The sequence below is a fragment of the Aquarana catesbeiana genome, linkage group LG10, assembly GCF_042186555.1.
Source record: "Aquarana catesbeiana isolate 2022-GZ linkage group LG10, ASM4218655v1, whole genome shotgun sequence".
Lineage (NCBI taxonomy): Eukaryota > Metazoa > Chordata > Amphibia > Anura > Ranidae > Aquarana > Aquarana catesbeiana.
The window spans coordinates 188232766-188376944 of NC_133333.1; the positions used below are offsets into that span (position 1 = coordinate 188232766).

General features: G+C 43.3%; 1 protein-coding gene and 1 long non-coding RNA gene across 2 annotated transcripts; both read right to left on the bottom strand.

The window, feature by feature from the left end:
• Positions 1-14155: 14155 nt before the first annotated feature.
• Positions 14156-25079, bottom strand: LOC141110097 (uncharacterized). The gene is made up of 3 exons (XR_012236239.1): positions 24889-25079; positions 18680-18732; positions 14156-14715 (listed from the first exon to the last, which is right to left on the bottom strand). It is a non-coding gene; the product is annotated as an uncharacterized lncRNA (long non-coding RNA).
• A 14645-nt stretch (positions 25080-39724) lies between these two features.
• On the bottom strand, positions 39725-111147 carry LOC141109869 (uncharacterized). The gene is made up of 3 exons (XM_073601128.1): positions 110643-111147; positions 46041-46066; positions 39725-40918 (listed from the first exon to the last, which is right to left on the bottom strand). Exons 1-3 carry the CDS (start codon positions 111145-111147, stop codon positions 39863-39865), a joined length of 1587 nt encoding a protein of 528 aa, XP_073457229.1. The 3' UTR covers positions 39725-39862.
• Positions 111148-144179: the final 33032 nt, after the last annotated feature.

Sequence of the window (144179 nt, forward strand, 5' to 3'; positions counted from 1 at the left end):
CCCTCCTCCTCCTAGGCATCCAATAGGATCGCCTGACCTTTCAGCCAATTGGGAAACGGGTATCAGACCCACGATTCAGTGTTAGAAAAGCGAATATTCATTTGCTTTTCTAACACACCTGAGTGGGCTCCGAGTGCAATGCTCTGCGCTCCGAGTCCACCCTACTTTGAAGCCTATTAGAGACTATGGATCTAATCAGGTGCTTCAAAAAAACACCCCCACCACTGTAATTCATGCTCCTGGCACCCTGAAAAGGGTCAGACGCATGAATAGGGGGTGGCTGCTATGCATGAATCTATCCATTAACCATATAGGGGGTGGCGTGGATAGAGTGGGCGTGTAATATACAGGCCACCCCTGCTATACCCCCTTCCCCCCAACTGTACACACCAGGGGACTCCCTATCTCCCATACTACACCAGGAGACCTCCCAACTCCCCCCCCCCAAAAAAACTACACTGCAAGTTCCCCCCAAATATTACACACTCCTGCAATATATACACTATATTGTACATTGTATACTTCTCATCAAAGTGTTGATTATCTTAACAGTTGATGGTTGCTAAGCAGTCATTGATTATTTTAATTCAGGCCTTCTTTTTTAGGGTATGCTCAGATAAAATGTTAGCTCTCTGACTATATTCAGTGCACACAAAATTATATGTAATGGAAGAGTTTGATCTTTTTGATTGTGCTGAAGTTTATACATGTCTGTAAGATTCTTATTTGTGGTACAGCAATCTAAGCATATTTATGCAACAATGCTTTTGTTTTATTTAATTATGCCCCTTTAAATCCCTCCCACTGTTGATGTAATTTGGCTACACCCAATGTTCGCTACGCTATGTGTGCCACATTACTATTCCCCTTGGAACATCCAAAGGTGTCCCAGGTCTTTCACAAAATAGTTTATGCTACAAAAAAACTGCCACGCACCTATAATGTGTTCGGGTTTGTCTTCAAGAAAAGGTGGCAACCCTACTCCAAGTCCATGTTTCTGGTGTAATTAGTATGGTACTGAAGTTATCTCTTTAGACATGTTTCTGGTGATGTCAGTAAATATTCTGTCTCTGCAGACATGTTTCTTGCTGTGTATGTAAATTTCTGATTGTGTCTCAGTAGGCACGTTTCTGGCTGTCTCAGTACAGTACTGATTCTGTGTCCACAGTACCATATTTCTGGTTGTGTCAGTGACATCTCTCATTCACCTATGATTTGACCTAATACTGAACCATTCTGAACAGGCAAACCTCAAAAACTTCCAGATAGTGTCTTGCATAGTTGCCAACATTGTAAAAAAAAATATAGGGACACTTTTTTGTCTGTAGGTGAAGTTTTATTATAATTAGCGGGCAGGATATTTGTTTTTAGGCGTGGTGTAATGGGGAAAGGGTAAATGGGCATGGCTTAAACGTAATATTATGAATTGATTAAAGGGGGCATGGCTCAAAGTGGTTGTGGTTCGAGTATGAGATGAATGAGGGATGGAGGGAGAAAGAAAGAAATAGGGAGAGAGAAGGAAGAAAAGAAAGAGGGATGAAGGGACAGTAGGTCCAGATCCTACACAACAATAGCAATATGTGTATTCCAGAAAATGTAACAATCAGCAGATAAAGATACTCCAAACTCCTGGTGTTAGCAATTCAAGCATCCCGGGACCATGGTTGGTATGGTGTCAGGATGATTGATGCACATTATTTCTATTATTACATTGTAATATAAAATGAAATAGTTCAACTTACCATAATCCAGAATCAGTGGGAGCCCCCAGCGTGTCACTTGTCATGTCACCTGCCACCAAATGCCATCAGGTGTCCCCAGCAGAGTCCCGCCTTATACCTTGTATTGCAAGTAGAGTCCCTCCTTACATCAAGGGCCCCATCAGAGTCCCTCCTTACATCAGGCATTCCCAGCGGAGTCCCTCCTTACATCAGGTGTCCCCAGGCAGTGGAGTCCCTCCTTACATCAGGTGTCCCCAGGCAGTGGAGTCCTCCCTTACATTAGGTGTCCCGAGGCAGTGGAGTCCCTCCTTATATCAGGTGTCCCCAGGCAGTGGAGTCCCTCCTTACATTAGTGTCCCCAGGCAGTGGAGTCCCTCCTTACATCAGGGGTCCCCAGGCAGTGGAGTCCCTCCTTACATTAGTGTTCCCAGGCAGTGGAGTTCCCCCTTACATCAGGTGTCCCCAGGCAGTGGAGTCCCCCCTTACATCAGTGTCCCCAGTGGCGACCCTCCTTACATCAGTGTCCCTAGTGGAGTCCCTCCTTACATCAGGTGTCTCCAGGCAGTGGAGTCCCTCTTACATTAGGTGTCCCCAGGCAGCAGAGTCCCTCCTTACAACAGGTATCCCCAGGGAGTGGAGTCCCTCCTTACATCAGGTGTCCCCAGGCAGCGGAGTCCCTCTTACATCAGGTGTCCCCAGGCAGTGGAGTCCCCTCTTACATCAGGTGTCCCCAGGCAGCGGAGTCCCTCTTACCTTACATCAGGTATCCCCAGGCAGTAGAGTTCCTCTTACATCAGGTGTCCCCAGGCAGCAGAGTCCCTCCTTACATCAGTGTCCCTAGTGGAGTCCCTCCTTACATCAGTGTCCCCAGTGGAGTCCCTCCTTACATCAGGTGTCCCCAGGCAGTGGAGTCCCTTTTACATCAGGTGTCCCCAGGAAATGGAGTCCCTCCTTACATCAGTATCCCCAGGCAATGTAGTCCCTCTTACATCAGGTGTCTCCAGGCAGTGGAGTCCCTCCTTACATCAGTGTCCCCAGTGGAGTCCTTCCTTACATCAGTGTCCCCAGTGGAGTCCCTCCTACATCAGGTGTCCCCAGGCAGTGGAGTCCCTCTTACAGCAGGTGTCCCCAGGCAGTCGTGTCCCTCCTTACATTAGTGTCCCCAGTGGAGTCCCTCCTTCCTTACGTCAGTGTCCCCAGGCATTGGAGTCCCTCCTTACATCAGGTGTCACCAGTGGAGTTCCTTCTTAAATCAGTGTCCCCAGTTAAGTCCCCCCCACATCAGTGTCCCCAGGCAGTAGAGTCCCTCTTACATCAGGTGTCCCTAGGCAGCAGAGTCCCTCCTTACATCAGGTGTCCCTAGGCAGTAGAGTTCCTCCTTACATCAGTGTCCCCATTGGAGTCCCTCCTTACATCAGGTGTCCCCAGGCAGTGGAGTCCCTCCTTGCATCAGGTGTCCCCAGTGGAGGCCCTCTTACATCAGGTGTCCCCAGTGGAGTCCCTCTTACATCAGGTGTCCCCAGTGAAGTCCCTCTTACATCAGGTGTCCCTAGGCAGTGGAGTCCCTCCATACATCAGTGTCCCCAGTGGAGTCCCTCTTACATCAGGTGTCCCCAGTGGAGTCCCTCCTTACATCAGTGTCCCCAGTGGAGTCCCTCCTTACATCAGTGTTTCCAGTCGAGTCCCTCTTACACCAGGTGTCCCCAGTGGAGTCCCTCCTTACATCAGTGTTTCCAGTGGAGTCCCTCCTTACATCAGTGTCCCCAGGCAATGGAGTCCTTCCTTACATCAGTGTCCCAGGGGAGTCCCTCTTACATCAGGTGTCCACAGTGGAGTCCCTCCTTACATCAGTGTTCCCAGTGGAGTCCCTCCTCACATCAGTGTCCCCAGGCAGTGGAGTCCCTCCTTACATCAGTGTCCCCAATGTAGTCCCTCTTACTTCAGTGTCCTCAGGCAGTGGAGTCCCTCCTTGCATCAGTGTCCCCAGTGGAGTCCCTCTTACATCAGTGTCCCCAGGCAGTGGAGCCCCTCCTTACATCAGTGTCCCCAGTGGAGACCCTCCTTAAATCAGTGTCCCCAGTGGAGTCCCTCTTTACATCAGTGTCCCCAGGTAGTGGAGCCCCTGCTTACATCAGTGTCCCCAGTGGAGTCCCTCCTTACATCAGTGTCCCCAGGCAATGGAGTCCTTCCTTACATCAGTGTCCCAGGGGAGTCCCTCTTACATCAGGTGTCCACAGTGGAGTCCCTCCTTACATCAGTGTTCCCAGTGGAGTCCCTCCTCACATCAGTGTCCCCAGGCAGTGGAGTCCCTCCTTACATCAGTGTCCCCAATGTAGTCCCTCTTACTTCAGTGTCCTCAGGCAGTGGAGTCCCTCCTTGCATCAGTGTCCCCAGTGGAGTCCCTCTTACATCAGTGTCCCCAGGCAGTGGAGCCCCTCCTTACATCAGTGTCCCCAGTGGAGTCCCTCTTTACATCAGTGTCCCCAGGTAGTGGAGCCCCTCCTTACATCAGTGTCCCCAGTGGAGTCCCTCCTTACATCAGTGTCACCAGGTAGTGGAGTCCCTCCTTACATTAGTGTCCCCAGTGGAGTCCCTCCTTACATCAGTGTCCCCAGGTAGTGGAGTCCCTCCCTACATCAGTGTCCCAAGTGGAGTCCCTACTTACATTAGCCAGGTAGTGGAGTCCCTCTTACATCAGTGTCCCCAGTGGAGTCCGGATTCCTTACATAGGGTGTCCCCAGGCAGTAGAGTCCCTCTTACATCAGGTGTCCCCATGCAGTGGAGTCCAGAGTCCTTACATCAGTGTCCCCAGTGGAGCCCCTTGGCTCTGCCTCTCGTCGGCAGCAGGCCACGGAGCGGAGGGTTGGCCGCAGCTCCATGTGTTCAGTGGAGAGTGGAGGGCCCTCCTATCCGTACAGCTGACCGGCTTCAGTGTATAAGAAAATTGTCTACTTGTACACTGAAGATAAAAGATGATTGGCTGCACGGATCGGAGGCCCCTCCCCTCTCCACTGAACACAAGGGGAAAGAGACCTGCTGGAAATAGAACTCGCGGCAGCAGCGGCCATATTTTCAGAGCCAGATCTGCGGTCTTTGCCAAAAACAGTGCCGATACCTGGGACAGAAGCAAAATCCTGGGTGTTTCATCGGGACGGACTCAGATCAGGATGAGGGTCCAAAAATCGGGATTGTCCCAGGAAAATTGGGACTTTTGGCAAGTATGGTCTTGAGCTTGCACACATCCTTTACATTCCCACTAACACATCGTTATGATAGGTTGTCTTACTGTTCAGTGGAAATAAGGGTTTGAGTCTGGAGGAGGTGGGAAAGCTCTGCCACTTTCAGGAGACAGAGTTTGCCTTCTTAGAATAGCCCATCACTTGCTACATCATAGAGAAATGAGATCTACTACAGACTTGTGCAGGCCACTTTATAGATGCTAGCAGCTCTCTTGTAAAGTAACAGTGTCTCTTTAAATAAGCTGGCATTGAAATAAAAAGCTGTGAAACCCAAAAGTTTGATTTTTTTAAAAAGTAAAATCTTTTATTAGAAAGCTGCAGGTCTTAACAATCAGTGCAAATAAAGTCTCTGCATACTATACTTAATGAAGTAGCTTCCAATAAATTACAATTCATCATTATAAAACAGCCAGCAAAATTAAGGTACATTAGACTGAACATTTTAAAATTATTAATATGATATTATTAATACATTATTAAAGTATTATGCCCCGTACACACGGTCGGACTTTGTTCGGACATTCCGACAACAAAATCCTAGGATGTTGGCTGAAACTTGTCTTGCATACACACGGTCACACAAAGTTGTCGGAAAATCCGATCGTTCTAAACTCGGTGACGTAAAACACGTACGTCGGGACTATAAATGGGGCAGTGGCCAATAGCTTTCATCTCTTTATTTATTCTGAGCATGCGTGGCACTTTGTCCGTCGGATTTGTGTACACACGATTGGAATTTCCGACAACGGATTTTGTTATCGGAAAATTTTATCTCCTGCTCTCCAACTTTGTGTGTCGGAAAATCCGATGGAAAATGTCCGATGGAGCCCACACACGGTCGGAATTTCCGACAACACGCTCCGATCAGACATTTTCCATCGGAAAATCCGACCGTGTGTACGGGGCATTAGAATGATAACCAACCAACAATACAAACTGGGCAAACTAGGACACATAAAACTAGTTATAGTATTCTAAAGTAACGGGATTGCAACTGTAAGCTAGAGAACTGGATTTAAAGTGATTCTAGTCGCTAGTAAAAAAAAAAAAAAAAGAAAATTAAAAAAGTCTAGTTGCAAAGAAAATGATTATTGCCTGTTTCTACCACCATCCCAGTTACCTCTCTGCTTTTTCCATGAGATATGCTGGCTGAAAAATCTTCAGCATTCAACATTTTAAGGAGTGTCAGATGCCTAATCCCCCTGTACATGCTTTGGTTCCTTAGGAATAGGAGCTGTTAGAAGGAACTACAGTGCGCAGCGGGGGAACAGGCATCTGGCACACCTGAAAGTGTTTTAGTGGCAAAAGATTTTTCTATCACCATAGCAGTGGAAGACAGCAGATTATTTACAGTTTACCAGTCATTACATGTGGTGGCTGCATTCTTTTACTTTTTACGCTTTCTTTCTTTTATTTATATATACAAAATAATTCTGCGCTACCCAAAAAAAGGAAACAAAAGCAGCTGACACAACCAACAAAGTACAAATGTGAAAAGCAACGAAAAAGTGTAGCGCTAAACAATATCAAACATAAAGCAACTATAGACCAGTCAGTATGCAGTGAAAGGGATCAGCCGTATCTGAGAAATGAATCCTCATAATAGGTAGTCCTCATGTAGACATTGTGACTGAACAATAAAGGTGAGTGGTCCTTATAAAAACATATGTTAAACAGAAAAAAAAAATTTTTTTGAGAAAAATCTTTGGCATCCCAAATGCAGACCGGCTCACTCCCACCGAGAGAAGAAAAGGCTTACCGGATGAGGTGGACCCAAAGGGGCATACGCCGAATTGGGTCAGATAAGGCTTGGGTGGTGAGTGGCTGTGTTAGGCTCAAAGAAGGATGTTATCTCGCGAATTACTGTATTCCTCCAAGTGGCACCCGGGTCCTGAAGGGTGTGGGCAATCTCACGGATATGGATGGTCCTGTAGATCCTTAGTAGGCAGGGATCCTTTCACCCACGGGTGCTGAGTGTTGAGGTTTGCCCACCCCTGGGTCAGAGCCACCACCTAGGGGTGGGCAAACCTCAACACTCAGCACCCGTGGGTGAAAGGATCCCTGCCTACTAAGGATCTACAGGACCATCCATATCCGTGAGATTTCCCACACCCTTCAGGACCCGGGTGCCACTTGGAGGAATACAGTAATCCGCGAGATAACATCCTTCTTTGAGCCTAACACAGCCACTCACCACCCAAGCCTTATCTGACCCAATTCGGCGTATGCCCCTTTGGGTCCACCTCATCCGGTAAGCCTTTTCTTCTCTCGGTGGGAGTGAGCCGGTCTGCATTTGGGATGCCAAAGATTTTTCTCAAAAAATTTTTTTTTTTCTGTTTAACATATGTTTTTATAAGGACCACTCACCTTTATTGTTCAGTCACAATGTCTACATGAGGACTACCTATTATGAGGATTCATTTCTCAGATACGGCTGATCCCTTTCACTGCATACTGACTGGTCTATAGTTGCTTTATGTTTGATATTGTTTAGCGCTACACTTTTTCGTTGCTTTTCTTTTATTTATGCCTGGTAATTCTGCCAGTAGCACACTTTCTGTCTTAAGGTGACAACTCTTATGCTGCATACACATGGTCGGAATTTCCGACAACAAATGTTCTATGGAAGTTTGTTGTCTGAAATTCTGACCATGTGTAGGCTCCATCGGACATTTTCCATCAGAATTTCTGACAAACAAAATTTGAGATCTGGATCTCAAATTTTCCGACAACAAAATCCATTGTTGGAAATTCCGATTGTGTGTACACAATTCTGACGCACAAAATTCCATGCATGCTCGGAATCAAGCAGAAGAGCCGCACTGGCTACTGAACTTAATTTTTCTCGGCTCATCGTACGTGTTGTACGTCACCGCGTTCTTGACGTTCGGAATTTCCGACAACATTTGTGTGACTGTGCTTATGCAAGACAAGTTTGAGCCAACATCTGTCTGAAATAAATCCAGGATTGTGTTGCCGGAATGTGCGATTGTGTGCACACGGCATTACTGTACTATATCTATAAGACCAGTATTGTCATCCTAGGGCAGGAATTGTGTTAGAATTACATAACACGTCTTACTCTCCAATAGTTATTGGGCTGTTCACAGAAGATAACTGAGAGACTGATTGTTTAAAATGGTCATAACTGTAGAAAATGTACTAGTTAGAAAATTAATGCAGCCACCACATCAAAGAATCTGTACTTTTTGCTTGGATTTAGATGTACTTGAAGATTTAGAAGTTGCCATGTGAACATTTGACCTCAATTTCTTGCTTAAGGCTTTAGCCTGTAGCTTAAATTAAAAAAAAAGAGAAAAATTTGCATAAGTGAAAAAAAAACTTACAGTCAGTAGGATATGTCCCCAATGCTGTTTCCTCTTCTGTTAGTAGAAATCTTTTGGTGTGGCAGGGGTTAATAGAACTAAGGGGCTTTCACAGGCTCTCATCAAGAGAGCCCAACTATGCCCATCCTTTTCACCCAGCTGTTTCATTTATGGAAGCCATACTACAGCTTTTGTGAATACAACAGTATGTATAAAAAAGATGGATGGGTATCTGCGCTATCTAAAATAATTGAAAAGCAGCCAGCACAGTTCGTTGATCATCAAACAAAAATATAAAAAGTCCAAAATGCAGCACTTCAAATTGTCGTTAATCATATAACAGTCCTGTCAATGAAGAGTGTGAATATGAAGGACCCTTCACCAGCTTCAGTGTGCATGAAAAAGCACACCACACCCAAGTGAATCCAATCTGTTTACCAGAAGGTAATCATAAAAAGGCATGTAATCCTAAATCTCATCAAGGATCAAGGTGTCACACTCCAAATACTGCAGATCGATCACAGGGAATCCATTATCCAGACCACGTATAGCCACCAGCTCATCAAACTCTAAAATAGGGATGCATATGATATACGCTCACCAATGAGAAGTTACCCAAATGGAAAGAAAATACGTCAGCAATAGTGAAGCCCGTAAGGTATAAAAACAATAATTTATTGAAGTTCACTTACAGGTAGTAGAAAAATACAGGCATCATGATGTATAGTAGAAAATCTGTGGCTCACATCGTGCTTGCATCGGCCATTGTTCCATGGACTACAATAAATTATTGTTTTTATACCTTACGGACTTCACTTATGCTGCCTTATTTTCTTTCCTTTTGGGCAACTTCTCATTGGTAAGCGTATATCTTATGCATCCCTATTTTGGAGTTTGATGAGCTGGTGGCTATATGTGGTCTGGATTAGGGATGAGCTTCGAGTTTGAGTTGAACTCATGAACAATTTGGGGTGTTCGCGGCAAATTCGAATGCCGCGGAACACCCTTTAAAAGTCTATGGGAGAAATCAAAAGTGCTAATTTTAAAGGCTTATATGCAAGTTATTATCATAAAAAGTGTTTGGGGACCCGGGTCCTGCCCCAGGGGACATGGATCAATGTAAAAAAAAGTTTTAAAAACGGCAGTTTTTTCAGGAGCAGTGATTTTAATAATGCTTAAAGTCAAACAATAAAAGTGTAATATTCCTTTAAATTTCGTAGCTGGGGGGTGTCTATAGTATGCCTGTAAAGGGGCGCATGTTTCCTGTGTTTAGAACAGTCTGACAGCAAAATGACATTTCGAAGGAAAAAACCCATTTAAAACTACTCGCGGCTATTGCATTGCCGACAATACACATAGAAGTTCATTGATAAAAACGGCATGGGAATTCCCCAAAGGGGAACCCCGAACCAAAATTAAAAAAAAAAATGAAGTGGGAGTCCCCCTAAATTCCATACCAGGCCCTTCAGGTCTGGTATGGATATTAAGGGAAACCCCAGGAAACATTTTAAAAAAAAATGACGTGGGGTTCCTCCTAAATTCCATACCAGACCCTTCAGGTCTGGTATGGGTTTTAAGGGGAACCCAGCGCCAAAAAAAAAAAAAAAAAAAAACGGCATGGGGTCCCCCCAAAAATCCATACCAGACCCTTATCCGAGCACGCAACCTGGCAGGCCGCAGGAAAAGAGGGGGGGACGAGAGTGCGGCCCCCCCCTCCTGAACCGTACCAGGCCACATGCCCTCAACATTGGGAGGGTGCTTTGGGGTAGCCCCCCAAAACACCTTGTCCCCATGTTGATGAGGACAAGGGCCTCATCCCCACAACCCTGGATGGTGGTTGTAGGGGTCTGCGGGCGGGGGGCTTATCGGAATCTGGAAGCCCCCTTTGACAAGGGGACCCCCAGATCCCGGCCCCCCCCTGTGTGAAATGGTAAGGGGGTACTTACCCCTACCATTTCACTAAAAAACTGTCAAAAATGTTAAAAATGACAAGAGACAGTTTTTGACAATTCCTTTATTTAAATGCTTCTTCTTTCTTCTATCTTCCTTCATCTTCTTCTTCTTCTGGTTCTTCTGGTTCTTCCTCCGGTGTTCTCGTTCAGCATCTCCTCCGCGGCGTCTTCTATCTTCTTCTCCTCGGGCCGCTCCGCACCCATGGTGGCATGGAGGGAGGCTCCTGCTGTGTGACGGCGTCTCCTCATCTGACGGTTCTTAAATAACGGGGGGGGCACCCAGTGACCCCGCCCCCTCTGAGGCACGGGACATGACGGGACTTCCCTGTGGCATTCCCCGTGACGTCACAGGGAAGCCCCGTCAAGTCACCGTACGTCACAGGGGGGCGGGGTCACAGGGTGGCCCCGCCCCCATTATTTAAGAACCATCAGACGAGGAGACGCCGTCACACAGCGGGAGCCTCCCTCCATGCCAGGATGGATGCGGAGCGGCCCGGAGAAGAAAATGAAGAAGAGAAGAAGAGAAGAAAAGAAGAAGAGAAGAAGATGAAGAAGATGAAGAGAAGATAGAAGACGCCGCGGAGGAGATGCTGGATGAGAACGCCGGAGGAAGAACCAGAAGAGCCAGAAGAACCAGAAGAAGAAGATGAAGGAAGATAGAAGAAAGAAGAAGCATTTAAATAAAGGAATTGTCAAAAACTGTCTCTTGTCATTTTTAACATTTTTGACAGTTTTTTAGTGAAATGGTAGGGGTAAGTACCCCCTTACCATTTCACACAGTGGGGGGCCGGGATCTGGGGGTCCCCTTGTCAAAGGGGGCTACCAGATTCCGATAAGCCCCCCACCCGCAGACCCCCACAATCATCGGCCAGGGTTGTGGGGATGAGGACCTTGTCCTCATCAACATGGGGACAAGGTGTTTTGGGGGCTACCCAAAAGCACCCTCCCAATGTTGAGGGCATGTGGCCTGGTACGATTCAGGAGGGGGGGGCGCACTCTCGTCCCCCCCTCTTTTCCTGCGGCCTGCCAGGTTGCGTGCTCGGATAAGGGTCTGGTATGGATTTTTGGGGGGACCCCACGCCTTTTTTTTTTTTTTTTTTGGCCGGGGTTCCCCTTAATATCCATACCAGACCTGAAGGGCCTGGTATGGAATTTAGGGGGACTCCCACGTCATTTTTTTTTTTTTTAATTCTGGTTTGGGGTTCCCCTGTGGTGAATTCCCATGCCGTTTTATCAATGAACTTCTATGTGTATTATCGGCAATGCAATAGCCGCGAGTAGGTTTAAATGGGTTTTTTCCTTTGAAATGTCATTTTGCTGTCAGACTGTTCTAAACACGGGAAACATGCGCCCCTTTACAGGCATACTATAGACACCCCCCAGCTATGAAATTTAAAGGGATATTACACTTTTATTGTTTGACATTAAGCATTATTAAAATCACTGCTCCTGAAAAAACGGCCATTTTTAAAACTTTTTTTATATTGATACATGTCCCCTGGGGCAGGACCCAGGTCCCCAAACACTTTTTATGACAATAACTTGCATATAAGCCTTTAAAATTAGCACTTTTGATTATTCATGTTCGTGTCCCATAGACTTTAACGGTGTCCGCATGTTCGAACAAACTTTTTTCCTGTTCGCATGTTCTGGTGCGAACCGAACAGGGGGGTGTTCGGCTCATCCCTAGTCTGGATAATGGATTCCCTGTGATCGATCTGCAGTATTTGGAGTGTGACACCTTGATCCTCTGAGATTTATGATTACATAACTTTTTATCATTACTTTCTGGTAAGCAGATTGGATTCACGTGGGTGTGGTGTGCTTTTTCATGTACACTAAAGCTGGTGAAGGGTCCTTCATATTCCCTATCTCTTCATTGACAGAACTGTTATATAATTAACGACAATTTGAAGAGCTCCATTTTGGACTTTTTACAACAGTATGTATGTATCTATTCTAAAGTGCCTTACACATGGGCAGAATAACAGGAACTGAATAACGGTACAAAAAGTAACAGCCGACATTCTGCCCGTGTGTATGACAGAAGCTTGCATGCTGAAAAACCAGCAGCCGACCGACTCCCGATCAGCACTTTCAGCCAATATCCCTCCTGTCAGAACACAACAGCTCAGGGGGCAGATCTCTGAACTAACCTTGCATGGTTAGTACACCGGCTCCCGGCTGGAGCTGCCAGTTACACACTGCCAGGTACACATTACAAGTGCAACCCACTTGTAGTGTGTACCTGGCATTTAGACATGGTAGGCCTATTTGTGTTCCTGTGACAGCCCCTTAGTTATGTTAACTCCTGCTACACCAAAAAACTTCTACTAAGGAGAATCAGCACAAGAGACACATCCTACTGACTGTAGAATATGTTCCCTGTGCTGATTTTTCAGTGCATAATCTTTTTTTTTCTCCTGTCCACTGTTCCATAAACAGTACTACACTATTGGTGGCATGGCAGCTCTTTTGCCCCATCCCTTCTTTCTGTTTCAGAGTTCAGGTTCTCCCAGCCAACTTCAGAGGCAGCCTTGCTCATACCAGCAGTGTCAACCAGAGACTTTTACATTTCATTTATTCTATTGTGCAGCTCACCTCTGGGATTTTTACTTTTCGTTTTTATACATGTGTATACACAAATCCCTGATTACAATCACAATTATACATCAGTGTGTTTTCATATATAAACAATGGATTCTGGTCATACTAGTACTATACTGTATTCCATTTTGATTGCATGTAATCGTCTGTTGGCAACATATGCAGCGCTAAGGAAATATCGTTGTGTATATGATCAGTTAACCCACTGGCAAAAATTATACACATATATTTTCTAAAAACAAAGACCCTGGAGAAAACCTATTTAGCAGCTGTGCTGTAAAAAACAGACTGCACAGCTTTAGGCCCCTTTCACACCAGTGGACTGATCTGGTCTGTCTGTCAGTTTTTTAGGCAGACCCGATCGGACCACCAATTGTTCTCTATGGGGGAGCTGATGTCAACGGACATGTGTCCACTGACACACTCGTCAGGCATCCGATCCAATAAAATCTGCTAAAAATAGACATACGGCGATACGTTCACCATCCGTCCAGCGAATTGGATGACAATCGAAATGCAGTCCGTTTGCATCCGACCGCCCCATAGGGGAGACGGGCCTGTGTCCGTTTTGCATAGTGGAGGGGACACGAACCTGTCATCCACCTGCCCATTAGGGATCAACGGAGAGATCCCCCACTGAGCAGGCAGATTCCGCTTGGATGGATCTACTCCATCTGAAAGGGGCCTTAAAAAAAAACATTCAGACATTGTTTCTTTTGTATCTACTCTTTGTTACTTTCATTAATAAGACTCACCTTGAGGGCCAGTTCACACCAGAATGTTGTGCCGGAAAGGCGCATTTCAGGTGCGTTTACCACACTGTGTTCAAGATGCCCTGCCTTTGTGAATTGCTGTGAGTGCCAATACATTGTTAATGGCACCCCAAACGCAGTCAAATTAATGGGCTGCTGAATCACACGGGGAACACATAGGAATCGCACAGGAATATGGACTGCATTTCTGTGTGATTCTGGTGTGAACCGACCCTGAGACATGAGACTAGGCAATATACAGACTAGCTGATATTGATTTGCATAATATTTAAACCCTATTTAGCAAGATATTGTAAAGCACATTGACGATGTATAAAGTGCAATAACCTATAGCAAGCAATCAGAAATCATCTTTGACTAATCTGACTATAGTCAAATTTCAGTGGAGTCTTTAGATATCTGATTCTAACTGATAGTTTTCTAATTATTAAAAGTACAAGTGCAATTGCAGTACAATGCAAAAAATGTTTATCTGTGCATTAGCTGCAAAAATTCCCATCACCATTGTATTAACCTTTCTTTCTTCCATCTTTTGCTGTAATTTATAACCACCACATGCCTTGGGATTTTTTTTACCAGTGTCTGAAATAAGAACTGGCTCTATAGTCTCAAGTATTCAAAAGCCAAGTGTCACTTTCCTGAGAATTTTCTTTTTTACTCCAATTCTTGGGGATTATTATATTCCCACTTCTGTTTATGTTGGTAAGGTTATATGAATGTTTTTGCCATCCTTTTAATACATTATACAATTTCATATAGACTGCAGTAACTACCACCTGGACAAAAATCGAATTTACGTTGTTGATCATTTTCCCTTTTATTGCATGTATTGAAATGCATTTAAATAAAGAATTTATTTTAAAAAGGACATGTTTGAATCTTAAGGATGATATGGAGCAATATAGACAGTCCTTGCTTCAAATGGTTTGATTACGAAGGCCCATTGAGAAAATGAATATAATAGTATAGATACATCAGGTATATTTTAAGAAAAATTATTTCCAAGTCCTGAATAGTTGATCTTTATCCAGTTTAGAATAACAATGTTGTGGTTAGTAGAAGAAAGATAAGCAACATTGCTGGCATTGTGGTCAGAGCTGTAATACATGAGAACATAACAAGATTTAGTTCTACTATCATTACTTAAAAAAGGATAAAAAAAGATTTTTAAAAAATGCCCTTATGCTTTAAAGACAATTGTTGTATATTTTATATTATCAATCTAGCACAATAAAAGGTTAGGTTATAGATAGGTCTACCATATAAGAATAAAAGCAACCTTCAGACATACAGTACAGTGGTTGATTTACTAATAGTGGCACATGTATAGGTCGATTCTATTGATGTCTACATACAACACAGATTAATATGATATTTACTCTAGGTGCAACTAATTTGAAAAATGGCCTGCAGTTTTTTTGTTTTGGTTTTATAATTCTTTATTTAAAGCGACAGATTAAAATACAGAACCATACATTTTCATATACTCTAATGCATATTAAATCCACAGATTCTCAATATGCCCTTATATATTACACTTCAGAAACTTCTGACCACTAACAATAATACAGTATCTCACAAAAGCGAGTACACCCTCGGGTCCTCGCATTTTTGTAAATATTTTATTATATCTTTTCATGTGACAACACTGAAGAAATGACACTTTGCTACAATGTAAAGTAGTGAGTGTACAGCTTGTATAACAGTGTAAATTTTCTCTCCTCTCAAAATAACTCAACATACAGCCATTAATGTCTAAACCACTGGCAACAAAAGTGAGTACACCCCTAAGTGAAAATGTCCAAATTGGGCCCAATTAGCCATTTTCCCTCACCGGTGTCATGTGACTCGTTAGTGTTACAAGGCCTCAGGTGTGAATGGGGAGCAGGTGTGTTAAATTTGGTGTTATCTTTCTCACTCTCTCATACTGGTCACTGGAAGTTCAACATGGCACCTCATGGCAAAGAACTCTCTGAGGATCTTAAAAAAATAATTGTTGCTCTACATAAAGATGGCCTAGGTCATGGACATGCAATTAGCGGACCTCCAGCTGTTGCAAAAATACAAGTGCCATCATGTCTCTGCCTCTGGGTGTCATGCTTGTGGCTGTCAGAATCTTGCTATGCCTCATGGGACCTGTAGTTCTACGACAGGTGGAGGTCTGCTAATTGCATATCCCTGGCCTAGGCTATAAGAAGTTTGCCAAGACCCTGAAACTGAGCTGCAGCACGGTGGCCGAGACCATACAGCGGTTTAACAGGACAGGTTCCACTCAGAACAGGCCTTGCCGGGGTCGACCAAAAAAGTTGAGTGCACGTGCTCAGTGTCATATGCAGAGGTTGTCTTTGGGAAATAGACGTATGAGTGCTACCAACATTACTGCAGAGGTTGAAGGGGTGGGGGGTCAGCCTGTCAGTGCCCAGACCATACGCTGCACGCTGCATTGGTCTGCATGGCTGTCGTCCCAGAAGGAAGCCTCTTCTAAAGATGATGCACAAGAAAGCCCACAAACGGTTTGCTGAAGACAAGCAGACTAAGAACATGGATTACTGGAACCATGTCCTGTGGTCTGATGAGACCAAGTTAAACTTATTTGGTTCAGATGGTGTCAAGCGTGTGTGGCGAGAACCAGGTAAGGAGTACAAAGACAAGTGCGTCTTGCCTACAGTAAGCATGGTGGTGGGAGTGTCATGGTCTGAGGCTGCATGAGTGCTGCCGGCACTGGGGAGCTACAGTTCATTGAGGGAACTATGAATGCCAACATGTACTGTGACATACTGAAGCAGAGCATGATCTCCTCCCTTCGAAGACTGGGCCGCAGGGCAGTGTTCCAACATAACGACTCCAAACACACCACCAAGATGACCACTGCCTTGGTAAAGAAGCTGAGGGTAAAGGTGATGGACTGGCCAAGGTTCTCTCCAGACCTAAATCATATTGAGCATCTGTGGGGAATCCTCAAACGAAAGTTGGAGGAGCGCAAGGTCTCTAATATCCACCAGCTCCGTGATATTATCATGGAAGAGTGGAAGATGCCCAAGAGGGTTAAGGCAGTGCTGAAAAATAATGGTGGCCACACAAAATATTGATACTTCGGGCCCAATTTAGACATTTTTACTTAGGGGTATACTCACTTTTGTTGCCAGCATAGACATGAAAAGATATAATAAAATGTTTACAAAAATGTGAGGGGTGTACTCACTTTTTTGAGATACTGTACATATCAAATATGAAATTTATTGCATTTACCCGCTACGTCTACTCAGCTCTGTGCTTTTTCAAAAAGGAGAAAGAAAAACATCAGTGCCTGACCTCACAAATGCGTTTCTGGAAGAATGGCAAACATGCCCATAGACACACTCCTAAACCTTGTAGATTTTGACAAATTGGTTCTTTTGACAGAACACCGGCTGACAAGATCTGATCTCTTTTCAGTGCATCTGTTGTGAATTTTGGAAGTGCCTATAGCCACAGACATGGATGATGGCTTGGTTTAAAGTGCTTTTCTTGCTTGTCGTAAATACTTTAATACTTAAAGTCTGGGCATAGGCTCACTTTAAGACAATGAGGCCTTTTTAGTAATCCCTGAAACATTGGCTTTTTATCTGAATACTACAAGTAATAAACTATATCTGGACCCAAGTATCGATCCAGCAACCTTATATTTGGATACATTAAAGAATAAGCTCAGCTTTTCACAAAAAATTATAAATGCACATTTTTTGCAGGTAAAAAAATGTGCATTTATTATTTTTGTTTTGGGAGCCTGTAGAGCATTGCACCAGCAATCAGCAGTTTGTTGCTGCCATGTAGGTCTTCTGCAGACCTGTCAGTGTATCTGCTTGCTCGTACCTTATATAAAGAAGCCAATACATTCTGATACGAAGACTCAATGAACTACCAAGGAGCTCACAGCACCGTTTTAGTTCACTGAAAACTACAAGCTGACAGCCACAGGGACTGCTGATCCTTCTAGTTTTCCATTCACAGAGTGCTATGAATGAGTTATGTGGCCGAGTGGGCGGAGCCCCGCACAGTCGCATTTTTTTTTTGACAGCTAGCAGGGAGGAGAAGATCCTCTGCTAGGTGTCACAGTGAGGGAGTGGGAGGTGCGGGGGCTCCGATTATGTATTTAACATGCTATGAAAGGTGAACTTTTCCTTTAAAGCAGACCATACACAACTTGTTTTTCCCAGGATTTCTGCTGGATCATCCAAAATTTGAACTTTGGGTGGTCCTGTTAGCCCCACCCTGCTGAGCAACAGTCGATTTAAAAATGGACTGAGCCAGGAGCCAAATAATGGGCTTAACAGTGAGTGCACCCTATCAGATAGACAACCTCAGGCGCTGAAGATGTCTCAATACATAAGCCACTACTGGAGATTCCTTTATCTATGCAGTGTGGATCGGGAAATCCATTGATTTCCCTCATTCAGCCCTGTGGGACTACACAAGGATGGCTATTTAAAGCTGTCCTTACTTTACATGGAACAAAATTCGACCAATTTAGCAGGGGCCGGTCAGATTTAGATCCATGTGTGGCCACTGCATTTAAACAGAAGTTGATCTACCGATCAACTTCTGTTCATCCGCCCTGTCAGATACATTAAAAGTCACTTGATCAGCACTATAGGAAATAGGCTGCATGTGTGTATTCTGGCATCGGGGAAGTCTACCCACTGTCAGAATACAATAGCGCAGTGAGGAGGATAGGATTCCTCCATCCACCTGGAATGTGTCCGCTTTTTTCATTTAACCCGCTGCTTAAATGAAAAAAAAGACCCATGTATGGCCAATTTTAGAGTCTAGCTATGGCACCTATATACCAGAAAGCTGCCTACTAAAGGCTTCTACACCAAATGTAATTTATCTACAATACGGAACCCAGTGTTACACAACCTTGTTTCTCTACCAGCTTCAAATTAAAATGACAGGAAACACTGGAAGGCAAATCAATGTGGCATTTGCAACACATTTCTGGTGATGTGGATGTATTCAAAATCCTTGCACCAAATTGAACAAAACCTGTGCAATATTTCTATATTCTAAAGAAGAACTTACCAGAATTAAGTGTCTTAGTAAGTTTGTAGGTGTCGGACACATGAATATAAGCCCTGAAAAAAAAAAGTAACTTAAAATGCGCCCCAAGAACCGATTCATTACCAAAACTTTTGTGTACAATCAACTTAATACATTCATCAGCCCACAGAAACGACTTCCTTTGGTTTAGAACAGGAACCTGGCTTCTGTTTGTTCATGGTAATTACTTTGCCTTTTTTATACCAGTGTTAATTTCGTGGATGAAAATATTTTTATCATAGTTATCATCAGCTGCGTGTTTTTTTAGGCGAAAACTAATTTTAACAAAATTTGAATTAAGTCAATTGACAAAAACTATGACGAAAATCAATTCCAATATTCATCAACGAGTGAAAACGGAACGAAAATGTGAGGGAGGGGCTTTAACCCACCTGAACTTCTGCTTTCCTCAGAGCTCCACCTGTCTGTTAAAGCCCCAGCTCCCTGACTCTATCGGCAAGGTGTATTAGCTGGGAGATACAGGCTCCCATCAATTCTTTCCCTTTCTTATGCAGTTCCACACATTAGACTCATTCACACTATCTCTTTGGTGCCCTCTGCTGGCCTTTTCTAAATCAGCAACACAATTTCATCCACAGTCAATAATAATAGCACATTAAAGGGGTTGTAAATTCAGAAGGTTTTTTTAACTTAATGCATACTATGCATTAGGATAAAAAAAACTTTCTGTGTGCAGCAGCCCCCCTCAGCCCCCCTAATACTTACCCGAGCCCATCTTGATCCAGCTATGTTGCAGGAGAGACTTGGCTGTCCGGAACTCTCCCTCCTCATTGGCTGAGACAGCAGTGTGGCGCCATTGGCTCCCACTGCTGTCAATCAAAATCAGCCAATAAGGAGAGAGTGTGAGCGGGGCCAAACCATGGCTCCATGTCTGAATGGACACACATAGTGGCGGCTTGGCTTGGGTGCCCCCATAGCAAGCTGCTTGCCGTGGGGGCAAAAGGGAGGAGCCAGGAGCGCTGGTGAGGGACCCGAGAAGAGGAGGATCAGGGGTGCTCTGTGCAAAACCACTGCACAGAGCAGGTAAGTATAACATGTTTGTTATTTTTAAATGAAAAAAATTGAGAATTTAGTATCACTTTAAAGTTTAAACATGTATTGCACTATTGCACTAACACATAAGAATATGTAGGGAACATGTACTAAGCCGCTGAAAGAAAAAAATGAAGAAAAAGGCTTTTCTTATTTTTTTTCCTTAATATTCAATGTTGGTAATAAATTCAGGTAATATGTGCAATGACTTTAGAGCCTATAGAGTTTATAGTTTTTTGATTGTTTTTATATTTTAAAGTTGCACTTTTGTTTGTCAAAAGTAATATTTTTGTTTGTTTATGAAACTTGGTTGTATTTATAAAGGCATTATTAATCGCAAGTCGGGATGAGCCGAACACCCCCCTGTTCGGTTCGCACCAGAACATGCGAACAGGAAAAAAGTTTGTTCGAACACGCGAACACCGTTAAAGTCTATGGGACACGAACATGAATAATCAAAAGTGCTAATTTTAAAGGCTTATATGCAAATTATTGTCATAAAAAGTAAGGAAGTTGATAGCCAGTAGCCAATAGCTGCCCTAGTGTCGGTTTTCGTCCGTCGGACTAGCATACAGACGAGCGGATTTTTCGACCGGACTCGAGTTCGTCGGAAAGATTTGAAACATGTTCCAAATCTAAAGTCCGTCTGATTTTCGACCGAAAAAGTCCGCTGCAGATCCGATGAAGCCCACACACGGTCGGATTGTCCGGCGGATTCGTCCCGTCGGACCAGTCCGGTCGAAAAGTCTGCCCATGTGTACACGGCATTACAGTTTGCATTAAAAACAGGGGTTTGGTTTGCATACATTTGCAAATACATGCCTAGGCTGCAGAGGCCATGACAAGGCACCCCATTATTATTTGCAGTCCTAACTCTATACATTTTTAAGAGCCTCCATAGTAGAAGCACATGCATTACAATGGATAGGCAGACTGCAGGTGAACCTGGAAGGAGCACACCCCTCCTTAAATGCACAGGGGAGCACTGGACACCCAGCATATAGCACAAAGGCAGTGAAGGTGTCCAGCACGTCCCCTCACCAGTATTCCAACAATACAAACAAATGGCCACTGCCCCAACTATAACTGGCCTTCGCAGCAAATAGCACATGGAACGGCAATGCATGTAAAACAAAACCAAAGAAAATTCCAAGCTAAATTTGCCAGCCAGTCTGCAACCATCCAAATTAACCTAACAGCTTGTGTTAAAAACAAGGGTTTCTTTTGCACTCATTTGCATATACATATGTAAGCTGCAGAGGCCGCGACAAGGCATCCCACTATTATCTGCAGTCTTAAAGCTATACATTTTTATGAGCCTCCATAGTAGAAGCACATGTATTATAATGGATAGGCAGAGGGCAGGTGAGCCTGAAAGGAGCACATCCCTCCTGGGTGTCCAATCCCTCCTAGGTGTCCTTCCAGGCTCACCTGCCTTCTGCCTATCCATTATAATGCATGTGCTTCTACTATGGAGGCTCTAAAAAATGAAGTGAAATTACTTTATGAAATAAAACTAAATCAAAATTTGACGTAAAAATGAACACTGATTTATATCTACTTTGGGATTGTAAGTCATTCTCCTCAACAGTTCTGACCAATATGTTTAACCACTTCCCGACTGCCTACTGCAGATGTACTGCGGAAGGTTGGCTCTAGTGCGCGAACCGACGTACCTGTACGTCATTTCGTGCAATAGACACTGGGGGGCGCACGTGCGCTGATTGGACAGTGGGGGAGGCAATCAGCGTGTCCGTCATACCCGATGTCCGCTGGCCACCCATGATGGCTCCCCAGAGAAGCAGAATGGCGAAGTGCCTATGTAACCAAGGCAGATCGCCGTTCTGACGGGGGAGAATATAGAGATCTTGTGTTCCTGCTAAGCAGGAACACTGATTTCTATCTTGACCCAGTCATACCATCCCCCACACAGTTAGCAAGCACCCCCTAGAGACTTAACCCTTTGATCACCCCTGATGTTAACCCCTTCCCTGCCAGTGTCTTTAGTACAGTAACAGTGCATATATTTAGCCCTGATCACTGTTTTAGTGTCACTGGTCCCCATAAAAGCGTCAAAAGTGTCAGTTAGGTGCCCAATTTTTCCGCCGCAATGTTGCAGTCCCGCTAAAAATCACTGATTGCCACCATTACAAGTAAAAAAACAAAAAAAAAAAAAATCCATAAAAATGTCCCATAGTTTGTAGACGAGATAACTTTTGTGCAAATCAATCAATATACGCTTATATTATATATTATTATATTAACCATATTGGCCGAAATTGATGAAGAAATTTGATTTTAATTTTTTTTCATTGGATGTGTTTTATAGCAGAAAGTAAAAAATGTTGTTTTTTTTCAAAATTGATACTCTTTTTTTTTTATAGCGCAAAAAATAAAATCGCAGAGATGATCAAATACCACCAAAAGAAAGCTCTATTTGTGGAAAAAAAGAAAGGACATCAATTTTATTTGGGTACAGCATCGCATGACTGCGCAATTGTCAGTTAAAGTAACACAGTGCCGTATTGCAAAAAATTGCCTGGTCATTAAGGGGGTAAAACCTTCCGGGGCTGAAGTGGTTAAAGTCAATCTGTAATATGATTTTTAAGGCTTTATTCACACCAGTCAGTTGCAACAGTTCGCACAAATGGTTTCACATGTTGTGTTTAGGGCAGCCCATTCATATGCATGACCCTTTTTTTAAACAAAAACACTAAAACACGCGGTACTTTGTTGCTATGCATTTTGGCGTGAACTAAAACGTGCACATTAGCAAGGTGCACTGGGGTGACAATAAAATTTAATGGCAATGGCTTGCTCTTGCAAAAAAGAAATACACATGTTTTGTGCATTGCAGGAATGCATGCGATTGTGAGCATTCCTGCAATATACAAATGTGCACCTAGCCTTAGGGCTAACACATAGAGAAAGGTCAAAGTGTCATCACAGTGTAACATTGTGCTGTGCCCCACTACTTTGTACTTTCACATGTTTATTGGGAAGGGTCTTCTAATTAGCCCTGCTCGGCACAAGAACATGATCAAGGATTTTAGTTCTGTAGTCATACCGCCCAATTTTGAGATGGGAATAAGGGACACCTATCAGCAAAAGTATGCAGGCATAGGACACACCCCTTGCCAGGCCCCCTTAAAAGGTGAATTGTACAAAAAAACAAGATTGGTTAAACCCTCAAGGGCTTTTTTTTTTACCACTACTACCTTTATATTAGCCTTTGGAATTTACAAATGCAGCAATTTAGAAATCAGATGAAAGGTTTAGTGCTGGAAAACACCATTTGATGGATAAAAAGTGCATTTTATATACCATATATACTCAAGTATAAGTCGTTCCGAGTATAAGTCGAGGCCCTAATTTACCACAAAAAAATGGGAAAACTTATTGACCCGAGTATAAGACGAGGGTGAGAAATGCACAGCTACTGTAAGTGGAAAAGAGGGTCAACAATGCCCATTTGCAGTCTCACTGTGCCCATTTGCATGCCTCACTGTGCCCATTTGCAGCCATAGGTCCCCCGAGCTTCAAACTTAGTAGTTAAGTGTTCCTAGATGCCCCCTAGCTGCAGCCAAAATTTGGGGTCTCTGAACCCAAAGTGTCCCGAAATGACATTGCTGCAGATGGACACAGTTGACTGATTTTGGGGCCCCGTATCTCGGGGCCACTTAGTGCTAGGAACTCCAAATTTGGTGTGCAAACCCAGTGGCACTAGCATCATAAAATATCCAAAGCTGGGATTTCTAGCACCAAGTGGCCCCGAGATACAGGGCCCCAAAAATCGGTTCAGAAAATGTCAAGCACTTTTCTGCAGCAGAGAATGACATTTTCCAAACCTATTTTGGGGCCCTGTATCTCGGGGCCACTTGGTGCTAGGAACCCCAGCTTTGGATATGTTATGGTTCCACTGGGTTTGCACACCAAATTTGGGGTTCCTAGCACCAAATGGCCCTGAGATACGGGGCCCCAAAATCAGTTCGGAAAATGAAATTTTTTGCTGCAGAAAAGTGCTTGACTGGAGTATAAGTTGAGGGGGGCACTTTCAGCACAATAAAATGTGCTGAAAAACTCGACTTATACTCGAGTATATACGGTACATCTATATTGATCAGGCCAAAATGAGGGACAAATGAGGAGGAATGCGGGACATTGCTCCAAATCAGGGACAGTCCCTCAAAATCAGGGACAGTTGGGAGCTATGCTGTAGTGCAGATACTGTACAGAGGGTAGAACAAACTAAGTTCTTCCCAGTCACATACATGAAGCATTTTTCTGCAGTCTCACTCATTCAGTGGTAAGGTTATGTGGATCTTACTCTACTATATTGAACATACCTGACATCTGTTTACTAACCTCTTACTGGCCACATAATGCAACGGCAAGGAGGGTGGACCTTAACACTCACATGCCACACATATACCACACATATGCATCCACGGTGGGTGAGGTTTCTGTGCTGAGAGTGTGCTTACTGCACACTCTCAGTGCAGTGACCAAGCTGTCATCAGGAGCCGGTGGGATGGGCTGCTAATCATGTGACCACTGTGGCAGCCAATTGCAGTGATCACATGATCAAGAATTCAGTCCTGCCCCCTTTCCTTCTTAAGACCAAGTTAAAGGTTGGCAGGTAAGGGACAGGAAGAGATTAAAAGTAAAAGCTGAACTCCAGGCACAATAATAATAATAATAAATGAATTTTAATGAGTCAGATTACAATATACATGGCACAAATCCATCATTGCATCAATGTGCATTTCTGGTCCTGTACTGAATAACACTGATAAAAATTGAATCTTTCTGTCTGGCAGTGTCCTTTTTTCTGTAGCAATGGCTGGTAACCAGCTTTCTGTGAGCTTGGCGACTGGTGTCCTTACTGTCCCCTCTGCAGTTCTAAAGAGGGAGGGTGCAGGGGACTATATCTCCCATCCACCCTCTGAGCCTGTGGATGCCTCCTTCTGGTTCCAGCAGCTGATGGATCATTTGTGCCCCTGTGGCAAGGGCTTAGAAAAAGAACAGCGTAAAAAAGAGAAAAACAAGCAGGGTGGTCAAAAGTGGTAGATAGAGGTGTGCCATGTATTTTAGCTGCTACTTGAAGATGGGCTTTATTACAAATGCAAAACACTAACCTTATTTCAACAGATTTTAAATTGCCCGGGGATATCCAAAATGTAGTCAGGGCAGTAGTATTTGTGCTAGAAGAAATTTGAAACAAAGGTGAGCCTCCAGTACATGCATGGATGCCACTGATCCAGGATCCCACAAATTTTCCATCAGACACGGCCTCTAAGACAATGGTGGAATTTCCATGTCCATTGATATTCACTGTAAATAAAATTGATTTTTGGTGTCAATGTTAAAGATTTAAATAAGGTTTATTCATTCAATTTAAAAAAAATCAAATTTTTCTATAAAATGCAGGACACAAAATGCTAACAGGTTTTTGATAAGACAAACAACAACATGCATAGAAATGCATCATCTTTCATCTTTAATTGTTTTGAGTGCTCTACAGTGCCTTGAAAAAGTATTCATACCCCTTGAAATGTTCCACATTTTGTCATGTTACAACCGAAAACGCAAATGTATTTTATTAGAATTTTATGTGACAGACCAGCACAAAGTGGCACATAATGGTGAAGTGGAAGGAAAATGATAAATGGTTTTAATTTTTTTTTACAAATCAATATCTGATTTGTATTCAGCCCCCATTACTCTGATACCCCTAACTAAAATCTAGTGGAACCAATTGCCTTCAGAAGTCACCCAATTAGTAAATAGAGTCCACCTGTGTGTAATTTAATCTCAGTATAAATATAGTTGTTCTGTGAAGCCCTCCGAGGTTTGTTAGAGAACCTTAGTGAACATACAGCATCATGAAGGCCAAAGACCACACCAGACAGGTCAGGGATAAAGTTGTGGAGAAGTTTAAAGCAGGGTTATGCTGGCCATACACTATACGAAAAATCGACCGAACACATTTTCGAAAAACGAACGTTCGACCGTGACCGCAAATGATCGTGCCATCATGTAATGACCAATAAATTGTTCAGTGGACATGAATAAATAATTTTTTGTTCGTTTTTTTACATATACCTAGTGCAGACAGTTCGGACGGGAAACACATTAACCATGCAATTTATCGTACGTTCGGCAGAAATTTTCCAAACTTCCCGTTCGTTTTTTTTCCACAAAAACGTCACAAACGATTATCAATTTGTGCCCATTAACTTGCCGAAAAACGAACGAAGTGTCTATATGAACAATTTTTCGGCCGATTTTTCGTATAGTGTATGGCTAGCATAAGGTTATAAAAAAATACCCCAAGCCTTGAACATCTCACAGAGCACTGTTCAATCCATCATCTGAAAACAACTACAAACCTACTAAGACATGGCCGTCCACCTAAACTGACAGGCCGGTCAAGCAGAACATAAATCAGAGAAGCAGCCAAGAGGCCCATGGTAATTCAGGAGGAGCTGCAGAGATCCACAGCTCAGGTGGGAGAATCTGTCCATAGGACAACTATTAGTCGTGCACTCCACAAATCTGGCCTTTATGGAAGAGTGGCAAGAAGAAAGCCATTGCATAAAAAGTCCCATTTGCAGTTTGTGAGAAGCCATGTGGGGGACACAGCAAACATGTGGAAAAAGGTGCTCTGGTCAGATGAGACCAAAATTGAAATTTTTGGTCAAAAAGCAAAACACTATGTGTAGCGGATGGAGCCAAATACAGGGCAATCTTTGTTTTTTGTTTAATGATTATTTATTAAAATAAAGTAGAGAAAGGGTAGACATACAACTATAATTATACAGACTTGAAAGCAAAGTACACAGGTTCCCATGTACACAGAAATCAAACAATTGCCTCTGAAAGTATGGAGGGGTAAGAACAGATAAGCATAACAATTGGCCAAACAAAGGCATACAACCATGTGTACATTTGAATCAATCCAGATAAAGGAGTTTATCTAATTAGAAAGAGGGGAAAGAGAAACAGAGCAGGAGAAGGGAGTAAGGAGGGATTGGGTGTGAAAGAAGAAGATGGATTTGGGGGGGAGAGGACAGAGAAAGGGAGTAAGGTGAGGTAAAAAGGAGGGGGGGGGTTGTTGGCATGCATGTCATCACATTTAGAATAGCTATGACTAAACCTTTAGGGTCGCGTGGGAAAAGATAAACCATATTCAGCAGAAGGTTTATCTATTGGATGAAGGAGCTATCTAATAATGTTTGAATGGTAGTCTCAGGGGGTTTGTGTTATAATTTCCTTATAGCCGGAAGTGGACTTGAATTTTATCCAAGGGGCCCAAGTTATCTTATATTGTTTAGATGTATATTTGATGTTTTGAGTAATGTCTTCCATGAGATGGACTTCGGCGACCCTCTGTAGCCAATTTTTCATGGAGTAGGATTGATGCTTTTTTGAGAAATGTGAAAAATCCTTTTCTTAAGGGTGGAGTAGGCGCCAGACGTCCAGGAATTGAAGGTCTAGGAGCCTCTTTTTGACAAATTCCAGACATTTAAATGAGATATTAGAGCAACCCTGGGATGTGTCTAGTGTGGGGTCAAGTGGCATGCTTATGTCACCTGCGAGGATAATTATTCCTTTCGCAAAATGTGACAATTTAGTAAGAGTTGTTAGCATAGCCATCATAACAGCGGAGTGTGACCCTTTAGCTTATACATCCATGCATGCCAACACGGGGGGGGGGGGAGAAAAGGGGAGCAATGAATAGAGAAAGTTTGGAGAAGAGAGAGAGAAGAAAGTAAACATATACAGAGAACATGTTCACTCAATAACATATTTGTGGGAAATACCAGTAAAAAACGCAGAAATCTGAAGTCGTCCCTGTGGGGAGAGAGAGAACAGGCAGCCATCCATATCTCCAGATAGGGATCAAATAGAGCACCCTGTAAGCAGCCTGTGCTCACCAACCCCAGGAGGAGGGGGGCAGGGAATATACCGTGAGAGAAGTGTGTAGGAGCAGTGCGCCTCATCAGCATTTGGCCTGTAAACAAAAAACTTATAACTATAGGAGATTAGCTCCAGAAAAATAAGAGGGACAAGAGAACAAGAACACATTAAACCTTGTAAATCATGCAAGAAAGCCTGCAATTAGACCAAACAAGCATGGTAATAACAAAAGAAGGAAATACCCAGTTCGCTGTCAGGTCTGCACCATCTAAGCAAAGTCAGGTGAGGTTGAGAAAGTATCTCAGAGGCCTGACTGTGTCGTATCAGACACTGAAATAATGGGCAACCATATTTGAGAAGAGGGCATGGGTAGTTAAATACACGTCTGAGCCGTGTTTTTGTGTGGATCCTGGGATTGAAGTGCGCCTTTTCTTTGAAGGGGTTTTCCACCATTGGGGATCCAGAGGGACCCAGAATTTAGGAATGGGATCCTGCCAGCCCGGGAGTTCCATTGGCGGTGGGTTGAGGTCCTGCAAAAAAGTCAGCAAGAGAGCTCCTCTAGAAACTGGAGAGTGTAGGAGCAGCAATTTTTAGTGGCGATTAAACATGCAGGGAAACCCCAACTGTATGTAATCCCATCAGTATGCAAATGTTCCAGGAGCGGTTTTAGGGCTTTGCGGTGGTCCAAGGTCTCTTTTGAGAGATCTGGGAAGATGTTTATGGCCGCCCCATCAAAATCAATGTTAGGGGCGTTCCGCATTTTAGCCATGATGGCGTTTTTATCTTCAAAATAGTGCAAGTGGCAGATGACATCTCTAGGCTGGTCTGATGTAACATTACGGGGTCGCAGAGCGCGGTGCACCCAATCAAATCACAGTGGGTCAGTGACAGGGTTACCCAGTATTGTATTAATCGGATCGATGGTTCAAGATCATTATCTCTGGTTGCTTCTGGTAACCCCCTGACACGCAGATTATTTCTGCGATTACGATTCTCGAGATCTTTGAGTTTATACAGAGAGGCACGGTGAGCAAAGGCCAGCTGAATAACAGTCTCCTGTAATTCTTTTATGGCTGTTGCATGTGAGTCCTGACGCTGCTCTGTCTCCTCTACTCTGACCAGTATGTGTGACATGTCTGCTCTCACTGCAGTCATTTCCTTTTTAATAGACTTTTCCAAGCTGTGAAACATCCATGCAAGTTCTTTTTTAAGTCCACTCACCAGCGTTGTCATTTCTGAGCCAGCGGGGGATCCGGGATCGTCCATGAGATCCGAGCAGTAGGAGGAGGCAGGAGAGCTCTCTCTCATGAAGGCTGCGTGTGAGGAGGGAGAGATACTCTCTCTCGAGGCTCTTGCCTGTCCGCCTGGTGCGCCGGGGCTGGATCTTTCGGCGGCTAAGTAGCGCTGGATGGAGCCATCGGCGGCCGGGTGAGATACCAATCCCTTTCCGGATCTTTTGTCCAAGCGTGGAGCAGGGTTTAGGCGTCTTGGCAGGCATAACTGGAGCTGTAAGGCCGGTGACTAGATGGAGCTCTCCTTACCCACGTCTGATCAGCGCCATGCGTAGGCCACGATACAGGGCAATCTTAGAAGAAAACCTGTTAGGCTGCTTTCACACTGAGGTGCTTTACAGGCGCTATAGCGCTAAAAATAGCGCCTGCAAAGCGCCTGTAAAGAGCCTCTCCTCTCACTCCAGTGTGAAAGCCCGAGTGCTTTCACACTGGAGCAGTGCGCTGGCAGGACGCCAAAAAAAGTCCTGCAAGCTGCATCTTTGAGGCCCTGTAGGAGCGGTGTATACACTGCTCCTGCAGCGCCCCTACCCATTGAAATCAATGGGCAGCATCGTCTAAGTTCCGGAAAGCGCCGCTGCAGTGGCGCTTTGTGGGCGCATTTAACCTTTATTCGTCCATTAGCAGGGGTTAAAAGGGCCCGCTAGCGGCCGAAAACTGCCGCAAAAATGACAGTAAAACCCGCTAAAAATAGCTGATGGCCCCAACGCCCCAGTTTGAAAGTAGCCTGAGAGTGTGCAGAAGACTTGAGACTGGGTGGAAAAGACTTGAGACTTGGTTGAGGTTCACCTTCCAGCTGGACAATGACCCTGAACATACAGCCAGAGCTACAATAAAATGGTTAAGATCATATAGAGCATATTCATGTGTTAAGCCTTACACAAGATCGTATTTTCCAATGGGAAATGTGTGATTACAGGCTGTTGGCGGAAAATCCGACTGTTGGTACGCTCCATCGGACAATTGTTGTCGGATTTTCCACGGACAAATGTTGGATGGCAGACTTTAAAATTTTCTGCCGACAAATGTCTGTTGTCGCCTCATCAATGCCCACCAGTTCAGCCTATCAGTGCCCATCAGTGCCGCCTCATTAGTGCACATCAGTGAAGGTGAAAAATTACTTGATTACAAAATTTACTGACAGAAAAAAATAAAAAACATTTTTTTTTGTAAAAAATAAAAAACCCAGCAGTGATTAAATACCACCAAAAGAAAGCTCTATTTGTGTGAAGAAAATGATTAAAAAAAATTGTTTGGGTACTGTGACAGACTCACCCGGGACAGAGGCTATTGGAGGGGGCTGAACGCAAGCCTCTTGCCCACCGATTATGGGCCCTAGCATTTGGGGGAATGGTGCTCTCTGTGAGCTGTATGCCTGGGGACCCTGGGGTTGGTGTTACTTTGGATTCAGCTCCATGTCCCCCCAAAACACACAGACTCTGGGAACAATTTATATGCCATATTAGAATGATAAGACTGAATTATACTGTTGGGACACATCCTGTGAGGAGATGCTGGTGTCATCAACTCCAACTACCTGTGTTTATGTTAATTGAATGAGCTGATGACATTGTCCTCTATACAATGTAGGAGACGGGACGACTCCTATTGGAGCTGCTGCTATTGTGAGAAAATGTCCTGTGATAATTAACTCAGTCTGGGCAAAAGGTCATGTCTCAATCACCTAGGCTGTATAAAGGATTAGTTAATTAGCTCATGCTAATTAGGTTAATTAGGTTATATTTGTATTGTTAGAGTAATATTTTCTCCTGTATATAAGACTGTATTCTGGTTCTGAATAAGGTGAGTTCATGTTAGCAACAAGCAAGTGTCGCCTTGTTTTGTGCTCAAAGAGGTTGGAATATCTGATATCTGTATACAGACTGGGAGGAAGTGGTATATGACGGAAGCACTCAAGCGGAGTGTGGGACATTCCGTGACATTGGTGGCAAGCAGCAGGAAAGCTTCCTGCAGTCTGGGACATCCAAACCTCCAACTGGATCCAAGATCAGCATAGCAGACTTCAGTCACCCCAGCGGAGATATGGACCTGGCATCAGAGTTCCCGGGACTGCTGCGGATCATCCTTTCAACATACACCAGGACTGTGTCTAAGGATGAATACCTGGAGCTCAGGCAGCAGATTCGGGTGGAGCTCTGGATCGGAGCCCTCCAGCTCGCTGGTATAAAACAGGGCAAGTGCTTTCCAACCCCAGAGCAAAGGGCCAGTGACCAATGGGCATTGCGGATGGCATTCCTGGGAAAGCGGCCCCAGGAGCAATGGGTGACTGAGTTGGACAGGCTGGTCCAGCAGGAGATAGAGCTGGACAATCGTTATCGGGCTCTGCAATGGCACGCAGAGAAGGGATATTTAGGGGAGACAACAGAATGCTCTCTGGAGGGATATGACTTTGGCGGCCCTGGATTGCTGTGGGAGAGCCTTACAGATCATTTTATGTTTGGCGATGAAGGGGAACCTGACCTTGAGGACCTGAGAGAATATAGAGAGGCTATGCTCGGTCTTGCAGGGGTCTCAGAGCTCAAACCTGATCTGGACCATTTGCTAAGGAACTAACAGCATCTGAAAAAGGGCATACAGGAAACTGCTAAAACAAGTTCAGCAGCATGCCAGAGAATCGGCAGTGGAAAATCCGGAGATTGCCGTCCCCAAACCTGAAGTGCTGACAACAGGGCAGAGCTCTGCTAACCTCTGCCCAGAAATGATAGCATCTTCTGGGTTCCATGGACAGGAGATGGTGAACCTCTATCTCCAGACATCAGTTGCATAGACATGGGATTTGATAGACTTTTCTGCTGAGGAAGAACAACCTGATGAGCCTCCAGCAGAAGAGCTGCTATCAGGGCCAAAGTTCACTGTGTTCTGCCCAGCACCAACAGTGGCTTCGGCTTTCTTGAGAGAAGAGGTAGTCAGCCTTTCTCCCATAACACTGACAGGGACATGTGATTTTCTGCCAGCAGCATCTATGGAGTTAAAACAAACTTCTCCAGCTGAAGATCTGGTAACTGAACAGAGGGTCCAAGACCTCTGTCCCACACTTTTACTAATTCCAGAGACTGGGGATTTAATAGATGTTTCTGTAGAGGAGGAACCACCTAGCAAACCCCCAGCAGAAGTGCTGGCAACTGGACAGAGGGTCCAAGACCTCTGCCCCACACCTGTGGCAGTTTTGGAGGCTCAGGGTGAGAAGGTGGCAATCACTTACCAGCAGCAGATACAGGGGGAGAAGGGAGAGGAGGTGTGTGTTGTCCCTCCCCAACAGTTGGCCAGGGTGGAGGAAGCGGACTTTCCTCCCCAGCAAAGATCCATGCACCTGGGAGACAGTACCATCGACATGTCATCCCAGCAGCCAGATGAGGGAATGGAAAAGGAAGCAGCCGGCTCCCTTTTCCAATGGCAACTACACAGTTTGGGAGTGGAGGAAGCCAGCCTCCTGCCCCAACGGTTAGCTGGAGCGGAGGATGCGGAGTCCCCAGCAGAAGTGCTGGCAACAGAACAGAGTGCTACCAACCTCTGCCCAACATCGGCAACAACTGTGGCCCCTCTCTCCGACGACAAGCTGATGTAGTGGAGCTGCTACTCCCACCTGAATTGCTGGCAACAGGGCAGAGCACCGCTGGCCTCTGCCTAGCACCTAGTGTCTCTCTACAGCTTCAGGAAGCTGGGGTGATCGGCCCCTCTGCCCAGCAGCAGACCGAGCCAAGGAATGTTAAAAACAATCCAGCTGAAGCCCTGGCAGCCAGACAGAGAGTAAATGACCTCTGCCCCACACCTACTGAGGTCAACTATTCCTTGCAGCCAAGAAAGGAGATCATGCAGGAAGACTATGTGAGTTCACTCTGCCTGACTAACGCATGTCCAGACCAGGTGGAGGTCTGGAACCTTGTTAGTCAACCTTTGATGGGGGAGAAATGTGACAGACTCACCCGGGACAGAGGCTATTGGAAGGGGCTGAACGCAAGCCTCTTGCCCACCAATTATGGGCCCTAGCATTTGGGGGAATGGTGCTCTCTGTGAGCTGTATGCCTGGGGACCCTGGGGTTGGTGTTACTTTGGATTCAGCTCCATGTCCCCCCAAAACACACAGACTCTGGGAACCATTTATATGCCATATTAGAATGATAAGACTGAATTATACTGTTGGGACACATCCTGTGAGGAGATGCTGGTGTCATCAACTCCAACTACCTGTGTTTATGTTAATTGAATGAGCTGATGACATTGTCCTCTATACAATCTTGGAGCTCCCGCAGCAAAGGCATATGACATAATTGGTCACGATTAATAAAGCAACCAATTTTTGTTCCGAGAAATCCTCCTCCTCCTGTTCCTGGACTGGACTTGGGTCAAATCAATAACTCCAAGGCCAATAATAAATAACATGTTATCTCCTCCGATTCCACAACATGACTGGTTGACGAACGGCCGATCAAAAATGAACTGAAAAGCACGAAATGAAAAGCACGAAATGAAAAGCACGAATCAACACTCACAAAACTTCTACTAACACGAAATTAGCAGAAGGAGCACAAAGGGTGGCGCTAAATAGCTGAAAAACCACATAGTATGTCACTACATTCGTGTTTGTTAGCCAACAATTGTGTGCCGTTTGTAATGCAAGACAAGTTTGGGGCCAATGCCCTTCAGACAAAAGTCTGCGGAAAATCCGATCTTGTGTACAAGGCTTTAGAAAGGCCATAGGTGTGCGGAGCCTAGCATTAGGGTGTGCACACCAAAGCTCAAACACACATGCGTGTGTGTATATATATATATATATATATATATATATATATATATATATATATTTATATTTATTTATTTATTTACACTATATTACCAAAAGTATTGGGACACCTCCCTTTACATGTACATGAACTTTAAAGGCATCCCAGTCTTAGTCCGTAGGGTTCAATACTAAGTTAGCCCACCCTTTGCAGCTATAACAGCTTCAATTCTTCTAGGAAGGCTGTCCACAAGGTTTAGAAGCATATCTATGGGAATGTTTGACCATTTTTCCACGAGCCCATTTGTGAGGTCAGACACTGATGTTGGACGAGAAGGCCTGGCTCGCAGTCTCCACTCTAATGTGAAGGCCAGTGAAGTTCCTCCACCCTAAACTCGTTCATCCATTTCTTTATAGACCTTGTTTTGTGCACTAGTCCAAATCATTTGGTAGAGGGGGGCATTATGGGGTGGGGTTGTTTTTCAGGGGTTGGGCTTGGCCCCTTAGTTCCAGTGAAGGGGACCCTTAAGGCGTCAGTATACAAAGACATTTTGGACAATTTCTTTTTTTTTTTTCTTTTTTTTTTTTAGTCACATCAGGCGACATATTGAGAGGCTAGAATCAGCTTTGAAGTTCATTCAACTTCCGTCCCTCTCTCCTTTGTCTCATCATCGTGACCCTTTGCCATATCAAAAAGAAGGGAAAAGAAAAAAGGGAACAGAATAAGCTCGAACACTTAGACCCCTCTAATTCAAGACATTAGACCCCTCTAAGACATTTTGGACAATTTCATGCTCCCAACTTTGTGGGAACAGTTTGGGGATGGCCCCTTCCTGTTCCTACATGACTGCGCACCAGTGCACAAAACAAGGTCCATAAAGACATGGACTTAGCAAGGGTGGTGGAAAATTAACTTCAAGTGCAAAAATTCACATTATAATAGTAACTAAAACATATAGAATTAAGGGTAACAATCTAAAAAATAAAACATTCAAAGTGCTATAATGGTTTGAACCTCCCAACTAAAAAGTTGTCGTACTTGAAGTTAATTTGTATTGCAATTATCTGTAGAGGGGTTTCCACCAACCTTGCTAAGTTTAAAAAAAAGTGTATATCTTATGCTCATTTTCATGTGTACTACATGTGACATCACACATTATTGCAATTATTGCACTTGAAGTTAATCTGTATGGCAAATATCTATAGGAGGAGTTTCCACCTTCCCTGCTAAATTTCATTTGTTATGCCTTTTTTCAGTTTGATGTGCATTATATGTGATGTTACATATCACAGAGACCAATATTATGGTAATATTGAAGTTCATTGAGATTTCCATACATTATAGGGGTCCACCATTATTGTTAAGTTATTGAATAGTAAGTTAGCGCTGCACTTCTTTTTTTTTTGTGGTGTGTGAACACATAACAGTGCTAAGCAGCAGGCCTTTTACTGACACTTTTTTATTTTACCTCCAGCAGTTTATTGTAAATAGTAGTGTGGTGATTACCTATTATACTAAAGATCGGCATGTGGCATTAATAAATATCGCTGGTTTTCAGTCATGCCCCACCAAGCCGGTCCCCCCATGGACAATGTGCCTGTCTGCTGAGTTCATCTCCCCATCCCTGCACTCAGTGCCCTGATGGGAACTGATTGGCAGTACTGATTAGAACTGATTGGCAGCACTGATGGGCACTGATTGGCAGCACAGATAGGTGACACTGATTGACAGCACTGATGGGCACTGATAGGTACCACTGATTGGCACTGAAAGGCACCACTAATTGGCAGCACTGATGGCCACTGAGTGGCAGCACTGATGGGCACTGATAGACAGCACTGGTTGGCAGCACTGATTGGCAGTGATTGGCAGCACTGATAGACACTGATAGGCATTGATTGGTGGCACTGATAGGTGGCACTGATTGGCGCTAATTGGCAGCCCTGATTGGCACTGATATGCAGTACTGATGGATGGCCCTGATAGGCAGTACCGATGGGCCCTTATTGGCACTGATAGGTGGCACTGATTGACAGCACTAATGGCACTGATAGGCTGCACTAATTGGCACTGATAAGCGGCGCTGATTGGCAGCACTGATTGGCAGCATTTAGTGGCAATGATTGGCAGCACTGATGGGCACCCATAGGCAGCACTGATAGGTAGCACCGATGGGCACTGATAGATGGAACTGATAGGCATTGATAGGCAGCACTGGTGGGCACTGATTGGCAGGACAGATGGGCACTGATAGGCTGCACGGATAGGCAGCACTGATGGGCACTGATTGTCAATGATAGATGGCACTGATAGGCAACACTGATTGGCAGCACTGATGGGCACTGATTGGCACTGATAAATGGCACTGATAGGCAAAAATGATTGGCAGCCCTGATGGACACGGATAGGCGGCACTGATAGACAGCACTGATGGTCACTTATTGGCAGCACTGATGGGAACTGATTGACAGCACTAATAGGCAGCACTGATTGGCAACACTGATAGGTGACACTGATTGGCATTACTTATGGGCACTGATAGGTAAGGTACCACTGATTGGCACTGATAGGCACTACTGATTGGCAGCAGTGATGGCCACTGATTGGCAGCAGTGATGGCCACTGATAGGCGGCACTGGTTGGCAGCCCTGATTGGCACTTATTGGCAGCACTTATGGGCACTGATAGGTGGCACTGATGAGCATTGATAGGCAGCCCTGATGGGCACTGATTGGCAGCAAAGATGGGCACTGATAGGCTGCACCAATAGGCAGTACTAATGGGCACTGATTGTCACTGATAGATGGCAATGATAGGCAACACTGATTGGCAGCACTGATGGGCACTGATTGGCACTGATAGATGGCACTGATAGGCAGCACTGATGGGCACTGATAGGCGGTACTGATAGGCGGCACTGATATGTGGCACTGATTGGCAGCACAAGATTGGCACTGATATGTGACACTGAATGGAAGCACTGATAGGCAGCACTGATTGGCACTGATAGGTGGCACTGATTGGCAGCACAGATGTGCACTGATAGGCAGCACTAATGGGCACTGATTGGTGGCATTGGTTGGCACTGATGGGCAGCACTGATGGGCACTGATTGGCAGCACTTATGAGCACTGATTGGGACTGATTGGCAGCACTGATTGGCACTGATAGGCAACACTGATTGGCAGTACTGATAGGCAGCACTGATTGGCATTGATAGGTGGCACTGATTGGAAGCTCTGATTGGCACTGATAGGCAGCACTGATGGGCACTGACAGAGCTTAAACTATTTTGCAAAGAAGAATGGGCAAAAATATCACTCTCTAGATGTGCAAAGCTGGTAGATACATACCCCAAAACACTTGCAGCTGTAATTGCAGTGAAAGGTGGTTCTACAAAAGAATTGACTCAGGGGGGCTGAATATAAATGCACACCACACTTTCCACATATTTACTTGATAAACATTTTTAAAACCATTTACCATTTTCCTTCCACTTCACAATTATGTGCCACTTTGTGTTGGTCTATCACATGAAATCCCAATAAGATACATTTACATTTTTGATTGTAACATGACAAAATGTAGAAAATGTCAAGGGATATGAATACTTTTTCAATGGATAAAGGGTAATATCTGTGTAGCGCCCTGCTCCTGTTGACCAGGCACTCGCAGGTAAATTTAGTTTTTGGCTGAGCTGTAAACAGCTCAGATTGAATGAATATAGTTTACTGGATCTGTTCTGGAATTGACTTGGTTGTACAGTTCCCACTGTTGCCAGTAGGTGTCACGGGTTCTAGGGGACAGTGTGCGAATAACAACCTAGTGATGCTTTTTCTTTCAGAAACAGCCCAGTAGGAGGTTCCTGCCGCTGTGCTTTCTGGGAGAGAGTATTTATTGGACAGATGCCATGTGCTTAGGAGAGTTCTTACCTCGTGGCCCTCCAGGCTGGAGGGCTGTGTCACTGCAGCTGTGCAAGTAGGCCCAGAAGCCTGTCTGGGGCCTACTACCGCAGAGGTGGTCCTTAGGCTGTCTTGCCTGTTAGGAAGAAGCCGAGGCAAGCTGAGGAGATACAGGGGAGGACCCTTGCTGGAGAGAGCCAGGATAAAGGCTGGTCTCTCAGAAGGGCCTGGTAACTTACTTGGCTTGGAGGACGCACCTATCTCTAACCTACCCTCACAGTACCGCCGGGTCGGCTTAAAGGTTTTGGTACTGTGAAGAATCTGCTCTACAATTTAAATCAAGGTAACTAACTGTCTGGCTGCTAAGTTTGTGAGAGACTTATCCAGGCATATGCTGGCTGCTAAGCCTGTGAGAGAGGCTTGTGCAGACATCTTGCAGGTTGCTAGGTCTGTGGCAGAAATCTACCCAGCCATACAAGATTTACAGAGAGAAAGCTGTGTTTTGTTCTCTATTCTGAAGAGTCCGTTAGTGATCTGCTACAAAAAGATATCTGCAACTCCCCTTCAACCTCTTTACTGCTACTTCTTTCAAGTTGTCTTGTAATAAAGCATTGGAAAAAGAACTAAGTGACTGGTGCATACATTGGTGGGCGCAAGGCCCAATATAGACTCTAAGTTCCTGATATGGTGAAACTAAAGGTAAGGGGTGATGGCAACAACCCAATTTAAATCAGCAGCTCCTTCGGGAGTCAGTGCTACATCTGATGGCTGCAAGATACTACATTCAGCCTGCTTTTGTTGGACTTTTTATTTATTTTAATTTTTTTTAAAGAAATAAGGAAGCTATCACTGATATCTATTTTAAAATGCTAGTCACCTAGCTGTCTTGCTGACTCTCTGGCTTTAACACTTTCTGAGTTACTGACTCAAACAAGTATTCAGATCAGGATTGTCAGGGTAAATTCAGTATTCAATATCTGTATACACAGTTGAGATTTATAAAGTTTTGAAGCATGCGAGTTCGCATGATGGCCAAGCAACTAACATTTACATATTCTACACCTAAGTGTTGCCTCACAAGCAACATCCATTCTTCCACCCATGCAACCAAAACACATGCAGGTTTATTCCATAATGCAGTTCCTAGAGCAATGCTGATGCTTTTAGTTTCTCCTGGCCCTAACCAATAGTCCCAGACTGGAATCCCAGTATTTTTGTCTCAGAAGCAAAGCCTGGTAGACCCTACCCAGCTGCTTCAGTAGCGGCTTGTGTTTTCATTCCACTCATGGGAATACTACAACTTTGAAACCAATTCAAAGGATTAATGAAAAAAAGTTTTCCTTGTGACTCCATATAGCCTCATAATGAAGGTACTGGCTGCTACTAGGCCTAAAGCTCCAGAAGGTGTGGGTTGGGCAACATAGAGCCTGACTCAAGAATGCTTTTTTCTTATATCTACAGGCCATATCACCATGGTGTAGTCATCAGAAGAGGATTTCATATTCTCAAGATTGCAAGGCATTTAAAGGAATGAGATGAAGTTTCTGCAGACCACTTTACATTTTGTGTCAAGGTCTGGAAAAGTTTAGCTACTGTTGTAGTTACCAAAAGTAATATGATGAATAGTTACCACATGGAAGTGCAGAAACCTAAAGCAAGCTGAACAATTTTACATAATGAAGAAGGCCAAATGAGGGCTTCATTTGCCTTGAGAGTCAGGGCTGGATTCATGTATATATGTGTGTTCCCACAGCATTGTCCAACCATCCAGCTGCTCTTTGGGCTACTAGTGAACATAAGGTAACTACACTGGCAGACCATCCTGAGATTTCATCCTTCTATAAGCAAAGCACATTTGAAGACTCTATGCCCCCCTCCCCCCCCCCCCCCGCACACAGACATTAACTTACAGACAGACATTTCTACCAAAAGATCAACTTCAGCAGGATTTTGGCACCTTAGTCTACAGACAGATCGTATGTAAGTAAGGTAAGTACAGAAATGAAAACTAAATATTTGAATCCAAGGTTAGGACCTGCATAAACTTCAAGTACAAAAAGAAAAACTTACCAGTATGAATAATGTTGCTGTTAAGGATGTCAGGAGTGACCTTGAGCTGGAAACTTCCATTGACAATGGTATTGGTTACAATGCTACAGAATGAGGAGGATGTAGTAGTGGTAAGAGTGGTGCTAGTTGGACTGCCTAATGTGGTTGTTGTAGAAGAGGTGGCAGATGTACTTTGTGTTGTGCTAGTTATGGTACTTGATGTGGTTGTGGCAGGTCTTGTTGTTGTGGTTGTTGTGGTTGGGCTTGCGGTTGTGACGGGTCTTGTTGTTGAAGTGGGTGTGGTTGGATTTGTTGTTGTGGTCGTGCCTGTGGTTGTGGCAGGTCTTGTTGTAGGTGGTATTGTTGTTGTGGTTGGGCCTGCGGTTGTGTCAGGTCTTGTTGTAGGTGGTATTGTTGTTGTGGTTGTTTTGATTGGGCCTGCGGTTGTGGCAGGTCTTGTTGTAGGTGGTATTGTTGTTGTAGTTTTTGTGGTTGGGCCTGCGGTTGTGGTGGGTCTTGTTGTAGGTGGTATTGTTGTTGTAGTTTTTGTGGTTGGGCCTGCGGTTGTGGCGGGTCTTGTTGTAGGTGATATTGTTGTTGTAGTTGGGCCTGCAGTTGTGGTGGGTCTTGTTGTAGGTGGTATTGTTGTTGTGGTTGGGCCTGCAGTCGTGGCGGGTCTTGTTGTAGGTGGTATTGTAGTTGTTGGGGTTGTTGTGGTTGGGTCTGCGGTTGTGGCGGGTCTTGTTGTAGGTGGTATTGTTGTTGTGGTTGGGCCTGTGGATGTGGCGGTTCTTGTTGTAGGTGGTATTGCTGTTGTGGCTGTTGTGGTCGGGCCTGCGGTTGTGGCGGGTCTTGTTGTAGGTGGTATTGTTGTTGTAGTCTGGCCTGCGATTGTGGCAGGTCTTGTTGTAGGTAGTATTGTTGTTGTGGTTGGGCCTGCGGTTGTGGCGGGTCTTGTTGTAAGTGGTATTGTAGTTGTTGGGTTTGTTGTGGTTGGGCCTGCGGTTGTGGTGGGTCTTGTTGTAGGTGGTATTGTTGTTGTGGTTGGGCCTGTGGTTGTGGCGATTCTTGTTGTAGGTGGTATTGCTGTTGTTGCTGTTGTGGTCGGGCCTGTGGTTGTGGCGGGTCTTGTTGTAGGTGGTATTGTTGTTGTGGTCTGGCCTGCAGTTGTGGCAGGTCTTGTTGTAGGTGGTATTGTTGTTGTGGTTGGGTCTGCAGTTGTGGTGGGTCTTGTTGTAGGTGGTATTGTTGTTGTGGTCGGGCCTACGGTTGTGGCGGGTCTTGTTGTAGGTGGTATTGTAGTTGTTGGGGTTGTTGTGGTCGGGCCTGCGGTTGTGGTGGGTCTTGTTGTAGGTGGTATTGTTGTTGTAGTTGGGCCTGCAGTTGTGGTGGGTCTTGTTGTAGGTGGTATTGTTGTTGTGGTTGGGCCTGCGGTTGTGGTGGGTCTTGTTGTAGGTGGTATTGTTGTTGTAGTTAAGCCTGCAGTTGTGGCGGGTCTTGTTGTAGGTGGCATTGTAGTTGTTCCTGTTGGACCTGTTGTAGTTGGATCTGTTGTTAAAGCTATCTCCTTACTTAGGAGTAGAAGGAGCAAAGCTGTAACAACTCTTAGTTTCATTGTCATAGAGTTCAGTCCTATCTAGGCAATATTAGCAAGACATCCCTATATATAGCCAAGCTGGACAATAAGAGGTGGAGACAATAACCTAATTGCATACCAATTTATACATTCTTACATAACTTGCAGCTTGGAGATAAATAACAAATACAAAAATTGCTTTAGGAGAATAAATTAACTTACAAATATGTCAAATTTCATGTATCCCAAAACAAATAAAATTTGTTCAGGGACAATGTCGATGTGAAGCAGTGCAATCAATATGCACAACTGATCTATAAACAATAATAAACGTACATAAATAAATAACATTTGAAATGTTTGGGGACACATGAAATTTGACACAATTATAAAAGAATGTATACTCTTCATACACAAATGACATATATATTTCTTAAAGACATGATAGTTTCAGCGAAGCTCTGAAATATTTAAAGCTTTGCTCAGAAAAATAACTTAGTTATATGACACCATTACAAAATTATCTTGGGACGGTTCCTATTTCATGCTGGTGACAGTAGGTAGAGTAAATATTTAGAGATTTTTAGAGTAGTTCAAATCACTGACTGAACCAAATATGCAGATTAGGAGTTCTGACTTCACTGTTACTGTTGATTGCAATGATCAAGAAAGAACCGAGGCCAGAGACAGACAGGTAGTTAGTATTTTCAGAATGAGGTGAACAATACCAACCTTCATATTTTCCTGATTAAAGCTGAACTAAATTTAAACTCTTATTTAAATATATTTCTAAAGCTAAAAACTAAAGAAGGGGGGTGTAGACTAGACCAGTCGCCCTGCACAAGGAGAGAGGGCAGCAGTGAGCGGTCTTTATTACACAAAGCTCTTGTACAGAGGCAAATTTTCATGCTGAATTACTGTATAGATCTGAAAGAAATACACAAGATTCAAGTAACAAGAACCACGCCTCTTGTATTTAGACAATATTTGCTTATCCCAGATTTCAGCTTTAAAGGTTTTCTTTAACATACATTAACCTACTGTACTTGTGCTAATTTAACAAGAAAAAGAGCAATCACATAAACATAATTATTCACTGATACAGTTAACAGAAATCTGCTTTGTATATGTGAATGTAAGATATCCTGGGCAAGAATAGAGACATTAAAGACCCTGACTTACATGCTTTTTCTGCATTTGTAAGTCATTGCATAATGTAGCAAGGCTACAGATGGGTGAAAAATCATTTGGTTCAGCAGGGACCAGACAAATTTTGATCAGTGTGTGACCCTCCCTGTTTGACAGAAGTCAGTTGTTAGACCATCTTTTGTTGAACAGACCAATTGGATAACTGTTCTCAATCAGCCAATAGGTTTTTGAACTTTAGACAAAGTTAGGCTAGCCATGCAGCCTTAGGCAGGTCATAGATGATATAATTTTCTTTCTGTAGGAAAGAAAATTGCTTGATTTCCCCATTAACACGGTCTTTGTTTTCGGGGGAATCCCTCCCGTAGAGCTATTGTGTTCTCCTGGTGGGGTGGTGGGCGCAGGGAGCCATCTTGGCCAGGAGGACACAGTGATTATTGCTAGAGGCCACTGGCAATAATCACATGTAAAAATCAGAATTGCTTGTTGTCTCCAGGTCGATCGATGGATCGATTAGGGTACAATCAGCCTGTCCGTAAATTGTTTAAATTTTAGCCTGTCCCTGCTGAACTTGCTGAGATTCTAACCATTTATGGTCGGTTTTAGATTTCTCTTGTGGGCTAAATTGGAAAATTCTAATAGATTCCTCTATAATCTTGTCAGCTTTGCTGATAGAAGCTCATTCTTCTCCTTTCGCCTCCCGCCCCTCTAGGTTTTTGTCAAAGACTATGCAGAAAACAGCTTCTGCTCTGCTCTCTTTTTATTCAACCCAGAGTGCTCAGGAAATCCTTTGTCATGGGTGTAACTAGTACTAAATGTTACTGATAAGTGTCAGTGTCAGTGTCAGTTGTGCTGCTTCTCCCAAATGACCATGTCTCAGTTGCACATACATAGATTTCAGGCAAATTATTCTAATCTGACTGTTTCACTGAATCATCTTTTTTGGTGCTCCATTTTCTTTTACACTTCAGACAATAAAGGCCAGAGAGTTTATACCAATTTTTCAATTGATTAAAAAACAAAAAATAAGTTTTGCCTGACACTGGTCTTACCCTCGTGCTACCTGAGCCATTTTTTTAATGCATTTAAACATGTTAGCACATTTTAGTGATGATGTATACTAAACCCCCCAAATATTTATATTTTCTGAAAGCAGCAATGTAAGCCTGTAAAATAAAATGATGGAAGTGGCATGCCACACAACAATTGCATTAATGTTTATCAAATCTATATTTTTAATGAAAAATATTCTTATATTGTTTTATTGCACACAGACACAATTTAATACCCATTTTTTGTAAAATATAAACAATAATGTTACATCAAGTAATTAGATGTTAAATATGTCAAGGCTCATTACATTATTACCCTCACTCCACTTTGCATGAAGATACCTAATATTCATGGTGCAATCTGCATTCGTATGTATGTGTATGTGGGTGAGGGGCCTTTTAACATTTTTTTTAATAACATTTCTCAGCATGTAGAAGTGATTGCGCATAATTATTTCTACAAGAAAGCTGGCAGTTGGGAGAAAAAATTTAAATAACCTCGCTGCTACAACAACCGTGAGTTTGTTTATATTCCTGGCGCTGCCACCTCCTGAGTTTTTCCATCAGTGGTAGCAAAAGAGATAGAGACTTTATTATAAAATGCATCTTAAGGGTTTAAAGTGGTATTAAATTATAAATTAATGAATTATTAATGATATAAATTCATTAATAAATTAATGAATTTATATCAAAATAAAACATGTGATATATTGCAGCTCACCAATCAGTGGATATGTTGGCTAAATTTGTTTTCTTTTTTAAAGCTTTTCTCTTTTCTGTTTTCACCTGATGATCTGGCTAGTAACACACCGCCTGTATAAGAGTGCCTCCATTCTAGAGGAACGAACACAGGGGGCACCTTGAACAGCAGCATTGTCAGTCTGGGGGGAGGGGAGTGTTAGATGTACTAGCAGATTTAAATACACTAACAAACTGAAGCCAAACTCCAGCTCACACTTTATAGTTAGTTACAGTAAACTGTTTTTTTTTCCTTTTAGGATAAAGATGATTATTATAAGCACCTCTGTCAGTGTTAAATTGTTTGTCTCACCCCGGTAAACTGATACATACAAAAGAGAGCTTATTCTTTTGAAAAACAGATTTACTAGCTGGATCCCCAAGTGAAAATAAAGGAAAGAAATCCTAAAAAATAAAATGAATGCAACCACAGCATCTAAGAAGTGGTAAGCTGCAATATAATAAATGTTTGCTTTTGGGTTTAAAACTGTTTTAGGTAAATGTTGGATGAAAAAGATGTAGTCGGTTATTGCAGCAATTTAGCTGTTTTCTACAAATAAGGGTTATATTTTTCTGGGTTTTAAGAATAAATACACTTTCATATAATTATTCTTTAAGTTACTCACTCTAGCCCCCCACCCCCTCAAGTTTTATACTGACTCATGCTCCCACCAGACCCACAACGTGGAACCAACTTTGAGTTAAATAGCCACCACAAATGCAAATGCTCCTGTTTAGACCCTTGCTTCTTCTGCTCATGCATGGAAGAAATCCATCATTCATCCCGATAATAGGCATCACATCTTGACAATGAATGGGAAGAAGCAATGGACTATTCATGAGAGTTTGCAGCAAGAAATCTGCGGTTCTCCATGGTCCACAGAGCGTGGATTTTTGAAGGAGCAAATATTGATGTGTATATGTTTTCACAGAGGTGCAGAGGGGAAACAGGGGTAAATTAAAGAATACATAAATTAATGAATAGTTATCATTTATATAAAAGCTAAAAGTTTCATTCATTTGTCATATTTTGTTCCTCTATACTACTCTCCAAGTGCTTATGGCTTAGACCATAGCCTAGTACAGTGATGGCGAACCTTGGCACCCCAGATGTTTTGGAACTACATTTCCTATGAGTCTCATGCACTCTGCAGTGTAGTTGAGCATCATGGGAAATGTAGTTACAAAACATCTGGGGTACCAAGGTTCGCCACCACTGACCTAGTATCTCTTCCTATCAAAGACTTCAGCAAAACAACTGTATAAGAAGCCTAAACAACTTCTACAGGATGGCCTTCTGTATTGTGACTACTGTCACTATTATGAGCCATGGGCATCCTCAGAAAAATAACGTCATTATTCACAACAAAATTCTAGCTAAAAAAGTAGACTTTGTAGGCACACAGATACACCGTCTAAGTGTAAGTAATCACTTGATTTATTTAGTAGACAATTGATTGAAAAAATAGATATTACATATGTATATAAAAAAAAGTTACATAAAATTGATGTTATGAGCACCACACTCAGACACCACTTAATATAATATCAAGGAACAATAATACATTCAAAGGGGCAGCAGTTGGGATTCCCAAGAGTGCTATCCAAGTAAGAGAAAAATGCTGTGGGTCATTGTGTGTGTCCGGGCGCAGTGGTTCACTCAGTCGCTCGACATGTTGCATGTATAAATACGCTTCTTCAGGAGCATGGCAGTCTATTAAATGTATACAGAAAGAAAACACAACAATAAATATATAACTTCTTGACAAAATATGGAAGCTTATGATAAAATAAAAACGGGAGAGAAGAAATACAAAATACATGCTCTGAGCAAGGTCAGTTGGCCGGACACAGCCCTCCACAGAGTACTGACCAAGTGGAGGCAGGAAGCAAAGCCACCTAGTTGGAACATATAAAGATAATATAAAGATAACAATGAGTAAAGAATTGATAACAAGAAGGTTAGGAATTAATCATTGGGCAAGCCTATTACTGATTGGATATGTATAGCGAATTAAGCAAATGTAGTGGGTCAGACTAGAGTTTAAAGCTGAATCACCGAGAAAAAATCAGCGATATTTACAGTAGGATAGTGAATTTAGGATATGAATGACACAAACTTGGTAAAGAAATGAGAAAAGAGACCAATAGGTCTCATATGAGGGTAAGTAAAAATATAGGCAAATTTGCTCAGTAATATTTTTCACTATACAGGTGCTGAACAAGCAGTAAAGTGACCAGCAATTATTTGTAATGATAATGAAACTTATTGTTATAATGTCAAAGCCGGTTTGAACAATTAAAGAAAAAAAGGAGCATAAAGGCTTACCATATAATTATCAGACGCATAGAGGGTGATATTGCTAGAATTTTGTAAATGCCCATTATTGGGACGTTAGCACACTGCTACCTGTATACCCACAGTGTCACCCTGTGAAAGTATACTTAAATTGGAATTTATTTTCCTTTCCAATTATTCACAACAAACTATAATGAAATTATGAGGACAGTGTCTACAATTATAAAAGTCTCTAAGCCTTCAACTGTTCACCCACCTCTGGATTCATAATGATCTGTTTAGGAGCCAGACCATTTGTGGTTTGCGGACCTGGAAAACGAATTGGCGATTTTGCTGCCATTGCACCTACAACTACCGATAGTGCACTTCCCGCTCTTTAAACTTTGGTCAAATGACTTAGAAAAGTCAATAAGGGGAAGTCAGCCCTTAAAAGATTGGGTGCTTAATGATTGGGAAAGCATTAGAAGTGCTGCTATAAAGCCTTACTGAATGTCTTTTAGGTAGCAAAACACAGTTCCTGGAATTCATAAAGGCTGGTACAGACAGATTTTGTGAAAGTGTCTCGCATGTATTCTAAAGTGGCAAACCAAATTCCTGTGTCTGTCTACAACTTCTACTTGAATTAAAATTGTTTTATTCACTTTAAGAATGCACGCGAGACACTTTTGCAAAATCTGTCTACGTCAGGGTCTCTCTCTGTACGCCAAAAGGGAGTTGGGCTTAAATAGCACCAATTTCATGAGATACAAAATGCCTGTATTCTATTCTATTTTTAATTTGGCGCACCACAATTTAAAAGTGACCTATTTTAGAACTACCTGAATTTGGTGCACAAGTCTCTGTCAGAACCAAAAGTGTTGCAGATGCTTCATTCATTTGGTGTAACAAATTTAAAAGTGGGTTTAATTCCAGAAGGGTGGAGCATCCGATTTATGCCCCCTCCCCCCAGTGTATTTTGAGCAGTTCGGGGGGCATAAGGGAAGTATTTTTACTTCTTAGTTCTGCCGATGTATGTTCTGCAGCTTCCTTCCTGTGCATTACAGTTATAACGGGCTATGTGTATTTTTCACAGAACATATTTCCCAGGGCATATTTCCTCGTTTTTTTCAGGCTGCAATTGATTGTTTTCACAGCCTATCCCTGTCCCCATGCATTGCACTCATAACAGACTGCATGTGTTTTTTTCACATTTCTTAATTATTTCTGGCAGCCTTTTACAGTCTGCCATGGAGCGCATGTGCTACAATAACTATCGGCATATGTTTTTTCACAGGGTATATTTCCGCAGGGTATATTTCGCAGGGTATATTTCTGATGCCATTGGTATAGTAAAAATGTATAATCAAGTTATGATAATATTGTCATGGAGTACCGGTGTATATTTCTGATGGCTGCACAGCCTGTGATTTTTTTTCAGAGCCTGTCCACAGTTCCTACACTGATAACAGTCTGCTTGTGTGTTTTTTTTTTCTACTGGCCACTTTTATTTTTTTTTTCCTGGCCCCTTTCCAAGCCATATTATCATGATAAAGCTCATATGAGGTGTCAGTAGTGTGGTTTACATTTACTTTAACAAATTATGAGAAAACAGGCAAACACAAGGCACAAAAGGAGGTGTTGGTATTATAATAGGTTTAATGTTTTTTTTTTTTTTTTAAAAACAGTATCCACTCATGAAATAATTCATAGTAGCATATCAAATAATCCTCAAGATGACTTCTCATGACCTGTGTCGTGAGCTGTGGCATCCAAATTTTCAGACCCATGATCTGTGAAAGACAAAGCCAGTACTAGCATGCTGAACCTTAGCTGAATCAGAGAACAGCTGTACAAACACAGCATAGTGGTAAGGCAGGAATAGAAACAACAAGATTGAGCTGGCGATGCGTTTCAGAGCAGATCCACCACTTTTTCCAGCTTGGCCACAAGAGCAAGCATGAGGGACATAAGAAGCTTGTGGGACAAGAACAAGCATGTCGCTGCACTGCAGCTCAATTACACTTCAATCTTTACACTTCAGGATCAAGATACTTGAGGATGATACAATGTATCTAAAGACATGCATTTGTTACAATAGCAGCATCCTAATGACTAGAGGAAAAACCTTATCAATATTAATCTTATCAATATTAACAACTGAAAAATGAGCCCATATATGATGTTTTGAAGGGGTCTATACAGATTCTTGTAACATTCCCAAATAGATAATGGTGTTGGCCTCTAAATCTGTGTTCAGTCCTGCTGAAGATAAAGGATTTAAGGTGAATATCCAAAAGTTTTCACGTTGATCTGATATATACCATATTATCTGAAACTGTTTTTGTCCATGTTTAATGAATTTGAGACATTTCTTTTTTCTACACTGGAATGTTCCTATTAGGATACCAACAAATTTTCTATGCCAGCAAAAGGTTTTTTAGTCCGTGTTTTGAATTTTACTGGAAGCTGTTTTGCGCTTTATGGTAAGTGCTCTCTGAGTTTTGGAGGAAGGACATGCCCTAACTTGGGATCCTGTAGTAGACCTGGCCATTTCTGGTTGGTAGAGCCCTAGCTGACAAAATTATTCATAAAAAACGAGCCAGCCTTTTATTTTTAAATCATTTTACCAGCTTTAATACTAAAAAGAGCAAACTCGCTTCCAGTAAAATTAGAACACGGAGTAAAAAAATGTTTTGGTAACCTAACATTCCGGTGTCAAAAAAAGAAATGACTACCTTGCGAAATTGGCCCCAGGCCAATTCTGACATTTGTCTCATACTCAAAGAAATCTGCATTTTTTTGCTAGAAAATTACATAGAGCACCCACACATTACATATTTTTTTAAAGCCAAGGCCATAGAGCATAAAATTGTGAGTGTTGCAAATTTTAATGTCATACGATTTGTGTGCAATGGTTTTTCAAACGCAATTTTTTTTAGAAAATACGCTTTAATGAATTGTAGTAAACATTAACACAATATAATACCCAATTTTGGTAAAATAGAAAGGATGAGGTTACGCCAAGTAAATTGATGCTAAACATGTAACGCTTTAAAAACGTGTGCATGTCCATGGAATGGCGACAAACTATGGTACAATAAATTATCCATAGGCAATGTTTTTAAGCCTTTACAGACTAGCAGTTTAAAATTACACAGGAGGCAACCTTGTCTAGATACAGGTGACAATGTGTATGAGTAGTCCGCTTGATGTATACCATTTATCACATAGCAAGACCTTTCTTTTTTCTGTGTGTTTTTTTTTATGTTGGAAAAAATGGAAACTTAATAAAAATTGTCAGTTTTCAAAAAATTTCACAGGAGATCTGTTACTGTCTTTGGCACTTCCAAAGGCAGACAGCAGACACAGTCAGAGTCTGAGACAAAAACCAGTCAGACTGTCAAACCCACAGAAGTACACAGCATAGCAAGGGAGCCAGGACAGCACATCCAGAGGCAGACAGGAGACTCAGTCAGAATCTGAGATTAACAATGATTGCTGCCCAAAGGTGCCCCTTTGAAGGTGTGTTACTGGCAAGATGACCAAGTGAAAACAGAGGAGCAAAATAAAAGAGAGAAAACATCTAATGATTGGAGTTGTGGAAGCACTACTTGACTGCTCTATGAAAAGCGATCCTGGGATAACACCTTGTGAAGCACTTTGTCAGCTGGTCGTCCATGCAAGAGGTTGATGTCTCTTCCTAGCAGTGTGTCCTGGAACATTCCCTTGATGGTCCACTTCTATTAAGCCTGTTTTGACCCCCCTGAGTAAGGGTGGTCACAGGCTTTCTGGTAAGCCTCCATTTTTACCATTAGGTGGTGGGCAGCACAACATGGTGGAAAATTGATCCCGGAGCCTATATTAAATTTCTACATATCACTATTTTGGACTTTATTTTATTGATTCGTTGTTTTTTAATACTTAATAATTTTGAGCACCTAATTGTTGCTGATCTCCTTTCAATGATTGGAATTATTCACTGTGGATTACTATTTTGATTAATCGATTGAATAATTGATTTATCATCACTCACATATGCCATAAGTCGAGCGCTGCACTCTCTATTTCCATAACTGTTGCTGGAATTATTGCTATCATTATGATGTTCATGGCGATACCTCACATGTGGGGAGCGAATGCTGTTACCATATGCGTGCGGGACCTATGTGTGCATCTGCATTTGCTCGTGAGAAAGTGGGGAAAAATTATTTTATTTTGTCTTATTATTTATTTTATTTATTGTCACTAGTGATGGGCTGAACCCCCCCCCCCCCCGGGTTTGGTTTGACACCAGAACTCCCGAACAGGGAAAAAGTTTGCACAAGAACCCAGAATCCTATTAAAGTCTATGGGACCTGAACTTAAAAAATTAAAAGTCCCCATTTTGAAGGCTTATATGCAAGTTATTGGCCATAAAAAGGGTATGGGGGCCCGGGTACTGCCCTGGGGGACATGTATCAATGCAAAAAAATCTTTAAAAAAAAATATTTTTTAAAGGAGCAGTGATTTTAATGATGCTTAAAGGGAAACAATAAAAATGAAAAGTTCCTTTAAATACAGTGACTGGGGGTCCACTTAGTTTTCCTGTAAAGTGGTGCATCTGTACCATGTATAGAACCTGTTGCAGCAAAACTGACATGTATAAAACAAATGACATTTAGGCTTGGTTCACCCTGGTGCGATGTGGTAAACCTTGCAAATCCAGTGAGGGCTCCCGCATCGCACCTGAATTGCCGGCGGTTCACACTGCCCTCTGCGAACTGCTGCAGGTGTCAATACAAAGTTAATGACACCCCCAGATCGGTTTGCAGATTGCAGCTTGTATGGCTAAATTTGCATCGCACAGACATCGCATGTCATCTGCACAGCAATGCGCTGAAAATCACATGCAATGTCTGGCATCACACCAGTGTGAACCGGCCCTTAAATTGATTTTCCCTGCAAGCTTTCTTTATTTTGTAAACATGGCTTGGGGGGCCAGTCTGTATGATGAGGCCACAATTTAGTGCACTCGGGACAAGATTAGAGATTTTTTGGATACATTCTGGTGTCTCTTTGGCAGACTTTGAATGGAAATAACAAAGTTTTGCACCATAGTGAGCAAGCCTTATGTGAAGAAGCCAAATTATACTACACTCAGGCCAAGATTAATGATTATTTTTAGATAAAGTCTGGTTTCTCTTTCGCAAACTTTGGATAAAAGTAACAGGTGCAGAAAAATTGGGCCTTAAATGTTGGTGGTGCCTGCACTTTGTAACCCCTCACAGTTGCTCTTGGGGAGCGCAGGACTGGACCCTGATGTAAGGAAATTAAAATTTGGTGCACTTGTCACACAGGTGCAGAAACATTTGGCCTTGGGTGTTAATTGTGCCCATGAAACCTATACCAAAAAAAATACTTAAAGATAAAATAAACACCCAAAAAGCTAGGCAGCCTAGACAGTCTTGCAGAGAATCTAGATCTCCAACAAATTTAATAAACAACATTGGCATCAGGGGCTTGATAGCTGCTGCTAATCCAGGACTGATTCATTTTGAGAAATGTCAGCCGTTCAACAGAGTCTGTGAACAGACATACTCTTTTATCTGTCACAAAATCTCCAGCAGCATTGAATGCCTGTTCGGAAATCACGCTGGATGCAGGACAGCCCAGCAGCTCAGTTGCATACTGGGCAAGTTCTGTCCAGTGGTCTATTCATCTTTTTTTGTGCTCCATTTTTTTGACACTTCAGACAATAAAGACCAGAGTGTTTGAACCATTTTCCAATTGATTAAAAACTAAAAATAAGTTTTGCCTGACACTGGACATACCCTTTCTCTACCTGAGCCTATTTTTAATGCATTTAAACACATGTGATAACAAGTTAGCACATTTTAGGATTGATGTATACTTAACCCCCTCCCCCCAAATATTAATATTTTCTGGAAGCAGCAATCCTGTAAAATAAAATGGTGGCAGTAGCATTTTTTATGCCACAAACAATTGCATTAGTGTATATCAAATCTATGTTTTCAATGTTTTATTGCACACTTTAATACAATTTAATACCCATTTTTTTGTAAAAATATAAACAATAATGTTGCATCAAGTAAATAGATAAATAAAGTAAATAATAGAGTAAGTAAATAAATATGTCAAGGCTCATTACATGTTCACGCAATAGCTAAAAACTATAGGACCCAAAATTGTCCATAGGCAAAATTTTAAAAGCCTTTATAGCTCATCAAATTCAAGTTTACAGTACATGGTGACCCTTCAATTATTACTCTCACTCCAGTGTGCATGAAGATATCCAATGTGCGTGGTGCAATCTGCATTTGTATGTATGTGGACGTGGGTGAGGGGCCTTTAAAAAAAAAAATAATGTATAATATTTTTCAGCATGTAGAAGTGATTGGGCAGAATCATATCTACAAGAAAGCTGGCAGTTGGGAGAAAAAAATTTAAATAAACTCTTCGCTGCCACCTCCTGAGTTTTTACATCAGTGGCAACAAAAGAGATTTATTATAAAATGCATCCTCAGGATTTAAAGTAGTATTAAATTCAAAATAAAAAATGTAATATATTGCAGCTCGCCAATCATTGGATATGGTGGCTGAATTTGTTTTCTTTTTTAGGCATTTCTCTCTTCTGTTTTACCTGATGATCTGACCAGTAACACACTGCCTGTATAAGGAGAACAAGGGGCATCTTTGCTCCTTATACATTGCCAGTCAGCATTGCCAGTCTGGGGGGAGGGGAGTGTTAGATGTACTAGCAGATTTAAATACACTAACAAATTGAAGCCAAACTCCAGCTCACACTTTATAATTAGTTATAGCAAATATTTTTTTTTTCTTTTAGGATAAAAATTTTACATGGATAAAAAAAAGCTGATTGTTGTAAGCACATCTGTCAGTGTTAAATTGTTTGTCTCATCCCTGTAAATTGATACATACAAAAGTGAGCTTATTTTTTGAAAAATAGACTTACTAGCTGGATCCCCAAGTTAAAATAATGGAAAGAAATCCTAAAAAATAAAATGGATGCAGCCACAACATCTAAGAAGCGGTAAGCTGCAATATAATAAATGTTTGCTTTTGGGTTTAAAACTGCTTTAAGTAAATGTTGGATGAAAAAGATGTAGTCAGTCATTGCAGCAATTTAGCGATTTTCTACAAATAAGGGTTATATTTTTGGGGATTTTAAGACTAAATATACTTTCATATAGTTATTCTTTAAGTTACTCACTCTAGCCCCCCCCCCTCAAGTTTTATACTAACTCATGCACCTACCAGACCCACAATGTGGAACCAACTTTGAGTTAAATAGCCGTCACAAATGCAAATACTCCTGCTTAAACCTTTGCTTCTTCTGCTCATGCATGGAAGAAATCCATCATTTATCCAGATGATAGACATCGCATCTTGACAATAAATGAGAAGAAGCAATGGACTGTCCATGGGAGTTTGCAGCAAAAAATCTGTGGTTCTCCATGGTCCACAGAACGTGGATGTGGAAGGAGCACATATCGATGTGTATACATTTTTACAGGGGTGCAGAGGGGAAACAGGGGTAGTTTGTCATATTTTGTTCCTCTATACTACTCTCTAAGTGCTTATGACTTAGACCACAGCCTAGTATCTCTTCCTATCAAAGACTTTACCAGGACAATTGTATAAGATGCCTAAACAACTTCTACAGGATGGCCTTCTGTATTGTGACTACTGTCACTATTATGAGCCATGGACATCCTCAGAAACATAATGTCATTATTCACAACAAACTATAATGAAATTATGAGGACAGTGTCTACAACTATAAAGGTCTCTAAGTAAGCCTTCCACTCTTCCCAGGTGTTCAATTGTTTAGAAAAGTAGGCATGATTTTCTGTAGTAGTTCCTCATACTTTTAGTGTTTCATAGTTACCAGCAAATAGTACTATCATAACGCTTTGTCCTAGTTGACAAAATTAACCTTTTGGTTTCAAATGCACATAAAATTGTAAAGGAAATTTGTAAGTTCTATATATTATTGTATTCCATTTTATATGTATTGCACACTGCCCTCACTGTGCACACGGCACTAATAATGTTTTCAGTACATGTTTGCATTCTTTCGAGTCCTGATTAAAATTAGTCTGCCTATGTTACACCCCTTATTACCATAAAAGTACAATTGTAATATTAATGTGATACCTACGTAATCATGTGTATAAAAACCTTTAATTGTGTTATAATAAAGCAGAACAGTTATTTGGAAAGATGCGGAGTGTATCTTTTGTGTCTGTTCCCTACTGCAGTAGTTATTATTAATTTGGAACCACTAATCAATATGAGGATAGGAGTTGCCTACCTATAAATTCCCATGTCAGGTGGTGAGCCAGCCAGGAGGGGATTTACAGGTGACCCTTGTCAGGGAAATTAGGCTGTACGGTATGCGTACACCATATCTCCTGTGCTAATAAGCACACATTTCGTCTAATGATATAATGCATTTTGCCTATAGCTCTATTTCCCGTATATCCCCAAGTAAACAGACATCACCATAGCTAACATTCTCAGCTCCATCAGCATGACTGCCTTGCTGAGCAGTGCACCTGCTTTTATTCACACACACAAAGTCCCAAACAGGAAGCCACAAACTGGATGTGACCTCACAGGATATGACCAAATAAGGATATGACAACAGGATATAACAACACAGGATGTGACAACACAACATATAACCAAATAAGGATGTAACAACACAGGATGTGAATGTCAACACAGGAAAAATGAATTTATACAACAACCAGTACAACAACCAGTGAACGATGACTACTGTTCCTGCTGATGGGAGCTTATCTGCAGGTGTATGGTCATGGCACCATAAATATGTTGATCAGGCATACAGGGGTGACACGAGCGCACACCCGCTAACTGACAATGTGTTTGCAGAGCAGACACATCCCCCCAGACAATTGTTCTGTGCATTGTACAGGGGCCCTTCGCTGGCAAACACCTCTATCCAAACAACAGGAAGTTTTCCACTACCTAACGGATCTCAACCAGTGTCAGTCTTCCCCAGTCAGCTCTTTAGAGTGGGTTGCGGGACAACTAACAATGGGAGACACTGTGACAATACATATTAAAATACATCTTCATAAAGTTTCCACAACAGTTCCTCCTCTTGTCATATGCTCCCATGTGTCCCTCGATGAATCTTGATCTTTTTCTTACACCTGGAAAATGAATCAGTCCTTACAGTCCATATGAGTCCATAAAAGGGAAAACATGACATGTAGACTCTGTTCTTCAGGAAGGATGACCTAGAGTAGGACATGAAGGCCGGTCAGTCAGGGATCCTCTGTTTCTTGTACTTAGGTTGGGCTTCAGGGAGCCGTCATCTGCTCAGGCTCTGTTCACTCGTCCAATCAGGCAACAGTAGCACCTCATCGCGGCATATAGAGGGTATAGAAACAAAAATAACATGAGAAAATATACCCCTACTTCCTTCAACTATGATCCACTGCAAAATAAAAAATTAAACCCCCAAAGGATTCCCAGACCCTTAAAAGGACTTCAACCTTCACTAGCTATGGCTCTGGCTTTACCTTGCAGGGATCTGAACTTTATCCATATGGGCCTGAAATTTGTCACTAGTATCCCCGATCCAGATATAACAATCTTTACATATGAATTCCCAGAAACCCCCCTTGGACTGTGGGAACTTCCTTGTAGCTTCAACAGTTACATGAAACATCCCAACCTCAATGGATGAGAAATTGTTCAATCGTTTCATAAGCTCAAGCCCCCACCGTGTACATGCAATTCCCTTCCAGCTGTCCCTGCCATTCTTACCTTCTTTCGCTCTATCAGATCCTCACGATCGGCCGCAACATAAGATGCTTGGACGAGTTATACCAGCACACATGAAACTCTTGCATTAATACCAAACTGCAGTTGAAGCACACAAGTGTTTTCCCCGCACCAGTGTGGACCCAAACAGGTATAAAGTGGATATTTCTCTCCAGAAATGAGGAGCCCCAGGTGCTGGCTAATGCTGATTCATGCTGTGAGTAGACGAGAAAATCCGGACAGCCGCACACCAGGAAGATATTATCCAAAGAAGTTTCTTTATTGTAAAATCAGGAACATATCATGTACAGGACACCATGGACAGCGTGTACAGGCAATCAGCTAACTCGTTTCGCACTTATTCCAAGTGCTTACTCATAGCTAATTGGTTAAAGGAGGGATGAACCATTCCCCTAGTGGACTTTAAAGGCACATATGAAAGGACATATGGGAGAATGTGTAATAAGTAGACATTCATTTATTCATTGCAAAAACATCATAAAAACATCAATAACATTATAACAAAAAATTAAAGGAATGCGATTCATGCATATGTACACATATAGCTATTGATACCAGCGTGCTTGCACCCGACGCGTTTCGGAGTTGTTTTAGCCTCCTTCTTCAGGGGTGGTTGTAAGCTTTAGCAAGGGTTTCTATATTAGGAATAGTATATTTAACATAGACATAGTAAGTATATATACATATCAGACCATAGGGACATAGATATAAGTTAAATTTGTTTCATTTACACTTACATTGGCATATATGTAGACTAGCTACGCATTCCAGAGAAATTTGAAAACAAAGGCGCTGACACTGTCTGCCCATCCAGCGTGTTTCCCAATCGTGATATATAAGGGTTACTTGGCATACCCAGAGTGTTGATACTTCATATATAGCAAATGAAAATAACTGAGTATGGACATATAAGGTAGTTTTACTTCCTTATAATGGGAAGAGAGGCCCATATATCTATGGCATAAAGATGTTTTAGATCTGAAGTTCCACTGAGGCCCGAATGCGGGTCCTGTAAAATGTGAAGGTATAGAAAAGTATAGTAACCAGCCACATAGGTATACTCAATATTGAGAAGAAAGTTTTTAGGTAGTGCAAATGTACCATACCTGATGAAACTACTGTGGAGGATTCAGAGGTAGCTAAAGAAGATGGTGGGTGTGAACTGAATATATCTCGGATAGCTGGAAAATATCAATACAAGAGGGGAAGGGGAATATGGGAATCTCATTTAGGTGGATATGTAGTTTATCCAAATGAAAATCTTGACATTCTGAGGTGTAAATATAGATATAGGCTTCAAGATTTTATATATAGTAACACAGGTTCAACTAGATTGTCCCTGGTAAGTAATAGTTAGGTTGGTTGAGTGATCTTTAGGGGGGGGAAAGGAAAAGGGGAGGGAGGGGGGGAAAGAAAGAGGGGGGAGGGGAAGGGAGTAAGAACAGGGGGGAAAAAGAAAGAAAAAAAGAAGAAAGGAAAGAGAAAAGAGGAAAAAAAAGAAAAAAAGAAAAAAGAAAGGGGGGGGAGGGGGGGGGAGAAAGGGGGGGGGGAGAAAACAATGTGGGGAGGGGAGAATAGCAAAGGAATCCGGATGTAGTTGAACATTGGTGTCTTCTAGTCACAGCAGTGCAGGTGTGGATTGATGAGTATACATAGGTTTGAGTAAAGGCATATTATCAGGATCACTTACTTTGTACTACAACAGCTCAGACTGACAGCGTCCTGCCCGCAGCAAAAGACGCTCGGTATGAGCAGTGCCTGTGTATTTAAAGCCCTCCTCACCAATCAGCTGTTGGTGTAATAGCCAACAGCTAATTGTGAATGGTGTAGGAGGGACGGATGTGCTTGGAATGGCCCCCCGGGTGGAGCAAGCGCCGCCAGGTTCCCACAGCGCATGCGCACGCATCCGCGATGAGGCGTGGCCGCGCCCACTACACCCGCCGACACGTCTGGCTTCCCCGGCGGACTGCGCATGCCCGCCGGGGTCGCAAGATGGAGGACAGTTTAAACAGCACTGTATCCTCACACAACGCCGCCATGAGCCAGGATCGCTCAGGCGGCTTTGTGTGCCAGGCAAACTTCAGATCACGGATTAGATAAAGTGAAAAAAAGGCACTGATATCGTGCATAAATATAAAATTATAAAAAAATATTGTAAGTTTATCACAATTTCACAGGAAACACCCTTGGTTGGCAGTATTTACAGGTTAGGATTATATATATAATAGAAGAGCACAAATTGTGAATTATGGAAAAAAATCTTGCGAGCCACAATTATCCAGTGCCTTAATGGAAATTCAACCAAACAGCTACCCGGCTGCAGGCGCAGATCACGTATTCATGACGTGCGATAAATGATATATGAAAAAAATGCGCCGCGCCTAGGGGTGTAACTGAATAACTGTAAATCTAAGTACAAATCATAGATAATAAAGCGTGCAAATCAAATAGAGCCTAAAGCTCTGATCACTTACTAAGATCACCTGCTGTGTGAATCCTAAAGCTCTGATCACTTACTAAGATCACCTGCTGTGTGAATCCTATGACCAAGCACACTAAAAAATATCTAGTGCAATAAATCACAAAGTGCAATGTGCATAGAAAAACGTAATAAGATAAATATACAATCCACAGTGATTAAAATATAATCATTCCTAATAAGGTGTATATGCTAAAAAATGTTACACATATGTAGATCCACTGTGATTAAAATGAAAAAAGAAAAAAAAAATAAATAAAACAATATATATATTCGTAAAACACAAACAGAGTAAATCAATCACATGCGTGGGCGAATTGAAACTATAATCGCCCTAATAAAGGTGTTCAAATCACATCCGTGAAAAAATCTTCCAATCCAGTAACATAAAGTGACCAAGTTCAAATAAAAGTCAGTGTAATGGTGATGGTTCAAAGAAAAAGTTCCAGTTTTGAATCAAACGTGCCCAAAGAAAAACATGCTGTGAAGTGCCTTGGTGACCCCCAATGTGATTGCGCTCACCTTGGAGCGTGTGACACAGGTTTTAATTGTGTCAATAAACGCTTTTGGAGCCACCCCTGGGCTCAGTATTAGGTACAGCTGATTCCCACACTGGATTCTTTATGGCTCCACTCACATCAGACCATATAAAAGAAAAAGGCTAATATAGTATAATACCGTAGGATACTTTTATTAAAATCACATCCAATCCCCACATGGGGTACTCACATTTATAAGGTGCTCATGTGCACCAAACATAACATAGGAAAAAACGGCTGTGCGGCGTGCTGCGGGGTGTGAGAGTCCTGGACGGAGCGATCAGCACAGAGCTGGGTTGTGGAGCTCTCACACCCCGCAGCACGCCGCACAGCCGTTTTTTCCTATGTTATGTTTGGTGCACATGAGCACCTTATAAATGTGAGTACCCCATGTGGGGACTGGATGTGATTTTAATAAAAGTATCCTACGGTATTATACTATATTAGCCTTTTTCTTTTATATGGTCTGATGTGAGTGGAGCCATAAAGAATCCAGTGTGGGAATCAGCTGTACCTAATACTGAGCCCAGGGGTGGCTCCAAAAGCGTTTATTGACACAATTAAAACCTGTGTCACACGCTCCAAGGTGAGCGCAATCACATTGGGGGTCACCAAGGCACTTCACAGCATGTTTTTCTTTGGGCATGTTTGATTCAAAACTGGAACTTTTTCTTTGAACCATCACCATTACACTGACTTTTATTTGAACTTGGTCACTTTATGTTACTGGATTGGAAGATTTTTTCACGGATGTGATTTGAACACCTTTATTAGGGCGATTATAGTTTCAATTCGCCCACGCATGTGATTGATTTACTCTGTTTGTGTTTTACGAATATATATATTGTTTTATTTAATTTTTTTTCTTTTTCATTTTAATCACAGTGGATCTACATATGTGTAACATTTTTTAGCATATACACCTTATTAGGAATGATTATATTTTAATCACTGTGGATTGTATATTTATCTTATTACGTTTTTCTATGCACATTGCACTTTGTGATTTATTGCACTAGATATTTTTTAGTGTGTTTGGTCATAGGATTCACACAGCAGGTGATCTTAGTAAGTGATCAGAGCTTTAGGATTCACACAGCAGGTGATCTTAGTAAGTGATCAGAGCTTTAGGCTCTATTTGATTTGCACGCTTTATTATCTATGATTTGTACTTAGATTTACAGTTATTCAGTTACACCCCTAGGCGCGGCGCATTTTTTTCATATATCACAAATTGTGAATAATAGCTGAAATTGGTACATGTGGGAGTTACATTGCTCAATCAATGTTGTGTAGGCTGGGATACCAGAAATTCAAGCTGAATAAGTATACAGCCCGGATTCCTGGGACCCAGAGTACATACACTAAATAGGCATATACATAATAATAATTTGGTCATGGTGTCCAGGACACGTCACTAGGATCTAGTATACAATGAAAAACAATTTACAAGTTCAGTTTCTATATGCAATAGGAACACAAGTTATAGACATTAACCAGACTGAGTATATGTAAATACTGCATAACTGAAAAGATAGTTTATGAGCTCTAATCAAGAATACTTTATAGGATTACATTTCAGGGGTCTATAGTCGATAGTGCAGGATATATTAGACATATACATATATATAATCCATACTTGGGATATGTACTCTTATACATATATATATATGTCTTGATTGTATATAGGGAGAAAAGAACGATAGGCGAATTGGAATGACATACATGGGAGGGAGCAATGATGCCAAAGAGACCAAAAATATCAAAGAAAAGGGTGTTTGTGTAGTCAGAAGGCAAATTAGTAGCCCAGATTTACATATGTAGTCATCTTGTTCATTGCTCTCTACCACCTGATGAAAAACCTTCAAGAAAAGGCTTGAACCAGATGGTTTCGTTCAGGCCTGGGGGTTGGGTAGCTCTTAGGTTGTATATCCAGCGGGATTCTAGCTGTAGAAGTGTCTTATTCCAGTCGCCTCCCCTAGACCCCGGATGCACCCGGTCCAGAATAAGGAATTTGATTTTTGGAAGTTTACCCTTATGCACTATTGAAGTGTGTCTCCCAAGTGGGAGGTCAGGGTCATATGTTTCCATGCTCAGTATGTGTCTATATGCTCTCTTCCAAAATTCTGTTTTTGTTTTTCCTATATAGAAGCATGTACATTCGCACAAAAGTCCCTAATGTTGGATCACATTGTAGCATATGCCAGTATCTTGTCACAATGTTCCTGACTTGTCTATGTTGGTTGTTGAATTTGGTAATGATCCTGATAGTGTCAGTATCATTTTTGTCAGTTTTGTTTACTTTTTTGGAATACAGTAGCTCATCTCTTGGCTGCATGAGAGCTTTTTTGAAGGAGCGTTTGAGTGACGCATGGGAGTAACCCCGTAGTAGTAGTCTATCGCGTAGCTTGTTTTCTTCCATTCTAAATGTGTCATCGTTGGAGCAGTTGCGTTTCACTCTAAGATACTGGCTATATGGAATTGAATTAAGGAGGGGCTTGGGGTGGAAACTAGTAGCATGTAAAATTGCGTTGCTCGCGGTGGGTTTTCTGTATAGTCTACTTGTGATATTCCCTCCCTCACCTTTGCAGACCTCCACGTCCAAAAATGTAACGCAGTGTTTGTCAAATGACATAGTGAAGTTGAGGTTGAAGTCATTGCGATTCATCCTCAGCAAACACTGTTGAAGGAGATCGATCAATCCATCCCATATGATAAAGAGGTTCAAATTCTTATTATAGGATGTGGCACATTTTGCAGATAATTAGCCGGTCAACAACCCTCGCTTTCAAGGAGGGATGAACTAGAGATACTGTTGTACGAGGAGGATTTGGATTTTGTGGGAATTTCAGAGACCTGGTTCAACAGCTCTCATGATTGGCTGGCAAACATTCAAGGGTATACCCTTTACCGCAAGGATAGAGAGGGTAAAAAAGGGGGAGGGGTATGCCTATATATCAAGAATAATGTACAAGTAAATGTGAGAGATGACATCACTGAGGGAGCTAGGGAGGAGGTGGAATCCTTATGGGTAGAGCTCCAAAGGGATGAAGCTAAGGGGAAAATAATACTGGGAGTATGCTATAGGCCCCCTAACCTGAGGGAGGAAGTGGAGACAGATCTCCTATCACAATTTGGATTAGCAGCAAGGATGGGAAGTGTTATCATAATGGGGGATTTTAATTATCCAGACATAGACTGGGTGGAGGGAACCACGCATTCATTTAAGGCTCGCCAGTTCTTTAATGTCTTGCATGACAATTTTATGGGTCAGATGGTAGACGCACCAACTAGAAATACTGGATCTACTGATTACCAACAATACAGACCTGATCACAGATGTGGAAATAAGGGGCAATTTAGGTAACAGCGATCACAGGTCAATTGGTTTCAGTATAAATCACACAAATAGGAAACATAAAGGGAATACAAACACACTGAATTTCAAAAGAGCCAACTTCCCTAAACTACAAACCTTGCTAAAAGGCATAAATTGGGATAAAATATTAGGAACAAAGAATACGGAGGAGAGAGGGGTTTTAAGAGCATATTAAATAAGGGCATTAACCAATGTATCCCATTGGGTAATAAATTTAAAAGAGCGAACAAAAGCCCTGGATGGCTTAACTCCAATGTAAAAATGCATATAAAAGCAAAGGAGAAGGCCTTCAAAAAATACAAGGTTGAGGGATCATCATCAGCATTCAGACTTTATAAAGAATGCAACAAGAAATGTAAGGGTGCAATTAGGACGGCTAAGATAGAACATGAAAGACACATAGCGGAGGAGAGCAAAAAAAATCCCAAGAAATTCTTTAAGTATGTAAACAGTAAAAAAGGGAGGATAGACCATATTGGCCCCATAAAGAATGAGGAAGGACATCTGGTTACAAAGGATGGGGAGATGGCGAAGGTATTGAATTTATTCTTCTCCTCAGTCTTCACAAGTGAAGCGGGGGGCTTCAGTAACCAAAACTGCAGTGTTTATCCTCATGACACAACACAGGAAGCACCTCCATGATTAACAGAGGACAGAATTAAAATTAGACTTGAGAAACATTAATAAATCACCGGGACCAGATGGCTTGCATCCGAGGGTACTTAGGGAACTCAGTCAAGTGATTGCCAGACCGTTGTTCCTAATTTTTACAGACAGTCTACTGACTGGAATGGTACCAGCTGATTGGATAAAAGACAATGTAGCACCAATATTTAAAAAGGGCCCAAAATACATCCCTGGGAATTACAGACCAGTTAGCCTAACATCAATAGTATGTAAACTCCTGGAGGGGATGATAAGGGACTATATACAAGATTTTAGTAAAAAGAACGGTATCATTAGCAGTAATCAGCATGGATTCATGAAGAATCGTTCTTGCCAAACCAATCTACTAACCTTCTATGAGGAGGTGAGTTGCCATCTAGATAAAGGAAGGCCCATAGACGTGGTGTATTTTGCAAAAGCATTTGACACAGTTCCCCATAAACGTTTACTGTACAAAATAAGGTCCGTTGGCATGGACCATAGGGTGAGTACATGGATTGAAAACTGGCTACAAGGGCGAGTTCAGAGGGTGGTGATAAATGGGGAGTACTCGGAATGGTCAGGGGTGGGTAGTGGGGTTCCCAAGGGTTCTGTGCTGGGACCAATCCTATTTAATGTGTTCATGAACGACCTAGAGGATGGGATAAACAGTTCAATCTCTGTATTTGCAGACGATACTAAGCTAAGCAGGGCAATAACTTCTCCGCAGGATGTGGAAACCTTGCAAAAAGATCTGAACAAATTAATGGGGTGGGCAACCCATGGCAAATGAGGTTCAATGTAGAAAAATGTAAAATAATGCATTTGGGTGGCAAAAATATGAATGCAATCTATACACTGGGGGGGAGAACCTCTGGGGAAATCTAGGATGGAAAAGTACCTGGGGGTCCTAGTAGATGATAGGCTCAGCAATGGCATGCAATGCCAAGCTGCTGCTAACAAAGCAAACAGAATATTGGCATGCATTAAAAAGGGGATCAACTCCAGAGATAAAACGATAATTCTCCCACTCTACAAGACACTGGTCCGGCCGCACCTGGAGTATGCTGTCCAGTTCTGGGCACCAGTCCTCAGGAAGGATGTACTGGAAATGGAGCGAGTACAAAGAAGGGCAACAAAGCCAATAAAGGGTCTGGAGGATCTTAGTTATGAGGAAAGGTTGCGAGCACTGAACTTATTCTCTCTGGAGAAGAGACGCTTGAGGGGGGATATGATTTCGATATACAAATAACGTACTGGTGACCCTACAATAGAAATAAAACTTTTTCGCAGAAGAGAGTTTAACAAGACTCGCGGCCATTCATTAAAATTAGAAGAAAAGAGGTTTAACCTTAAACTACGTAGAGGTTCTTTATTGTAAGAGCGGCAAGGATGTGGAATTCCCTTCCACAGGTGGTGGTCTCAGCGGGGAGCATCGATAGCTTCAAGAAACTATTACATAAGCACCTGAATGACCACAACATACAGGGATATATAATGTAATACTGACACATAATCACACACAGAGGTTGGACTCGATGGACTCGTGTCTTTTTTCAACCTCACCTACTATGTAACTATGTAACTATGTAACTATGTAACATTGAAATCTGCCCCAAAGGCTGATAAATTCCACCAGAAACAAAACACAGCAGACACAAAATGGAAGTTGCAACAAACGAATGTGAAACCACGACAAAATGGGTGATGAAAGCTGAAGTCCAGCCACATGGTAACAACAGCAAAATAAAATGGCAGACGAAAGCAGGCCACGACAAAATGGCGCCATTAACGCATATAAAGTAGTTGTTGATCCCGCTAAAACCAGCACAGGCTTCCCTACTAGAAAACCAAAACTTCTCCCCACAAAAACTGACTAACAATTGAGACATCAAAATTAACACTTAACCCGTAGACAAACACTTTAGGCTACTTCAACTAGGACCCTTGGCCAACCAAACAACACATTCAAAATTGTTAAAGAAACACAAAATAGCACAACTTAAAACATACACTCGTGTTCCCAAATAAAGTTCATATATCTCACCATGAAAGGTCACCACACACACAGGACCAAGACAATGTTGCTTGCATGTTTTCTCAGAACATTAGCGTTCTCTTCCCACAGGGCGTAGTCCTTTCAACACAAAACATTTTCTATTGTAACAACCATGCCCGCCCCTCCCCCATTCATGGCCGCATGGCAGCAGCCATTTTGCAAACAAATTCAGTCACACACAACACAGTCTCCGTTTCTCATTCAGTTACTTACACAACTTTAATATAGTCAGTTAAACACCATACTCAATTCATACATTTCTCATATGCATCACAAACTTGTTACACGGCATTAGTCACTCACACAACAAACATATGATCAAAATTCTGAGTACCATTATTTCAAAAAGATGAAAAATGTGTTCTTTTGCAAAGCAGAGCCTCCCTAACGCATCAGAATGTGGATCCATTCCCTCCCTCATCTCGATCCAATGCTAAGGAGGCCCTAGTCAACCATTTCTGGCCTGCCATTCTGTCAGGGAAATTAGGCTGTACGCTATGCGCACACCATATCTCCTGTGCTAATAAGTACACATTTCGTCTAATGATATAATGCATCTTACCTATAGCTCTATTTCCCATATATCCCCAAGTAAACAGACATCACCATAGCTTACATTCTCAGCTCCATCAGCATGACTGCCTTGCCAACCAGTACACCTGCTTTTATTCACACACACAAAGGAAGTCCCAAACAGGAAGCCACAAACAGGATGTGACCTCACAGGATATGACCAAATACGATTCTTCAATACAACAAAACAAATACACTTGCGCATAAATGTGTTAGTCCGACAGTTCAAAGTTCAGGATGGACGATAGCTTTTGGCCTTGCTGCCCTCCAGGATAAGGACATCCTAGCAATCAAACAAGAATCCTTGTTCTCCTTATCCTTTAACAAGTTTATTTAAAAGAACACGTAATAAAACTACTCACAAAGGTAGATGAAAAATCACGCTTAAAATAGTCTTTGACTTGTGACAGTCTGTCCACTGATAGCAGTCTCCAGATCCTACAAAGAGGACGTACAAACCACTGCTGGCTGATGCGTTTCAAAGGTAACACCTTCTTCTTCAGAGCCTAAGGTGCGGTTCCAGCTATACTGAGCCCCTAGATTAATGGTTAAATTGGACAGGGATCCACAATGGGTAACTGGGTTACCACCAAAGTCACCAGGGACTAAGAATCATGCAGAGTAAACAGCTAGAGAAACAGCTATCTATGTGAGCAGAATGGATCAAGGGTGACAATTAGACAGAACTAGACAGAAAGGGACATTTTCATGTTAAGTTGTGGGATGAATTTGGGGTCAGGCACTACAACTCAGTCAAAACAGAATACTTTATATGTTGTCAGAGAGGGAATATGGGATGAGCACTATGGCTGCCCGTCTGATCATAGAATCATAGAAGCTAGAGTATTTAAAGTATGGGATTGCAATACATGAGATGCAAAGAATATCAGAACAAAATAAGGAAAGCAGAATTTAAGCAGGGTAATATTAAAGAGCGTTAAAAGAAAGTGATAGAATGATATGCATGTGTTGTGTACAAATGGTAAAAATGTAAGCGATTTTAGAGAGATATTTATGTATGTGTGTGAATGCTGGAACCTTTAGTTCTATCTCTTGTGTGTGTCATGTATGCAGATGTGACCCCCTCCTTTGCGCTCTCATGAAAGAATGTAGCAGGGATGAGAGATCAGTGATAAGCTGGAAGGACACCATGGCAATTTCTGTTTTTTAGATAAAACATTAATAACAAAATGTGCCAGGTTAATTAATCTAATGATAAACAATGTGATCACAATTATTTTGAATCTGTTTTCCAAACATGGTAAAATTAAGGTTACATTTAACCATGTATTACACAAAATGAATATCCTTTGATAGTAGAAAAAGTATATATATATATATATATATATATATATATATATATATATATATATATATATATATATATATATATATTAGAATTAGGGTGTGATACTGAGATCACTTGAGTGAGTATTAATTTCTGATATGAGTTTAACAATTTATATGGAAATGAAATCTAGGTTATTTGTGGAAATTTGTAAAATGGGATTAGTTTAGATTAAGATAACAATTTTGTAATCTTACATTTATTGAGAGAAAAAAAGATTAAGATGAGGTTGTTAATTGGAATACAATTGCCATAATTTTAACAAAGCAAAGATGGATAGGATACATAAGAAGTTTTTCTACAAAGATGAAATCTAAAGGTCTGATAATAACATGATGTGCAGTCCATGACGTGAGAGCAATAATAAATAAAGTTTAAATATAACAGACCCATCACATCAAGTCCACACACCCTGTTAGGATAGATGCCACCTGCAGCCAATTGTACAGGTTTTGATGTGGCTGAGAGCATTCTGTTCTGTTATATACAGATTGTTGGTCCTTTTGTTTTTATTTATTTTTATTTTTGAAATCCAAAGCAGAATGTGTGGATTGTGCAATGATGTGCCCCTTTTCCTTGTAAGTTCAGTGGTATAAGGAGAAGAATACTTATTATGTTATGACATTAGGAAAATAATGTCAGATGAAAATAAGGACTTATATTATCTAGCTAAAACTAACAACAGAGCAAGCAATGAGAAATTATAATTTTGCCAGGAAAAAGTTGCCTTTTTGAAACATGAAACTGGAGTTCTTACACAAACAGCATGATAGAAAACAATCATTGTAATATATTTATGCAAGCTGGACCCAGTAATGAAGGGTTCACCCAGATTTATCAGAGATGTAGCTTTATGCAAAGGTGCTATTAGACAAGGTTACAGACATTATTTTGGTCAAATATTTAATTTTTAATGGTCCCACATTCTGTGTAGCAAATATACAGCTAAATAAATGTCTAGTGACAGGTTCAAAATATGAATTTGTTTTGTTTGTTTATGTACAAATCTAACAATGAAACATGCGTACATTTGAATCCAGCCACCTTATTGCCTTTATTGGAGGAGGCTGGAGACAAAGGAAACCACATGTGTTAAATTGATGATGTAGGAATCAGCTGTTGTGAGTCCAGTGCAGGACACACTCCCTGAAGACCCAGATATTTAATTTTTTGTAGAGTTATTCCCGGTTTTACACTGAGTATGCAGTTTATCGCCCAGAAGGATACTCCATGTTTTAGCAAAGCCTGTGGGCTATAAAAAGAGTATATATTTATATAAATAGTCGAGATATAGAGAGCTTTTGGTTTCATTTGAAGGGCCAGAAGTTTGTTTTTACAAATCAAGCGTGCTAACTTAATTTGATTGTCTGTTTTCAGCCTTCCCGGTTCTTGCTGAGGTAGCCATACTAACATTATTATTATTATTATTATACTAACATATTCACACATGGAAGCAGACTAGGTGACATAGGATGCTGCATTCACAGCCCCGGACACTTGCTGGGTCTGTGCAACTTACAGATTCCACCCTAGTTCTGGCCCAGTATAGCTGGGATTAAAAATTCAACTTTAAGGACCCCAGAACGTGAGGAACAAGTGGTCCACAGGGGGCAATTTCTTATGAAACAGGACTTTGGAAAAATGTGATCATTTATGTCTGCCAGTCACTCTTTTTCCTCCAGCTTGACAGATGGACCGTGTCATCAATCACAAGCAGTTATGGCTGCCTTAGTAAATGAGCATGGGATAGAGCCAGGGTTCACCACAGTTGTTTTTATAACATACCACTTCTTGCTTTACCTGTTACCAAAGGTGTTACCAAAAGTTTAACATCCGTTCCAGAGATTACAAAAAGATATATCCAGATGCCCGTCAGGATCTTACGAGTATGCATTTTGTCTGTATGGACATGTTTTCTGAATGTCCAGTGGCATGCTACTGCAAAGGCCACAGTAAAAAGTGTTATCAGAAGTAGTTTGTAAGTACAGAGTACAGAATCTACAGAGAGTAACAGAGGAAATAATTTTTATAGGAGAGTCCTTACTAGAAGTTTGGAAGTTTTATTTTTACACCCCCTACTGTCTACAATGTAGCTGAAAAAGTAGAGTAAGAAACTAAAAAAAAATTGCCTGAATGTTTTCTTATATTTTGTCAAGCCCCTAAGGGGAATGTTGGACTCTCTCCCTATGAAATTTTGTTTGGGAGTGTGTTGCTCACTTCCTTATATTTTGTCTCAGCAGCTGAAGTCCTCCATTTGAATCTCACAGAGAATGTTGCTGATCTTTTAAGGTTTTTGAAACTCATTTATGTGTTTTCTCCTCAATTCCAGATCCTAAAAGTTTGGAAGGATCAATGAATGATCGCCACCAATACTGGTCCTGACCTGCAACAAGCATGCAGCCAAGGAAGACAGAGCTCCAGATCTGAATCTTCCATTCAGATTGCCCTCTGTGGTCCTTATGCAAATCGGAAGCGCCTCTACCCTTGTATAAAGCGTGACCCCATTAAGCGTTTTTTGACCCCTGGACTGCAAAGCCGAGGATCTATGAGATCTGGTGAGTGGGGTCGCAAGAGGGGAGTGTATTCTCTGATTGACTTTGATTGTGCTCTCTGGAATTACTTTTCTAATCCCGTTTTTTCAATTGCCGTTGGACACTTTGGCACTTTTCATTTGTTAACTATATTATTAATTTATTGGTTGTATTTTTTTTTGCACTTTGCACACAATTGTGTTTATATTTAACACGTATTCCACTAGCACTGATAAACTGTATATTCATTTTCTAAGGTCTTATGCCGCGTACACATGGTCGGACTTTTCGGCTACAAAAGTCCGACGGACGCCGCCGGACCAAATCCGGCGGACAATCCGACCATGTGTGGTCTCCATCGGACTTCCAACGGACCGTTTTGGTAGGAAATCTGACGTACTTTAGATTTGAAGCCTGCTTCAAATCTTTACGTCGTAACTCCGCCGGACTCAGTTCCTGATGGAAAGTCCGTTCGTCTGTATGCTGGTCCGACGGACCAGATACAATGGAGAGGCAGGGTACTGCATCTCGCGCTCATCACCCGGTGACCACGCCCCTTAAAACGTCACAGTCCCAGCATGCCCAGAGACTGTGACTGTGACAGCATAAGGGGGCGGGGTCTTCACCTATATAAGTCACATCGGAGCGCTCAGAGAGCATTCCAGCTGGATAGACCGTCGTGTCAACATCGGAAGAAGAGAAGAAGCCAAGAAGCCAAGAAGCCAGAAGTCCGGGCCTCCGCTGGCAAAAGAGTGGTATGAAGATAGCGGAGGAGCCGGCAGAAGAACTGGAACACCGGGAGAGGCGCCAGAGAGAGCGAAGAAGAACCAACCGGACGCCGGGAGAAGAGGAACCGGAGGGACCCCCGAAGTCGGAAGAAGACCCCCGAAGCTGGAAGAAGACCCCCCCGGAGCTGTCTAATAAATTACTTTAAAAACCTGTGTAGTGTGTTTTATTATTGACACTTTTTCCCTAGGTGAATGGGTAGGGGTAACATGTACCCCATACTCATTCACATAGGGTGGGGGGCCGGGATCTGGGGGCCCTCTTATTAAAGGGGGCTCCTGGAATCCAGTAAGCCCTCCACCCGCAGACCCCGACAACCAACGGCCAGGGTTGTCGGGAAGAGGCCCTTGTCCTCATCAACATGGGCACAAGGTGCTTTGTGGTGGGGGGCCCTGCAGGGTGCCCCCTCCCCAAAGCACCCCCCCATGTTGAGGGCATGCAGCCTGGTACAGTTCAGGAGAGGGGGCGCTCGCTCATCCCCACCCCCTTTCCTGACCAGCCGGGCTGCGTGCTCGGATCCGGGTCTGGTGTGGATTTTGGGGGGGACCCCCACGCCGGTTTTTCGGCGTAGGGGGTTCCCCTTACAAATCCATATCAGACCTAAGGGCCTGGAATGCCCCGCGATGGGGCTCGCAAGGTTTCAATCTCGCCGATAAAAGCGGCGATATTGACTTCCTTTTCTGGTCCCGTCGTACCCGAGTCACGTTCAAAATGAACGGATTTGTCCGTGTGTGGGAAAGTCCGTCGGGAAGACCGGATTCTGGAAAGTCCGGTCGTGTGTAGGCAAGTCCATCCGTTCAGAAAGTCCGGCGGTAGTTTGCCGGAAGTCTTGTGACTTTTTTCAACCTCACCTACTATGTAACTATGTAACTATGTAACTAAGGGAAACTGGCAGTGGAGCCTGCAGGCTTCACCGCTGGTTTCCTACTGCGCATGCGTAATGCTTTCTGAATGGCCTGTCTTCTGGGACACACACAGGTCCCAGAAGACAGTGGGGTGAAGGAGGAAATGATGCCATGAGCCACGTCCGAGGTAGGAAGGAAGTACCCTCAGTACTTCACATAAGGTAAGTAAAAAGAAAAAAAAATAATTGTCCAAAAACTAGTGGTGGAGGGGTGGTCATTCATTTAAGAACAAGTTGTAAAATAGGGTGGAACTCCGCTTAAGGTTTGGGTCAAACATGAGTTCAAGGCAAACCCAGACCATTCGTGGTTTTCGGACCCGGAGAACTAATGGGCAGTTTTGCTGTTATAACCAACAACTACCAGTAATGCACTTTGGTCAAATGTCTTAGAAGGGTCAGTAAAGGGACTGGGAAAGCTGCTGTAAACCCTTACCGAATGTCCTTCAGGTAGCAAAACGCAGTTCCTAGAATTTATAAAAACTGGTGCAGACAGATTTTGCAAAAGTGTCTCTCATGCATTCTAAAGTGGCACATTGTGCTTCATATTCCTGTGCTTGTCTACAACTTCTAATTTGAAATCACTTTGAGAAAACACAGCGTCAGAGTTTCTCTCTGTACGCCTAAAGAGTGTTGGTCTTAAATAGCACTAATTTCATGAGATACATACTGCCTGCATTCTCCCAACAAACAGTGATTATCACTAGTGGCTATAGTGACAGCTAGCGATAATCATAAGAGTATCTGGCAGGCTGGTTGTACCCAAGTCGATCGATCAACTTGGTACATTCAGCCTACCCATTAATGGTTCAAATGTCAGCCAGTTCCTGATGAAACGGCCAAGATTTAAATTGTCTATGGCTGGCCTCTTAGGCAGCCCATACATTGATCACTTTTTTTTCATTCAATTAGGTTGAATAAAAATAAAAGATCAAATTCCCACATCTACACATTCCAGTTGGATGGGGGAATCCTCCCACTGTGGACCAGTGGCAGAACTATCAGGGTTACTCTCCTGTCCCAGTGCTGATTACTTTATGGGGCTGAGGGGCTCATGCACAGGAGGGTCAGCACAATTGGTTGCTAGAAATGGGCTCAGGTGTGTTTGAAATCCCACCTGTCTAATCCTGCCAAGAAGCTGAGACTCGACAGTGCTAATCAAAGGCAGTGAGACATTTCCCTGTCCTCAGCTGCACAGATCAGGAAATGTCTCACTGCCTGTGATTAGCCAATTGCCAGTGTTGGCTTCCTGGCGGGATTGGGCACGTGGGATTTCAAACACACCCAAGCCCATCTCTAATGGTTGTAGACAGTTGAGCTCCCTGCAGGTTGCTTAGCAGCAGTGGAGCCTTCTCTGACATGCTGATCGGGATGCAATCCAGGTGATGCTCCTAGTCAAATCTAATGTTAAATATGATGTTGATTTTATTGATCAAAGCCCCCACCCTACAGGCATGGAGCCCACATGGCTGCTGAACATACAGTTGATTATATATATATATATATATATATATATATATATATATATATATATATATAATCAACTGTATACATACACTATCTCACAAAAGTGAGTACCCCTCTCACATTTTTGTAAATATTTTATTATATCTTTTCATGTGACAACACTGAAGAAATTACACTTTGCTACAATGTAAAGTAGTGTACAGCTTGTATAACAGTGTAAATTTGCTGTCCCCTCAAACTAACTCAACACACAGCCATTAATGTCTAAACCGCTGGCAACAAAAGTGAGTACACCCCTAAGTGAAAATGTCCAAATTGGGCCCAAAGTATCTTGTGTGGCCACCATTATTTTCCAGCACTGCCTTAACCCTCTTGGGCATGGAGTTCATCAGAGCTTCACAGGTTGCCACTGGAGTCCTCTTTCTCCCCTCCACGAGTACATCACGGAGCTAGTGGATGTTAGAGAGCTTGCACCACCTTCCGTTTGAGGATGCCCCACAGGTGCTCAATAGGGTTTAGGTCTGGAGACATGCTTGGCCAATCTATAACCTTTACCCTCAACTTCTTTAGCAAGGCAGTGGTCGTCTTGGAGGTGTGTTTTGGGTCGTTATCATGTTGCAATCTTGCCCTGCGGCCCAGTCTCTGAAGGGAGGGGATCATGCTCTGCTTCAGTATGTCACAGTACATGTTGGCATTCATGGTTCCCTCAATGAACTGTAGCTCCCCAGTGCCGGCAGCACTTATGCAGCCCCAGACCATGACACTCCCACCATGCTGGATATCTATACTGATATGGGCTGGGTAATGTGTTAGGAACGAAAGGATGCCACATCATTTGGTGGAAATGACGATTATGAACCTACAGAGGGCTGAATTCAAAGACACTCTGAAAATCAAAGTGAAAAAATTATGTAGCAGGCTAGTCCATTTTGCTGAAATTTCATTGCAGCAACTCAAAATGGTACTCAGTAGTTTGTATGGCCCCCACATAGTTGTATGCATGCCTGACAATGAGAGGACGGATGGTGTCCTGGGGTATTTCCTAGCAGATCTTGACCAGGGAATCACTGAGCTCCTAAACAGACTGAGGTGCAACCTGACGGCGTTGGATGGACCAAATCATAATATCCCAAAGGTGTTCTTTTGGATTTAGGTAAGGCGAGTGCGGGGAGGACATTTCAGTGGTATCAACTCCTTCATCCTCCAGGAACTTGCTGCATACTCTCGCCGCATGAGTCCGGGCATTGTCGTGCACCAGGAGGAACCCAAGACCCACTGCACCAGCGTAGGGTCTCACATTGGGTCCAAAGATTTTATCCCGATACCTAATGGCAGTCAGGGTGCCATTGTCTAGCCTGTAGAGGTCTGTGTATCCCTCCATGGATATATCTCCCCAGACCATCACGGACCTACCACCAAACCGGTCATGCTGAACAATGTTAAAGGCAGCATTACATACCTACTATCATCTGTGAAAAGCACAGGGCACCAGTGGCAAATGCCAATTGAGCTCCACAGTGCCGGGCAGTGAGCACAGAGTCCACTAGAGGATGTTGATCCTTCAGGCCACCCTCATGAAGTCTGTTTCTGATTGTTTGTTCGGAGACATTCACACCAGTGGCCTGCTGGAGGTCATTTTGTAGGGCTCTGGCAGTGCTCATCTTGCTCCTCCTTGCACAAATAAGCAGATACCGGTCCTGCTGATGGGTTAAGGACCTTCTATGGCCCTGCCCAGCTCTCCTAGAGTAACTGCCTGTCTCCTGGAATCTCCTGCATGCTCTTGAGACTGTGCTGGGAGACACAGCAAACCTTCTGGCAATGGTACGTATTGATGTGCCATCCTGGAGGAGTTGTACTGCCTGTGCAACCTCTATAGGGTCCAGGTACTGACCCTAGCCAAATGCAAAACCAGTGAAAACAGTCAGAAAGATGAGTAGGGAAAAAAATATCAGTGGCCTCCACCTGTAATACCATTCCTGTTTTGGAGATAGTCTCATTGTTGCCCATCTAGTGCAGCTGTTGTTAATTTCATTAACACCAAAGCAGCTGAAACAGATTAACAAGCCCCTCTGCTATTTAACTGACCAGATCAGTTTAGGAGTTAGTTTAATTGACTTGATGCAATACTCTGATTAAAAATTTTGAGCAGTATGTATATATATATATGTATATATATATATATATATATATATATATATATATATATATATATGTAGGAAGGCCAGTATGGTGGCCTGAATTTATGGGAGGAGCCCGGGGGGTATTTAAGCAGCCCGCTCACCTGTGGTGCTTGTCGGTTTCCTGTGCGCGATATACGTCACTAGGCCGACGATTCGAATGCCAGCGTTCGCTAGTTCTTGTCTTACAAGTTCCCGTTTTCGCAAATTTCCGTGCTCGAGAGTTTCGAAGTCCGTGTTACCGATTCGTAGTTTGTACCGCGCGTCTGACTTGGCTGTCGCAGGTAGGGTCCCGTCGGACTTTGTTTTTTACGCATTGTTAGATATCATGTCACTAAACCGTGATATCAAACTTACGAGTCACTCGCAATTTTCGAACGTAACCGCATGCATACCACTCGCACTTTCGTTATGTTACCATTTCTCGTTATCTGAAAAAACCACCGCGACATAGATGTCGCTTCATTTCAGGCATGTCTAATTATTACCAGGCGTCAGCAAACAGCCGTAGCGATTCGCAATTCCTTATCGAACCACGTCAGTTCGATACCAATCATTTCTCATTTTTTGAACATTTCTAAATACATTTCTAACATTTCAAACCATTTCAATCATTTCTCATTTCAGTCACGTACCGCGCTCCGGTTCGAATCCAGTCGCATCTAAAGATGCACCGATTCGCTCCGGTGTGCCCCAGTAGTTACGGCCTCATTTCAGTACATGCTCCAGAGTCACGTCATTGTCAGTCGCTTTCGACTCACCGATTCGTACCTCTGTCATGGTTTTTCATGCCACGTATCACGCTCCGTTACGAATTCAGTCGCATGAAAATGCACCGATTCGTCCCGGCGTGCCCCAGGTATTGGCCACATTTCAGTACATGCTCCAGAGTCCGATTCGCAGTCAGTCGCTATAGCGGCATGATCGATTCGCGCCTCTGTCATGGCAACAAATGTTACACCTGCACTTACCGCGCTCCGGTTCGAATCCAGTCGCATCTTCGATGCACCGATTCGTTACGGCATGCCCCAGGGCCCGGCCTCATTTCTGGACATGCTCCAGAGTCCGGTTCATTGTCAGTCATAGTTTGCGGCTCACCGATTCGTGCCTCTGTCATGGGAATCATTTCAACTGTCACGAATCACGCTTCGATTCGAATCCAGTCGCATCCATGATGCAACGATTCGTCCCGGCGTGCCCCAGGTATTTTCAGCCACATTTCAGTACATGCTCCGGAGTCCGGTCGTTGTCAGTTGCAATCGCGACATGATCGACTCGTGCCTCTGTCATGGCACGTGCCTCTACCATGACAAATCATTTCATTCATTTCATCATTTCACTCATCTCACTGTCACGTACCGCGCCCCGATTCGAATCCAGTAGCATCTGAGATGCACCGATTCGTCCCGGCGCGCCCCAGTTGTCTTGGCCTCATTTCGTTCGTACTCCATAGTCCGACTCGTCATTTGTCGCAGTCGAGAAAAAAAAAAAAAAAACATGTGTATGTATATATACATATATATACAAAAAAAAAAAATCATGTGTGTATGTATGTACGTATATATATGTATGTATATATAAATAAAGTAGTATAAATAAAACGTTTGGGCCTCAGCCAACACCTGCATCAGAACTTGGTTAGCTATCAGTTGCGGCATAACCAATTTGTGCCTTTGCCAGGGCAAACATTTCACGGTTACATACCACACTCCAATTCAAATCCAGTCGCATCCGTGATGCACCAATGTATTCCGGCATGCACCAGCGTTTCTTTTGCCTCATTTCAGTACATGCTCCAGAGTCCGGGTCGCTGTCAGTTGCAGCTGCGGCACGACCGATTCGTGCCTCTGTCATGGCGAAACATTTTTCATTCATTTCACTCTAAGGCAAACATTTCATTTATTTCGTTGCCGCACCCCGATTCAAGTTCAGGGCATCCGTCAGACATCGATTCATCCTGGCAAACCCCAGTTGGCGTGGCCTCATTGGCGCAGTCATGGCACACCGATTCGTGCCTCGGTCAGGGAACAAACAGTTCACTCATTTATTTAATGCCAGGCACCTGTCGCTTAAACATGTTACAATTTACCTTTCAACCAGGTAGTCAAACCCTCCACCGGTTCTCTTCTGTCATTTCCTCCAGGTCAGTCAAAAAAAAAAAAAAAAAAAAAAAAGGGGGGGGGCCACACCATGTCTTCCTTCGAAGCTCAGTCATGGTCCCGATTCATTCGTTGAAACCTTCGCCTCGCTACTATACCCCCTCATAGTCACAGCACATCCAAGTATAACTTTTTGCAATCGTCGCAAATACGCATCCAAACACAACTTCTTGCATTTCATTGCAAGCACACATCGAAACATAACTTCTTGCAATTGTTGCAAGCACACATTCCATCATGACTTCTTGCAATCGTTGCAAGTACGCATCCAAACAGAACGTCTTGCAATTGTTGCAAGCACACATCCAAGCACAATTTCTTGCAATAATTTCAAACACGCATCCAATCATAAAACTTCTTGCAAACGTTGCAGGCATGCATTCAAGCATAAACTTCTTGCAATCGCTGCGAGTACGCATCCAAGCTTAAACTCTTGCAGTCTTGCAAGCACATGCAACAATACGAACTTTTCACAGTCACTACAAACACATCTCCACCGACAGGAACTCCCTTGCAATCGTTGCAAGCACACATTCAAGCACAAATCTTACAATCATTACAAGACACGCATCTTAGCATAACTTCTTGCAATCATTGCAAGCACGCATTCAGTCACAACTTCTTGCAAAATGTTGCAGGGACACACCCAAGCATAACTTCTTGCAATCATGGCAAGCACGCATCCAAACACAACTTATAATCGTTGCAAACACGCATCCAAGTATAACCCCTTGCAGCCCGTGTAAGCACATGCAGTAATACGGACTTCCCGCAGTCACGGCAAACACATCACCATTGACACAAACTCCCTGGCAATTGTTGCAAACACGTATTTAAGCACAACTCTTGCAATCATTGCAGGGCTCGCATCTTAGCATGACTTCTTGCAATCAGTACACATTTCCAGTGGCACACAATCAGTCACACATCATTCTTCAGTGGCACTTAATCGGCCACTTGTCTCCAGTGGCATTTCATACGAGCCACTCATCAATTTCTGTGTCATTTCTCGCTTAGGTCAGTTGAGTTCAGGTTCCACCCCGCACCAGGTATCGTATTGCCACACGCAGCTGGCTCCTCATAACATCATCAGGCTATACCTAGCCAACATCCAGCATTTCTTGCCCTCACAGGAACCCAGAGAGTCATGCGTGTTTACGGCGCATACAGTAGGATCCTTTCTACGTGGCGTCCAGTAGCATCAGCCCATAGCTAAACGGCAAACGCTTGCCCATCACAACTGCCGTCTTCAGGGACATGTCAAAACCTCAGACATTCCCCAGTCTAGTCATACAAGCAGCCATCTACCTGGCCCTCTGTGGTTTTCTACGGCCTAACAAATTCACTTTACTGGCACAGGCAGCCAGGTACTACGTAGACACAACTTGACTCGCTGGTAATACCATTATGTCCTTCAGCTTATAGTCTCAAAAAACTCAATAATCCGGAACCGAGGTCTACAATAACCTCCTCCGAATTAACGAACACCACAAAGGCCAGCCTCCCCCTTGACAAATTGACCCGTATCAGGTTAGTTCCCCAAAACTTCACCCATACACGGGTGTGTACTAACAAGTAGCTGCAGTCTTTCCTAAGTATGTGGACCTATCAATGTCGGATGGTCCCGTACTACGTGGATCGGTGTATCAATGATTATACCTTAACTCTAGGGTCTTATCACCTACGTCGCCCTTGTCACCCCAGGTAACGACAGATGCCACAGCCACCACAGGCATCGCGGCAATTTTTGGCCATCATCGGTTTACAAGTACATGGCCCCCAGAGACACTCCTAAAACCCCGGGTTTACCCGGACTTCCTCCCTCTTCAAGTTACACCCGGTCATGGCAACCGCTTAACTCTAGGGTCCTATCTGGACAGGACAGGCCGTGGCTTTTCCACCGACATACGGTCCAAGGCGAGCCTCTTAATGAAGCCAGGCCCGCATCGCTCTGTGATGTCCTTCCTGCGCACGCTGGTGTAATTATCTTGGCAACACCAGTTTAATGTCCACTGCATGTTCGTTCCAGGCTGCCACCTTCTGGGACATGTCTACTATATTAACCAGTACGCTATTGGGCCTTCTACCCAGTTTGGTTATACAAGCAGCCATTTACTTGGCCTATCACGGGTTCTGGCGGCCCAGCGAGTTTACCCGCAGCTATCCCGCAGGCCAAGTTCTGTGTACTTGGCTCGCTGCCAACACCATTTCATCCTCCACCCTGCAGTGTCCAAAACCCAGCAATCAAGCTCCAGGATAGACTTCCATCTCCATAAAGTAAACAACGTCCAGTGGCCAGTAACCATACTCCACCGCCTACTGTCACTCCTACCGGAACACTCAAACTCTAGTCCCCTATTATCTTTCGGGCAACCCTCGAGTGCCTGCCAGTTCATCAAACACCTGGGGGTTCTTCTACGCTGCCTACACCTCAACCCCAGTCAGTACTCCGGTCACTCTTTAATATTGGGGCAGCCTTGGCAGCATGTCGGCATGGGTCCCAGACCACGTCATCAAGAGACTTAGCAGGTGAAACTCCGCCTACCTCGCCCGGCACGTCCCCACTCCTTAGGTGGAAACGGCACAAGCATTCACCTAACTTGCTCAAATAAATAAAGCCAAAACTAATAAAACCACACCCCTACCTGAATGTTTTTGCCCCCTTATTCTGGCATACCGACCAGCAGACCAAGGCACACTTTCAGGTCCATTTCATATGGTAAGTCCACACTTCCAGGTCTATTTCCGATGGTAAGTTTTATGTTAACTACAAATGTTATCTATGTCCATATCGGACATAGGGCTCCACCCATAAGTAGGAAGGCCAGTATGGTGGCCTGAATTTATGGGAGGAGCCCGGGGGGTATTTAAGCAGCCCGCTCACCTGTGGTGCTTGTCGGTTTCCTGTGCGCGATACCCACCCTCCCATCCCCATTTCAAGGCATTCATTTCATTTCATTCATTTCATTCATTTCTCTCTACAGAATAATCATTTCTTAAACTAGGGTATGCCCCCTTATTCTGGCATACCGACCAGCAGACCAAGGCACACTTTCAGGTCCATTTCATATGGTAAGTCCACACTTCCAGGTCTATTTCCGATGGTAAGTTTTATGTTAACTACAAATGTTATCTATGTCCATATCGGACATAGGGCTCCACCCATAAATATATATATATATATATATATATATATATATATATATATATATATATATATATATATATATATATAGGCTGAACGACCCCTGTTTGGATGCACCAGAACCTTCGAACATCTGGAAAGTTTGGAACCGAATAACGAACCCCATTGAAGTCTATGGGACCCAAATGTGAAAATTCCAAAGTGCCAATATTGAAGGCTTATATGCAAGCAATTGGGCATACAGTGGTTATGGGGGTCCGGGTACTGCCCTGGGGGACATGTATCAATGAAAAAAAAAGTTTGTAAAAAATGACATTTTTAAATGAGCAGTGATTTATTGATGCTTTAAGTGAAAGTATAAAAATGAAAAATTCCTTTCAATATAGTGCCTGGGGGGTCCCCATAGTCCACCTGTAAAGTGGCACATCTGTACTGTGTATAGAAGCTGTTGCAGCAATAATTGCACTTAAAAAGCCCAAAAAAATTACATTTTCCCTGCAAAATTTCTTTATTTTGTAAGCAACCGCTTGGGGAGCCAGTCTGTATGATGAGGGCACAATGTAGTGCACGGCGGGGCACAAGATTTAATTTTTTTTAGATAAATTCTGGTGTCTTTACCATTGGATTTCTACTTCTGTAATGGGTGTGGTAAAATTGTTCTTTGGGTGAGGGTGGCTCCATCACACCATAACCCTATAGAGGTACTCTTGATGAAAGCACGAATTGGCCTTGCTGTCAAAAATTTTAATGATATGCACCTGTCAAACAGGTGTGGAAAGATTGTTCTTTGGGTGAAGGTGATGCCTTCACACCGTAACCCTGTAGGGGTACTATTGATGAAACCAAGAATTGGTCTTGCTGTTAAAAATTGTAATGATATGCACATGTCAAACAGGTGTGGAAGGATTGTTCTTTGGGTGTCAGTGGCACCTTCACACCATAACCCTATAGGGGTACTCTTGATGAAAGCAAGAATTGGCCTTGCTGTCAAAAATTGCAATGATATGCACCTGTCAAACAGGTGTGGAAAGATTGTTCTTTGGGTGTCGGTGGCCCCTTTATACCGTAACCTTCTAGGGGTATTTTTGACGAAAGCAAGAATTGGCCTTGCTGTCAAAAATTGTAATGATATGCACTTGTCAAACAGGTGCGGAAAAATTGTCCTTTGGGTGTCGGTGGCGCCTTCACACCGTAATCCTATAGAGGTAGAGGCAGACTCCTCTGGGTCACTGAGGATTACAGTATCTGGAACTGCCTCCTCCCAGCCACGTACTACCCCCAAGGGTTCTGGGGATGGGAAAACCATCTCTTACTGTTTGACATATATCTTCCTCTACTTCAATGCCTCCGAAACTGCCAGAATCCTTCTCCTCCTTCTTCTCTTGTGTGTTCTGTGGCATAGGAACAATGGTGTCTGCATAAAGTGGGCCTTAAAAGGAAAGGAAGTCTTCCTCTTCGTCCGGCTGCTCTGCCTCGAGTGCCCTGTCCATAATGCTACTCAATGTCTGCTCCAGCAGGAACACAACAGGGATTGTGTTACTGATGCATGCATTGTCATGGCTCACCATCCTTGTGGCCTCATCAAATGGTGACAGTACAGTGCATGCATCCTTTATGAGCAGCCATTGGCGTGGGGAAAAAAAGCTGAGCCGGCCTGAGTCTGCCATTGTGCCATACTCACACAGGTACTCGTTGAGGGCCCTCTGCTGCATGTGCAGCCGCTGCAGCATTGCCAAAGTTGAGTTCCACCTGGTGAGCATGCCACAAATCAGGCAGTTTACAGGCAGGTGTAATTCCCGCTGAATTTCAGACAACCGAGCACTGGCTGTGTATGACCACCTAAAATGGCCACACACTCTTCGGGCCTGCTTTAGTAGATCTTTCAACCCTGGGTACCTATTTAGGATATGCTGCACCATCAAATTGAGGACATGTGCCAGGCATGGCACATGTGTCAATTTTCCCTGTCTAAGGGCAGACAGGAGGTTTATGTCATTATCACACACCACCATAACTGGCTTCAGATGGCGTGGCATGAACCACCTCTGGGCCTGTCCCTGCAGAGCTGCAAAAACCTCTGCTCCGGTGTGGTTCCTGTCCCCTAGACACACCAGCTGAAGCACTGCATGGCACCTTTTAGTGTGACTCATTGAATAGTAACATGCAGTAGCATGGATTTTGCGGCTGACTGCCTTGCCCAACGATGCCACAACATTGCCTTCCACATGATGGTAGAGAGATGGAATAGCCTTACGTGAAAATAAATAGTGACTGGGAACTTGCCATTGTGGTACACCACATTCTGCAAATTTATGGAAGGTGGCAAAATCCATCAGATGGAAAGGCAGAAGTTGTAGAGCCAGCAGCTTTGACAAGCTTGCATTTAGATGCTGGGCATGTGGGTGGCAGGGACTATATTTTTTTCCCCTGCAGCAGATGGGACAGAGAAATTTGCCGGCTATAGTCTGCAGCTGGTGGTGTGCTGCTGGCAGATGCGCTGCAAGGACCTGGGACCCCCTGCACTATACCATCATCCCTGTCAGCGGAGGCTGCTGAGAGGTCATGAGGTATAGAAGTGACAGACTGAAGTGAGGCTTTTAGGTGCTTTTGCCAATGGGCTGAGTGGTGGGAGGTTAAATGCCTTGTCAAACCCAAATGGTTGGTGTTTTTGCCATGCTTGATGCGCTTGAGACAAAGTTTGCAAATAGCAGCAGTGTGATCGGCTGTACTAAAAAGCTGAGCTGTGGGAAGTGGGCGAGAAGATAACAGCTCCACAATGTGATGGAATAGGGAGGTTGCTCCCTACGCTTCCATGATGGCTGCCTTATTGGGGTTGTGCCTCACCCTCACTTTCCTCCTCTGCTCTATCCAGCACCCAAGTCGAGTCAGTGACCTCAGCATCATCATCTCCTCCATCCTCATTACCACTGACAAGACAACTTGGCAATATGCTGTGGCTGGGGGAACATGAATGCCAATTTGTGTACCAGTGTTCTCCCCTCTTTGTAGGCTCATGTTCCTTCCTTCCTCAGCCTCAGAGTCAGAACCAACATCTGAATCGAGTAATGGCTGTGCATTGTCAATGAGCAAGTGGCTGACGCTGTGTTCAAATAACTCCGCTGACTCCTCCATGTATGATGCTGGGGCTATTGCAGGAATAGCTGTGGACAAGAAGGCAGGTTTTGCCACTCTGGCAGCTGCAGGGGACTGCGCACTAGTTTCTGCTTGAGTGACAGAGGATGAGGACGGTTTAGTAAGCCAGTCCACCACCTCCTCTGTATGCTATGGCTGGATAGCACGGGCAACATCACTAAACAGAGGAAATGATGCCCTGTCTGAGGACTGACCACGTTGACCTTTGCCTGTGGACACATACGCTGCTGGCCCACTCACAGTGCCATGGGAACGTCTGCCTCTCCTTGCTGTCCTCCCAGACATGATGGGGGGAGAGGGGGGTGCTTATTAATAAAATGTAATAAAGATGCGTAAGTGTGTATGTGGATGCACTTTAATCAATGGAAAGTGGTGTTTGGTGCAATTTAATTTGAGTATTCACAACACAGACACCCCATGGATACACTGTAACATACTGCAATATACTGCATCAAACGTGCAAAAATGCACAGAACTATATGGCGTTAAACTTGCAGTAACCCAATTAAATATACGGCTTTAACCTTTCAGTAATGCACAGAACTATATGGTGTTAAACTTGCAGTAATGCAATTAAATATACGGTGTTAAACTTGCAATAACGTACAGAACTATATGGCGTTAAACTTGCAGTAACGCAAAGAAATATACAGCGTAAAACTTTCAGTAATGCACAGAACTATATGGCGTTAAACCTGCAATAATGCAATGATATATACGGCATTAAATTTGCAATAACGCGCAGAACTATATGGCGTTAAACTTGCAGTAACGCAATTAAATATACAGCGTTAAACTTGCAATAACGCAATGATATATACAGTGTTAAACTAGCAATAACGCACAGAACTATACAGCGTTAAACTTGCAGTAATGCACAGAACTGTATGGCGTTAAAATTTCAATAATGCACAGAACTATATGGTGTTAAACTTGCAGTAACGCAATGAAATATACAGCATTAAACTTGCAGTAACGCAATGAAATATACGACGTTAAACTTGCAGTAACGCAATGAAATATATGGCGTTAAACTTGCAGTAACACAATGAAATATAAGGCACTAACTTGCAGTAACAATTAAATATACAGCTTTAAACTTGCAGTAACGCAATGAAATATACGACGTTAAACTTACAGTAATGCACAGAACTATATGGTATTAAACTTGCAGTAACGCAATGAAACATATGGCATTAAACTTGCAGTAACGCAATGAAATATATGGCATTAACCTTGCAGTAACGCAATGAAATATACAGCGTTAAACTTGCAGTAACGCAATGAAATATACGGCGTTAAACTTGCAGTAACGCACAGAACTATATGGTGTTAAACTTGCAGTAACGCAATAAAATATACTGTGTTAACAGTCATTACACTTACACTGACTGAACTATCCCTACATTCACACTAATGTAAAAATGAATGGTTGCACTACGCTCACAATGACTGAACTATCCCTACATTCACACTAATGTAAAGATGAATGGTCACACTACACTCACCCTGAACTATCCCTAGATGAACACTAAACTAATATTTTACACTGACAATGAATCAGAATAGAACACTATAGCACACTAACTGTCTAATAGCACTGAACAGAGCCCTGTTCTATCTCTCTCCATGCCACTATCACACTACAAATGGCCTCTATGGAAAGAATACTTTAATGCCCTGTACACGCGGTCGGACATTGTTCGGACATTCCGACAACAAAATCCATGGATTTTTTCAGACAGATGTTGACTCAAACCTGTTTTGCATACACACGGTCACACAAAGTTGTCGGAAAATCTGATCGTTCTGAACGCGGTGACATAAAACACGTACGTCGGGACTATAAACAGGGCAGCAGCCAATAGCTTTTCGTCTCTTAATTTAATCTGAACATGTGTGGCACTTTTCGCGTCGGAATTGCCCACACACGGTTGGAATTTCCGACAACAAGCTTCGATCGCACATATTCCGTCGAAAAGTCCGACCGTGTGTACAGGGGATAATAGTGTGGGGCGGGATTAAGAGCAACGAGGCATGATTGAATACAGTCACCATGACAGCGTCCAATCATGGCTCTGACAGTGCTCTGTGCCCTGAATGGGTGAAGCTTTCATTGCTTCAAACAATCTGGTATTTCAATGCACTGTGCAGTGGCACGGTGCATTGTGGTCATTCAGCAGGCCAAACAAATGGTTGACTCTATAATTTGTTTGTTTTTTTCGGAGAACTTTCAAACAGCCAAAGTTTCGCCCAAACTCATGCTCGGGCCGAACCGTTTGCCTATATATATATATATATATATATATATATATATATAAAATAAATTATTGACTATAGTCTGTATTTATTAGGTCTATTGTTGTGTATTTTCAGTGGAATACTGATAATTTTCGCTGTTATTATGGACAGCATATTCCCTCTGTGATCTGTTTGTGCTGCTCACGTTACACCTTCCTACTGCTTGGCTGCATTATTAAAGTCTTACTAAACCTACAACAATAAAATCAGTCTGTATATGCAGTAAAGCTTGCTTGTTATACTCACCGTGGAACCTAAGGGGTTTATCCTCCACATTGTGTAAAAAGGCTGTTTGATCCTGTATTCTCTGATCCTCCCCTTCTTCCCCTGTCCCCACTCCATCTGCTGATAGTACAGAGCCTTGGGGGGCACTCTGTACATGCTCAGTTTGGTGTGTGTTGCTAAAGAGTCTTATGTTTCTTGGGAGGGTGCATGTGATCAGCACTGTTCAGAAAGAGGGTCAGGGGTTCTGCAGCCTCATAGGACAGTCAGAGTATAATGAAAACGCCTCCTAAAAGCATTAACCAGACACTCATAAAAATCATACTATTGCTATATACAGCTGATGAGAAAAGTTATTTAGCAGTTTATATTTACTAAAATAACCGCATTTCCATGTTTTGTGTACTATGGGAGACAAGATTGAATGCAGGGTCCTGGGTTTTGTAACACTTTAAGCCCATGATACTGGGAGTCTGATAACACTAGGCTTATGGTTGAAAAACTTTTTTATTTTTCAATATCAAGAAGCAAAATTTTCAAACATATAGAGAAGAACAATTGTACAATTGTACATAGAGTGATAAAGTCACAGTTTCAAGGGATGATCAGGGGATCACAGTAAATACCACAGAATGGGATGCAGATATTGCATATTAAATCACAGAGTAAACCAACAGTAGAGAAAGGGAAAAGAGAGAAGAAAAAAATCAAAACAAGACTAGATAGTACTGTATTTACTGGTAACGATGAAACATTAAAAGTATGTTGCATTACTAAAAAATATGTACTCTACTAAACAATAGAAAAGCTGGCAACAGTACAAGGCTATATTAGAAACCTTTATAATTGTAGCTGTGAGCGCTTTTCATCATTATATGTTTTATAATTATAACATAGTTTCCTCATAGTGGAGGAAATAGTTCATAACAATGATAGTAAACTCTGTAGTCACAGTACAACACTAAACAGAGATGATCAATAAGATCAGCAACTGTAATTGAGTATTGTACTCAAGGTTACCATGATATAGGAGCATGTGAAGAGGATCCTGTTGGAGTTCTGTAGTAGTGATGGTTGAAATTGGGTCCGATTTGAAAGCAGCTTTAGTGAACACATCCAAAAAATCTGCCAGTTGAGAATTTATTGTGAACCTAATTGCAGTCAATAAGAGGAGATCCTTGAACAATAATACTCTCAATTTTCAAGGTTAATAGTTAAGGGCATGGGGGAGGATGGGTAATGAAAGGGCATGGGGAGCTGAGCATTACCAGGGGGTACATGTACCAATGCAAAAAAATTAAAATACTGTTTGGCAGAGAGCAGCTCTTTAAGGCATCCCTAAGCATGTCATTTACCAGCCTTCCATGTGGCCACTGTATGAAAACACCCCGACAGACGCAGCCCAGATATGGGTGGACGTGCCAGTACCTCCTCCCGCATCAGCTGCTGGTGCGCACTCTCAAGTGTGCACAGCTGCACGATCTGCAACTGATCACAGTACTGGGCCGCAGGGAGCGGCCCAGATACCATGTGATCAATGTGACAAATCACAGCGATCACAGTTACAGTAATGCTGTCATTGTTTATTACTTTAAACTACTGTGTGAGCTATGTGATTTTTCATAGCAATCACATGATACCAGGGCCAACCAGAGAGGCCCTGTACCATGTGATAGCTGTGACCAATCACAACATCACAGTAGGGATGAGCCAAACACCCCCCGATTTGGTTCGCACCAGAACATATCAAACAGGCAAATAATTTGGAAGAACACACGAACACCGTTAAAGTCTATGGGACACGAACATGAAAAATCAAAAGTGCTCATTTTAAAGACTTATATGCAAGTTTTTGTCATAAAAAGTGTTTGGGAACCCGGGTCCTGCCCCAGGAGACATGTATCAATTCAAAGAAAAGTTTTAACCACTTGACGACCGCCTCACGCCGATTTACGTCGGCAAGGTGGCACGGACAGGCAAAATCACGTACATATACGTGATTTGCCTTCCGCGGGTGGGGGGTCCGATCGGACCCCCCCCAGTGCCCGAGGCGGTCGTCTTTTGTCCCACGGCGATCGGAGATGAGGGGGAGGCCATCCGTTCGTGGCCCCCCCCTCGCGATCGCCGCCGGCCAATCACATCATTCCTTTGCTGCTGTATGCTAAACAGCAGCAAAGGAAATGATGTCATCTCTCCTCGGCTCGGTAATTTCCGTTCCGGCCCGAGGAGAGAAGACAGGTATGTGAGTGCACCAACACTACACAACACAGTAGAACATGCCAGGCACCCTAAACACCCTGATCTCCCTCCCGATCGCCCCCCGATCCCCCCCAATCACCCCCCCCCTGTCACAAACTGACACTAGCAGTTTTTTTTTTTTTTTTCTGATTACTGCATTGGTGTCAGTTTGTGACAGTTACAGTGTTGGGACAGTTAGTATTACCCCCCTGTAGGTCTAGGATACCCCCCTAACCCCCCCTAATAAAGTTTTAACCCCTTGATCACCCCCTGTCACCAGTGTCGCTAAGCGATCATTTTTCTGATCGCTGTATTAGTGTCGCTGGTGACGATAGTTAGGGACCTAAATATTTAGGTTCGCCGTCAGCGTTTTATAGCGACAGGGACCCCCATATACTACCGAATAAATGTTTTAACCCCTTGATGGCCCCCTAGTTAACCCTTTCACCACTGATCACCGTATAACTGTTACGGGTGACGCTGGTTAGTTTGTTTATTTTTTATAGTGTCAGGGCACCCGCCGTTTATTACCGAATAAAGGTTTAGCCCCCTGATCGCCCGGCGGTGATATGCGTCGCCCCAGGCAGCGTCAGATTAGCGCCAGTACCGCTCACACCCACGCACGCAGCATACGCCTCCCTTAGTGGTATAGTATCTGATCGGATCAATATCTGATCCGATCAGATCTATACTAGCGTCCCCAGCAGTTTAGGGTTCCCAAAAACACAGTGTTAGCGGGATCAGCCCAGATACCTGCTAGCACCTGCGTTTTGCCCCTCCGCCCGGCCCAGCCCAAGTGCAGTATCGATCGATCACTGTCACTTACAAAACACTAAACGCATAACTGCAGCGTTCGCAGAGTCAGGCCTGATCCCTGCGATCGCTAACAGTTTTTTTGGTAGCATTTTGGTGAACTGGCAAGCACCAGCCCCAGGCAGCGTCAGGTTAGCGCCAGTAGCGCTAACACCCACGCACGCACCGTGCAGCTCCCTTAGTGGTATAGTATCTGATCGGATCAATATCTGATCCGATCAGATCTATACTAGCGTCCCCAGCAGTTTAGGGTTCCCAAAAACGCAGTGTTAGAGGGATCAGCCCAGATACCTGCTAGCACCTGCGTTTTGCCCCTCCGCCCGGCCCAGCCCAGCCCACCCAAGTGCAGTATCGATCGATCACTGACACTTACAAAACACTAAATGCATAACTGCAGCGTTCGCAGAGTCAGGCCTGATCCCTGCGATCGCTAACAGTTTTTTTGGTAGTATTTTGGTGAACTGGCAAGCACCAGCCCCAAGCAGCGTCAGATTAGCGCCAGTACCGCTAACACCCACGCACGCACCGTACACCTCCCTTAGTGGTATAGTATCTGAACGGATCAATATCTGATCCGATCAGATCTATACTGGCGTCCCCAGCAGTTTAGGGTTCCCAAAAACGCAGTGTTAGCGGGATCAGCCCAGATACCTGCTAGCACCTGCATTTTGCCCCTCCGCCCGGCCCAGCCCACCCAAGTGCAGTATCGATCGATCACTGTCACTTACAAAACACTTAACGCATAACTGCAGCATTCGCAGAGTCAGGCCTGATCCCTGCGATCGCTAACAGTTTTTTTGGTAGCTTTTTATTGAACTGGCAAGCGCCAGCGGCCTAGTACACCCCGGTCGTAGTCAAACCAGCACTGCAGTAACACTTGGTGACGTGGCGAGTCCCATAAGTGCAGTTCAAGCTGGTGAGGTGGCAAGCACAAGTAGTGTCCCGCTGCCACCAAGAAGACAAACACAGGCCCGTTGTGCCCATAGTGCCCTTCCTGCTGCATTCGTCAATCCTAATTAGGAACCCACCGCTTCTGCAGCGCCCGTACTTCCCCCATTCACATCCCCAACCAAATGCAGTCGGCTGCATGAGAGGCATTTTCTTTATGTCCTCCCGAGTACCCCTACCCAACGAACCCCCAAAAAAGATGTCGTGTCTGCAGCAAGCGCGAATATAGGTGTGACACCCTCTATTATTGTCCCTCCTGTCCTGACAATCCTGGTCTTTGCATTGGTGAATGTTTTGAACGCTACCATTCATTAGCTGAGTATTAGCGTAGGGTACAGCATTGCACAGACTAGGCACACTTTCACAGGGTCTCCCAAGATGCCATCGCATTTTGAGAGACCCGAACCTGGAACCGGTTACCGTTATAAAAGTTAGTTACAAAAAAAGTGTAAAAAAAAAAAAATATATATAAAATAAAAAAAATAGTTGTCGTTTTATTGTTCTCTCTCTCTCTCTATTCTCTCTCTCTTGTTCTGCTCTTTTTTACTGTATTCTATTCTGCAATGTTTTATTGTTATTATGTTTTATCATGTTTGCTTTTCAGGTATGCAATTTTTTATACTTTACCGTTTACTGTGCTTTATTGTTAACCATTTTTTTTTCTTCAGGTATGCCGTTCACGACTTTGAATGGTTATACCAGAATGATGCCTGCAGGTTTAGGTATCATCTTGGTATCATTCTTTTCAGCCAGCGGTCGGCTTTCATGTAAAAGCAATCCTAGTGGCTAATTAGCCTCTAGACTGCTTTTACAAGCCGTGGGAGGGAATGCCCCCCCCCCACCGTCTTCCGTGTTTTTCTCTGGCTCTCCTGTCTCAACAGGGAACCTGAGAATGCAGCCGGTGATTCAGCCAGCTGACCATAGAGCTGATCAGAGACCAGAGTGGCTCCAAACATTTCTATGGCCTAAGAAACCGGAAGCTACGAGCATTTTATGACTTAGATTTCGCCGGATGTAAATAGCGCCATTGGGAAATTGGGGAAGCATTTTATCACACCGATCTTGGTGTCATCAGATGCTTTGAGGGCAGAGGAGAGATCTAGGGTCTAATAGACCCCAATTTTTTCAAAAAAGAGTACCTGTCACTACCTATTGCTATCATAGGGGATATTTACATTCCCTGAGATAACAATAAAAATGATTAAAAAAAAAAAAATGAAAGGAACAGTTTAAAAATAAGATAAAAAAGCAAAAAAATAATAAAGAAAAAAAAAAAAAAAAAAGCACCCCTGTCGCCCCCTGCTCTCGCGCTAAGGCGAACGCAAGCGGCGGTCTGTCGTCAAACGTAAACAGCAATTGCACCATGCATGTGAGGTATCGCCGCGAAGGTCAGATCGAGGGCAGTAATTTTTGCAGTAGACCTCCTCTATAAATCTAAAGTGGTAACCTGTAAAGGCTTTTAAAGGCTTTTAAAAATGTATTTATTTTGTTGCCACTGCACGTTTGTGCGCAATTTTAAAGCATGTCATGTTTGGTATCCATGTACTCAGCCTAAGATCATCTTTTTTATTTCATCAAACATTTGGGCAATATAGTGTGTTTTAGTACAATAAAATTTAAAAAAGTGTGTTTTTTCCCAAAAAAATGCGTTTGAAAAATCGCTGCGCCAATACTGTGTGAAAAAAAAAAATGAAACACCCACCATTTTAATCTGTAGGACATTTGCTTTAAAAAAATATATAATGTTTGGGGGTTCAAAGTAATTTTTTTGCAAAAAAAAAATAACTTTTTCATGTAAACAATGAGTGTCAGAAAGGGCTTTGTCTTCAAGTGGTTAGAAGAGTTGGTGATGTGTGACATAAGCTTCTAAATGTTGTGCATAAAATGCCAGGACAGTTCAAACCCCCCCCAAATGACCCCATTTTGGAAAGTAGACACCCCAAGCTATTTGCTGAGAGGCATGTCGAGTCCATGGAATATTTTATATTGCGACACAAGTTGCGGGAAAGAGACACATTTTTTTTTTTTTTTTTTGCACAAAGTTGTCACTAAATGATATATTGCTCAAACATGCCATGGGAATATGTGAAATTACACCCCAAAATACATTCTGCTGCTTCTCCTGAGTACGAGGATACCACATGTGTGAGACTTTTTGGGAGCCTAGCCGCGTACGGGACCCCGAAAACCAAGCACCGCCTTCAGGCTTTCTAAGGGCGTGAATTTTTGATTTCACTCTTCACTGCCTATCACAGTTTCGGAGGCCATGGAAAGCCCAGGTGGCACAAAACCCCCCCAAATGACCCCATTTTGGAAAGTAGACACCCAAAGCTATTTGCTGAGAGGTATAATGAGTATTTTGCAGACCTCACTTTTTGTCACAAAGTTTTGAAAATTGAAAAAAGAAAAAAAAAAAAGTTTTTTCTTGTCTTTCTTCATTTTCAAAAACAAATGAGAGCTGCAAAATACTCACCATGCCTCTCAGCAAATAGCTTGGGGTGTCTACTTTCCAAAATGGGGTCATTTGGGGGGGTTTTGTGCCACCTGGGCATTCCATGGCCTCCGAAACTGTGATAGGCAGTGAAGAGTGAAATCAAAAATTTTCACCCTTAGAAATCCTGAAGGCGGTGCTTGGTTTTCGGGGCCCCGTACGCGGCTAGGCTCCCAAAAAGTCCCACACATGTGGTATCCCCATACTCAGGAGAAGCAGCTAAATGTATTTTGGGGTGCAATTCCACATATGCCCATGGCCTGTGTGAGCAATATATCATTTAGTGACAACTTTGTGCAAAAAAAAAAAAAAAAAAGTGTCACTTTCCCGCAACTTGTGTTAAAATATAAAATATTCCATGGACTCAATATGCCTCTCAGTAAGTAGCTTGGGGTGTCTACTTTCCAAAATGGGGTCATTTGGGGGGGTTTTGTGCCACCTGGGCATTCCATGGCCTCCGAAACTGTGATAGGCAGTGAAGAGTGAAATCAAAAATTTACACCCTTAGAAATCCTGAAGGCGGTGCTTGGTTTTCGGGGCCCCGTACGCGGCTAAGCTCCCAAAAAGTCCCACACATGTGGTATCCCCATACTCAGGAGAAGCAGCTGAATGTATTTTGGGGTGCAATTCCACATAGGCCCATGGCCTGTGTGAGCAATATATCATTTAGTGACAACTTTTTGTAAATATTTTTTTTTTTTTTGTCATTATTCAATCACTTGGGACAAAAAAAATAAATATTCAATGGGTTCAACATGCCTCTCAGCAATTTCCTTGGGGTGTCTACTTTCCAAAATGGGGTCATTTGGGGGGGTTTGTACTGCCCTGCCATTTTAGCACCTCAAGAAATGACATAGGCAGTCATAAACTAAAAGCTGTGTAAATTACAGAAAATGTACCCTAGTTTGTAGACGCTATAACTTTTGCGCAAACCAATAAATATATGCTTATTGACATTTTTTTTACCAAAGACATGTGGCCGAATACATTTTGGCCTAAATGTATGACTAAAATTTAGTTTATTGGATTTTTTTATAACAAAAAGTAGAAAATATCATTTTTTTTCAAAATTTTCGGTCTTTTTCCATTTATAGCGCAAAAAATAAAAACTGCAGAGGTGATCAAATACCATCAAAAGAAAGCTCTATTTGTGGGAAGAAAAGGACGCAAATTTCGTTTGGGTACAGCATTGCATGACTGCGCAATTAGCAGTTAAAGTGACGCAGTGCCAAATTGGAAAAAGTCCTTAGGCAGCATAATGGTCCGGGGCTCAAGTGGTTAAAAACGGCCATTTTATCGGGAGCAGTGATTTTAATGATTTGGAGACCCCCATGGTGTCACCCGTTTATGTCACCAGGTGGCCCCACCCTCAGCTATATAAGAACTGTCACCCAGAGGAAGCATCAGTCAGCGGGAGCCTCCCATGGAGGCATAATGGTTGCAGTTTTTTTTTACTTTTCCGGTCCGTCGGGTAGCATGGATTTACATCGCGGGACATTTTTAGTTTTAGTTTTTTAATAAAGGACTTGTTCCAAGCTGTCTCTTATCTTTTTTACCCTTTTGACACTTTTTTGTGAAATGGTAGGGGTACAATGTACCCCGTTACCAATTCACATAGGGGGGGCGGGGATCTGGGGGTCCCCTTTGTTAAAGGGGGCTTCCAGATTCCGATAAGTCCCCCGCCCACATACCCCCACAACCACCGGGCAAGGGTTGTGGGGATGAGGCCCTTGTCCCCATCTACATGGGGACAAGGTGCTTTGGGAGGCTACCCCAAAGCACCCTCCCCATGTTGAGGGCATGTGACCTGGTACGGTTCAGGAGGGGGGCGCTCTCTCATCCCCCCTTTTTTCCTGCGGCCTGCCAAGTTGTGTGCTCAGATAAGGGTCTGGTATGGATTCTGGGGGACCCCTACGCCATTTTTTTTTAAATTTTAGAGCAGGGTTCCCCTTAAAATCCACACCAGGCCTGGTATGGATTTTGGGGAGGACCCCTACGCCATTTTTTGGCCATCAATTTGGGGCAGGGTTCCCCTTAATTTCCATTCCAGACCTGAAGGGCCTTGTATGGATTTTGGGGGGACCCCCACGCAATTTTTTGTTGAAATTTTTGGTTTGGGGTTCCCCTTAATATTCATACCAGACCCAAAGGGCCTGGTAATGGACTGGGGGGGACCCATGCTCTTTTTTTTAATGAGTTTTATCTATATTGCCGAGACCCGACAACTCATTACAGCCGCGATCAGTTTTAAATGTCAATTTTTCCTTTAGAAATGTCATTTTGCTGTGGTACTGTTCTAAACACGGGAAAAATGTGCCAATTTACAGCCATACTATAGACACCCCCCAGTCACAATATTTAACCACTTCCGGACCGCCCACCTTCGTTATACGTCGGTACTTTGAAGGGAAATATAAATGTTATGACAGCAGCTAGCTGCCATAACCCCAGTATCCTCTTGTTCAGCGGGCGGTCTGCTTCAAGATAAAAGTGGTCTCTGCAGCGGATTCGCCGCAAGATCACTTTTATCGGCGGTGGGAGAGAGCCCCCCTCCTGCCATGCTCTGGTGCTTACCGGAGCCGACAGCAACGGCGGAGGCAATCAAATTTTATCCCTAGCCTGACATGGAGAGGAGTGAGGGGAAGATGGCCCCACCTGTCTCCATATCATTGCAGGGTGGAAGCGACGTCAAAACGTCACTTCCGCCCATAGCTCTTAAAGGGCCATTTTTTTTCTATTTTTTTAAATGACAAAATGTATTTATTTATTTTTTTATTGCATTTTAGTGTAAATATGAGATCTGAGGTTTTGAGCCCAGATCTCATATTTAAGAGGTCCTGTCATGCTTTTTTTCTATTACAAGGGATGTTTACATGGATGTTCGTTTGGGCCTTGGCCGCAGGATTAGGTGAGAGGGCTTTCACCCATTTGCAGAAAACAAGGACACTGCACACAGAGTTAAATGGACACTGTATACAGACATCATTGATGTTAGTCATCTTGCTGACACTTGTAGTGCCACAGGGCTAAAGTATGAGGCCATCCATTCACAGGGACACTGTATACAGACACCATTGTCCTTTCACCTTGCTGAGGAAAATCCTGCATTCTTTACTTGATAATCTGGGCCAGTTGTGTTGTTTGGCCCTGCTTTTAAGTGAACCAACGACAGTGGCTAGCTGAACATGCAAAGCCTCATCTTTCTTTAAAAGGACTGAATCTACTAATGCCATATGGACCCCACACACACATACTCAGGGCTCTGTATATGAAATGGGTGTGTGGGTGTCAGGGCTGGGCTCAGCCCTTCCTTCTCAGAGCTGGCCGCACAGCTGTCGGCTAATTGCCAGCTCCTATCTCTCCACAGTTACTCAGCTGTTAATGATATCCTGCTTGTCAGTCCTGCCTACTTAAGCCGTTCAGCCCAGTGGATCTTTGCCTTCGCCTTGGTCAACATCACAGAAACTATCTCCTGCAATCCTGTTCAAGATGTGTTTTTCTGACATCCCTTCTGGCTCCAGATCCTGCATGCTGTTCCACTACATTGATCCCTGACTTCTGGCTTGGCTGACTATCCATTCCAGTTACTAAACGTTGGCTATGTTTTGACTACGTTTGTTCTTTTTACTTTTATTTTTAAACAAGTGTGATTTGACTGTACTTTTGTCTCGGCCTGATTTCATGGTTTCTGACAGAAGGCCATGAATTCGGAAGATGCAGTCAATCCACTTGTTGGTAATATTTTTTCCAGATTGGATGAACTGGATCACCGCATGGATCAGTTTGCCATGGCGTTACAAATGCTCCTGCCCTTCCTTCTCTGAGCTGGCCGCTCAGCTGTCGGCTAATTGCCAGCTCACAGTTAACCAGCTGTTGTGGATCTGCTAGTCAGTCCCGCCTACTTAAAGATCTCCAGACCACTTCATTCCTGCCTTCGCCTTGGTCACATCACAAGAAACCATCTCCTACATTCCTTTTTAAAGACTGGCTTTGCTGACTTACCTTCTGGTTCCTTATCCTGCTTGCTGTTCCTGTACTTGGATCCCTGATTTCTGGCCTGGCTGATTACCCGATCTGGTTACTGAACTCTGGCTTGGCTGATTACCCGATCTGGTTACTGAACTCTGGCTTGGCTGACTACCCTATCCGGTTACTGGACTCTGGCTATGCTTTGACTACGCTTACTCTATTTACCTTTTTATTTTTATTAATAAACAAGTGTGATTTTACTGTACTTCTGTCTCAGTCTGGTTTATGGTTTCTGACACATGGCTCACCTGGAATCTCCCACTGTGGCCGCCCCGGTACAACCTATGTTGCAGGCTGACCCTGCTACTGCTCCAGTCTCTGTGCAGGCACCCACCTCGAGTATTACCTCTATAAGAGTTATGTCTGGTTCCGCTCCGCTTCCCCAGTAATTTGGGGGCGATCCATTCCAATGCAGAGGATTTTTCGACCAGGTTGAGATATACTTTGAGATGCTGCCCCAGGCGTTTCCCACGACAAAAGCAAAGTAGGTTTTGTGATATCTTTGCTTTCTGAGAGAGCCTTGGCCTGGGCAAACCCTCTATGGGAGAGGCAAAACCCGTTGTCTTGAACTACCCTGAGTTTGTGGCCTCGTTTAAAAGGGTATTTGATGTTCCCGCATGCTCTGCTTCTGCTGCCAAGTGCCTCATGTCCATCGAACAGAGTACGAGAATGGTTGCCGACTATGCCATTGAATTCCCTACTCTGGCAGCAGAGGTTGCGTGGAACAATGAGGCCCTCGTGGCTGCTTTTTCTCATGGGCTCTCGGATACCATCAAGGATGAGATAGCAGCCCATTTTATACCCACTGAGCTGGAGAAGTTGATCGCGTTTGCCATCCTCATTGACTCCAGACTCTTTTAAGGAGTGCTTGCGGAAGCCTCCTGTACATTTGTCTCTGAGCTTTGCAGTCCCACCCATGCCTCCCTCACCTCCCATGCCTCCTGGTACTGAGTTTGTCAGTGAAGGTAAACCCAAGCACTTGGGTTTCACGTGTCTCTCTGCAGATGAGAGAAACTTTAGGAGGAGGGAGAGATTGTGCCTTTATTGTGGCCAGGCAGGTCACTTTTTGAAGTCTTGTCCCACCCTTCCAGGGAACGCCCGAACCTTGAGGTCCTGTCACAGACAGACCTTAGGTGGTGTTGTTTCATCCCCAGTTATCCAGAAGGATAAGCCCCTGATTTTGGTCACCACAATGCAGCAAGACATGCTTCCAGAAGGTAGCCAAGTTCCTGTGCACCTCTTCACTCTCCTCCCTGCCGGAGGAGTACTGCGATTTTAGCGATGACTTTGACAAAGGTCAAGCCAGTAGTTTGCCTCCACGCCGGCTATATGATTGCGCAATTGACCTTCAACATGATGCCATACCCCCTTGTGGTCCGGTTTACCCTTTGTCGGTCTTGTAGGATAAGGCCATGGAGGAGTATTTTGCAGACGCACTTTCTCGAGTCTTCATCCACAAATCCTCATCTCCTGCTGGTGCTGGTTTCTTCTTTGTGAAGAAGAAGAGTGGTGAACTGAGACCTTGTATTGATTATAGGGGTCTCAACTGTTTCATGATTAAGAATGCCTATCCAATTCCATTGATTACACAGTTATATGACTGCCTCAAGGGAGCAACGGTTTTCACAAAGCTTGATTTGAGAGGGGCATACAATCTCTTGAGGATTAACCACTTGCTGCCCGCCATATAGCAAAATGACTTCGGCAAAGTGGTTTCAATATCCTGACCGGGCGTCACATGACATCCAGCAGAATATCAAGCCACTGCGCGCCCCCGGGGGCGTGCATCACGGCGATCGTTGTTGCGGTGTGTCAGTCTGACACACAGCAACACCGATCTAGGTAAAGTGTCTCTGACAGAGACTCTTTACCACGTCATCAGCCGTGTCCAATCACGGCTGATCACAGGGTAAACAGGATTAGCCGTTGATCGGCTTTTCCTCACTCACGTTTGTCAGACGCGAGTAGAGGAGAGCCAATCGGCTGCTCCTCTCACAGGGGGGTCTGTGCTGATAGATTATCAGCGCAGCCCCCCAAGGGATGCCCACACTGGACCACCAGGGATGCCACTAAGACCACCAGGGATGTCACCACCAGTTATGCCACCCTAGACCATCAAGGATGCCAATCAGTGCCCACAATGGATGCCAATCAGTGGCCACAATGGATGCCAGTCAGTGTCCACAAAGGGCATCACTGATTGGCAGGCATTGTTGTTTTGGCACTGATTGGCATCCATCCATACCATCAATAAGTGTACATCAGTGTCTCTATCAGTGCCCATCCATGCCCATCTGTGCCACCTATCAGTGCCCATCCGTGCCACCTATCAGTGCCCATCTGTGCCACCTATCAATGCCCATCTGTGCCGCCTATCAGTGTCCATCAGTGCCACCTATGTGTACCCATCAGTGCTGCATATCAGTGCCGCCTATCAGTGCCCCATCAGTGCCGCATATTAGTGCCCATCAGTGCCACCTCATCGGTGCCCATCAGTGCTGCCTTATCAGTGCCCATCAGTGAAGGAGAAAACTTTACAAAGTTTTGTAACAGAAACAAAAAAAACAGTTTTTTTTCAAAATTTGCAGTCTTTTTTTTATTTGTTTAGCAGAAAATAAAAATCCCAGAGGTGATCAAATACCACCAAAAGAAAGCTCTATTTGTGGGAACAAAATGACAAAAATTTAGTTGGGTACAGTTTAGTATGACTGCGCAATTGTCATTCAAAGTGAGACAGCGCTGAAAGCTGAAAATTGGTCTGGGCAGGAAGGTGTATAAGGGCCCTGTATTGAAGTGGTTAAGGAGGGCAATGAGTGGAAAACTGCGTTTAATACCAGAATAGGCCGTTATGAGTATCTCGTAATGCCTTTTGGCCTTTGTAACACCCCAGCAGTTTTCCAGGAATTTATTAACGATGTCCTACGAGATTTGTTGCAGTTATGTGTGGTGGTTTATCTCGATGATATCCTCATATTTTCCAAGTCCCTGGAGAGCCACCACACAGATGCCTGCTGTTTTTTTGATAGACCCAGAGAAACTTTCGGCAGTCCTACAGTGGCCCCGATCCGTGGGTTTACATCCTCAGCAGCATTTCCTGGGCTTTGCCAACTATTATCAGAAGTTTATTCCTAACTTCTCGTCTCTGGTCAAGCCCCTGACTGATATGACCAGAAAGGACGGTAACCCACAGTGTTGGTCTCCAGAGTCCATTAAGGCCTTTGAGAGTCTCAAGGCTGCCTTTGTTTCTGCTCCTGTGTTGGCACATCCTGATCCTACATTACCTTTTATCCTTGAGGTTGATGCTTCTGAGACTGGTGTTGGCGCCCTTCTGTCTCAATGTCCTACCTCTGAGAGCACTATGCATCCTTGTGGCTACTTTTCCAAGAAATTGTCACCTGCGGAATGCAATTACGAGATTGGTGAGAGAGAGCTGTTGGCAATCATTTTAGCCCTGAAAGAATGGAGACATGTCCTCGAAGGTACCACTGTGCCGGTTCTCATTCTTACTGACCATAAGAATCTCACATTCTTGTCTGAGGCTAAACGCTTCTCTCCCAGAAGGACGCGATGGGCTCTATTCTTGTCAAGTTTCAATTACATTGTCTCATTCTTACACGATACTAGGGATGAGCTTCGAGTCGAACCCATGTTTGACCGTTCATCGAATTACGAATGGCCCAAATTCGAGTGGCGTGCCATGGCCCATAATTCACTGCGGCATCGCAGTGCATTGCTGGCTGATGATTGGCCAAGCATGCACTATGACCTGCATGCTTGGCCAATCACTGCGCCGTCTGTACAGAGAGCTGTAATTGGCCAAAGCCAGGGTGGCTTTGGCCAATTATGGCTCAGGGGGTTTAGTACACACCCCTGTAGTGTAGTGTGTACCTTGTGTAGTGTGTTGCGGCAGTGGAGAGATAGACAGAGAGACAGTGTCATTTGATTTAAGTTAGATAGAGTAGGCAGGCGAGTCAGTTAGCTGCACTTACAGTGTACAGGCAGGCAGCTGCAGTATTTACAGTTAGTGTAGTGCATCCTCTGCACAGTGTGCACCTAAAGCTACCTGAAGAAAATTGGTGGTGTTCTTCTGATCCTATTAGTACCACAGGCAGGCAGCTACAGTATTAAAAGTTAGTGTAGTGCGTCCTCTGCACAGTGTGCACCTAAAGCTACCCGAAGGCAATTGCTGTTGTTCTGATCCTATTAATACCACAGGCAGGCAGCTGCAGTATTTACAGTTAGTGTACCATGTCCTCTGCACAGTGTGCACCTAAAGCTACCTGAAGAAAATTGGTGGTGTTCTTCTGATCCTATTAGTACCGCAAGCAGGCAGCTACAGTATTTACAGTTAGTGTACTGTGTCCTCTGCACAGTGTGCACCTAAAGCTACCTGAAGAAAATTGGTAGTGTTCTTCTGATCCTATTAGTACCACAGGCAGGCAGCTGCAGTATTTACAGTTAGTGTACTGCATCCTCTGCACAGTGTGCACCTAAAGCTACCTGAAGACAATTGCTGTTTTTTCGATCCTATTAATACCACAGGCAGGCAGCTGCAGTATTTACAATTAGTGTACTGTGTCCTCTGCACAGTGTGCACCTAAAGCTACCTGAAGACAATTGCTGGTGTTCTCATACTAATAATACTACAGGCTGGCAGTTGATTCTGCTACTGCCAGTATCAGTATATATATACATCCCAGCTTTGTGCAGCTACATCTCACTGCAGGCCATTAGTATGTCTGGAAGGCCAACAAGGAGAGGCAGACAGTCACAAGCCAATAAAAGAGGGCAAGCAGGCTCTGTGTCTAGAGGCAACAATGCTGGTCATGGAGATGGCGCATCCTCATCAGCACGTGGTCGTGGGACACGCTTGTCCTTTTTTTTGTCAGCTGGCCGTGTTGAGCCGCAACATGCAGAAGACTTGGTAGAGTGGATGACCAAGCCATCCTCATCCTCTCTCAACCAGGCTCAGGGTACTTTGTCTGGCAAAGCAGCTGCCAACGCAGCCTCTTCCCTCGGCTCAATGGCATCAGTCACTCCTTCCCTAGCCCCACCATGTCCTCCTGAGGAGTCCCCAGAACTGTTTGACCACAGTGTTGGGTACATGTTCCAGGAAGATGCCCAGCGTTTTGAAGGCTCTGATGATGGTACCCAGCTAGAGAAAGGCAGTAACGTGGGCCCAGAGAGAGGGGGTGCCCAAGAAGGACAGCAATCTGGCAGTCATGTTCCCCCAGCTGCAGCATTCTGCCAGCTTTGCTCCAGTGATGAGGAGGGAGGGGATGATGAGGTCACTGACTCCACGTGGGTGCCTGATAGGAGAGAGGAGGAGGAGGTACATCTCCAACGAGGCAGGATGCCTTCCAGGGGCCAGCTTAAGGGCAGCACACCAACTGCATCCCACCGCAGAGCTCCGCGTGTGCAGGGCGCTGCTGTCTCTGCACGTTATTCCAAAAGTTCTTTGGTGTGGGCCTTTTTTGAGATGAGTGCATCAGATCCCACCACTGCTATTTGCAACATATGTCTCAAGTGTATCTTGCGTGGCCAAAACATCATGCGCTTGGGCACCACATGCTTGGCCAGACATATGTCGACCTGCCATGCAGTTTGTTGGCAAGCGTACCTAAAAGACCCACACCAAAGAACAGAGTACCTCTCCTTGCTCCTCATCAGCTGGGATCTCCAACCACACTATACCTTCAGTCCTCTCTGAAACCTGCACTGAGAGGAATGAAGGTGTAGAATTAGGTGTGTCGCAGCCAAGTACTTGCAGGCAATCTGCTATCGGTACACTGACGTCAGATTGTACCAGGCAAATTTCCCTGCCCCAGCTGCTGCACCACCGAAAGAAGTTCGCTCCCAGCCATCCACATGCCCAGCGGTTGAATGCTAGCTTGGCTAAATTACTAGCACTTCAACTGCTGCCTTTTCAGTTGGTAGACTCTGCCCCCTTCTGTGAGTTTGTGGTAGTTGGAGTTGATGACACCAGCATCTCCTCACAGGATGTGTCCCAACAGTGTAATTCAGTCTTATCATTCTAATATGGCATATAAAGGGTTCCCAGAGTCTGTGTGTTTTGGGAGGACATGGAGCTGAATCCAAAGTAACACCAACCCCAGGGTCCCCAGGCATACAGCTCACAGAGAGCACCATTCCCACAAAAAATAGGGCCCATAATCGGTGGGCAAGAGGCTTGCGTTCAGTCCCCTCCAATAGCCTCTGTCCCGGGTGAGTCTGTCACACATACCTATCCATACTTTGCATACTCAGCCATGCATACCCATCCATGTTCTGCATACTCATCCATACTCTGCATACCCATTCATCCATCCATCCGTTCTCAGCCATGCATACCCATCCATACTCTGCATACTCAGCTATGCATACCCATCCATACTCTGCATGCTCATCCATACTCTGCATACCCATCCATCCATACTTGGCATACCCATCCATACTCGACATACCCATCCATACTCGGCAAACTCATCCATACTCGGCAAACCCATCCATACTTTGCATACCCATCTATCCATCCATCCATCCATACTCGGCATACCCATCCATACTCGGCATACCCATCCATACTTTGCATACTCATCCATACTCGGCATACCCATCCATCCATCCATACTCGGCATACCCATCCATACTCTGCATACCCATCCATACTCTGCATACCCATCCATACTCGGCATATCCATCCATACTCGGCATATCCATCCATACTCAGCACACCCATCCATACTCGGCACACCCATCCATCCATCCATACTCACCCATCCATACTCTGCATACTCATCCATCCATCCATGCTCACCCATCCATACTCAGCATACTCAACCATCCATCCATGCTCACCTATCCATACTCAGCATACTCATCCATCCATCCATCCTCATCCATACTCAGCATACTCATCCATCCATCCTCTTCCATACTCATCCATCCATCCATGTTCAGCCATCCATCCATCCTCAGCAATACTCATCCATCCATGCTCAGCCATCCCATCCACCCCATCCATAATTAGCCATACCCATCCATACTCAGCCATACCCAGCAATATTCAGCTGTACCCAGCCATACCCAGCCGTACCCGGTCATATTCAGCTGTACCCAGCCATACCCAGCCGTACCCAACTGCATTCAGCTATACCCAGCTGTACTCAGTCATACCCAGCCATACCATCTATACCCAGCCATACTAAGCCATACCCATCCGTAGTCAGCCGTACCCAGCCAACCCATCTATACCCAGCCATACTCAGCTGTACCCATCCGTACTCAGCCGTGCCCGGCCATACTCATTCATGCTCAGCCATCCCCATCCTCGGCTCATACATCCCCATTCATGCTCATCCATGCCACATCCATGCCACTACAGTGCCTCACAAAAGTGTAATAGGTAGTCAAATTAGATTTGAAACTTATGTCCCTAGAACACCTGATGGTGCTCCTTGCATGTTGGTCCTCTGTATGTGGCCAGGCTGTGGAAAACTCTCACATATGTGGTATCACCGTACTCAGGAGGAGTAGGAGAATCTGTTTTTGGGAAGAAGAGGGTAGTGAACATACCATTCCTGAGCCAGTGGAAAAGAGAAAGCGAAGAGTTAAGCATCCTATCAAGAGACCGAACCGTGATGTGTTGGGTTAGAGCACCGAAGACATTATCCTCACCCCTCAAGGGACTCTTGCAGAGCCTGACCTTCTCACCACAGATTTGGTGAAGGGCAACCTTAACTCACCTCCTGGCACAACTAGCTGGGCCATTCCAATCAGGGTGTCCTGTAGGCAGGACAACCTTCCTTCCTATGTTTATTGATGGGAGGTTCCTCTGCCAGGTCCTTATGAAAATGCAAGTTGTTTGTTTTCCTGTATATACTAACCTGTTTTTTCTCTGCATGTATTTGAAAGAATGTACCAGGTCAAGGACTGTTATTTCTTTTGGGGACCAAATGTTCTTTGGTGGGGGGAGTGTGTAGCAGGGAGCTGGTTATCTTACCTGCAATATCAGAAAACACTCTGCAACATCATTGCAGTGAGATTGCTTTCCTCTAGTGCCAGCTTAGACTATGTGTCATCACATCCTGCCAGCAGAATGTTTTCCACCAGGGAGCAAAGCATACAGAGAATTGTAGTCCCAGGACTCAAGTTTCACATTCAGATTGAACTGTGAAGATTCAGCGCCTCCGTCTTAGTGGTGTTGATTTTGTACCCGGATAGAGCACTGAATTTTGATAATAAGTTGTGTAGAGATGGCAGGGATATATGTAGGTTGGTGAGAGTCAATAGGATGTCATCCGCAAATAGGGATAATTTGTGTTCCCTATGACGCATGGGTATGCCTCGGATGTCGGGATGAGACCGGATAGCCTCTGCTAGGGGTTCCAAACAGAGGATTAAATGTAATGGGGAAAGGGGGCAACTCTGCCTGGTGCCGTTAGATATTGGGAAGGTCTGAGACAAAAAAGAGGCCACCCAGGCCTGGGATGAGGGGTTAGAATAAAGAGTTTGTAGGGCAGATATTAAAAGGCCTCAGAAGCTGAATTTGGTTAGGGTGGCAAACATGTAGGGCCAGCTTAGTCTGTCAAAGGTCTTCTGGGTGTCTAAGCTAAGGATCAGGGCAGGTCTGCCTACTCTATTTAGCATGTCTATGAGATCTATGGTGCGTCTGGTATTGTCTCCTACATGTCTGGTGGGAACAAAGCCTACTTGGTCTTTGTCAAACAGTTTTCTTAGGAATTGGGATAAACGGTTGGCTAGGATCTTCATAAATAAATTGTAGTCTGAGTTTAAGAGAGCAATCGGTCTATAATTATCTGGAAGGGATGGGTCTTTACCCAGTTTAGGTATGACTGAGATGTAGGAGTGGAGAAAGGAATGGTGGGGAAGCTTGCCTTGTAGAAGGGAGTTAAATAAAGACAATAGATAGGATGTTAAGGTTGATGAAAACGTCTTGTAGTAAGAATGAGGAAGACCGTCTGGTCCAGGGGATTTGCGTGAGGGTAAGTGCTTAATAGTGTCTGCCAGCTCGTCTTCAGTAATGGGGCATTTCGTGTTAATAAGTCTGTCTTGGCCAGCTTAGGAAGCTGAATATCGTCCAAAAAAATATCGAACGATCCTTGGTTGAAAGGGGGATGTAGAGCAGGGGTTAGACAGTTGTATAATTTTTCATAAAAGTCGCCAAAGACCCGGGTCATAGTTTGAGGACAATGGGTGGGCGTACCATCCAACTGTTTCAAGTGGTTAGGATAGGAATGGAAGGGTCTAGGGTTGAATCTGGAGACCAACATTCTGTGAGGCTTATTGGAGAACTCTTAAATTTTTTTGTTTCACCCAGAGAAGGGACTTAGCTATACCCGTCATGTCCAAAGATTGTATCTGATTTCTCAGTGAGGTTACTGCCTTCAGTTGAGCCATTGTGGGGGAAAGTACCAGAGAGCGCTCGGTGTCTTGCAATTTAGCTAATAAAGAGGATTTTAAAAAGTTTGTGTCTTTCTTCCTGCGAGAACTAACAGAAATACATTTCTCCCTGAAGAAGGCCTTATGGGCCTCCCATAGAATGGATGGACTGGACACAGAACCTGCATTGAGCTGAAAGTATTCAGTTAGTGCCGAGAGAAGTTTTCTGTTTGGTTTCTGTGTGGTTCAATAGGGACTCATTGGGCCTCCAATGGCATGTCTTGGAGAATGCAGTGGAGAGGGAAAAGTCTAGAGTTAGGGGAGCATGATCCAACCAGGTGATGGTACCCAAGTCAGAAGACACCAGAAGAAATAATCTAGTCTGGAGAACATTTTGTGAGGGGTGGGGGGAGTAGAACAAGTACTGTGTGCTGGTGGGGTGTTTAATCCTCCAAGCGTCAAATAGATGGTGAGCCCGTGTCAATTGAGGAGGAGGCTAGGGATTTGCATAGGGAGAGGTAGTTTAGTTTGGAATAGAGATCTCCTGTCCCTTGTGGGAGAAAGGATAGCATTGAAGTTGCCACCTACAATCGTAAAGGGCCTGGAGAAACATTGTAACATATTATTATTATTATATAGTATTTATATAACGCCGACAGTTTACGCAGTGCTTTACAACATTAGGGCAGACAGTACAATTACAATACAATTCAATACATTGGAGAATCAGAGCCCTGCTCGTTAGAGCTTACAATCTAGGAGGGAGGGTATATTGAATGTTCCAGTAAGAAATTTAAGCTGACCCAAATTGGGTGCATCAACTTTCATAAGGGTGGGAGGGCTAGACATGAAAATACATTGCAAAATTAAATATCTACCATGTGGGTCCAAATGTGAGAACTGGATCTGGAGAGGACAGGAGCATCTGACTAGCACTGCAACTCCAGCCTTACCAGATGAGTCCGAAGCCACATATGAAGCCAGGAAGTGCTTGAAAGCGAATTTCTGGCTTGGAAGTGAGTCTCCTGAATCAGGATTATGTCCGCGCCGGAGGTCCTAAACACCTTCAGAGCCAACCATTGTTTCTTGATGGAGTTAAAACCCTTCATGTTATAGGACAATATCTTCAGAGCCATAGTTGGGTTAAGCTAGTAAGCCATATTACCTTCAGTGTATTGGGAGTTACCTCTATGGTACGGGAACAGAGCAATAACCTTATATTTATTAATACAGTATATTGTAACCTGAGGGAAAAAAGATGCATAATAACATCAAAAATGTAAAATAAAAGAGAAAAAATTGAAAAACCAGGAGGGTCCATGGAAAAAATAAATGAAAAGAGATCAGTAGTGTGGGAACAAGCAGACCGTGACAACGTAAAAAGGTAGAACATGAACTACAGTTGCAGGCCTGAGAGGCAATAGCTCTCAGGGATCCTTTTATATATAAAAATCCGCGCTCAGGACAGACAAAAGGCTGCTGCCTATCTCAAATTAGTGCCCCTAAGGGTCTAATTAAGGAATCAATAAATAATTAAAGAGATAAAGATGGCGCTGCCCTCTAAATAACTAAATAATAAACTAAGGTCTAAGTGGGGCCAAGATATATGGAAATTGTATCACTGCTATTAATGTACAGAATAAACAATCTGTATATCAAGACAATTAAGATATTGAACCTGTAATACAAGTGTGATACCGGGAATGCAAAACCGGTGTATGAAAATTAAGAACAACAAAGAAAATTTTTTGAAAAAATATTATAAAAAATACACCAATAGTGCAAAAATATTGGGACAAAATGGCGTCTCCCTCGCTGAAAAATTTTTTGAAAGTGTGAAAAATATGTAAAAAATATTATCAGTGCTATGTTAATGGAGCTCCCATAAAACTAAGTGATACAAAATATAAGTGAAAAAAATCCTCAAAATTATTGTGACATAGAGCCCTATGGTGAATTCAAAGTGACGAGCTCCTTAGTATGTGTCTTATACTATATATTCTCCATGCGTACCCAGCATAAAAAACAATCCCAGATTTCTTATTAACAAAATATGAAAATCAAATATTATAGAAATAAAAACTGGTGTAAATAAATTTCTAACGAATAAGTGATTAATTCTGTGCAAACAATAATAAAATAAGTTCAATATTTTTCACTCCTTGGGAATTGCTATCCGTGACTTCTGTGCTTGTAGTTCAGAATGGTGACTTGAGGTGCTCTGCCCCCCAGTGCTCCCCCACTCACCAGAGTTGATCACCCCTACAGGGGTACCGAGCGATAAAGTGGGTGCTCTTGGGGTAGTTGTTGTTGTTCTCTCCTCTTGAATTGCTGTTACTTGATTCAATGCGATCCTTGATAAGTAATCCTGGTTAAGCAGTGTGCTTCAGCCTGACATAATCACTCCATGCCTCCTTAGCTGTAAAACTCTCCGGAATACCCAGAACCAGGAGAAAAACAAAGAGGCTGCCTTCGTGAAGTATGTCAAATAAGTTTTATTAGATAAACTTTAATCCAGTCCAATACTGATGGTAGATGATAAAAAACTAAGCAGAAAATTAAACCGGAACCGCTGTATGCAAGGATAGGACCAAACACAAGCTGTATGCGTGCGTTCCACCTTGCGTTCCAGCATCCACTTCCTGATCTGACGTGTGAGCGTGACTCCGCCTTACGCGTTTCGTCATCGGACGTTTTCAAAAGCGGTGACGACGCTCACGCCTCACACTCTAATGTAGTCCTACGGCAAACAACAGCCCTCCCACAATTATGGTAATATCGCTCGGGGGGTAGGGACATGTTGAAGCCGAGGGAAACCCACATTACACCACATACATATGCTAAAAATACGATCTGTACTCTGCAATAGTAATTAAAAGTAAACTTTGTACAGGTCATAAAAAATAGATGCAATGTAAATCATACCAGGTTGAGAGCTTATAGGCATGGGATAATAAGTGTCTATTGGTTACTGGAATGTACAATTATAAGAAGAAATTTATTAACATAATATAATTTAATAAAATGAAAATAAAATTAAAATTAAAATAAAAGTAAAGGTCAGAATATAAATAAAATCCCCAAATAACATATGATATGGTGCACTCACTTAAGCTACCCATAATAGGCACTTGCTATGTTGCTATTATTTATGAGCCATATAATTAATATTTAAAATATATGTAATCTATACTCTGGCTAGTTTAACAAAATTTATATGTGTGTTGATAGATATTAATATTTAATGTTTTAAAATCTTTAAAAATATTTTAGTAAAAATATCTTAATAAAAAAATTTTTAATAAAAAAAAAAAATTTTTTATTTATTTATTTATTATATCTTATTTAAAATTATTGTCTTACTAAAATAGTGAACCTAACAGGTACTTATTACCCACCAAAAAATAGAAGGCAAGTGTAAATAGATGGATGAACCGACTCAGGTTAAATTATCAACTCCAGGTACTTAAATAGAAGACAGATATAAAGAAATGGATGAACCGACTCAAGATATATTATCAACTGTAGGTATTTGGGGGCTATAAGGTTCTGTATCTACAGATGTTTACATGTAAAAGAAGGGCGGAGCTTCATAAGTGTATATAACAAGTATTCACTCATGTGAATTCACTCATCAAGTCACCATTCTGAACTACAAGCACAGAAGTCACGGATAGCAATTCCCAAGGAGTGAAAAATATTGAACTTATTTTATTATTGTTTGCACAGAATTAATCACTTATTCGTTAGAAATTTATTTACACCAGTTTTTATTTCTATAATATTTGATTTTCATATTTTGTTAATAAGAAATCTGGGATTGTTTTTTATGCTGGGTACGCATGGAGAATATATAGTATAAGACACATACTAAGGAGCTCGTCACTTTGAATTCACCATAGGGCTCTATGTCACAATAATTTTGAGGATTTTTTTCACTTATATTTTGTATCACTTAGTTTTATGGGAGCTCCATTAACATAGCACTGATAATATTTTTTACATATTTTTCACACTTTCAAAAAATTTTTCAGCGAGGGAGACGCCATTTTGTCCCAATATTTTTGCACTATTGGTGTATTTTTTATAATATTTTTTCAAAAAATTTTCTTTGTTGTTCTTAATTTTCATACACCGGTTTTGCATTCCCGGTATCACACTTGTATTACAGGTTCAATATCTTAATTGTCTTGATATACAGATTGTTTATTCTGTACATTAATAGCAGTGATACAATTTCCATATATCTTGGCCCCACTTAGACCTTAGTTTATTATTTAGTTATTTAGAGGGCAGCGCCATCTTTATCTCTTTAATTATTTATTGATTCCTCAGGGATCCTTGACCACAGTCAAAGGATATATGAGGGAGCAAGGCGGCCTCCAGTGGGTCGAGCCGCTCCATCTATGGCTTGAACAAGCAAAAGTCTCCTCTTATACCTTCTATGGGTTAGCCAAAAAAAAAACTAACTGTTTAAGGCACCTCAGTGGGAGAAAACAAAATAAAAATGCAAAAATACAAGGAAAAAAACCCTGTGTATCTGGAGAGTAGGGGGAGGATAGCAAAGCATACCCATGTGAGGGATAACAGGTTGCCGGGGGCACAGAGAGCATTGTGGTGTGGAGTAGGCTTTCGTTCCTCTTCCTCGCACCAGGGTCCAGATCCGAGAGGGGGCCATGGGAGCCCGGGGAGTGGTGGGAATTGGCTGGCCATCTTCCGCTGGCAGTGGTGGAAGGCCCAGATTCTTGAGGAAGGAGTCCCCTTCTTGCAGGTCCCGGAGGATATGTTGGACTCCCTCTTTTGTGACGGAGAGACGGAATGGGAATTCCCAGTAATAAGGAATCTTGTGTTGTTGGAGATAAGTGATAAGCCGCAAGGTGCGTCTTTTAGCCAGGCTGATTGGGGAGAGGTCACTAAAGATTTGAATTCTGTTCCCCTTGTAGTCAATGTGAGACCTGTTGCGGGCAGGCAGAATGAGCGCTTCCTTGCTCTCATAGTAGTGGAATCTCACTACGATATCCCGAGGTCTAGCTCCCGCTGGGGGTTTACAAACCAGGGATCTGAGGGCACGATCCATACGCCAGTCTATGTCCACTATGTCTGGTGCATGATTGTTCAACAGGCCCAGAAGGTATGATCTGATGTTGTCAGACACCTTTTCTGATACTCCAGAGATCCTAAGGTTTTCCATCTCTCTCTGTTTTCCAGATCTTCCTGCTGGAGTTTTAGTTGAGAATCAGAGTGTTTAAGGGACACATTCTCCTCTTCTAGAGGTTGCAGATAGTGGATGGTCTCATCAAATGTTGTCTCAAGCGTGGCCGTACGTTCACCTAGCTCATTTATTTCGCCCCTGAGTTCTCTGGAGATCTTCCCCACTTCTTGAGCTATGCCCCTGGTGAGCTGCTGTGCAAGGGCCTGGAGCTTGAAATCCAGCAGTTCAGGTGTTAATAATGCTTGGGGGGATGAGGGGTGCTGTGAGGAGGGAGCTGGCTGTGTGCTATCTTCCGCCATCAGGGTGCGGACGTAGTCTTCTGGGTCCCCCTGTGAAATTAAGACCGGGGATTGGGGCCTAGTTAAATAGCGGTCCATGGTGACAGTAGGCCGCGGGGCTGCAGGGGTCCGGTAGTATTGTCTCGGATTTTGACCATGAGGTGCCCGGATGTCTGAGGGGCTAGTGTGGCTTACACCTGTGGTGAGGGGTAAGCCACAGGGGTAAGCGGCGGTTGCATATACGTAGTTATGTACAGGGTGATGAAGGGTGACGCAGGTCCGGAGATCAGTGATCACGCGTCCGCCATCATGAAGAGCTGCGCATGCACCGCCTTATTGGATATGTTTTATAGCAGAAATTTTTTTAAAAATTTCAAAATTGTCAGTCTTTTTTGTTTGTAGCGTAAAAAACAAATGATGTGGTGATCAAATACCACCAAAAGAAAGCTCCATTTGTGGGGGAAAAAAATTACATACATTCTATTTGGGTACAGAGTCGCATGACTGCGCAATTATCAGTTAAAGTAACGCAGTGCCGTATCGCAAAAAAAATGGCCTGGTCATGAAGGGGAGGTCAAGCGGTTAAATAAAATGCTATGATCGGATGCCGTGGACACTGCTGTGTCCTGCAGTTATTTTGGGTGGAAGGATGGAACTAAAGTGTGTGTGGTCGGGGACCCAGTCACACTCCTGGAAGTACTGAACGCTGATGATTCTGACTGTAGCACTTCAACAAAACCATCAGCAAGTTAAGTATAAAATTTCTGAGAACTGACTTTATGATTTAGTTTGAGTTATAATCAGTGTTGTTTTAAGTATGTGCTCCCCGTGTGTGCTCCTTTGAGGGACTATAGAATTTTACTAATAAAACCTTACGTTTTATTACCATGATTCTCTCATTAGCTGTCCTTTTTACATTTTATTACTTTTTATAGATATACATTTTAATACTTACTATCCAAGAAATGTGTATTAGATGAGAGATTTATGTTTTATATTTTTGATTTCTATTAAGATTACACTAATTGGATTCATATTTCTAAATGTTACAACACCGCACGGCTTCCAGTTTCAGGGTGTGGAACAAGATCTACATTTTAGAATGTCACATGCTCTGCGACTACGTAGTTATAACAATGACACACATGCTGAAACTTTCACAGATTCATGCTAGGGATGGCCCTGAAAATCCACATATGAGTCAATGATTTTATACCTAAACTCTATTAAAAAAAGAGGTCATATGACATACATTTCCTTCAATAATTGCTCTGTCTCATTAAATGAATGACATTTTTTTCTTTTTTTTACTTTTCATTTTTCCTTTTTTTAGCTTGGTTTGCTTTGCTGGGTGGCTTTTTAGTTGGTACCAAGACTTTGAAAACAATGCATTTACATTTTAGGGAAACTACAGCTAAAAGTTTTTTTTTTTAACCCAAAAACAAAATGTATTAATTTGCAGCTTACCATTTCTTAGATGCGATGGTTGCATTCGTTTTCTTTTTTAGGGTTTCCCCCCTTTGTTTTTTACCTGAGGATCCTGCCATAAATTATGTCTGGGTTTTTTTCAGCTTCCTTCAACAGAACAAGCTGTCCATACAAAGTAGCTGTTAAAAGGGTTCAAATAAACCATTTAACATGGACGGGGTGCTTACAATGGCCAGCGCTTACTCTTTTATGTTAAAACATTTATCCCAAAAAGAAAAAATTTTTCTGCAACTACCTATAAAGAATTAGCTGAAGTTCAGTTTCAATTTGTTAGTCAAGTCCTTTTAAATCTGCTAGTCTAACACAACCCTTCCCCTAGTATGACAATAATGCTGTACAAAGGTGTCTGCTATACTATTTAATCTAGAGTACAGACACCCCATTGCTGGCTACACATAATACAATTTTCTGTTACAATTTTCCTTTACCAAAACCATGTAATATGAGGTCAAACCTAAACACTTTTAAATTGTATGCAATCAGGCCGGCCCTTGTACTACATAGTAGAAATAAATCTAAAGTGATTTGAACAAGAAAATTGTATAATGTGTAGCCAGCTAAAGACAGGAGGTGTGTTAATGGCCAGATTACCCGGTGAAATAAAGGAGAAAATAAGCCTAAAAAGAAAAATGCAGCCACCACATCTAAGGGTTGGTAAACTGCAGTATATTAAATGTTTTGTTTTTGGGTTTAACATGTTTGTTATTGCTGTTGCTCTCTAATTAGGGGAATTTCCCTTATATTTTGTTCAAATGACAGCACAGAATGACACACATGATTATAATAGACACAAAGAAATCAACATACCATTAGGATGGAACTGGGGCTTATTGGTCAAAACCAGAGAAAAAAACAAAAAAAACAAAACTGGAGTTTATTCAGGTTCCACCTTTCATTCCGCCTAAGTTCACACTTGTGCGATGTGGGAACCAGCGCGATTACAGCGCCGGTTCCCACATCGCTTCTCTCCCGCAGGCAGTTCACACTGCCCTCTGCGAGCCGCTGCGGGTGTCAATACAATGTTAATGATACCCCTAGATCGGTTCACAGATCGCAGTGTGAACTGTGAACTCACACAGGAATCGGATCGCGAACACCCATGCAATCCGATTTCAGTGCGAGGGAAAAAAAGTCCCTGAACTTTTTTTTCTGTGAATCTAATGTGAGTTCAGCCATACAACTGTATGGCTGAGCTCGCATCGCACAGACATCGCATGTGATCACATATATGTGAACCTAGGCTCAATGGCAAAAGTATGCGGGAATGATGATTGGTTGCTATGGGCAATGTCACATTGGGGTTCATTTACTAAAGTCAAATAGACTGTGCCCTTTGCAAGTGCAGATGCACTCTGCAAAGGCATTTGCTCCAGAACTTAGTAAATGAGGGGGAGCTCTGCTGATTCCATCATCCAATCATGCAATAAAGCAACACTGTTGTTTCTTTTAATTTTCCTAGCATGCGATTGGGTATTCTTTGAAAAGTCAAGCTTTACCTCATATACTAAGATCTGGAGGAAATGCCCTTGCAGAGTCCAACTGCACTTGCAAAGTGCACCGTTTATTTGCTTTCAGTAAATCAAACCCATTGTGACAGTTTTCACTGCATAACACAGCAACAAGATCCTAATACCATGAAACAAATGAACAGACCATTTAAAGTGATATTAAAGGACATTTAAAAAACTAGCAAACGCGTCATACTAACCAGCTCTGTTCGAGGTTTTTACACAGAGCAGCCCGGATCCTCCTCTTCTCGGGTCCCCCATGCTCCTGGGTCCTTCCTACTGCCTCCCAGTGCTCCCTGAGCAAGCAGCTTGCTATGGGGGAACCCAAGCAGGCTCACTCCTGAGCCACTGCTCTGTGTGTTCAATCACACACAGAGCAGTGGCTTGGCCCCACCCCCTCTCTCTCCTCATTGGCTCACTGCCTGTGATTAAAAGCAACAGTGGCCAATGGCTCCTGCTGCTGTCTCAGCCAATGAGGAGGGAGAGCCTCTGGAGAGCTGAGGCTCTTGTGCACATCGCTGGATTGCAATGGGGCTCAGATAAGTATTGGGGGGACTGCTGCACGGAGAAGGTTTTTTTATCTTTATGCATATGATGCATGCAAGTAAAAAACCTTGAGCTTTTAAAACCACTTTAAATTAAGCATTTGACATGTATCTATCTATATACAGTACCAATCTATATTTAAAGTGTACTGTATGAGTGAGAGGAAATCTAACAGAGCTCTAGATAACAGTGTAAAATTACAGGGGTTCTAACCCTCCCTCCAAACCCTGGCAGAACATACCTTTTATCAGATTGTGTTGCCCTAGAAATCCATATTACATATACACCATTTAAGAATGCTTATTAAACATTTCTCACAATCAGATAATCTACAGTCTTGTGTAGAACCCAAAAACCATTGATGGCTTTCTCAAATGAGGTCTGTCTAGATTAATGTGTATTCATCCTGTGTAAATTGTTCTGAAGAGTGCGTAATAAGATTTCTCAGGCTAGTTACTTATTTTTCAGAATAGGAGCTGGTTAATGAGTTAGAATTTAACCGATATATATCAATATTTCAGTATTTACCTGGTTTGAAAGAAGAAGGAATAAAAATCATATTGATTAGTTCTGAACATAATAAAATCATGATCCTAGCATTTTCATAATTTAAAGGCTAATCCCAGGTAAAGAAAGAATAATATTTTTTTACAGACCAGGAAAGAGTAAAAATTTCTTTTAGGTTTCTATTCGCCTTTGAGCTTGTTGGAATTTTTTTTTCTCTGCACTTCCTGCCCCTTAGGACAAAAAATGAGGAAGGTTAGTTGTCACCAGGACATAAAGCCTATACATCAATAAAAATGTCAAGAGTAGGGATGAGCTGAACACCCCCCTGTTCGGTTCGCACCAGAACATGCGAACAGGCAAAAAATTTGTTCGAACACGCGAACACCGTTAAAGTCTATGGGTCACAAACATGAATAATCAAAATTGCTAATTTTAAAGGGTAATATGCAAGTTATTGTCATAAAAAGTGTTTGGGGACCTGGGTCCTGCCCAGGGGACATATATCAATGCAAGAAAAAGTTTTAAAAACGGCCGTTTTTTCAGGAGCAGTGATTTTAATAATGCTTAAAGTGAAACAATAAAAGTGTAATATTCCTTTAAATTTCGTACCTGGGGGGTGTCTATAGTATGCCTGTAAAGGGGCGCATGTTTCCCGTGTTTAGAACAGTCTGACAGCAAAATGACATTTCAAAGGAAAAAAAGTCATTTAAAACTACTCGCAGCTATTAATGAATTGCCGGTCTGACAAGACACATAAAAGTTTATCATTGATAAAAACGGCATGGGAATTCCCCACAGGGGAACTCTGAACCAAAATTTTTTAAAAAATGATGTGGGGGTACCCCTAAATTCCATACCAGGCCTTTCAGATCTGGTATGGATATTAAGGGGAACTCTGGCCAAGATTTAAAAAAAAAATGGCGTGGGGTCCCTCTCAAAATCTATACCAGACCCTTCAGGTCTGCTATGGATTTTAAGGGGAACCCCGCGCCAAAATTTAAAAAAATGGCGTGGGGTCTCCCCAAAAATCCATACCAGACCCTTATCCGAGCACTCAACCTGGCAGGCCGCAGGAAAAGAGGGGGGACGAGAGAGCGGCCCCCCTCCTGAACCGTACCAGGCCACATGGCCTCAACATTGGGAGGGTGCTTTGGGGTAGCCCCCCAAAACACCTTGTCCCCATGTTGATGGGGACAAGGGCCTCATCCCCACAACCCTTGCCCTGTGGTTGTGGGGGTCTGCGGGCGGGGGGCTTATCAGAATCTGGAAACCCCCTTTAACAAGGGGACCCCCAGATCCTGGCCCTCCCCCCTGTGTGAAATGGTAAGGGGGTACAAAAGTACCCCTACCATTTCACAAAAAAAGTGTTAAAAATGACAAGAGACAGTTTTTGACAGTTCCTTTATTTAAATGCTTATTCTTTCTTCTATCTTCTATCTTCCTTCGGTTTCTTCCTCAATCTTCTTTTTCTTCTGGTTCTTCTGGTTCTTCCTCCGGTGTTCTCGTCCGGCATCTTCCTCCGTGGCGCCGGCGTCTTCTTCCCTTCGTTTTCTGGGCCACTCCACATCCAGCATGATGGGATGGGAGGCTCCCGCTGTGTGATGCTTCTCCTCTTCTGACGGTTCTTATATAACGGAGGGCGGGGCCACCCAGTGACCCCGCCCCCCTCTGACGCACGGTGACTTCCCTATCCGCCCCCCTCTGACGTCACGGGGAATGCTACAGGGAAGTCCCGCAGAATTTGCTGCAAACGCCCCAAATTGTTCGCTGTTAAGCGAACTGGCGAACGGGCGATCCCTAGTCAAGAGTATTAACCCTATCCCACATTCAAAAAATTATCATTTATGTATCAATTGGAGAGAGTTCCTTCCACTTTTTACAATGCCAAGAAAAAGGAGGAAATTTCCAGATAGATACACAGATGGCAATAAAAACCTGAAAAGTTTTCTAATTCTCCCCATTTTGTCAAAAACAAATAAACTGGAAATCTGGCTTTGAAAAAAAGACTAAGTATAAATTCTATTGGTATTTATTTATGAATAAAATTATTTCCACATATGCGTATGAATATGTATACATATACATACATACAGCATATGTCACATGAGCATGCCAAATTACATTGTAAATTAAAGGCTACAGGAAGTGTGCTCACTAGTTTATTACTCATAGTTTACATTGTTCTTATTCAGTGTTGACTGAAACTTTCACAGCTGCATAGAATCAAATTATAATATAATTATTTGAAGATAACGTCAGAATGGCACAGGCATTGCTGCCTAACCCAGTTTTTGTGAATCATTTTATTGTTTTATAATTGTCAGGTAATTTCTGATCTGTTTCTGTAAGTGTAATGTCATTAAACCATGTTTATCATTGTTAGGCAATGCATGGACTATTTTATAAGCCATAATGTGAAATAGGTGAAAGGAAATTGGGATTAAGGAAAATTGTTATCCATACTTACTGTAATTTTCCTTTTCTGGATCCTCCCCATGTCAGCCTACTATGGGTCAGGTCCGCTCTCTCTGACACCTCCAGGACCACCTCTTTCTTAGCCCATACATTTTCCTTATTCCTGGACCTCCCCATGTCAGCCTACAATCTACAGTCTTGTGTAGAACCCAAAAACCATTGATGGCTTTCTCAAACGAGGTCTGTCTAGATGTGTGTTCATCCTGTGTAAATTGTTCTGAAGAGTGCGTAATAAGATTTCTCAGGCTAGTTACTTATTTTTCAGAATAGGAGCTGGTTAGAATTTAACTGATATATGTCAATATTTCAGTATTTACCTGATTTGAAAGAAGAAAAATAAAAAGCATATTGATTAGTTCTGAACATAATAAAATCATGATCCTAGCATTTTCATAATTTAAAGGCTAATCCCAGGTAAAGAAAGAAAAATATTTAGTCTAAAGACCAGGAAAGAGTAAAAATTTATTTTTTTACGTTTCTATTCGCCTTTGAGCTTGTTGGAATTTTTTTTCTCTGCACTTCCTGTCCCTTAGGACAAAGAATGAGGAAGGTTAGTTGTCACCAGGACATAAAGCCTATACATCAATAAAAATGTCAAGAGTACTAACTCTATCCCACGTTCAAAAAATTATAATCTATGTATCAATTGAAGAGAGTTCCTACCACTTCTTACAATGCCAAGAAAATAGGAGGAAATTCCCCAATAGATACACAGATGGCAATAAAAACCTGAAAAGTTTTCTAATCCTCCCCATCTTGTCAAAAACAAATAAACTGGAAATCTGGCTTTAAAAAAAGATCCAGGAATCCAGGATCCAGGAAAGGAAAATTACGGCAAGTATGGATAACAATTTTCCTTATACCTGGACCTCCCCATGTCAGCCTACTATGGAATGTACCAAGCAATATTAAAAAGGGAGGGAAGACAAAAAACAAAAAATAAGCCAAACCCTCAATGCAATGCTACTCAAAATTTTTTAATGAGCACCAGCCACCGTAATAACCGTAGAGCCAAATTTTTCCTCAGGCAGACAAGCCGCATTAAGCCTGTACTGCCTGAAAAGGTGTTGGGCATGCCCCAGCTTGCTGCTCTGCAAACTACCTCAGGGGCTACCTTTGCGTATGCTGCCCACGATGCTGCCATGCCCCTCGTTGAATGCGCTTTGATTTCTGAAGGAGGAGGAAGGCCCAGCGTTCTGTATGCAAATATGCCTGGTCTTGACAATCTAGGAAGACAACTGTAAATGTTGCTGGCATACCCTTTTTAGGCCTCATTGGGAAGACCTACATCTGATTTTGTTTTTAAAAGGTTTAAGTCCATTGATACCGCAGAGACCAGGTCTAACCTACTTCACTCATCATCAGCTGTAAGGCTAGGAGAAAGATCTCCCAGTTCATACGAAATTATGTGGCCACCTTAGGTAGAACGCTCGGTACTGGCCTAAGGACTATCTTGTGTGGGAGCACCAAACAATATGGTTCTTTAGATGAGAAGGCGCACAATTTGGAGACTCTTCTGGCCGAGACAATGGCTAGCAAAAAACAAAAAAACTGTTAAAAGAAACAATGAACAAGAGAAAGCTTGATCAAACGGAGGAACCAGCAAGGTTCTCAAGACTAGCATTAAGTCCAATTTTTGGAAAAAACTATTTTAATGGGGTCTGATTTCTATGGCTGCCCCTAAAAATCAGATCACCAATGGATGTAGAGCACATCTTGTACATGACATAGCCGACAAGGCGGGGATTTGACCCTTCAGGGAATTATAAGCTAACCCCTTATCGAGACCACTCTGCAGAAACTCCAAAATGTTTGATACTGAAGAAGATCCAAGGACCCAACCCCTTTCTGTAGTATTCCAGATCTGGTGATAGGTTAGACTCATGGACCTCTTACGAGCCTGTAATGATGTCTTCACTACACAGCCCGAGAGATCCAAGCCAGTTAAGGCCCCTCTCATTAACTTCAACCTCCAGGGGTTTGGGTGTCAGGCCCCACTCTGCAGATGGAAATTCTGACAAGGAGACATTGGGATTGGTGAGCCCAACTTTATCCTCCAAGCCAGAGGGAACCACGGCTTCCTGAGCCAGTAAGGTAAGACTACTATTACTGTGACCCCTTCTCGCTGAAACTTCAGCAAGATTTTGAGAGCCAATGGAAGCGGAGGGAACACATACACCAAGGGGACGCTCCAAGGCCTGGACAGAGCACCCTGACCCAATGCCTGTGGATGCCATGTCCGGGAGAAGAAGCAAGGAAGTTGACAATTCTCCTCTGATGCCATAAGATCTATCGAAGGGGTCCCCTAGACCCTGAAGATCTTGCGTAGGTACTTGGGGTTGAGGCCCCATTTATTGTGATCCCCAAAGTTTTGACTCAAGTGATCTGCTAAAACATTCTCGGACCCTGGGAGCTAAGATGCTGTAAGAGAGCCGAGATTCTTCTCTGCTCACAGGAAGATTTGACATGCCACTCGAAGGAGTGGGCGACTTCTTGTGCCCCCTTGATGAGACACATAAGCCACTGTAGTTTTGTTGTCCGAAAGGATCTTGTTAGCTCGACCTCGCAACACAGGTAGAGCTAAGGGAGCGCGTCTGACAGCATCCAATCCCAGGAAAGTTGACCTTTTTGGGCCACAAAAGTTCCATTGACCTTGAACCTCCTGTCCCAGGCAGTGTGCCCCCCAGTCTGCCAGACTGGCATTGGTCTTCACCACTACTGGTTCTGAGGCCTTCAACGGAACTCCATGGGAAAGATTGCGAGCTTCTGACCACCAACCAGGGACCAGATCATCTGAATTGACAGATAGATTTTCTGGAACAAGGAGTGTCTGAAGAAGAAAGTTGCATTGAAACTTACTTCTGTGCCACTTAACCCACGGGACTACTGGAATTATGGCTGATAGAACCCCCAGATACTGCATACATTCCTTCACCATCACAGAAGGCCTGGCCAGCACTGCTTTTGTCTGAGACTGGATCTCCTGGACCTTCCTCTGAGGAAGAGAAACACGACCCCGATTCGTGTCGAATTGTACTCCTAAATACCCCAACATTTGGGTTTGAAGCATCTGTGTCTCCCGAAAGTTAATCAACCAACCAAACCGAGCTAGTGTTTTGCAGGTGAGATTCACATGAACTAGAAAAGAGCTCTTTAGATGGACCCAGAAGTAGCATGGCGTCTAGATAATGGAATATTTGCACTCCTGACCCTGAGAGATGCGACGACAGCAGAGAGTATCTTTAAAAACTTTCTTGGAGCCGTGCAGAGAATGAATGGGAGACATTGAAATTGAAAATGAGAGCCTTCTACCTAAAACCTGAGAAAGCGATGGTGAGATGCGTCTATAGAAACATGAAAATACGCATCCGCCAGATCGATGGAAACCATCCAGTCTCCTGACTCCACAACCGAAATGATTGAAATGATCGCCATTCTGAATGGTGGAACCTTCATGTAAGAATTCTTGACTTTGAGGTCCAAAACTGGTCTGAAACCCCCTGAAGTCTCTGGGACCAAAAACAGAGGGGAACATGCACTTTGGCCCAATTTGTGCCTTGGAACCGGAAGGATGGCCCTTGTTGCCAACAGCTCCCCTATATATCCTCGCAAACATTGCCTCCTTTCCAAATCCGTAGGAAGTCGAATTTATACGAACAAGGTCTGAGGAGGCCTTGTTCTGAACTCGAGATGATAACGCGATCTAAAGACGGCTACAATCCAGGCATCCTGTATTTTGCCCGCCCAAACCTCCCCAAATTAGGCTAGTTTTGCTCCTACTTGAGAGGGCTGAGCAGAGACACATTCAGAAGGACTTATCTGAAGCCTTAAGAGCTTTGTTGGCCCTGGGCTTGGAAGGTTTCCATGAGGTCTAACTGACTCCCTTCCACTGACTGAAGCCTACCAGGCCTGTAAGCACTGGCCTCTCTGAATCCTCCTTTTTTTGGATCTCTTGTTAAACCGAAAGGGCTGGAAGAATTCCCTGACCGTGTTTCGAACCCGGGCCGCGGCGGTGAGAGCGCCGAATCCTAGGCACTAGACCAGCTGGGAGAGGTGTCCATTGTCTTTTTCTCATCTGCGGTATTAGGCCAAATCTGCTGCCGGAAACCCGCTGAATCCCTGATTCTAAGTCTTTGTGAAGAGCAGCTTCTGTTGAATGGAACGAAACACAGACTGTGCTTAGAAGCCTTATCGGCCGACCAATGCTTCAACCATAAGGCTCTGTGGGCTGTGACGGAATGAGCCATTATCTTTGCTGTCATCTTGACCTGGTCGACAGCCACTTCAGCCACAAACTCTACAGCAGTCTTGCCAAACTGCAAAGGAGAAGAACTGCTACTTCCCAGACTTTCATCTGAACATCCATCCACTAGCTACGCTACCCACACTCTAAGGAGCGCTGCCACAGAAGTGAGTGCTATTGCCGGTCTGCAGGCTGTTCCAGCCAAACTATACAACCTTTTTAGGTTTGCGTTTTTTCTGAGATCCATAGGATCCCTAAAAGAGACTGAATCCTCCAGCAGAAGCGTAATATGGTAGGCAAATCTCTGTAATGAAGCATCCACCTTAGGCGTAGTGGCCCAAGGGGTACAGCATAATACTCTATTATGCACATTGAGCTTCTTCTCAGGCCTCGCCCACTTGTCAGTTACTTCTTTAGTTTCAGAAATTAATGGGAAGGAAGGTAATGATTTCCATAAATACGAATAGTATCTTTGCTGTTTCTTTGGAGGCGACGATTCTTCCTGCCACTCCATCGCATCCTAAACAGTCTCCACCAAGGTGGGAACCAGATCTAAGACCAAACGTATGCGATTTCGAGACCAATTCTGCCTCAGAATCGCTATCGACTTCAGAGTTAAAACGCACTGAAAACACATGATCCGAATCTGTAGATGCTGAAGATACAGCAGGAGGAGCAGGATTCCTAGAAACACTCTTTAACCCTTAAAAACGTGAAGGGAAAAACACTGCGCTAACTAAAATGAAAAAAATTGAGCAGCTATATATGGTGTGACACAAACAATAACAGGAGTAATGAAAAAATGTAGCGTATAGTGAACATACATACATATCATAATATTAATGTAAAATGAAAAGTCACTCTTTAACCCTTCCTTGACTGTGTGCTTAATGTAGGAATTAACCTGGCGTGCTTTCGCAGCATTGTACCGAGCCGCCCCCTTGAAGCAAGATGCACATACCCGCTTTCCTCTGAGGACCTTAGCTGAGCAGGCCCAACAGGATCTTTCTTCTGCCTGGGCTGGCGATGAAGACTTATCCGAAGAAGAGGATTCTCTTCTGTGTCTGCACCCGGATTTGCTCTTTCTAGAGGCTTTCCGATGTCTTGACCTCTCTTGGCTCGGGTCCGAGGTAAGAGCGAGGGAGATCTGGAAGTCTCCTTTTTACTCCTTTGAGACTGGAATGCTGATTTGGAACCTCTTTGCGGGCATTTATCCCGCACTGGGCCCTTCTCTTTGTAAAACATAGAGGATGTGCGCTCTTCTAAATAAATAAATAAAAAACTTTTTTTTTTTTAAACAAAAAATAAAATAAATAAAAACAATTAAAAAAGAACTTCTCCATCTGAATCTTCAGTGCTAAGGCAGCTAGGCAGGCAGGCAAAATTCCCCAGACCTTTAAGGCACAGGATAATCTAAACATTCTGACAGACAACTAACAACAGCAGAAAGTAACGAGAGACCAAGAAGTCAGGCTTACCAGAGCAGAGCAGCAGATTGATCAGCTGGACGCTGAGATTAGAGTAGTAGAGCAGCGATGAGTCCTCCTGCACACAGAGCGGCTCAGAGAGTGACCTTAGAGGACAGAGCCTGCTGCAAATCAGCAATGGAGCATTCTGGTGTTTGCTAGGCAACCCAAAGAGGAAGCTGCCTCTGACCTCACCTGCCCAACTCTGAGCTTCCTGAAAGACATCCACGTGGGGGTGGTGAACTACCAGTCCCAGCGAGCCAAACCACTGTTTGAACAACAAAAACATGGAAGGAGAGAGTGCCAGCACCTGCCTTATGCTGGCCATACACTATACGAAAAATCGGCCGAAAAATAGTTCGTATAGACACTTCGTTCGTTTTTCGGCAAGTTAATGGGCACAAATCGATAATCGTTTGTGACGTTTTTGTGGGAAAAAAACGAACGGGAAGTTTGGAAAATTTCTGCCGAACGTACAATAAATTGCAAGGTTAATGTGTTTCCCGTCCGAACTGTCTGCACTAGGTATATGTAAAAAAACGAACAAAAAATTATTTATTCATGTCCACTGAACAATTTATCGGTCATTATATGATGGCACGATCGTTTGCGGTCACGGTCGAACATTCGTTTTTCGAAAATGGGTTCGGCCGATTTTCTGTATAGTGTATGGCCAGCATAAGGAAGGTATATACAGTCATTTATACTGCCAGTGACCTTTGCCAGTAATACACAGTCATTTATACGGCACCTTAATATCCCAGCACCACGGGAACCCACTTCCTCAGGAGATTTACAGCCTATATGGGGGGGTCTTCTGAGACGGGAGAGGCTGAACCCAAACAGGATGGATGGTGTATGGAGAAAATAGATAAATAGATAAAAATAAATAAATAAAAGGCATCCGGAGCGAGGACGGAAAATGAACACTGGTGTGGGCAGACACCCCCCTTTATGGGCTAAGAAAGAGGTGGTCCTGGAGGGGTCAGAGAGGGTGGACCTGACCCATAGTAGGCTGACATGGGGAGGTCCAGGAAAAATGATTTGTGGAGGTGATGCCAGCACATTCGGTGTTCCCTCTCTCATGATTGAAGTCATAACATTTTACAAGTGCCCTCTATGTGACCTATTTACTCACTTAACTTTAAAGCGGTATTATATCCAAAACGAAAAAATGTAATATATTGCAGCTTGCCAATAATTACATGTGGTGCCTGCATTTGTTTTCTTTTTTTTAGGATCTTTTTCCCCTCTGTCTTGACCTGGTGATCTGGCCAGTAGCATACCTCCTGTATTGGAGTGTCTCCACTCTGGATGGAGAAGCACAGGACCTTTGGACATCAGCATTGTCAGTCTTGGGGGGAGAGGGGTGTTAGATGTACTAACAGATTTACATATACTAACAAATTGAAGTCAAACTCCACCTAACACTTTATATGTAGTTACATCAACAGTTTTTGTTCTTTTTGGGATAAAGGTTTTACAAAAATCAATAAAAGCAGATAATTGTAAGCACCCTTGTTAGTGGCAAATGGTTTGTCTAATCCTTGTAATTGCTACATCTGCAAGATAGCTTGTTCTTTTGAAAAACAACAGGTTTACTGGGCAGATCACCAGGTGAAAAAAGGGAAAGAAATACTAACAAAAGAAAACTAATGCAGCCATCACATATAAGAATTGGTAAGCTGCACTTTAATAAATCTTTTCTTTTTGGTTTAATACTTCTTTAAATCCTGTGCACTTTTTAAAATTATAATCTGCCCACAGCCAGGGTAAACATATAAAAAGTTGCTGAGGCTACATTACTGACATTCATTCCTGAGTTGTCCCCTGCGGTATTTCTGTTTTGCCACAATGTTTCTCTGTGAACATTTTGAGTAGAAATTAGACTTTCACTTCTGCATACATTTGCTGGATTGAATTTCTGACCTTTCAGTTGGGGTCAGCAGGGCCGTAGATAAGGGGATACCACCAGTCCTCCTTTACGGGGCCTGGCCCAGCAGGGAGGCCCAAGCATGAGAGGTGAATCTGATGTGGGCAGAGAGGATGATTGGTGTGGCAGGGGGGCAATTATTGGAACCATTTCCCTGTATGACTCTCTCTGCAGCAGCTGAAAGCTGGCTTCTTCTCCTCTACCGTTGGCTTTCAGCAGCTGAAAACTGGCTTCCCTCCTCTTCTTCCCATCGGCAGATGCAAGCATACAATAAGATCCTTCAAGATTGAGAGTGGGGGAAGGGCTAGGTAAATGTGTAATATTTACCAAAAATGTGAAACAAATATGTAATCAGCACAATATTCAAACTAAATGCAAGTAAAAATACAAATACAATATTCAGTGCAACTCAATATTAACCACTTAAGGACTGAGCCTCTTTTTGAGATGTGCTGTTTACAAGTTAAAAACAGGTTTTTTTGCTAGAAAATTACTTGGAACCCCCAAACATTATACATTTTTTTTCTAACACCCTAGAGAATAAAATGGCGGTCGTTGCAATACTTTCTGTCACACCATATTTGCACAGCGGTCTTGGAAAAACTACACTTTTATGGATTAAAAAATAAGACAACAGTAAAGTTAGCCCAATTTTTTTTATATTGTGAAAGATAATGTTATGCTGAGTAAATTGATACCCAAACATGTCATGCTTCAAAATTGAGCCCACTCGTGGAATGGCAACAAACTTTTACCCTTAAAAATCTCCATAGGCGACGGTTAAAAAATTCTACAGGTTGCATATTTTAAGTTACAGAGGAGGTCCAGGGCTAGAATTATTGCTCTTGCTCTAACAATCGCGGCTAAACCTCACATGTGTGGTTTGAACACCGTTTTCATATGCGGGTGCTACTCACGTATGCGCTGCTGCACGCAAGCTCGGCAGGACGGGGCACGTTTAAAAAATTTTTTTTCTTATTTATTTTACTTTTAATTTTTTATTATTACACTGTTTTTAAAAAAAAATGTCACTTTTATTCCTATTACAAGGAAAGTAAACATCCCTTGTAATAGAAAAAAAGCATGACAGGACCTCTTAAATATGAGATCTGGGGTCAAAAAAACCTCAGATCTCATATTTACACTAAAATGCAATAAAAAAAATTCATTTAAAAAAATAATTTAAAAAAAATGGCCCTTTTAAGAGCTGTGGGCAGAAGTAACTTTTTGACGTCACTTCCGCCCTGCATTGTTATGGAGATGGGTGGGGGCCATCTTCCCCTCACTCGTCTCCATGCCCAGACAGGGTGAACATTTGATCGCCTTTTCCGCCAGTGATAAAAGTGATCTCACAGCGAATCCGCCGCAGATACCTCTCTTATCAGAAACCGGACTGCCGGCCGAAGACGAGGATACTGGGGTTATGGCAGCTAGCTGCTGCCATAACAACGATATCCCCGTCAAAGTCAGGACGTATATCGGCGTTCGGCGGTCCGGAAGTGGTGTTAAACAAATCCAGTGTCAATAGCCTACTGATAGGCTTATCATGATTGCTGTCAACACCTCTCAGAGTGTATCCACATGTGACTCTCAGTACAATACTAATAAAAACAAAATATAGTGTAGCGCAACCAGTAAAGCAATAAATCAAGTCCATATAATGTAAACATTCCACCATTGTGCAACTTCAGGTGCCAGTTCATAGAACGGTTGATTCATAATATCCAGTGACTTCAGTTAGCACCACCTCTAGCTGGAATGCCTGCTCACCTTCAAATGATGACCTCACTGCAGAGTCACACACGCCTGGTATTATGTCTCTCAGGATACCACGGGAAAATTCATTCTTCTCCTGGTGTCCCTGAACAACACAAACCTCCTCCTGGGATCTCAATCCATCGTGTGTGGCCATAGCATGACAAAGTTAAACCATAGTGCTCTCTACTACTGATATTATTAAAACTATACACAGGGATAGGGATGGGCCAGCGGTTTGAGTTAAAAGTACGTTCGACTTGAGCATCGGGTGTTCGTTTGTTCTAAAGCTAACCGAACATAAGGGGCTTTCACGGGAAATTTGAGCGCTGTCGAACGCCCCATAATGCAGTGCGAGGTCGCAGTGCATTGCTGTATTACAGTGCACTCTGCAGGAAAGTTATTCAGTTAGTGGCAGTGTATTTGATATATATGTATATGTGTGTATATATATATATATATATATATATATATATATATATATATATATATATATATATATATATATATATATATACAGTCAGTCTAATATATATATAATATATAATATATAATAGTGTAGCCTATATCTACAGTGCATTCTATGGTGTACTGTTTCTAATACACTTCAGGCAGGGTAAACAGTGTCTAATACAGTGTGTACAGTTTCCACTACACTTCTGGTGGTGTACACTGTATACAATACAGTGCAGCCATTGTACAGTTACTAATACACTTCAGGCGGTGTACACAGTATCTAATACAGTGTGTACAGTTTCTATTACACTTCTGGTGTACACTATGGGACACGAACATGAAAAATCAAAAGTGCTAATTTTAAAGGCTTATATGCATGGTATTGTCTTAAAAAGTGTTTGGGGACCCGGGTCCTGCCCCAGGGGACATGTATCAATGCAAAAAAAAAGTTTTAAAAACGTCAGTTTTTTTGGGAGCAGTGATTTTAATAATGCTTAAAGTGAAACAATAAAAGTGTAATATTCCTTTAGATTTCATACCTGGGGGGGTGTCTATAGTATGCCTGTAAAGTGGCGCATGTTTCCTGTGTTTACAATAGTCCGAGAGCAAAATGACATTTCTTCAGGTCTGGTCTGGTATGGATATTAAGGGGAACCTGGTACCAAAATTAAAAAAAAAAAATGAGAGCGCCCCCCCCTCCTTAACCGTACCAGGCCACATGCCCTCAACATTGGGAGGGTGCCTTTTCCCCATGTTGATGGGGAGAAGGGCCTCATCCCCACAACCCTTTCCCGGTGGTTGTGGGGGTCTGCGGGAGGGGGGCTTATCGGAATCTGGAAGCCCCCTTTAACAAGGGGACCCCCAGATCCTGCCCCCCCCGTGTGAAATGGTAACAGGGTACAAATGTACCCCACCATTTCACAAAAAATGTGTGAAAATGGTAAAAAAAACACAATACACTCCTTGGGACAAGTCCTTTATTAAAAAAATGTAAAAATAAAACTGTCCCATGGAGTCTTCTTCTTCTCGTGCTCCGACAGGCGGACCGAAAAAGAAAAAAAAAAAAAAAGCTGCATGTCCCCTACGATATGCCTCCATGGGAGGCACCTGCCATAATGACCGGCTGCTCTCAGGTGACAGCTCTTTTATAACTGAGGGTGGGGCCACACAATGACGTCGCCGGGTGACCCCGCTCCCTCTGACGCTACGGGACATCCCTATGGCATGGAGGCAGATCGTAGGCGGCGTGCAGCTTTTTTTTCTTTTTCAGTCCATCGGAGCGCGAGAAGAAGAAGACCCCGTGGGACAGTTTTATTTTTTAATATTTTTGTGGGGATGAGGCCTTTCTCCTCATCAACATGGAGACAAGGTGCTTTGGGGGGGCTACCTAAAAGCACCCTCCCAATGTTGAGGCATGTGGCCTGGTACAGTTCAGGGGGGGCGCTCTCTCGTCCCCCCTCTTTTCCTACGGCCTGCCAGATTGCGTGCTTAGATAAGGGTATGGTATGGATTTTTGGGGGGACCCCCACGCCATTTTTTAAAACAATTTTGGCGCAGGGTTCCCCTTAAAATCCATACCAGACCTGAAAGGGACCCCCACGCATTTTTTTTTTAATTTTGGTTCGGGGTTCCCCTGTGGGGGAATCCCATGCTGCTTTTATCAATGAACTTTTATGTGTATTGCCGGACCGACAATTCATTATAGCCGCAAGTACTTTTAAATTACTTTTTTTCCTTTAGAAATGTAATTTTGCTCTCGGACTTTTGTGAACACGGGAAACATGCTCCACTTTACAGGCATACTATAGACACCCCCCCCCCCAAGTACGAAATTTAAAGGAATATTACACTTTTATTGTTTCACTTTAAGCATTATTAAAATCACTGCTCCCGAAAAAACGGCCGTCTTTGAAACTTTTTTTTTGCATTGATACATGTCCCCTGGGGCAGGACCCAGGTCCCCAAACAGTTTTTATGACAATACCATGCATATAAGCCTTTAAAATTAGCACTCCCATAGACTTTTAAAGGGTGTTCCGTGCCTTTCCAATTTGCCACGAACACCCCACATTGTTCGCTATTCGGTGAACAGGGGAACACACGTTCGACTTACGTTCGACTCGAACATCCGGACCATCCCTAGTGTACACAGTATACAATACAGTGCAGCCGTTGTACAGTTGCTAATACAGTGCAGGCTGTGTACACAGTATCTAATACAGTGTGTATAGTTTCTGCTACACTTGTGGCGGTGTACACAGTATACAATACAGTGCAGTCGTTGTACACTTTCTAATATGCTTCAGGTGGTGTAGACAGTATTTAATACAGTGTAGTGTGGTGTTGCAAAACAAAAAATGCATCATGTCCAGAAGGCTACCAAGGAGAGCCAGATGCTCATAGGCCACTAAAAGCGGGCAAGCAGCCTCTGTGTCTACAGTCAACAGTAGTGGTCGTGGACATGGTGCATCCTCTGCAGGTGGTCGTGGGGCAAGCTTGTCCTTTTTTGATGCTGCTGGCTGTGTTATTGAGCCACAACATGCAGAAGTTGGTGGAGTGGATAACAAAGCTGTCCTCATCCTCTGTCACCCAGACTCAGAGTAGTTTGCCTTCCAACGCAGCTGCCAAAGTTGCCTATTCTAACGGCTCCTTGTCCACAGTCACTCCTTCTGTAGCCCCACCATCATGCATGGAGGAGTCCCCAGAATTATTCGACCACAGTGTTGGTTATATGCTGCTGCAATGTTGGTTCACAGGTTGAGGAAGGGAGTAAAGTGAGCCTAGAAAGAGGGGGTTCCACAGAAGGACAAGAAACTGACAGTCATGTTCCCCCAGTTGCAGCATACTGCCAAGTTTGCTCCAGTGACGGGGAGGGAGGGGATAATTAGGTCACTGACTGTACTTGGGTGCCTGAGAGCAGAGAGGAGGAAAGTGAGGAGGCACAACTGCAATGAGGCAGGATGTCCTCTAGGGGGTAGCTTAAGGGCAGCCACCCTATTACATCACATCACAAAGCTCCACAGGTGCAGGACGCTGCTGACTCCCCACTGACTTTTATAAGTTCCTTGCTGTGAGCCTTTTTCGACACGTGTGCATCAGATCGCACCATTGTTGTTTGCAACCTATGTCTGAAGCGGATCAAGTGTGGCCAGAACAGCAACCGCTTGGGCACCACATGCTTGACCAGACATGTGATGAGCTGCCATGCAGTCTGTTGGCAACAGCACTTGAAAGACACATCAAAGAAAAAGATGGACTTCTCCTTGCTGCTCATCTGGGATCTCCAACCCTACTATACCTCCAGTGCTCTCAAAAACCTGCACTGAGACGAATGAAGGTATAGCAATAGGTGTCCCAAGTACTTGCCGCCAATCTGCTAGCAGTACACCACCAATTGATTTTAGCAGGCAAATTTCCCTACCCCAGTTGCTGAATCGCAAAAAGAAATTCGGTCCCAGCCATCCACATGCTCAGCATCTAAATGCAAGCTTGGCCAAATTGCTAGCACTGCAACTGCTGCCCTTTCAGCTGGTAGACTCTGCCCCCTTTTGTGAATTTGTGGAATGTGCTTTACTTCAGTGGCAGGATCCAAAACACCATTTTTTTCACAGAAGGCCATTCCGGCTCTCTACAGGCATGTTGAAGGCAATGTCTTGGCCTCGTTGGACAGGGCGGTCAGCAGGAGGGTTCATATTACCGCTGGCTCATGGTCCGGGAGGCATGGTAAGGGACGTTACCTTTCCCTCACGGCACAATGGGTAACTCTGCTGGCAGCTGGGAAGTAAGGATGAGGTGAACACTACCTCCGTTTGGTTCGCACCCGAACTTGCGAACAGGCAAAAAATTTGGATGAACACTGTTAAATGCTATGAGACACGGACATGAAAACTCTAAAGTGCTCATTTTAAAGGCTTATATGCAAGTTATTGTCATAAAAAGTGTTTGGGGACCCGGGTCCTGCCCCAGGGGACAAGTATCAATGCAAAAAAAAGGTTTAAAAATGTCTGTTTTTTTCAGTAACAGTGATTTTAATAATGCTTAAAGTGAAACAATAAAAATGAAATATTCCTTTAACCGCTTAAGCCCCAGACCATTTGGCTGGCCACAGACCAGAGCACATTTTGCGATTCGGAACTGCGTCGCTTTAACTGACAATTGCACAGTCGTGCGACGTGGCTCCCAAACAAAATTGATGTCCTTTTTTTCCCACAAATAAAGCTTTCTTTTGGTGGTATTTGATCACCTCTGTGGTTTTTATTTTTTGTGCTATAAACAAAAATAAAGCGACAATTTTGAAAAAAACGAATTATTTTTTACTTTTTGCTATAATAAATATCCCCCCCCCCCCCAAAAAAAAAAATATATATATAAAAAATGTCCTCAGTTTAGGCCAATAAGTATTCTTCTACATATTTTTGGTAAAAAAAATCACACTAACCGTTTATTGATTGGGTGGCAAAAAAAAGTTATAGCGTATATAAAATAGGGGTTAGTTTTATGGCATTTTTATTATTAATTTTTTTTTTTACTAGTAATGGTGGCGATATGCGATTTTTATCATGACTGCGACATTATGTCGGACACATTGGACAATTTTAACACATTTTTGGGACCATTGTAATTTTTACAGCGATCAGTGCTATAATATAGCACTGATTATTTACTCTAAAAATGGCACTGGCAGTGAATGGGTTAACCACTAGCTGGCTAGGAAGGGGTTAAGTGTGTCCTAGCGTGTGACACATCACTAATAATAGCTCCCGATCACAGGGAGCTATGATCAGTGACAGTATCACTAGGCAGAATGGGGAGATGCTTGTTTACATTAGCATCACCCCGTTCTTCCTCTCTGTGAGACGATCGCAGGTATCCCCACGGACTCTATGTCCGCGGGGATACCTGCTTACAGAGCTAGCGGCAGAGTCGCGCGCGCGCACCGCCGGCGGCTCGCACACGACCACAGTGCCCAGCCTTGCCATTCTGCCGATGTAAATGTACATGCGGTGGTCGGCAAGTGGTTAAATAGTGTGCCTGGGGGGTGTCTATAGTATGCCTGTAAAGTGGCACAGTTTTCCCGTGTTTAGAACAGAACCACAGCAAAACAGACATTTCTAAAGGAAAAAAGTAATTCAAAACTGATCGCGGCTGTAATGAATTGTCGGGTCTTGGCAATATAGATAAAACTAATTGAAAAAAATGGCATGAGTCCCCCCCCCAGTCCATTACACAGCCCTTTGGGTCTGATATGAATATAAAGGGGAACCCCAAACCAAAAATGTTTTAAAAAATTGCGTGGGGGTCCCCCAAAAATCCATACCAGGCCCTTCAGGTCTGGTATGGATTTTAAGGGGAACCCTGTGGCAAAATAAAAAAGAAATGGCGCAGGGGTCCCCCCAAGATCCATACCAGACCCTTATCAGAGTATGCAACCTGGCAGGCCACAGAAAAAGAGGGGGGGCGAGAGAGCACCCCCCTTAACCGTACCAGGCCACATGCCCTCAACATGGGAGGGTGCTTTGGAGTAGTGATGGATTTACTTTGCGGGATATTTTTTTTTTTTTAATAAAGGACTTGTCCCAAAGTGTCTCCAGTCTTTTTTACTATTTTTGGCACATTTTTTGTGAAATGGTAGGGGTACAATGTACCCGTTAGCAATTCACATAGGGGGAGAGGCCGGGGTCCCCTTGTTAAAGGGGGCTACCAGATTCCGACAAGCCCCTCACGCGCAGACCCCCACAACCACCAGGCAAGGGTTGTGGGGATGAGGCCCTTGTCCCCATCAACATGGGGACAAGATGCTTTAGGGGGCTACTCCAAAGCACCATCCCCATGTTGAGGGCACGTGGCCTGGTACGGTTCAGGAGGGGGGGTGCTCTCCCATCCCCCCCTCTTCCTGTGGCCTGCCAGGTTGCGTGCTCAGATAAGGGTCTGGTATGGATTTTGGGGGGACCCCTACGCCATTTTTTTTTTATTTTTGGTGAAGCGTTCCCCTTAAAATCCATACCAGACCTGAAGGGTCTGGTATGGATTTTTGGGTGACCCACACACAATATTTTTTTAATTTTTGGTTCGGGTTCCCCTTAATATTCATACCAGACCCAAAGGGCCTGCTAATGGACTGGGGGGGGACTCATGCCGTTTTTTTCAATGAGTTTTATCTATATTACCAAGACCCAACAATTCATTACAGCCGCGATCAGTTTTAAATTACTTTTTTTCCTTTAGAAATGTCATTTTGCTGTGGTACTGTTCTAAACACAATAAAACTGCGCCAATTTACAAGCATACTATAGACACCCACCAGACACGATATTTAAAGGAATATTTCATTTTTATTGTTTCACTTTAAGCATTATTAAAATCACTGCTCCTGAAAAAACTGCCATTTTTAAAACTTTTCTTTGCATTGATACATGTCCCCTAGGACAATAACTTGCATATAAGCCTTTAAAATGAGCACTTGTGGTTTTTCATGTCCCATAGATTTTAACGGGTTCCGCGGTTTTAGAATTTGTTGCGAACACCGCATAATGTTCATTGTTTGCCGAACGTCCGAACAACCAAAGTTCGGCCCGAGCCGAACCGTCTGCCCATCCCTACTGGGAAGGATGCAGGACAGAGTTCAGTGTTGTTGGAGCTTGTTCTGCCACCATACCTCCAAAATGCTAGTGGTGATTCTGCCACAGCTGTCTCCTCCACCCCCTCCTCCTCTTCGTCTATGGCCTCTTCTGCAGATTTGTCCTCTGAACCAGCGGTGCTCCATATGCGTTCAAGGGGCTATGCAAGCAGTCAGGCTAAAAGATGCCATGCGGTGCTTGAGTTGGTCTGCCTAGGGGACAGGAGCCACACTGGGGCAAAGATTCTGTCAGTTCTGCAGGGGCAGGCCCAGAGGTGGTTGACACCATGCTAGCTTCAGCCAGGAATGGTTGTATGTGACAATGGCACCAACCTTCTCTCCACCCTCCGACAGGGACACTTGACCCATGTTCCATATTTGCCACACATCCTGAATTTGGTGGTGCAGCGGTTCTTGAGCAGGTACCCAGGCTTACAGGATCTCCTGAGGCAGGCCAGAAAAGTCTGTGGTCATTTCTGCCAGTCATACATTGCCAGTGCTCGGCTGGCTGACATTCGAAGGGAATGCAACCTGCCCACCAACCGCCTCATTTGTGACATGCCCACCAGGTGGAACTCAATGTTGGCAATGCTGCAGTGGCTGCACACACAGCAGAGGGCCATCAATGAGTACATGTGCAAGTATGACACCAGGACAGGGTCAGGATCAGTGGCTACTGATCAAGGATGCATCCACTGTCCTGTCACCATTTGAGGAGGCCACAAGGATGGTGAGCAGCGACAATGCATGCATCAGTGACACTGTCACTCTAGTCTTCCTTTTGGAGCACATGCTTCGTGGAATCATGGACAGGGCACTTGAGGCAGAACAGCGGGAGTAGGAGGAGGACTTCCTTTCCTCTCAAGGCCTTTTTTATCCAGATAGCATTCCTGTGGGCCCCCCAAACACACAGGAAGAAGAAGAGGAGGAGGATTGTGTTAGCATGGATGTAGAGAATAACACTCAGCAGCAGTCCTCAAGGGATGGTTTTCAGTCCCCAGAAACCCAAGGAGTTGTACGTGGCTGGGAGGAGGTAGTTACGGATCATGTGATCCTTAGTGACTCAGAGGACTCAGAATCGAATGCCTCTGCAAACTTACGCTGCATGGCCTCCCTGATTCTGCAAAGCCTGAAATAGGACCCTAGGATTTGTGGTATCAAGGAGAGAGATCATTACTGGCTGGCAACCCTTCTTGATCCATGTTACATGGCTAAGGTTGCCGAACTCATCCTTCCTTTGCAGAGGGAGCAGAAAATGAAAAATCTTCAGGAGGCCTTGAAGAATGCCTTTCCAGACCCTGGGAAGTTACCATTTCCTGGTGCTGGACAATGTGTTGCCGAGGCTTCGTTCAGTCAGAGGAAGAGCGGTGGACAAGGTGGCCGTCTGACCGACGCCTTTAAACAATTTTTCAGTCCTCAGCGCCAAGGTCTGATCTGTTCAAGCAACCATCACCAGCGTCTGCATTATATAATGCAGGAATATCTAAGGGCAAAAGCATACTTGGAGACCTTTCCAACAGAGCACCCACTGGGTTACTGGGTCTTGAGGATGGACCACTGGCCAGAACTTGCTCAATTGGGCTACTGGCCTGCCCTGCATCCAGCGTGCTTTCTGAATGCACATTCAGTGCTGCTGGAGGGTTTGTAACGGATCAAAGAGTGCGCCTGTCCGCAGACTCCGTTGATAGGCTCACATTCATAAAAATGAATCAGTCTTGGATCAGCAGCTATCAAGCACCTGATGCTGATGTAATTGATTGAATTTGCTATGGAACTGGGATCCCTTGAAGACTGACTATGCTGACTATTGTATTCCTCCTCTATCTTGATGATGCTAGCTTCTAAATATTTTTGGTTTAGGGCAACACCACCACCGCCCAAGGCCCCATTTTTTGCCCCTGTTTAACAGGGGCATGTAATTACAATTTTTTATATAATATTTCAACGCAGGGCCTGTTCCTGCGCCCAACATGAATACTTGTGAGGGCTTACAGAGTTGTGGCACCACCACCACCACCCAAGGCCCATTTTTTCTGCCCCTGTTTAACAGGGGCATGCAATTACAATTTTTTATATAATGTTTCAATGCAAGGCCCATTCCTGCGCCCAACAAGAGTAACTGTGAGGGCTTACAGTGTTCTTACGCCACCAAAACCAAAAGCCCAATTTTTCTGCCCCTGTTTAACAGGGGCATGTAATTATAATTCTTGATATAATATTTCACAGCAGGGCCCATTCCTGCACCCAACAAGAGTAACTGTGAGGGCTTACAGTGTTGTGGCACCACCACCACCCAAGGCCCAATTTTTTTGCCCCTGTTTAACAGGGGCATGTAATTACAATTCTTGATATAATATTTCACAGCAGGCCCTGTTCCTGTGTCCAACGAGAGTATCTGTGAGGGCTTACAGTGTTCTGGTACCACCAACACCTAAGGCCCAATTTTCTGCAGAGTATATAGGGCAGACCATATAGTATATATACTGCTCTTTGGAGTATCTAGTGCTCCTCACAACATTTTTTTTTAAATTTGGGTGCGGGGTTCCCCTTAATATCCATACCAGACCTGAAGGGCCTGGTATGGATTTTGGGGGGGACATCTACGCCATTTTTTCTTGGTATTTTTATCTATATTGCTGGCATTAGACAATACATTACAGCCCCGAGCAGTTTTGAATGACATTTTTTCCTTTAGAAATGTCATTTTGCTGTGACACTGTTAAAAACATGGGAAAGATGCACTACTTTACAGGCATACTAAGAACACCCCCAGGCACGATATTTAAAGGAATATTTCATTTTTATTGTTTCACTTTAAGCATTATTAAAATCACTGCTCCTGAAAAAAATGTCCGTTTTTAAAACTTTTTTTTGCATTGATGCATGTCCCCTGGGGCAGGACCCGGTCCCCAAACAATTTTTATGGCAATAACTTCCATATAAGCCTTTAAAATGAGCACTTTTGATTTTTCACGTTCGTGTTCCATAGTCTTTAACGGTGTTCAAACAATTTTTTGCATGTTCGCATGTTCTGCTGTGAACCGAACCAGGAGGTGTTCAGCTCACCCCTACACAGGGATTAAAATACTCACATAGGTATGTGAAAAACATGCATATCATCAACTTTCCACGTTGATATAAAATGGAAAAAAACATCCTGAATGGCGGCACCTCACACCTGTATGTGTTATGCTCTCTAATGAGCTTCTTCAGCAGGTGAGGAGCCCTCAATGATTAGATGGTTATATAGACTTCTATAGTTCTATACAATCTTCCTACAAGTGTGAACACCTATACACTCAGCTGAGGGGGATTACTGTAGGTGACACTGCATTCTGTGTCACAATACGTCATATCCTCTTCCTCCCTGTGTCTAAAATGTGGGCACTTCCGCCCCCTGCTCTTAAACCAGAAGTGACGTACCGTCAATATAGACCTATCACCCGGGACTCAGAAAGAACCGGAATTGACAAAAGCAGAAATGACGTTCCAGACTCATCTCGAAAACGGAAATAGAATTCCGGACCGGCCCTGACACTCCATCATGTTTAGTTCCGACCATCTGGGCCGCCCTATTCTTAGAATAATAAAAATAGATGCCATAATAAAATTAGCTCATAATATACAAATATCGGCTCTACTTCCTTGTCCTCCTCATTAACTGAGGGGCACCAGGAACCCAGGGATATTGATCTCTGCTAATGTAAACTTACTCACCACTAAGCTAAGCATACAGAGTGTGCACACCCCTAGGAGTAACGCACAAGATTATAAATATACAATAAATAAAAAATCTTATAAAAAAACCTGTTAATATCTACCACCTTAAAACGGAGGTCCACCCAAAAAAATAAATAAAAGCCAGCAGCTACATATAATGCAGCTGCTGGCTTTTAATAATAGGACACTTATCTGTCCTGGAGTCCAGCAATGTCGGCACCGCAGCTGATGTTTTCATCAGCTGTCGGGTGCTGCCACCGCCATTACGGGTAAGGGAACCCAGCAGTGTAGCCTTATGGCTTCACCCCAGGAACCCTACTGTGCATGCGAGAGGCCCCGCTCCACTCTCCTACTGGCCCAGCCACAGGGGAAGGAGGAAGAGGTAGCCCTGCAGTGATGTCATGGGCCGTGGCGCGGACTCCTGGAAGTGGGAACAGGACACCTGTCAAAGACAGGTATCCTGTCCCCCCTCCCCTCCGGAGGGGGAGGAGACAAATGAGCAGAAGTTCCACTTTTGGGTGGAGCTCCGCTTTAACATATATCTGAGGACCACTGTATATTGAAGCAATATTAATATATACTATATACTACCTCTGTGTTCTCTATTTAGTACTAATAAAACAATTTAAATCAAATTCTGTATTGACACCAAAGGGGGCCAGGACCTTAGTCTCGTAAATCCAAATGGATTTACATTGGCTTATCTGTCTAATAAAATTACCACCTCTCCAATGTTTGGTGACCTTTTCGATCCCCCACAATCTGATGGATCTCTCTTGTGTGCTATCCTAAAATGTTTCAGAACACTATGTTCTTTTTTGGCTTTTCTAATATTGGCCATATGCTCCTTCACTCTCGCCTGCAACTCCCTGGAGGTACGTCCCACATATTGAAAGCAGCCATTTGGGGTGTTTGTGTTCCCAGACATTGCATTTAAACAATTGTTGTACTGAGGAGATGGATTGCTGAAGCGGGATAATAATAGTTAGAAAAAGAGTCATTTAGGGATCAATATAATTTTTAAAGTCTCTATGCGATCTATTTTGGAGAGTTCCTGGGCCCAGAGGTGATATAGGGTTTGTGCCAGAGACATTTGGGTTTGTATTTAGGTTTATAAAGGCGGAACGTATAGGCCCGGGAGTTGTATCCCTAAAAAGGTAGTCGCATTGGTTGCCCATTGGAAAGGGAAATGTGCAAGAAGGTAAGACTTAAGGTTTGTGGGGATGTGTAGTCCTAAAATTTGGGACTTACTGTTGTTCAGTTTGTAATTGGAGGATATACTAAATTGAGTCAGGATGTTTTTTATCTCTGGTAAGAAAGTTTTAGGGTCAGATATCATAAGAATAACATCGTCTGCAAATAGACTAATTTTATGGTCCTTGTCAGAGATGGTGATACCCATGATACGTGGATTGGATCTTATTCTTTCTACCAGCCACTCATTAGTACTGCAAAGATAATGGGTGATAGGGGGTAACCCTGCCTATTGCCTTTGCAGATAGAAGCATTCTCGCTGAGTCTCTTGTTCATTTTTCCTGACTTAAGAAATCTTTTTTGGCCAGTATTTGGAGCATATACTGTAAATTCACCAATGTATCAAGGGAGTGGTTGAGTTCACAGATCAGAATAATGTACCGACCTTGAGAGTCTGAGAGCTGATAGCAACAAACACTCCTCATTTTTTTGGGGGGCTGTTTGCCATGTGAAAGTGAGGACATTTTTAAAGTGTATTTGAAGATATGTGATTCCTGGACAAATAGAACATCACCCTTAAGAGAACGGGCTTCTCTCAGTAAGGAAGTACATTTCTAGGGGCCACTGGGACCCTTAGAATTAATTAAAATAGCTTTTAATGGCATGATGGAACTTCCATGTTTGCTGTGAAGTGTTGTATTTGAATGAGAAAGGAAAGTGCCTTCAGTGATGGAAGCCAGGAGAATAAGGGCGAATGTTCACTAAATTGAGAATTCATCTTCGGGAGGATGAGAACAAAAGAGTGGTGGTGACTGGTCTTTAGGCGCCATAGCGAATAGGCTGCAAAGGCAGATTGATGTACGCTAGTGACATTGGATCCTTTATTGGGCATGACTGGCAAAAAGCAGTTACCAACAACAAAAAAACAACAAAAGAAATAACAGATTTAAGAACCACCTGCAAAAAAAGACAGGTACTATGGGCATACATGGCTACTATGGCACCCTGGGGGGGGGGGGGGGTTCAAGTAAGCAAACCCAAAAACTAGGAATCTGAAAGAGTGTGCTCTCAAGCCATAGAAATAACAGTAAGGTTATATGGGAAGAGGCAGGATAAAACATATAGGAAACAATACTATTGCATAATCAAGCCCATTCATTTTTTGGGCGCTCAAGAGGTTGTGGAGTAAATGATTAAATGAAGATAGCTACCCCTAGGGTGGACTTTTTAGGCACTTAACAAAAGTAGTTGAGTATATGCAAGTATATATTGTAATAGAAAAAAGTAATATTTATTAACCACTTCACTACCCGCGTATTGTCAAATGACGTCCACAGATGGGATCTCCCATCCTGGGTGGACGTCATATGACGTCCTGAGCTTCCCAGCCGTCTAGGGCACGCGCCCGCTGTGTTGCTTGGGACCCGGAGGCTGCGATGTCCGCCGGGCACCCGCAATTGCCCGTTAACCGGGCCGGACCATGGATCTGTGTGTGTAAACACACAGATCCACATCCTGTCAATTGAGAGGAGACCGATCTGTGTTCCCAGTACAGAGGAACACTGATCGGTATCCTCCCCTTGTACGTCCCCGCCCCCTACAGTTAGAATCATTCCCTAGGAAACATATTTAACCCCTTGGGTCCCCCTAGTGGTTAACCCCTTCACTGCCTGTCACATTTATACAGTAATCAATGCAATTTTATAGCACGGATCACTGTATAAATGTGAATGGTCCCAAAAATGTGTCAAAAGTGTCCGATGTGTCCGCCATAATGTCGCAGTCATGAAAAAAATTGCGATCGTCGCTATTACTAGTAAAAAAAATAAATAATTTTTTTTTTTTTAAATGCCATAAACCTATCCCGTATTTTGTAGACGCTATAACTTTTGCGCAAACCAATCAATATACGCTTATTTTGCGATATTTTGCGATTTTTTTTTACCAAAAATATGTAGAAGAATATGTATCGGCCGAAACTGAGGAAAAAATTAAAAAAAAAAAAAACTGGGATATTTATTATAGCAAAAAGTAAAAAATATTGTGTTTTTTTCAAAATTGTTGCTCTTCTTTTGTTTATAGCGCAAAAAATAAAAACCGCAGAGGTGATCAAATACCACCAAAAGAAAGCTCTAATTGTGGGGAAAAAAGGACACCAATTTTGTTTGGGCACAACATCGCAAAAACTAAAAATTGGCCTGGGAAGGAGGGGGGTGAAAATGCCCTGTATTGAACCGGTTAAACAAGTTAATAATAAAAACAATTGCACATATGCAAGAAAATGGAATGAATACGAATCTGTGTCCAGAAACACCCTTTTCAGAACACTACAAACATGATTCTCCTTCACTGACGCGTTTCAGAATATCTCCTTCCTCAGGGGTGTTTTTTAGGAGAAAAATCACATATGTATATTATGGTGGTATCACAGATGAACATTCCATTAGACTATATTAAAATCAAAGAAAACATAAACAGGACTGTGTCTCAGATCTTCCTGCCTGCAATGTCTCAATGGCCATATAAAGAATACATGTAAAAAATGGTCAAATATTTGATGATGCTGAGCTCCCTCAGAGAGATCTTGGAACAATAATAGCACTGAGATAAAAAAATTGGAAAATGATCTGAATTTTAAAGCTGTCTCATATAGAGACAAGGTAGCTCTTTGGTATGGGGATTGTGCAAGCTTAGAGATTTCATTAGCAGCATGAACACATGTCCTGACACCCAGCTTCTCCAGAGCGGATGATCATCTGCTCTACTACAAAATATACTTGCATATACTCAACTACTTTTGTTAAGTGCCTAAAAAGTCCACCCTAGGGACAGAGGCGTATCTAGTGAAAATGGCACCTATGGCAACCACTGAAACTGCGCCCCTGTCAAAACATTTCAAACCCATCTTTCAGATACTGCGGATAGGACATGATTAGAGGCTGTGGACATGGTAGTTTCCTACTCTGCCCCCCCTTCATATTACCATACCTTTCCACATCAGTCAGTGTCCATCTTCTGTTCTGTCCTGTTCACCTCTCCAGTCAGGCACTGTGCACATCAGTGTACTGTCCTCCTCTGCTGGGCCGGTTTCCCCCCCCAGTAATGTCCTCCTGAGTCCTCCTGTGGTCTGTGCCTCCTCTGCACTGTTGCGCCGCTGTGGCACCGCCGAGAACGAGTGCCTTCCATTTAAAAATGGCGCCAGGCGGCGACATTGCGTTACTGCACATGCGCTGCCCGGTCGAGCCTGTACGATCTTTCCTGAACCCTGCAGGCTTTGAAATGGTTGCATGGCCGGCCCACGGCCATCTTTTTACAGGCACCGCTGCCCGAAACAGGCTTTTAAGGGCAGAAGAGACCATACCTCCCAACTTTTGAGCTTCAGAATGAGGGACACTTGAGGGAGGAAGTGTCCAAGGGCACGCTATGTGCACTGTGGCAAAAGTGGATGTGGTCAGACTCTTAACAGTGGGGGGGCCGCCCTAATGGGCCTGGCTAAACAAAATCCAGGTTTCCTTGTACCTCTAAAATATGCTTTGATTGCTGTTCCACAAGATAAAGTCTCATGGACACATACAAACCCCAGCACTATCATTAAAAAAAAGGAAAAGCTTCCATTACAAATGGTTTTGTATAAACTATGAAAGTGTGCGTTACACAAAGTGTGGCAGGATTCAGAAATGCATTGTGTACAGAGTTCGGGGTTCAGAAGTGTGCTATGAACAGAGTGCCTTGTTCAGGAGTGTGATATGCACAGGGAGTAGATTTCTGGAGTGCTTTATTTACAGAGTGTAAGGCTCGGGAGAGTACTAGGTACAGACTGCAGGTTTCTGGAGTGCTTTTTGCACAGAGTGCAGGTCATCTATCCACATCTCACTATTGCCCCTCTCCTCTGCCCTCATCTCCCCATCCCCTCGCTAAAGCTCCACCATCTTCCACCTGTTTATCTTTGTAAAAGCAGCTCCTTTCTGTAGATGGCTCTTCTATCCACTGCAGCCAGAGCTTCCATCCACCTTTCAGTGAACTGGGTGCACACTCATTTTCAGCTCAGAGAGATCAGAGACTTCACCTGTCAGATCCAAGCTGTGATGTCGGATATGGGCGGGACTGCTACTTAGACCCGCCCCTCTGTAAAACAACCAGTGTAATGAAAGAGTCGCCAAAAGCTGTCAGTTTTTTTTCATTCAGCCTGCTGGTTGAATGAGAAAAAATGAACAGTGTATACCCAATTCGATTTGAAAGCCCGAGTGTTTTCACACTGGAGCGGTGTGCTGGCAGGGCGTCAGAAAAAGTCCTGCCAGCAGCTTCTTTGGAGCAGTGAAGGAGCGGTGAAATCACCGCTCCTCCCCAATGAAATCAATGGGACAGAGCTGCTATATCACCGGCAAAACACCACTGCGGCGGCATTTTGTGGGCAGATTTAACCCCTTTTCGGCTGCTAGCGGGGTTAAAACTGCCCCGCTAGTGGCGTGAAACGATGGTATTTAGCGCCGCTTTACCGCTGGCGCCTGGGGCGGCACAGTGTGAAAGGGGTCTTACTTTGATCTGAATGGACTATGACAGGTTCTCTTTACTGCCTGACACCCCTAGGTGCCTGATCTCCCTCTCAGATCTCCTGTAGGGGGCCCCGGAGCCCACACACTGGACAGATCCAATCTCCAGAGAGATATAGTATCTGCAACGAGAGATCCCACCAATACATACAGAGAGCTAAG

Bases quoted from the DNA above. Each gene is read 5' to 3' on its own strand.
- LOC141109869 (XM_073601128.1), bottom strand. From the start codon at position 111,147: ATGGATCGTGCCCTCAGATCCCTGGTTTGTAAACCCCCAGCGGGAGCT. The intron at 46,067-110,642 runs GTATGCTTTGCT...TGTTCCAACTAG, and splicing joins ACCTGTTATCCCTCACATGG to GTGGCTTTGCTTCCTGCCTC. The intron at 40,919-46,040 runs GTCAGTACTCTG...CCACAACCGTAG, and splicing joins TTGCTTCCTGCCTCCACTTG to GCCCGACCACAACAACAATA.